Raw genomic sequence first — 144,179 nt, 5'->3', positions numbered from 1 at the left:
TCATAGAACTGAATAGAACACAATTGTAAATGAGTGGCTATCACTCTCCTAGAACCCAGCTTCTCAAAAGTGGTGGGAGTCACAGTAATCTGGCCCCAAACAATCAGAGACTAAACTGCTATTCAGAGAGTAGGAGGTAGCTTTAATTCATTAAAGTGTAACCGTCATTCTGAGCAAAAAAAACCTTAAAATACATAATTCTGCTCCAGGTGTCCCTGGGAATCATTCCTCAAAGTATTTTGCCTCTCAGTCCTCATTTAGTATCTTTTTTGGCCCATAGAAACCATGGTTTCCAGCTCTCAAACTACAAACAGCAAGATGAAGGAGCGGGACCTGCCTCTTGTCACCTCATCACAAGCGCCTGCTGCTGACCAATGACACCAGAGCTATCTTATATGTATCTATCATCTATTTATGTGTATATCTATCTATCTATATCCTATCTATCCATCCATCTCTCCTATCTATCTATCTATCTATCTATCTCCTATCTATCTATCTATGTATCTTGCTATCTATCTATCTATCTATCTATCTATCTATCTATCTATCCATCCATCCAAATCTAACTATCTATATAGCTACAGTATCTATCTATCTATCCATCCATCCAACTCTATCTATCTATCTATCTATCATCTATATAGCTACAGTATCTATCCTATCTATCTATCTATCTATCTATCTATCTATCTATCTATCTATCTACCTACCTATCTAAATAAAACTTCAGCACAGCACATGAGGGCACAGCTTGGAGTCTCTTCTCTCCTGCCACTTTCTTGTGTGAGGTGATGAGGGGAGGAGGGGGTGCAGTTTCTGTCTGTGTGGATTATTTGTTTATACAGTATACAGGCGTAGGGAAAGCTGAGGGAAAGATAAGTGTAGGTGTTTGGTTATTACATTAGTCAGTGTTCCTGTCAGGACATGACTGCTGCAGACATGAGGTAATCAGCTGTGTGCAGGGAGATAGACGGGGGCATGTCTCTCCCTCCGTAGTCTCAGCTTCTTTATGAAGACGGAATGTCTATAGTAACAGACATATGTGAGATTGCTGACATCTAGTGGAAGTCTGCAGAATATAAGAGGAAGGAGCAACTAATCCAATTGCAAAAGGGCTTAAATTACCTGCCCTACAACATATTGAAAGTTTTTTGAAATGACGGTTACATTTTAAGTCAAACAGGTGTCAGTGCTCTACTTCCTGTGGCATTGTCTAAAATGAGGAATCCCACCACCTTCTCGCAGGTTGGAAATAGAAGATCCCTGTCACGGGTGCTCCATCCGTACTCCTCCGTGTGCCCCCGCTGCTGCCCGGTCTCACTTACCTCTCCCGGCTCCTGCTCTTCCCCGGTGCGCTGGCCCTTTAAATTTTTTCCAGGAGCCGCGTGCGACTCCTGGCAAAAATTTAAAGGGCCTGCGCACCGCTAATTGGTGCAATGGCTGAACACCTCACCTTTAAGAATCCTGCCTCTTCCTGTGTTCCCTGCCAGATCTTTGTGCCTCACAGCCTAAGAGAAAGCTTCCTGGTGATTATCTGCGTCCTGTGTATTTCTGCGTTCCTGTGTGTCTCCGCTCCCGAGTCCTGTGTAGCCTTGTTACCCGAGTTCCTCTGTGTTGCTGTGTTCCGTGTGCCTGTGTTCCCGTTCCCACCTGCCTGGACCTCCCGTTGCTGACCCCGGATCTGGACTTGACCTCGCATCTCTGCCGCCTACCCTGACACTGTGCCTGGACCTGACTACGAGACTGTCTTCTGCTAAGGTACCTCGACCTCGGCTGCCACCGCGGGCTGGTCGCGTCTGGGAACGACCTGGTGGTATCCTGCCACAGCAAGTCCAACCCGCTTTGCGGCGGGCTCTGGTGAAAACCAGTTGCCACTTGGATTCCGGTCCCAGGTGTCGGCTAGTTCCATCTCCCGCGGTGGTCCAGAGGATCCACTGATCCTGACAATCCCCTAGGTGCCTTGCATCAACCTCCATCTTCCTCCACTGGATCTAGGTTTGATCACTGCCTCACCTCCTTGTCCGTGGCACACCACTATCCCTGTGTCAGGAAGTCACAAACGACAGGTGGTGAGATTCCTCATTTTAGACACTGCCACAGGGAGGAGAGCACTGACATCTGTTTGACTTTGTGATTCTTTGGTGAATATGGGAGTATGCCGGGTCAGTAGCTCCTCTCAACTTAAACTCCTGATTGGCTGGACATCAAACTTTTATCAGCTTTAATTCATTGTACAATCCCTTTAAAGAACCCCACTACATGGAACATATGGACAGTGACTCACACCTACTGTAACTGGTTGCACCAATTTCACAAGGTCATAGTTTTTGATCCATCATTGTACACAAGGAGAAAAAAGTTCATTTTAGAACAAAATTAAATTCATTTATTTCTGCTTACCTGCACATTTTAGTAGTTGTGTTGTAAAGTTTCATTTTGTATTCGTCATTGGCTACAAGAATAAAGCTTTCTTTAGTTAAAGAAGGATACCATAATAAACACTGAGGAAGAGCACTCTGGTCTACTCGGTCACTGCTCTGAATTATAAGATGGTCTTTGCTGCTTTTTGTAAGGTCATATTCCACCTACAGGGAAAATAGAGCAGATGCAGACAGATACATTAGACGTATAGAGGGAATTCTATTAGGCAGTATTTGTGCACTAGTTTTTAGACGGTTTTAGGTATGTCAGATTAAATAAAGTAGCTTAGACTGCTTGTTAAATCTGGCATATCAAGTCATATTAGTGCAGCTGATTCCTTTACCAGAAGGGACTTCAGTCGTTTTGTACCAAAGTTTTGCAACTCTTTGTAGCACATCATAAAACAGACTTAAAGAGAACCTGTCATCAGTATTTGGCATATTAAACCACTATCAGTATATCGTCAAACAGCGTAACAGCTTCTAGTTTTTGTTTCTTTCATGGTCCAGTGTGGCGGCCTCTTCCAGAAAATTAACTCTGGAGTGAGATGTAAATTGGTTGCATAAAGTCAAGGAAGCAGATAGTTCAACACTGAAGTCAAGGTGGGAGCTCTAAATGCCTCCTCATCTGTGATTGACATCATGCATCGGACTTGAGGAGATCTGGTTAGTGATGTCTCTGGATGCAAGACCATCAATTACAGTAAAGGAGGCTTATTAAGAAAGAGAGAGCTTGACTTCAGAGTTAAAAGTCTGCCTCCTTGACTTTATACAACCAGTTTACATTTCACTTTAAAGTAGATTTTCTGGATGATGTCACCACACTGGGCCATGAAAGAAACACGATCTGGAAGGTGTTCAACTGCTTGGCAACATACTGGTAGTAGCTTATTAGGTCAATTTCTGCTGACAGCTTCCCTTTAAACTTCTGGATTTAATAATAAATAAGGTGCATATCAGTTAAAAAATGCAGAGGGTATCGAATAGTCAAAGAAAATTGGGCAAATCAGCATATGCCACTACAAAGATAAATTATCTTAATCTATATATATACACACAGAGCGACCATTTATACTAACCAACATCCGATCCATGCCAAGAGAGAGTAGTCTTGGTTCACTGCTATCCAGATGTATGCCGAACACTAAACTCTGTATAGGTTTATAATGGCTGCGATATCTGGCAAAGTATTCCCAGGATGCACTTCCACCACTTTGTTTGATTTGCTGAAATAATGTCACTGTAAATTCTTGATCCTACAAGATAATGTATTACAACTTAAATGTACTTTATTTCCATATATTTTATAGAAGCTTTCCTGCTCCTGTAGTGATGGGTATTACCTGGCAGCCCTGCTATACTGCAGTGTATGGGTTTAAAGGTATTATTCCATTTTGATAATCATAATGGAAATGACATGTTAACAAAATACTCTGTTCAGGGTTGTCATATTGTGGTCATGGAGAGGGACTACATAGACTGTGTCTCTAAACGTCCTACATAACCCATTGATATCAAATATAAATGTGTATTGTTTGGTTTCTTGAGGATGCTGCGAGTAAATGTTATAGTGCCAGGCTTCCCACACATAACGGCTTATTGCTAGGGGTCTAAGCAGAGTGATACTCTATGATATGCTCATTGGCTATGGAACTTTTTATTTAGCCTTCTTAAATGGAGTACCACTTTAAAAGTCACAATACCAGCGCAGGTGACATAGGAATACAAAAAAATGTGTTGAGACACATGACACAGATGGCCCCTATTCTTGTGATGAAAATATACCTTTAAATAAAATTAATTTGGGATTTGGAGAATTTGTCTATACATTTTTTTAGTACATTATAAGTATTTTTCTATAGTATGTCATTGCTGACCACACCATTGTTGTGACTACATACAGTATATATAGTTTACAATGATTCTTTTTAAATTAAGACATCTCATACAAATTTTAAACTTTAGTGTATGCATCAATGGCCGGCCTTAGCTATGTGAGACATATGTAACTACAGAGGGTGCTAACCTGTAGAAGGCGACAGCCAGGGAACTGATAGGTTCAAGGAAGCCTTGATAGGCATTTTCACTGTGGGGGTAATGCCATCATAAGGTCATTTGTAGCATTCTGATGGAGACTGGCAACAAGTGGACTGGGTGTCCGATGTGGGAAAGTGAATATTCCAAGACTAGGTGGCAGGGGATGCTCTTTTCTTTCCTTTAATGAATAAACCAGAGATAACTACTCATAGATCCAGTCACCAAGACAGTGGTAATTTTCTTATTTCTTATCCATTGCCTCCTTCCTTCTAAAATCAACTTTTGTAATTATGCTAAGGAGCCAAAAGGTCAGGAGCATAATTACAAAAGTGTTATCTGGAGCCCCTCTGTATTGCAGATTCACAGGCTGTCTTAGTGTTCAAGGAGCACTTCCCCTCCCACTGTGTGCTCTGGGTGGGGGGGGGCCCACAACATTTGCCAGTCAGGGGTCCCAAAATTCCTAATGGTGGCCCTGGCTGTGTAATACAGCTGACACCCGCTGTGTATGGGCTTGATCTGTTAGCCCTCTCCATACACCCCTTCATGACCGTTTGACGTATATATACGGTGGGGAGTCATGAAAGAGTTAAAGGAAAGAAAAGAGTATCCCCTGCCAACTAGGCAAATCCTGTTTTTTGTGACAGGTGGGAAGCACCAATAGAGGATACCATCCAATAGGACAAGGCCTATATGTACAAGTGGTCCCATGCTTAAAGAACACCCAACTTACAGACGATTCCTAATTAGAAACGGCCCTCTAGATGTTGGTAATTTCCTGTACTTTAGCCTCAGGCTACAAATAACAGCTATAATAGTTATCAAAGGTGTCTGCAATTAATCTTTATTGTTAATCCTGGTTCTTATGAGAATCCAACATTTTTAAAATCCAATAGTCATAGAGACCAAAAAAGTTTTGGCTGGGGTTACAATTATAAATTATACAGTTCCGACTTACATACAAATTCAACTTAAGAACAAACCTACAGAACCTATCATGTATGTAACCGGGGACTGCCTTTATATCAAATATTTTCACAAGTGTTTAAAAATAATCGATACAATTACTCGGATACTTACTGCTGTAGCCAGGAAATGGGTATCATGTGAAAAAGTGACATGGGTTATCGATCCTTTTGCATACTTGAAAGGTTCTTTGATTTCATCTTCTAAGGTCACAGCATCCAAAATATGTACACTACCATCTGTAAATCCAGCTGCCAAAAAGAAACCTAAAATTCAAGAATACAATCAATAATTTTCCCATTGAAAATATAGGAATAACAACAAAAATCATGAAATGCTATTTGGAACAAAAAAGATATTAAAGGGGTTGGTTTGAGTACATAAAAAGAGTAGAGACAGGATAAAGTGGACACTCAAAAATAAACCTAACTAATTTATAACAGGTATTAGCAGTGATGTGGTGTGTGTTTAGAGATCACAATCAAGGTCACTGATTATGGGATGCTGAAGACATATGGAAGAAGAGTTTATTTGAGTTTCTACAATATCCAGCTTGTTTTGGGTCAGACAACTCTATTAAATCCTACTGCAGATTTAGTGACAGATCTGACATACAATAAAATCACATCATGCACAACATTTCCAAAACATCCTACAGTTCTATGGCTGCTATGACGGGGAACATTTACAGCTTTGCGGCAGTTTTCTGGTGGACTTTGCATGTTCTTTCTAGTGCAAATTGCTTGCACAGGTATTTAAGAAGTGTCCGCACCACAAATGTGTCGCTTGCGACCGTTTTGTGGCGCAGCTCCACCAGGTGACACAGATTAGGGGGTGTTCCGATGCACAGAAATGTGTTGCATGCCCCATGTTAAAGATAGACCAGAAAAAAAATGGTGCACTCTGTCGGAGCAGTTCAGGTAGCGCCAGATTCTTGAAGAACTGGCACCAGAAATCATGAATTTGGTGCACCCTGCATTATACACAGGCAAGCCACACTTAGTGCAGCTTGAACCATTCTTAGTAAATGTGCCCCATTATATTTCCTATATGAAACTATATAAAATATCTGCCTCTCTTCTTTGCAGCTGGGGCTGCTATGGAGAGGACTTCAGGTCACAATCTGTAACCGTCAATGAGCAATCGCCCTTCCAAGATCTTCATCTTACACTCATGAATAAGGCAGGGCAGGGCAAATTGCCCATGAACAGTTAGAGATCACATGATCCTCCATCTTCAGCCATGGACTGGAATGAACACGAATCACTGTCTGATAAGGTAAAAGACAGGATGCTTCACTTTTCATAACACCGGCTGAACTCACCATCAGCATGTTGATGGCATAACTGTGGCGTTAATTGGTATATAATTCTTTACTAATATAATACTTTTATATGTGTGCCTTTTTCATCCATTGTATATAAATGTAACAAATGAATGATCACAACACTATAAACATTTAGATATTCACTGTACTTGACGTTATGTTAAATTCACCTTTGGGGTCATAAGCAAGGCAGTGTAAGGATTTGTCCTTTCCAAAGATCCTGCTGATGAAGCTTTTTCTATCTCTGTAATCCCACACCTTTAATATTCCATTATAACTTCCAACAGCAATCTGGTTCTTGCTTGGGTGACAAGCAAGGGCATGGACAGCTTCAGTGGGCTCCTGCAAAACCTTCTTCAGCACTGTACCATCAGTGAAGACATGCAGAACCATCCCATCTGATGTGGATATAATGAAATTACTGAGACAAAAAAACAGAGTTAGAATATTTTTTTTTATTTTCACACAACATAACACTGGTCATCAGCAACATTTGTCAGTTTAAAAGAAATGTACCTTCAAAATCAAGCAGGATAAACCAGGCACACTTACTCATAGATCCAGCCAAAGTGACTGTAGAAATCTTCTTATATTTGTTATCCATGGCCTCTATACTTATCAACATATAAAATTATACTAATGGGGTCCATGGGTGTTACCAGAGGTGTAGCTTCACAGGTTGTTACACTATGCAGGAACACTTCCCCCTCCCACTGTGTGAGATTACAGGACGCAGAGGGAGGGGGAAAGTACGACCCCAAGAATCCTTCTGCCTCATTAGCATAATTTTAAAAGTTGATTTTAGAATTAAGAAGGACAATGATAACAAATATAAGAGGATTACCACAGTCAAGATGTGTGGATCTATGGGTAAGTGCAGCTGGTTTATCCATGCTTTACTGTGTTGGTAAAATGTTGGTTCCTTTAATGTGACAAGATAGGTAAATGTGTTGTATTTCTTCATGCTTTCAAAACCAAGAGAAGTGTCAGGCTTATCAGGTGCTACAGATATATTGAGTAACCCTAAGTTGTCCTAATGCACACTGCCATATTATGGCTTTGTAGAAGTCTGCAGGAGTGAAGTATTGTTATATGTTTAATGAAAATGCTTTTATTTTTATATGCTTGCTAAATGCTGAAACTAAGAGGACGCTCAACTGTGGATGAAGATTCATAACAGTGTGATAACACTCTGCTGTGCAGTGAAAGAAAGTGGGCTTTGGCTGATTTGCTATACTACCCACTCCAAGGAAAACAGAGCCTTTGTTTCTGTGATGCGATGTTATAATTTACTAAATGAACTATGGACATTACTTCTTATCTATAACTAACCAAGCCCAGGTCCTGCCCCACTGAAAGTTCTGTATAATCCTTTGTGACGAAAATAAAGCATTTCACATCTGCCCAGCCTTCATGGCATTGATTCTCCACAAAGATTGAGATATTATACCATACTTTGTCTTGGTGTGATTTTTTTGAGCTCACTTTGTGGATTTTATTAGTCATTAGAGAACCTGAGGTTGTGTAAACAGGGGCAGAACTTGACACAGGATTATGATTAAAAATTATAAAAACACAGTGCAGCACACTTCCATACCACAGGAGCTAACACCACAGTCCAAGACCGATCCAACAAGTCCCACTTTAAACAATAAAAAAAAGGAGTATAAAAAACCCTGACCGGAGCTCCCAATGATTCCAATACGGCTGTTGTTCAAAATTCCTTCAAAGATCTTCAATTATATTCTACCGATGAGGAAAGTTTGGCAACAAGATGTAGGTCACTATTCAGAACGTCCTTAAGAACGTCTCAAGGACGTTCTGAATAGTGACCTACATCTTGTTGCCAAACTTTCCTCATCAGTAGAATATAATTGAAGATCTTTGAAGGATTATGATTAGAAGGTTTTTTTGTGTTGGGCAATTTAATTTAACAAAGTGTGGTGTGTTTTATAGACCATTGTCAAGACCATTCTACAGAAATATTATAAGAAGGCACCATGTAGCACCACACAGACAAATTGCTAAAATTGAGTGATAGGAGCTAGCTTTATCATCATAAGATTTATGAGGCCTTATAGAGAATTTAAGCTAAAACAGTGAGAAAACAATAGGACTGATTCATCTGGACATTGAATTAAAACAATCCACATGCAATACATATTTTATAGAAAGTATATATAGTAAGTCTGCTGAATGAGGAGTCACCTGATAGCAAACTGGTCCCCTGCGATAGAACAGTCTTCAGGGTATTTTGTCCTCTCATTTGCTGCTACAGGGGGACATTTTGAGAATGACATCGAATAAATAGGTGTCAGATTAAGATGGCTGTACCAATTTACTAACTGCAGTTGTTGATCATAGAATTTCACATGTCCTCGAGTATCGCCAGTAACGTAATACCTGGAGAAAGATATGAAGAAACCCAGAAGTTACAACTTTTAATGTAATACACAATCTGACAGTTGTCCAACCCAACTACATATTGATTAATATTTTTATCACAATCTGCTGTCACTTTCGTCTGTGATTTGCTATCAATCTCACAATGCCTCAGCACAGCATTAAATGGGCATCTAGAGCCAGTACCATGATTGATTGCTGGGAGGGCAATTCATAAGTTTGTAGTCACAGAGGTTTTATGATTGTAGCTGTAAGAAAGAAGTCAGACCCATAACTACAGTACAGTCCCAGTTTCATAATACAGGAAGCTCTGGTGTCTATGATGCTGACCCCTGGAGAAGGACAAGTAGTTCCCAGGGGGTCAATGTGAGATCACATAGCTCATCTGCATAGAAGGATTCCAGAATTTTCAGATAGAGAGAAATAATTAAACTGAATGCTTCTTTAAACATAGCATTTTTTATTAAAATATAAAAAAAAATCCTCTGCATAAGCTGAACAGCATGGCGCCTGTTTAGGTTACAGAATGTAGGCAGTTACTAAAGTGTGTTTGTAAATTAATTCATTACCTGTCATGGGTAGTGAGCACAGTAATAGCATCTTTCTGCAGATGCATCAACTTTAAAGCTTTTTTATTACGTGGCTTTATGGAAGACTTTGTTCTGATCAATGGGGGATTGGTGGTCTCCCAGACAACCAGTTTCCCTGCGGATGTAGCTGTCAAAGATCTTACATTACTGAAATCAAAAACTGATTGGCTAAAAGCCCCCACGGTTTTGTTAAACGTCTGCAAAAAATGTATTAAAATAGTTAGACAATGTTGACAGTGTGAGAGAACATAGTAGAACATTTAATTTCAGGTTAAATGCATGGTAGGGATACACTGAACTGTGGGCTACTAAACCTGAAGTGGATTATAATAATGTAGAATCAGTCACAGCAATATAAAATATACAATAAAAGGGAATTACAGAGCAAAAATAGAAGCATTTGAACTTCTTTCTAAATTCTAGTGTGAAATTGACTGTAAGACCAAAATTAGAGAGACTAAATGACCATGTGGGACGGCATGGGCGAGTTAATGTACAAACGTTACCAATTTGCCTTTTGTCTGATTGTCATTTTCCTGTTTTAGAACAAGCCATTTACAAAAACATAATTTTATTTAAAATGGTCATTTTATAAACATTTCTGCATTCAAATAGAAAAACTTTGCAAAATATTTTAAAATAGAAAAATTCTAATTTCCCAATTTCTCTGTCTTTTAATCTTCATTATCTCTCCCCAGACACACGAGAAACATAGACAGGGACTACGAGAGTCCAAATGATGTGTTTCTAAATCACCCTAGAAGTTTTAATACTATGGTGCAGATTTATCAAGCTGTCTGAAAGTCATAATATTCTTAGTTGCCCATGGCAACCATTCACAGCCATCCTTTAAAATATTCATGAGCACTGGTAAAAAGAAAGCTGAGCTGTAATTGGTTGCCATGGGCAACTAAGAATATTTTGACTTTAAGACAGCTTCATAAATTTCCCCCTATAAGCGCTGGTTAGTGTTTTTTGATATAACGTCCAAGCTGAATTTAATGATGATTTAGAACAAATTCTCTTCCACTTTGTGAGTGTGCCCCGTGTCTTTGACTGCAGAGAGGAGAAATGCAAAATAAATGCAGTATGGCGTAATCTCTACCATTCCCTAGCAAGAGGGCATCGGTTATGTCTTAAAGGGAACTGTCATCAGGAGCCCATTTTCTGGATCCTCCATGTCCCCATAGAGAATAGTTTGCACATTGCCAAATTGTTTTCATAATAAAACTGATTTTTAAAGTTTACCTTTTTGTATGCAGAGCTGTGTCACTAGTCCCCTGGGAGTGTCCAGTGAAGATTTAGACAGACATGTATGACGTCCTGAGGGGTTAAGTGATGACGAGAGTAAATATGGGGGACATGGGAGTTTTTTTTCATTTAAAATCAATGCATGAGTATGGGGGAAACACTCCTCACTGGCCACCCCCAGGGGACTAGGAACAAAGCTCCGCATACAGAAAGGTAAACTTTCCTCTATGCTTTTTTTCGGCAAAAGCCAATTTTGCTATAAAAACTCTTTAGCAATATGTACACTTTTCTCCATTGGGACCTGGGGGAGCCAGAAAAAGGGTCTTCTGATGACAGGTTCCCTTTAACTCCTTAATGCCAAAAAAAAGAAAAAAATAAAGTTTCTGACACCCGCAACTTATGTATAATTTGATTAAATTTTTTTTTCAACTTTAGATTTTCACTTTTTTCAGGCCCCATAATATGTTTAAACCCTAGTGTTCTGATTGCTCATACGATACACTGTAAAACTACCATAAAGCAGTTTATTTACAACAACTGGCTCCCTACTACACCCTGCTTCTGAGAGGCTCCAGGCAGTCACGACAACTGATCCCTGCCTCTAACGATGCCACATGAGGTCTATGCCGCTATTTTGGTGTTGTGTCATGGTCAGGTTTGAATACAGCATCTAACAGGTTGCTGCAATTTGTGCTAGTGCCAATCACTGCATTTAACAGCATTGCCCTCTATGAAGAAGGCTTAGCTAGTAAGCCATGTCATTACACCCTTAATCACATTATGACACAATTGTCTTTTTTTAGGGCTTCAGGACAAGATATTGTACCCAACACAAAAAGGGGCCATTGTATTAATGACCTGATAGTAACCAATTTGACCCCCCTGTAAAACTACACACTATATCACTTGCATATTGACTGGTCTTTGTGTCCAGCGTCGGACTGGGTTTCCTAAGGCCCACCAGAGAAAATCAATCCGGGGGCCCACTTTTCATTATCCCCCAGGAAATATACTCTAGCCGCCTTCAAATTGTGTTGTTTTCTGATGGACCTCTGGGGTTTAGTATTGGGCTGAGCCAGGGCCCACCGGAGGATCCTCTGGTACTCTGGTGGGCCAGTCCGACACTGTTTGTGTCCATGGTAACTGGTCACTATTTTCAGGCATCTATATAAACCATAAAATCTTCCAAGAAAATGAACTGACCTTATCATTTAATGAAGGTGCAACATATTGCAGATCACTGTTCTCCTGTAAAAAAAAGAATTAAAAGGAGATGGATACAATGTTCTTTGTTTTTTTAAATAAAATAGGACCAGTCACCAAGTATAAAATGCAGAACCACATACCACATATGCACCAATTCAATTTTCTACCTCTTCAATTCAAAAGTTTATTAGCTCATCCAAGCCAATGTGGTGTCTCTGTGTACTACATGAAAATAAAAGCTAAAATCTAATTTGTTATCAACTTCCACTTTGATATGTCCATCAGTTCCCCTTTGGCTGGTTCAGAGCAAGTAGTCATGATAATCAAGTTGATCAAGTTAGAACATCCTTTATAATTATGCCTGAAAAGATACACAGGTCTAGGTACATTTTACAGTTTACTGTTATGCTATGAGCTCCCTGGGAGTCAAGGTTTAAAGGACATCTACCATCATTTGTATTGTTTAAAAAGCTTTATTTCTATGAATCTGGTATTTCTAAAATATATAAAACGATGATTTACTGGCAATGGGGACGGGACAGGGAGGTGAGTAGTAAGCATCTACCGTCAGGTAACCTGATGGTAGATGTCCTTTAATCTAACATCCCCTGCAGGGCCGGTTCTAGACAAAGTGGGGCCCTGGACAAAACTAAAAGTGGGGCCCCAAAATAAAACTGTTTTATGACAAATCACAGTCAGTAAGGGGCTCCCTTTAGTATGGTAAAACAAACTGTAATATGGGAGAATTTTATAGGAGATAGATAGATGATAGGGAGATTGATGGGCAGCACGGTGGCTCTGTGGTTAGCACTACAGGCTTGCATCGCTGGCAAACATCTGCAAAGAGTATGTATGTTCTCTCAGTGTTTGCGTGGGTTTCCTCTGGGTCCTCCGGTTTCCTCCCACACTCCAAAACCATACTGGTAGGTTGATTAGATTGTGAGCCCCATGGGGTTAGTGACTTATCTGGCAAGCACAGTGCAGCGCTGGTTAATCAAAGCAAAGAGAACGTTAAATCCATGAGGGACACGAAACAATTTTTGCAGAAAATTGCACTGAGCATCACACAGATGCTCACTATCATTATACGCTCCCATACACAATGGTAACCCAAATAAATAATTATATATCCATAAACCAAGCTAATGAGATAACAAAAGTCACTTTTAGATGTGTGCCAATGTATTAGCTGCACAATAAATAATGAAGGATGGTGTGAAATAAAAACTTTATTCCGGAACATGTGTGTTTTTTTAGTGTTACATATAACTTTATGGACATGTTCTGGGTTGCAGTGTTAATATGTAGCCACATTAGGCGAATAGGATCGAATGTTCATCGGATCAATTGTGTCAATTTTCGCTAAAAAAACAATCACAAAATAAAAGGCAATAAGAGAGAAAGTGTGTTCTTAGATAGTTTTGGAATGGAGAGGGTTAAAAACATGAATATTAGTTGATATTATTCTTTATAAAAATGTAGTAACATATAAAGTAAATATTTCCATTATCTGTGAGGTGCAGCAGCTCCTGTGTCCAGCAAATTCTCCCTGCAGCCTAAGAATCTTAAAGAGAACCCGTCAGGCAAAATAACCCCCTAATCTAAATATATTTTCATAAACTGCCATTAGAGAGCATTGCCTCTATCCCTTCATTGTCCCTCTACATGCCTGTACACCTAAGCAATGAGGTCCTAAAGCTGTATGCAAATGACCTGTGAAACGTCCAATGAGTCATTAGCATATTCAAGCTGTCCAGCTTATTCATGAGTGGGAGGCACAGCCACACCCCCAGTGCTTGACTGACAGCCTGTATAATGATTTGAGGCTGTATAATGATGTGAGGCTCTATAATGATGTGTTTCCTGGTGCTGGTGCCCCCTGCAGCCTGTGTGTACATGTGTGTGTGTTTAGGAGAGATACAACAGCTCCAGGCTGCAGCCATGTTACAGCAGGACATGTCAGGTACTTGTGTAGCTGATGTCTGTGTCTCTGTATATTAGGAGGATGCAGCATGTCAGCAGATGCAGCACACACACTAGCAATACTTTACTATACATTACACACAGACATGAGCAGGGGGAGGAGAGGGCTAACATCACAGCCTCTGACCATGTGACCAGCCTCATTTACATAATAAAGAAAAGATGATTTTGCAATGAATAATGTATGAAATAACTAGATAAAGGCTGGGATGGATCTATGTAAGCTGCTCCAACAGGTAGTAGTGACAGGACTAGTGGCAGAGACCTGATGACAGGTGTCCTTTAAGGGGGGTTTACATTTCAGAGGGCTGTATCTCTGGCTCTGTGACACATAGATCATCACTAAGACAGAGGAGAGTCTCCTCTTTTATATAAATCTAAATTTGTGTTTCTAGGTGTCAGGAAAACAGAGATATTAACTGTTAAACTACAGTCGGGAGTGATTTTTATATATAAAAGTGGCACCTGATATTCTCACTTTAAACCGGAATATCTCTGGATCCATGGCACCTAGAAACAAAATGCAAGATTCATTTGAAAGAAGAGATTCTCCACTTTCATGGGGCCCTGGGCAATTGCCCACTTTGCCTACCCATAGCGCCGGCCCTGATCCCCTATAATATTGCAGTAAGATTATGTATGGGCATAATGAAAAGGGAAGCTGGCACAGCAGCGTCTATGAGGCCCATCGAACAATTCAACTCATGGGTAGTAGTTAGTTATGACAGTGGATGCTGGCATGCAAAATGAGCTCTTCTAAGTTTTACTATGGAGCTGTGGGCATCAATTATTTCCTTTAATCCAGCATGACTTTGTTTATTTATTTTGCATTATTTTTGTGCTTTGACATGTTGTATATTTTCCCTGTGACCTCGTGAGATTGTTATTAGCGTGTGCCATTGCTGAGTAGATTGTACTGTGACACCACTGTTACATAACCTGTACTCTGACATCACTGTGTTTATAAACTGCATAATGTGACCTCACTGGGTATATTATCCTTGTAGTGAAATGACTGTGTATGAAACCCCAAACCTGTGATATCTCTGTGTGTATTATTCCTGTACTGTGACATCACTGGGTTTATTACCCTTGTACTGTGACATCAATGTATATATTATCCTAGTACTGTGATAGCACTGTTTTTATTATGTCAATACTGTGATATAGTGGTGTGAACTATCTCTGTTACACCACTGTGTCCATTATCTCTGTACTGCAACATCCATGTGTTAGAGCAAACATTTTAAACATTTTTAACTGACCATAACTGAGAGGTAAATATGATAAAAATTATGCTCATTGATGAAAGAATATTGTCATAGCTAAGCACTTATCAATTGAAAGTTGACTTACCCAGGAATAAAATATGGCTTGTATTTCACTATTGGTGATGAGTTGTGTCTCATCTTTGGGATTAAATATAATGTATTTCTGAAGATAGAGAAGAATGTTATTAGATTGTAAATATTACCGTTTAAAATTTTTTATCTAAAAAAGAGGTTAATATTATTTGTTTACTTTGTATTCCTGATGCACACTGTCTCCCTTATCAATGGTGACTCTAATTGCAGTAAAGTCTACGCCTCCAAGTACATTTAAAAAAATTAAAAACTGTGAAATAAAGTATAGATCTTACCTGAAGACCAAACTCTGCATTCAGCTCCGCAGTGCAAATGGGTATTTCAGAGCCTGTTGTCCAGTCCCAAATACAAACTTTCTAAAAGTGAAAAACAAGATCAGCTAAGACATGTATACATAAAGTACTATACAAATAGACCTCTAAAACAATGAATAGTTACCTGAACTGTACCCCCTCCAACAGTTGCTAAGTACTTGGCATTGTGTGACATAGCTATGGCGATAACTCCCCCATGAGGATGACTTTGAAATATGGTGTGAACAGGAATTCTGAAATGGAAACGCTTATCAATTATACAACATACTGAAATGTGTACAGGGAGAAGTGTACAAGAATAACTGGCCTGATCTATTACTGATAGGAACACTGTTTCACTAATTTTCTTTGGGTGAGAACAACTATAACACTTGTGCCTTAATAGAAAATTAAGCAACAACTTTTAAAATAGTGACCCACCACTGTAGTCCTGATTCTTTTTATACATTTTATCACAATACAGGCGGTCCCCTACTTAAGAACACCCGACTTACAGATGACCCCTAGTTAAAGACGGACCCCTCTGCCCACTGTGACTTCTGGTGAAGCTCCTTGGATGCTTTACTATAGCCCCAGACTGCAATAATCAGCTGCAAAGTGTCTATAATGAAGCTATATTGATAAATCCTTTGTCCCACTACAGCAAAAAAAATTTGAAACTCCGATTGTCACTGGGGCAAAGAAAAAAAAATTGCCTGGATCTACAATAATAAAATATACAGTTTCGACTTACATACAAATTCCGTTTTCAGAACAAACCTATGGACCCTATCTTGTATGTAACCCGGGGACTGCCTGTACTATCAATACTGTAATTAATTACTTCCTCTTCATTAGTCTATTTTTAGATTATCCGGGTCATTAATTTCCATCAGTATTTGCGAATCAAAAACCAGGATTGGGTCCAGAGCATGAGAGAGGTGGAAATATTTCCATTATACTTTTTCTATGTAGGATCCACTCTGGGTTTTAGTTATCAATTATAAAACACTATCCAGAATACTGGCCTATGAAACTTGTAGGGCCCTTTAAGGGAAACTTCCATTTAAAATAACCCATGCAAATTAATTATTTCATAAAAAACTATGATTAAAAAACATTGCCCATATCCCCAAATAGTTCCTTGCAATGGCTGCAATGTTAAAAAAAATCAGTTTGACAGCTTATATGTAACTCACCTGAGGTGAATCCAATTATATTAATGGGGTCCTGCATATTAAGTTTTACTTACATTCCCCTTTCTCCTTGTTTGTGATTGACAGGTCTCACTGCTAGGATATGCTGCTGTATGGAACTAATAGTCTGGAGACCGTCTGCCAATATTCAACTACAGGCAAATACAGCTCTGTTTACTTATTATTAGGGGTAAAAAATGTTTTACACAGTGCCTTGCTGGAACGTTGAGAGAGAGCTCGGCTACATTATTGAGCACTTCATGTCATGTGACCAGGATGATGTCATCTAAGGTCCTGTACCCAGTAACATTTGCTTTAGGCTCCTTTTACACACACAGCAGAGGCATATTGCGTGGCACAGCCGTAAACACGGGAAAAGATGCAGCCTGCTCTTTTTCCTGTGCATGGTACTGTACGATACCACACGTGTGCTCGACGCCGCCGCGACCATAGCTGCCAATAGGGACATATATCTCCACAATGGCTGTGTGAAAGTCCATAGAGGTATTTTGTGATTTAATGTGATCAGATATATACATAGGGTAGACTCAATTTTATTGAGTAAAGAATTTTAGATGACATCACTCTGGTCACATGGCATGATGTGCTGAATGGTAGGGGGCATATGGCATGGGGAGGAGTAGATAGGAGGGGTTGGCATCACCTCTTTGATGCCTGGTAGAACAACGAAAAGTTGATTTTATGGGGATGTGAGGGAAACAATTTTACCTAAAAGAAGGGTGGCTTTTTATAGAGCTCTATGGGAACCTGTCACTAACTGTACTTGTGAAAAATGTGGTAATAACTTAAAATAAGGAATTTTCTTATTCTTAACCAGATTGTTAACCACTTTTGTGAATCCACTCTTCACACTGTCTTTTTGGGTAACAATAAGAAATAGAAAATAAAGATAATATGAAGATGGTTACAAAAGCAAATGCATTCAGTTGTATGAATCCATATGGGAAATGATTAATGTCCAGGAAGCAAAAATGCAAAACGTGTTTATCAGTCAGTATTACTGTATATAATTTGTTGCTGAGCTGCTTTATAGACTATATTTATGCTGCCAACTCAGGTTACTATACTAAATATTTTACAACTATGGTGATAACTTATATATTCTTATGAATTATATGTTTTTATTTACAGTACTTTAAAGGAAATCTACCATCAAAATCAAGCATGATAAACTAGGGGCACTTACTTATAGTTCCAGGCACTGTGACTGTAATAATCTCATTATACTTGCTATCTGTGGTCTCCTCATTTCTAACTTTCAAAAGTATTCTAATGAGCCAGAAGGGCTCTAGGGGGGGGGGGATACAAGAGTCCCTCCCTGCTGTAGCTTAATATGCTACACTGTGGAGCACTTTCCCCTCCCCCTATGTCAGATTGCGGCAGGCAGAAGGAGGGGTAAGTTCAGGGGGTAGGGGGGGGGCATTGTGTAGACACTGCAATAGCTTGTGAAGCTACAGCATGGAAGGGCTCTGGTAATGCCCCCCAGAGCCCTTTGGGCCCATTTACATCATTTTAAAATAAAGCCATCGATAATAAATATAAGAAGATTTCCACAATCACAGTGCCTGGATCTTTGAGCAAGGTTAAATTCACACTCCTTCCTATCACCTATCCTTCCCTCCGTTAAAAGAGAGTAAAAAATGGAGGTTTAACGTATTTTAAAAACATAATTTTATGTCATCCGTTATGGTCAGTTTGGTATGGATCCGTTATCCATGCGGTTTTGTTCGAATGGGGTAAAGTACTGCAGCCTCCATCATTTTTGCCGTCTAAAAAACGCATGGATAACGGATCCCTGCATAAACAGAACATAACGGATGACATCAAATTTACATTGATGTCAAGGGCATTTTTAATTATTTTTTGTTAAACCTCAGTTAATCCTCCATTCTTCACTTAGTAGTAAAAAAAAATCAGTAGTAGAATGTAAAATCAGCCTCAGTCTCCCTGGTTTATTATGACTGATTTTGAAGGTAGATTTCTTTTCAACTCTTTAACTATAACTCTACTTAAAGAAAGTAAATAAAGAAGCAAATATGTTTTATATTACATTTATCTTGTTTAAGAATTCGATAGGTTTTATTATTATATGTCTTAAATAATAAATGCAGATTTAATTTGAAAGACAGCAAGAAAACATCCTGTACTGTTATATAAGTTAAGGTATTATTACAAAATTACTATTAGAATACTATTCTGTAAATCTTTTATTAATCTAAAAAATAAAAATAATGAATATGGTATGGAAATATACTATGCATTACTTTATTATGAGAAAGTAAAATTACTTTACAATTTTATTCCATTTTACAGGGAACTTTGCACAAAGAGGAAACCTGTTCACTTACCCTGAAAATGCATCCCATACAATGATGAGACTTTCAGGTCCTTGGTCCCCTGTAGCAATCCATCGTCTGTCCTCACTAACACACATACAGGAAATGCAGCTACAGTGACCCTGGTGATAAACACAGAAAGGGTCAATTATACATCAGTTAAACTGTGTTCAAAACCAGAAAAGGCTAACACAAAAGATGAGGGCATGCCTTCCCTTTATATATGTTTCATCTGAAACTGGGAACTTTGGAGTAAGTTCCACACTTTAACAATGTCACAGTGCCATTAAGGATGTTGGAAGAGGGCCCAAGGGATTGTGCAGCAATCTACTACCCAAAACATCATTGCTGGCACAGATTGCTGATGTGAACCTGTTAAATGCCGCCGACATTTAAATCTATAAAAATGAAGCATGATAAACCAGGAGCACTTACTCCTAGATCCAGCCACTGTGACTGTGGTAATCTTCTTATATTTGCTATACACTGACTCCTTTATTCAACAATCAAATTTTAAAATTATGCTAATGAGCCTGTAGGGGTTGGGGAGGGAAGATGGGTTACCAGAGGCTCTCTTTGCTGCAGATTCACAGGCTGTTAGACTGTGCAGGAGCACTTCCACCCACTGTGTGCTCAAACTTTCTCTGCTGAGGAATTACAGTAGGCAAAGGGAGGGTGGAATTGATTAGAGAGAAGATAGGGAGAAAGTGTAACAGCCAGCAAAGCTGTAAGATGGAAGGGCTCTAGTAACAACCACAGGAGTCCTTCAGGATCATTAGCATAATATTAAAAGGTGATTTTAGAAGGAAGGAAGGCGCGGATAAGAAATACAAGAAGATTATCACAGTCACAGTGCCAGGATCTATGAGTAAGTGTCCCTGGTTTATCATGTTTTATTTTTATGATGGATATATATACATAATATATATTCTCACAGCAGTTGATCACACTACATTTGAAGTTGATGGCACCAGGGTGATCTATTACCGCAATTGAGGGACATCTGCACTTTGGAACATGGTAATGCCTTCCTTTCTGACTCCCTAGGTAAGTTATTTCTTGTTTGGGGCCTGTAGGATATTTATCGAATCACAAAAACATCATAGTCATTGGAAATATAAAAGATGTTCCATCTCCAGTCACTTTGCAATCTTTTCTTGTCAAAGTAAATCCCACAAAACATTATCAACACAATGCATGATAATTTTTTACAAGCATTAAAAATACTTATAAAATAGAGTGAGTGTGTATGTCTGGGGTATGTGTATGTGTATCTGGAGACCTTACAAAGTCTGAAACTAAAATAGGATGCACAGGTAACTTCAGTATATGTATAGTCTTAAGTGTAGAGTAAAGAAAGCTATTCAAAATGTATGCACCAAAGTCTTACAAAAAAGATAAAAGGATGCAGTCACCACTATTGATATATTATACAGAAAAGTGACCATCATAATACCCAAGTAACACCTTTGTTATGAAATAATATAATGAAGCCAACACAATTCCAATAAAAACTCAATGGGGCAGATTTATGGAAAGGTTAGACGGTGCAGAGTACGACTAGACAGTCTTATTCCGCACCAGATTCATAGACGTGTCTAGTGCTTGGTGATAAATCTGGTGCAGCATAAGACTGTCTAGTCATACTCTGCACCTCTTATTAGTTGGCTTACTTTACTAGAGAAAATTAGGGCACAATTAATAATTCTTTATTTATATAGCGCACACAGATTACGCAGCGCTGCACAAGCATGTCAAATTGGTCCCTGTCCCCATGGGGCTCACAATCTAAACAGCCTAACAGTATGTTTTGGAGTGTGGGAGGAAACCGGAGTACCCGGAGGAAACCCACGCAAACACGGAGAGAACATACAAACTCTTTGCAGATGTTGACCTGAGTGGGATTCGAACCCAGGACCCCAGTGCTGCAAGGCAGAAGTGCTACTCACTCCGCCACCGTGCCGCCCATAATTCTGATGAGTCAGCAGTATTTCTGGCGTACAGACCTTTTTGGTGGGAGGCCACGCTCCTTTTCACACACCACACCCTTTTGTCGAGCTAGTTGTAGCAGAACCAGTTTAAAACCTTTTATAGATATGTGCAGACTATGACAGAATTATGTCGTAGACATATCAATAAATTTCCCTCAATTTGTTTGGAAACATATATCAAAACAGCCAACAAGCCATAGTTTAATGATGTAACACACATTCCACCATGTTACAAAGGGTCAACCCATTTGCTTGCAGCTGGTGTTCAAAAACAAAATCTCGGCAGCAATAAAATATTTATAATCAGACGTGGCGTCCATATTTGGATGATATGAAAATATCAGATGTTCTGGTTTCACAGTAACACTCATTTCCATAACAGAGTTTACAAACTGAATATTTTATACCAAAACCTTAGTCCGCACAGCAGGCATGGAGCATATGGTATAATTGTTAGAGCATATGGCAAAAAGCAAGGAGCAGACACGTGGAACATGAGTTGATTATTAGAGATAAATGCCCTATTACTTTGGGAACAAAACAAAATGTTATAAAAAAAACATAACATTGCTGTTCTAATTTTAATGCAAATAAATTATTCTTTTCGATAATCCAAACACATGGAAAAATCTATGATAATCCAAACACATGGAAAAATCTAGGATAACAAAATTTAAATGTAGAATCAAAGCTAAATCACTGTCTATGACATTATATATTTAATATGAATATTAAGCAAAAAAAGTAGAAAAAAATATACATATATCATTTTAAGATATAAAAAATATAATATTCATATTAAGTTTCTTTGGTAAGCAGCAGAGTATAAAGTTATGTGTAAAGTGTTGGTCTCTCACCTGAAGATGGCGCTGGCGGTTCAGAGTGAAATCATGGATGACAGCTGTATGAGCGCACACATACACGGCCACCTGATGCTCTTCATCATGAAGATTATAAATTGGAATATTGCTATTCATGCCAAAAGACCAAGCTAAATTCTACATAAAACAAAACATAGTAGTCATTAGTATTACATACACATACATTTGGATTTATATCAAATAGAATATGCTGTAGCCAAAGCCCCCTCTGTTAAAAATGTAGCCTCAGAGAACAGGGGAGCACAAGATATGGCCTGTTCTCAATGCTAGCTTTCTAGCAGTGCTAAAAGAGGAAATGTTGTATACAACAGCTAACCTCTCGTACAAGCATCAGGCTAATGTCTGATTTGGGGTCTACAATACCAGCTAATGTTTGGTCAGCCAATGTCTAATCTGGAGTATACATTATCAGCTATTGTCTGGATTAACAGCCAATGCCTGGCCTGGTTTCTGCATTATCAGAAAAATTTCCGATCTGGGGTCTACATTATGAGCTAATGCCTGGCCTTGGGTCTGCATTAACAGCTAATGTCTGATCTGGGGTCTACATTATCAGCTAAAATCTGGCCTTGGGTCTGCGTTATCAGCCAATGTCTGGCCTGGGTGCCTGTATTGTTTAGAATTTCCATTGTTTGTGCTACACTGCAGTATTTATTTAATACTTCTGAAGATCTTATGTTGTATCTAGTGCTTTTAGGGTGGTGGTTACTAATGCTTCCCCACTGACATCCCTTAGAAGACAAATTGCTGTACACCCCTGCCCTATAGGTTAAGGACATAAACGCAATACCATTATTTTCACTCACGAGAGGTTTATCTGTCAAAATTGAGTTTTCTTCCTCAAACACAGTCCTGGGACTAGCGGTGTAGACCAGTGAGTCTTCAGTAGTGGGGGCTTCTATGACTGCATTTTCTTCATCATCTTCCTTGTTATTTACTTCATCATATATCGAGATACAATTATTTCTATTGCTTGATGAGTGACTCTCTGTAAGGTTTTTGTCAGAAACCTCACTAAATTCCTGTGCTGGATTTTCACCCAATTCTTCTTTTTGTAAAGTCTCTTCATTTTTGACATCCTCCTATCAACATTCAACAAAAAAACAAGAACAAAAGTAAATAAATTACATTTAAAATGTTTTAGTATTGACGCCATGTGAATAATAATATCTCATGTACACTTTCTCTAGGACTCATCAATGGAGAATCATCCAAAGTTCATTCTGGAGACTTCACTGCAACCTAAGGAAAGTGCCTGAGGTCCTCAAAAGTTACTGTGATCGTGACACAATGGTTGGAAAAAATCGAAACCTCATATAGTTAGCATTATCCTGCAAATTTTGGTGTATAAGGTGTGTCCAAAGTTGAAGAGCAGTCCTAGTCTAATTTGACTAAGGGCTGTTTCACGCAGCCAGGGTTGGTCTGCGAATCACAGTCCAGGCAAACTCCTGTTTCACAGATGGACGGTAGTGTCCACAAAAGGTGCTACCTGAATAATAGTGATATATGTCACAAGAAGTCCCTTCCTCTATACAAAACTGCAGTGCCGACCTGTAATTATGACAGTCACATGTACCTCAATGGCTTCCTTCTTTGTTACATCATGAACCATTTCTTCAGGTGCAGAACTCTCTACTTCAGTTAGTGATTTATTTACTTGCTCCTCCGTATCTCCGTTAGCAGCTTCAGGGAGATGTTCATGAGAATCCTCAGTTGTAAAAGTTGCCATGTGATTATCAATGTTCTCTCCTGTTTCCTCTTCATTAAGCAGAGGTGGGACATCTTGTTCAACGCCATTAAATGATATTTCTTCTTGCTGTAGATCATCTTTATCCATTGACATTTTGTTCTGTGTATAAGGACATTGTTTTAGAGAAATTGTAGTCACTAAAGCTAAAGCTACACAGCAACTTTAAGGCTGCATTTAGACGAACATATGCCCTCACAGCTACGGGCAGGCGGGCTTACGTCTGCCGTGATGGAGAGGAGGAGAGGTGACCCCCTTCTCTCCTTTGAAATGCATTGCATAGGGGCCGTACTATAGGGAAAGATAGGAAATGTCCTATTTCTTCCCCGTGTATGGAGCGTAAATTGCCCCCGTATAGCTCCATGCGGCCATTGACGACTATGTATACAGTTGTGTGAATGTAGCCTTACTGCAAAGAAAGTTGTGTGACCATAAATCACTGTGCTACAAATGCCTTCCTAACATACAATGAGGGTAATAAACATGGCAGCTTCAAAATCAAATTAAAAAACGTCACTCCGTGAATACAGCCTGAAAGTGAACACATGCATTTTCATTACGTGCAAGGAAAGCAGAGCAGCACTGCAAACATTGGCCATGTTGTGGCCAAAGCCAAGTAGCTCTAGCCTTCAGTTTGCATGATATAAAATACATAGTATACAGAATACACAACAATAAAAAAAAAAAACATATAAAGATACTATAAAAGACTTTATGTCCGGTGAAGCACTAATATGTCCCATTTGAGGTAGTTTCCCATGCAATCCTAAGCGAACAAATCTAAAATAATAAAGTATATAATACTTTGCACTAACTGTATTGGCATAAGTCCCTCATAAAAAGGATCCTCATTTGAAATGTCACACTTAAAGGACACCTGTCATCAGGTCTGTGTCACTAGTCCTGTCACCTCTACCTGTTGGAGCAGCTCACAAGGATCCCATCCCAGCCTTTATCTAGTTATTTCATACATTAATCATTGTAAAATCATCTATTCTTTATTATGTAAATGAGGCTGGTCACATGGTCAGAGGCAGTGATGTCACCCCTGTTACCCCTCCCCTCTCCTCCCCCTGCTCATGTCTGTGTGTAATGTATAGTAAAGCATGGCTAGTGTGTGTGTTGCATCTGCTGACATGCTGCATCCTCCTAATATACAGGTGAGAGACACAGACATCAGCTACACATGAATCTGACATATTCTGCTGTAACATGGCTGCATCCTGGAGCTGCTGTATCTCTCCTATACACACACACATGCACACACAGGCTGCAGGGGGCGTTGCCACCAGCACCAGGAAGCACATCATTATACAGCCTCACATCATTATACAGGCTGTCAGTCATGCACTGGGGGTGTGGCTGTGCCTCCCACTCATGAATAGAGTGGACAGCTTGAATATGCTAATGCTTCATTGGACATTTCACAGGTCATTTGCATACAGCTTTAGGACCTCATTGCTTAGGTTTACAGGCATATAGAGGGACAATGAAGAGATAGAGGCAATGCTCTCTAATGGCAGTTTATGAAAATATATTTAGTTTAGGGGGGTTATTTTGCATGACGGGTTCTCTTTAAGCTCTAGTACAATCAAAAAAATTCATGTGAAGTAAAAAACTGTCTTAACATTTTCACACTTCCAGAGATGAAGAAAAAACTGATTCAAATCAGCCAAATGTGCGCTTTCAGTGCGTTTAAAAACAGACCAAGAACGGGCCAAGCTCCCTACCATCACCCTCAGGCTGCTTTCATAAATGGCATTTGAATTGATTGCATGAGTTTGGGTGTAAATGCATATGTAATCGGGTGTAACTCCTCCCTGTTGTATTTGAATCACATTTCAAATTCGCAATTCAAAACTCCACAGGTGAACGCAGCATAAGAGCATAAGGTCATGTAGAAAGGTACAAGAGGAATCTCAATTACATCTCAAAAATAGAATATTAACATAAATCCAAGACCATAAATGGCTGTGCACTAATGGATAATGGACACACAGGGGATCAGGCACATTACAAGTTGTAAACACAGCCGCGCTATCAAACCAATCATTGCAATATTTTCTAACTTGTCTAATATGAAAATATTACAAGATTTCTATAAGAATCAGAAGAATAAAAATGTCACGTACAGAGCAGCGCATTACATACTATTACATCACTGTGATACAACCGTGAGGGGGAATCAATCAGCAAATGTGTTCAATACCTGATATCACATGAAATGGGAATAAAATGATTACACACCAGTTATTACAGCTAGAAAATATCAATGATCAGGAAGACTGCGTCACATGTGCAATCCACAGAATATACAGCGCACACAGCTCAGCCGCTCCCATCGTATAATATCATCTCTTACCTAGAGCGCAGCGCACGCAGACCCCTCGGTGCTGTTACCTAGATACCGAGGAGTAAACCATACTGGGTTACCATGGTCACACGGTACAGGTCATCCCCGCACAGGATTGTGGGCAGGCAGCTCGCGCTTCCGCTGCTGTTGGATGACACTCGCAAGTGTGGAACAGCCCTCAGTGCAGGACTGATGCGTCCTGTGTGACCTGCAGCCGTGCCTTGGGCTCCGGTTCCTCCATTCCTATGAAGAAGGAATAACAGCTCCAGTGCTGGCGGGTGACATCTCATCATGGCTGCTGCACCTGGACATTGTGGAGATCAGGTCCACAGCCCATAACTACAACTCACAGTATTCTACACAAATCATGATAGGAGTTGTTTCAGTCTGTACTGAAACATAATTACTGAAATATAATTACTGTTTTAATCCATGTGTTTTATTGAACCTTTTTGTCTGCTTTTTCGATCCATCAGCCCAGGATTCATTTGTATTGTTTCTTTCATTAAATGTGCTTTAGAAAGTTTTTTTTTTTTTACTGCTTTGGATATTTTCCTAACAATTGGTGGTGGTTACAAAGGTAAAGGTTATGGACGCGTGTCTTATTTATTCTTATTTTACATTTTATAAAATGGTCTTGCTTTCGCTAGTCTTTTTTTTGCTTTAGATCCAATTTCATAAAAATTCATATTCACTAAGAAGCTTGAATGTATCACTTGATTATTTTCTTTTTATTAGTGTTTTTCAATACATACAAGAAAAGGCATTTAAAGAAAACCTGTCAGTGCATTTTTGTTTTTTCCCACCAAACAAGTTAGGCTCTACCTACAGATCACGAGAACAGGGGTCCAATGAGATCCGAGGTACCTCTGACAAAACCCCTTGTCGCTTCCCGAGATGAATGGAGCAGACGGCCGTGCATGTTTGTTCTGCTCCAGTCATCTCTATGGCCTAGCGCCGCAATCTCTGTCAAATCCATAGAGATGACTGGAGCAGAACAGACGAGCGCAGGTGTCTGCACCACTCATCTTGGGGACCGGACGAGGGGTCCAACTGATCTGTGGGGTTCTAATTACTAGGACCCCCACTGATCAGCAAGTTAGGCCCTATTCTGTGGATAGGGCCTAACTTGTTTGGTGGGAAAACCCCTTTAATAGGAGATAAAGCTATCTGTATGATCTCCATAATTCTCATGGCCCCGTGCAGTAAACTTGGATTTGATTTATCCAGCCAGTTTCAAAAGTGTACTTATTTCCTTCTTTTTAACATATTGTGTAATAACTATAACCATGACTATTATTTTCTGATACAGAAGACCTAAATTCTTATTTGTTCTAGATAATGGTAAAAATAATTTGCCTTTCACAGGAGTATTTTTCAACTACTGGATGCTGCATCATTGAGAAAATATTGGGGCACGTTTACGCGGAATTCACCAAAAGTGCATTGTCCGTCGAGAATGCTCTCTGCAGTGATTCACTAATGTGTTGCTTCCCCGCTCAGGCCGACGGAGATCACCTTCTTCTTCCTAGTGCATGTAAGTGCATTGTCTTGCGACACAATTTGTAAGTTAAATCCCACGCTCAGTCCGAATCAGTCGGATCGTACGATGGCACGCCCCCCAATTTGTGTTACATGGAAGCCAGCGCAGCGGCGGCAGAAACAGATCGTGTGCGACACAATGCCAGTGCAGACACCTGTTAAATACCTGTTCAAGCCGTGCAAACCCAGAAAAAGGTGCAAAGTTCGACGAGTGAGGAGAGTGACCCATAGTAAATAAGCCCCAGTGGGACTTTCCCTTCTCAGGTCCAAGCACTGCCTGTATCTCGACCATATATCCACATGTAGCTGTCAGGAGCCGAGGGCAGCAATCATTTATAAGAACAGTAGAAATTGAGTGCAATGATCTTCTAAATTCAGGGGATCTGATGTGATCCTGCAGCTCTTCTCATACAGCCCCAATCCTCTTGTCTAACTTGCTTCCATGTAACACGGCCCGCACCACCATGTCCCCTCTTTTCAAAATCAATATCTTACAAAATATACTCCCCTATAAAATCCTTATACAACTGATATTAAAGGGTATTCCCACAAAGACAAGATTCTTAGATGTACTCAGGATAACAAAAAAAACACATTCTCTAATTCATTGTTATTTACAAAAATACAGCATTTCACAGATATAATTCCAACCTTTCTCTCTCAGTCCAATTCCGATTGCCTGGGATTCAGATTTTTATGGTCTGGTAGGACGAATTCTTCTCATGAATTACTTCTCCCGGGTGCTCTAGTGATGTTTCGTTCACGAACGTACCGAAACTGCCAGCACTTTGACTTGAACTACACTTAACCGCACCACTATATTGGCTCACCATGCCACCTTTAACCGGATAAAATCGGGTTAAAAGTGGCGTGGAGTAGGGGAACTGGCTGGACTGAGGCTCCCAATTATATTTGATAAGGAGCCAGTAGAGCTGGCACTTCTTAGTAAACTGAGCCTAATGATCCAGCTCACTTAGAGCCGGACATCCCGTCACTAGTCTGCTGTGTGATTTCTTCTCCTTCCCCCTACATTACAAGACCAGCTCACACACAGACACTTCCTGCCGGCAAGCAGCATCGTGCACAAACTTAATCTACAAGCTACAGGCAAGAGAAAGTCTTTATCCAGGGGAGGGAGGCACTCTGTGAATGTTATTACTCAGATGTAGCAGGGCTGAGAGTTTTTGTTATAGCTCAGATGTAGGAGAACTAACTGAGTCATTGTGTGTAATAGGCATCTCCTGGATCTCATAATCTCTGATCTGTCAAATCTCTCTTTTTCTATGTGCCAGATACTATTATAACATTCAGAAGCTAAATAAAAGTGTAGCTAAACCTGTACTGATTACCTAAGCACATTGTCAGCACACAGCATCTCATAACACAGAGGGATCATGAAATGTCTGCTTAGAGAGTCCCTGACCACATTCTGGAATCTTACAATGACCATCAGTGAGTTATAGGAGCTAACATAGCAATACAACTGAGTAAAATTGTAAAGTAAGGGGTTAAAAATTACTTTTTACGTAATCATCACTAGGAGGTTAAAACTTGAGCACAGTGGAGAGGAGTCCTTAAATTGTATTGAACAGCAGTCCCGTGACAGCAACATCTGTTACATTGCTCACCCTGCTGTTTGGGCAGCATATAGGGAGTCCTTGCTTCATATTTCTGACTCCATCCACTACACTGTACTCACGGATATTGATCTGTTTCCACAGGCCAAGAACGTTCATGGGAAAGGGGCCTTAGCTTGTATGGAGAGGTCTGGCTGTCTGAGCCTCTCCATACAGGGCGGGTGTCTCCCCCTGTGATGTCTTCGGTGGCTGCCTATGGGTTTCTATGACAGTGGTACTTAATTACTTATAATGACTTTCCGTAGAATCCAAAAAATAGAAAAGTATTTCTCAGCTTACCTGTAACTGGATGTTGTGCACTACCCTACCATTTGCTCTAATTCCATAGAAGAGGGGAAAGACACAGGATGGTGTATAGAGTTTAAATTGAAAAACAAAAATTCCTCTAGCACTTAAAGGAAACCTACCACGTGAAATAGTAGTTGTAAGCTTCAAATACCGAGCAGCTCAGGGTGAGCTGGTGCCGGAGCATATTTTCGTTATTGTCATAAACCGCAATATTGTGGTTTAAACACTTTTTTTTATCTTTATATGTGAAGCAGCTTCGGCGCTCCAAGCACACGACCGTGCGCGCGCCTACATAGGATGTGCCGGAAAGCCGGTGATGTCACGCGCAGATGGTGTACCAAAGCTGCTTCACATATAAAAGGGACGTAGGAGTAGGTCAGGACAGGCAGCCCGGGATCTGAGTCAGGAACGGAATCACGGTCACAATAGGAAATCAGGATAATCGCAAAGGGCATGGAACAAAGCTTTCTCTTATGCATAGAAGCACAGAGATCCGGCAGAGGTCACAGGAAAAGGTTGAGAATTTAAAGGTTGTCAGGTGGCCAGTGCCAATTAGCAGTGTGCTGGCCCTTTAAATTTTAGACAGCCAGCATGCACACTGACCGTCGCTGCTGCAAGGCTAGGTAAGTGAAGCTGCAGGCGAGAGGGAGCACACGGGTGCGCCTGCAACTCGAAACATAGGTTGCAGGAGCACCCATGACAATAGGTTCAAATAATAAAAGGGTACCTATATTTACCATAGTATGGACTGTTTCCGGTGTCTCACCTCTAGCAAGCAAGGCCCTCATTCCTATTACTTAATCTGACCATTATTACTCTCTAATGCAGGGCCGGAAAATATATGGGCACAACGGCCGCTAAGCGTCTTTGACCGGCCTCCATGACTGCCCACCAGATCATGTCAGGTGGTCACGGGGGATGGTCAAAGATACTTAACCAGCAGAAAGAAACCCGATGCAGGAGTTATTTTGTATATGTACCCCAAGTGCTGCAGAATATGATGCTTTATAAAAAAAATGTATTATTATACTTTGAATCTTTTCTAGCAGATGACAAGTGATCACCATGGAGACAAGTTTAGAAAGTTAAAAGTATATATTGCGGATGAACTTTTACCCTTTATAGTACCGGAGCAGAAGGATGTTGGACCAACGCATTAAAGAAGGGAAAATGATGCTGGATGTTATCTCACCAGATACCACAAATATATGTAAACATGGCTCAATCAACTTCCATAATCCCTAGATTGAGAGAGGAGACCAAGCCGCTTCCCTACACTTCTGGCAGTGGATTAGGCCATGGATCCCCAAACTACGGCCCTCACCCCCCCGTCGTATCCGACCAGAGTCGGGCCGGCAGACTGCAGCCTTCGGGCAAGCTCCTGCCCATCACAGTATAGTGCTTGATGTGGCCGGAAACGGCAGCTCAAGCACTATTTTTACAGGTGGAGTGATGTGGCCGGAAGACAACCCTGGCGCACATCACCCCTAGAACCTGGATGCACAGCTGCGTGATGACGTCACGCGGCCACTCACTCCTTCCTGTCCAGCAGCAACCAGAAGAAAGACACGGGAGCCAGAGGGGAGTACAGCAGTAAAAAGATTGTGGTGGGGTAGCATAGGAAATAATGGTGGAGGGGCAGCATATGAATTAATTGATGGTGGTGGGGCAGCATAGGAAATAATTACGAGGGGCAGCATAAGAAATTGTTAATTACGGGGGGCAGCATAGAAAATAATTAATAACGAGGAGTAGCATAGGAAATAATGAATGGTGGGGGGCGGCATAGGAAATAATTAATGGTGGAGGGCCAGAATAGGAAATAATAAGTGTTAGGGGGCAGCATAGGAAATATTTAATGGTGGAGCGGCAGCATATGAAGTAATTAATGGTGGAGGGGACATAAGAAATAATTATGAGGGGCAGTCTAGTATATAATGGGGGGGGGGGCAGCATGTTCAATAATTAATAGAGAGGGGTCCCAGTATATTTAATAATTCATTTACCCAATTAATTAATTCATTGGGCCAATATATAAAATAGTTCACAACAGGGGTGCAGTATATTAAATAATGAATTGAGGAGGGCAGTGTATTATGGATGCAGTCACATGTACCACTATTTATGTTGAATCAGTTTATTGAGAGTCAGTTCAACAAACAATGAACAATAACAAGAAAATCAAAACAGGTAAAAACGGAAGAAAGAGTTATCCACGTAGGGATAACAACAGGGTACCACTATTTATTTTTAAACTTTAGTCCGGCCCTCCAACAGTCTGAGAGGGACAGTGAACGGCCCCCTATATAAAAAGTTTGGGGACCCCTGGATTAGGCAGTCAGGCATTCCTTCAGACCACTGAAAATAGGAAGCCTGTATACACATTAGATGGTCAAATGCTTCACTAAACTTAGTGAGTTCTGAAGACAATTGTATAATGTGGATGGTAAGCTTAAAGTGTAACAGTCATTCTGAGCAATAAAAAAAATTTAAAACATAACTCTGCTCCCGGTGTCCTTGGGAATCATTCCTCAAAGTATTTTGCACCTCGGTGCTCATTAAGTATATTTTTTGGCCCATAGCAACCAGGGTTTCCAGCTCTCAAAAAAACTACAGCAAGAAGGACCTGCCTCCTGTGACATCATCACAAGCGCCTGCTGCTGACCAGTGACACCACATCTATCTATATCCTATCTATGTATTTCCTAACTATCTATCTAAGTAAAACTTCAGCTCAGCACATGATGGGGCAGCTTGAACACTTGGAGAGTCTCCTGCCACTTCCTTGTGTGAGGTGATGGGGGAGGGGGGGGGGCTGCAGTTTCTCTCTGTGTGGTTTAGTTGTTTAGATACAAGTGTAGGGAAAGCGGAGGGAGAGAGAAGTTTAGTTGTGTGGTTACTAAATTAGTGAAGGCTCCTGGCAGCACATGACTGAGAACTGGAAGACTGAACCCCGAGGTAAACAGCTGACAGCAGGGAGAGGAGAATCAGCTCCTCAGTGAAGACGGAATATGCCTAGTAACATCAATCTAAGGAGTCACTAACAACAGGGGGAAGGCTGCAGAATACAGGAGGTAGGAGCAGGATTTGGGTAACTAATCCAATTTCAAAAGGACTTAAAATTACCTGCCCTAAAACATTTCAAAAGTTTTACACTTTAAAGGGGTTGTCAATTTAAACACATAATATTATTTGTATAATAAAAGCTTACAGATTACCAATATAGTGTGTAATTTCCTCATGTTTTAGATCTCTGATGGCTGTCATTGAGTAGGGAGTGTCATTGTTTATTTCCAGTGCAACCGTGTCCATCACATTACCATAGACAGATTTCTATCCAATGAACGTAACTATTGATGCTTCATTCTAAATGCCAGCAAGCAGAGATCTCGAAAACCATGAGGAGCAGATAGATAAAGTATATGATAAATGTATACAACTTTACATTATACAAACAAAAACATTGTTATATATACTAGTATATATGGTAATAGTATAAGTGTTAAGGAGGTCGCACTGGTTTCGGACGCCATCTTGACTACTGTCCGCCATCTTAGATACAGCGGCCACCTTGGGGGGGGGTATGCTTCCCTCTAAGAAGCTATAGAGTTAAATGTTTTAATTCAGCTATTTTTCTCATTTAAACTGTTGTTTGCCTTTTCACAATAACCTTGGCATTTCTTACCGTCCTTCGGGCCTCTGTATTCTTGTTATTTATTTTGGTTATGAAGAAGCTTCTAGGAGCCATTGTGTAGATAAGCATGGCTGTAAACAAGGCCTAGTCATTTTTCCCAGAATGTGCTGGTACAAAAGCATAATGGCCAATAGAATCTAAGTACCTTATCTCCATTCATACAACACCCCAAATGCTGATCTCTATGTGTTAAAATATAGCTGTATCTGTTTGAAATAAACAGTCTGCCGGCAGCTATCTCATCCTCCCTCAAAGGGTTAATTAGGACTCACCTTACAAAAGTCAAGAGGGCTGTTGGGGCCCTGCATAAAAATCCCTAACAATAAGCCTAGTTTTTCAGCACAAAATTTGTTCTTAAAAACCCTAACTCGGCTTATTCTCAAGTCAAGAAAAAAAAAAAAAGTCAAAACTCATCTTTCCGACGTCGCCCGTAGGTCCTATGCTTGTTTCGTTGCTCGGGTGCCGCCGCGGGACCTTCTGATCCCTTTGGGTCCCCTCGCAGCTGCAGATGTTGGCAAGCAGCTGACGTAATTCTGTGTGCTGGCCAAGCGTGAAGACCCGAAGAGGAGCGGAAGAATCCCAAGAGGACCAAAGGACCCGGAGCATCGGAGACAGACTGGGCAGGCTATATACTACAGGGGCTGGGCAGGCTATACACTACAGGGGTCTTGCTGGCTATATACTGGGAGGCTGTGACCAATGCATTTCCCACCCTTGGCTTATACTCGAGTCAATAAATTTTCCCAGTTTTTTGTGTTGAAATTAGGGGTCTCGGCTTATACTTGGGTCGGCTTATACTCGAGTATATACAGTATTTGCTGAAACAGAACAACTCATTTAAGGCGCAGGACAGCACAAATATAAATCCAGCAAGGTCAGTTAAAGCCTCAGATATGATAATTGTTTCTCCAGTGTCTAATAAGGATTCGACTAGTTAAATGCAACTCATGTACATAACAAAAATAAAGAATGCAAAATGTATGAATCGTACTCGCTTTTACTCAAATTTTTAATATAAAGCAAAAAAGGTACTTTTTTTTTTTTTTTTTTTTTAAAGCAAACCAAGTTCCTCTGAAATTAGTCCATGTCCCAAAACCTTAACAGCATGTAGAATAACTTTAATCCTAGGTATTTGGAAGGTTCATCTTTTTATTGGAATGATGTTACATCTAAAAATAAGAAAAAAAAGAGATTACACATCATACAGATTCAGGTAGAAGGAAGTAGGTTATACATTTTGAAAACTTAATTTTTAAGAAAAACTTTGCATAAGCCAATAGTATAATGTATTATTGCATTATTGAAATCTAGACAAAATAATTCTACAACAAGTTATTGCAACTTTGCAGTGGCATTGATTATTGGCAAACAGAAAGCATGGTCCTCCAGAGAAGTTCAATGACAAAAAATTTTGGAATCTAAGTCTTTCGAAACAAGACGGGAGTAGCTCTGCATCTACAGTGTCAAGGTGATCAGTATTCCACTCCAGATCAGCCGAATGTGGCTGTGGCGGTTTCCACAACTCTCATAGAAGGTGAATAGGAGATACAGAAACACCACAGCACAATGAGCTAAGCTGTTCTTGTAACTCCACTTCACCTCTAGGGAGTAGCAGAAAAATTGTAGACTTGACACATTTACCGGTTTCAGCACCTCTAACCAGCTCAGTGTGGAAGACACAGGGTAATGCTCATCGCAATTCAAATGTATTCAGGATACACACATGTAATACTGATTACTGATCAAATTGAGAAAATGCCCATTCAACCTACCCTAAAAGCCCTTTTCCATTCCATCGTTGAGGTGTAAGTCCCAAATGAACTGACTTTCCATCTCGCACAACAGTCACGCTTAATGGTTTCTGAAATCACAATAAAACTGACAGTTAAACACTGCCATCAACTTCTACAGGAGAGGGATCTGTTAACCACATTCTAGTATATAAGCTTACCCTGTGGTAGTAGAAGACCTTTTACATGTGCACTTACCCCCTCACTGTGCTGGACAACGGTGGCAATATTTTGTAGAGTCTGAAAGTTATTTGTATTCACTGAACCAAATGCAATTATTTCATCTCCAACCTGCAATCCCTGAGGAAAGAGAGAAAATATTTAAGATGTGCATGGAAGTAAAGTGTAATAATGCCACATACAGAGCCTCACGAGATACCGCCCTCCAAATCAGCATAAAAATGTCAGAAATTACCATATAATAACCTATATTCACATATTAGAAACTTTTAAAATAAGCACTCCAAAATGCTCTTTAGTCTCTGGCCTGTTAGAAAGGTGTTTCATGTTGATGTCGAGATTGTCATCTTTTTACTTTTGCCCGCAGGTATATACAATCTCCCTTCTGGTGCTCACAAGACAAAGTATAGTATATACTGGGGAAGACCATTTCTCTATTCATTTTTATGAGAGCCTCAATGTGGTTCACAATGTTTTTTATTACATTTTTCATGAACCACGGCTAGTCTGGGAAAACTACCATGTGGAAACAAAAAAAAAAAAAAAAAAAAAAGACCCGCCGAATGCATTATAATTCTATATTAACAGCTATTATCTTTTTAAGACAGAAGGGAAAGGGAAAAAACATCAGGGAGAGAAGGGAAATAGGAAGGCCAGGAGGGGGGGGGGTCCTATCGAGTGCATTGTAACATCATTAAGGTCAGACTCTTGATTGGTATGCTATCCACCATCTGAGAGCCTCAATGTGAATATGGAATGAATAGTGATAGGGACTTCCTGTCCAAGATATTGGCCCACATTCTTATTAGCGTTTGTGCCAGTATTGTGTCCGACTTTGCACCAAAAAGAACGTGCAAACTGCTTGTAAATCTATTTAAAAAGTGTCTGCACCAGTTTTATGTTGTGTCCAACAAGACAGGAAAAATGTGCACCCAAAGGGGCATGTTAGTGCTTTGTCAGAGTTTGTGCCACATTTATTTCTGACACAATTCTGCAGCATGAAGAAAGTGCACCCCAAAAAGATGGTGCACACTTCCAGAGCAGTGGAGGGAGCGCCAGATTAATAAAGACTGTGCGCCAGTTTTGATGAATCTGGAGCACTCTGCACGCTCCGCAGGCAAACTACACATAGTACAGATTGCACTAGTTTTGATAAATATGGCCCATTGTGTCAGTTGGAGTCTCATACTGGTTATAGACACACCAGAAGGGAGCGAATAACTCACAAATATAGCAACCAGTAAGAAGATTAGATTTGCTACAATTTGTATTGTGCACCTTAAAGTCCAAAGAATAAAAGTTTATTTGCATGCACTGCAGCACCGTTGTTAAATTGTGCTCCTTTAATCCTAAAAAGGAACAGATGCATCTGTAAAACAGACTTCCTCTTTTTGGAAAAGAACATACAAGTACACATAACCTGGAAAATGTGGGAACAGTTGGCGTGCAGATATTAGATAACACATGTTACAGTACCATCCTGCTTGTGCACACGATACTTGATTTAGGAACCACACTAATTCGACTCTGATACTATAAGCCGTATGTAATGCCCTAAGGTTATGGGACGCTAAAAGAGTGTACAGTATGTTATATATTTTTCTAGTTTATGTCCAGAAAACACCTACAATCCGTTTTTTAAAAAAATTATAGTTGTGGAAGGAATAGGGTGCAGTTAAATAAGGCCCCAAAACTGCTGCTGTAAAATGCATGAGTCAATAAATAAATGTCCAATGCTTCAAGCCAACAGAGACATTAGGAGGCTTGACTCAGCATTCTTACCTTGAAACAGATCTCATTGAAATTTCAATGACATGCAGATGTCTTTGAGATGTCTTTCTCAATTAAAGCAATAATGTTTACTCTTATTATTAAAAACAGTATCCTTCTTTAAATCACATTCCTATGCGTGGACCATATAAAGGGATAGATCAATTCTCACCTGCTATAGCTACAAATTAGGATTATACCCAGTATTGCTGCAGTAGATCAGGAATTCCCATTTCAATAGAGGGATAATAGGAACCAAAGAAATATGCAAAACTTCATTTATACAGAACATAAATTACTCATTATAAGAAAAAAGTGTCTCATTCTCTTTTTGTATTATTTTTTGATTAACAATTTTTTTTATTGAAGGTTTTACAGGATTTAATACAGAAGATACATCAAAACCAACTCTCAAGTAATAACAAGGTTCGTGTAACTATCCTTCAATTTATGCAATAAATGCTGACACAAGAGTAAAAGCTACAGACAGATAAGGTCTGTATTCATGGGAGGGAGGCACAGCAGAGCTGACAGTGTATGTTATGGCTGTGATAGCAGATCTGAGTATGTCAGTGTTATATGCATCTCATGGATGTTATGTCTCTCTCTTTCTGTGTGTCAGATAGTAGTAAATGTTCAGAAGCTAAATGAAAGTGTATATAAACCTGTACTCTGATAATCTAACCACACTGTCAGCACACAGAACTAGAAGGGGTTAAAAAATTATATTTATTGTGTAAACATCACTAGGGGATTCAAATTTGAGAATTTTCTTTCATGGGAAAACCCCTTTAATTTTCTTTTACTTACTGTACATATTGTAGGTTCTTTTTCCCCCTTATTCAAACAGAAAGCCAATTGGTTATAAAAAAAAAGCACTTGGGACGTCTTTGCCACAGTATCAAGCGAAAAAATCCTTAGACATTCACTTACACACATGCTAGCTGGAGATCCCGGGGTGACTGCATCAACTTTGGCAAAGGCATCAGGTAAAGTTTGGTTGCATTGTAGTGCTTCAACCTTGGCCTCTGCTTCATCCCGCTGGCGCTTATCTTTGTCTCGGGCATGTAGGTTGTGTAAGGCCTCCTCAATTTCCTTCATGATGGATTTGTGATCATTTTGCAAACCTAAAAATATAAAATATCAAATCACATTAATTGTATGTACTGCTCAATGTACCCTGCTGACAATAGTAAACAGCACATCACTTAATCACTGAGTTCTGTGCAAAGATATTAAACTGATCAATAGAAGCTGCCTGAATGGCTTAGACTGTCCATAGTAGCAGTAATTATCACAAGTAAAGCAAAAAAAAGTGCACTTCCCCAGTGACCTTACAGGATATCACGCCCGGCACATACTTTTTCAGTTCTGTCTATCCTCTATACCGATTTCCCTGCTTTCCTATCAATCCTATGATGCAGCGGCACAGCATCACTTGACCATTAAGAGGCAAAACCACTTCTATTAGCTAGGAGTGTATTGATAATATCCTCTATATTTTATGTACCATAAGTATATAGTCAGGAAGGCTGAGAGCTGCAAGCTCCATATTTATATCTGTGAGATAGGAATTATTATAACGGTATCACAGACATCTTTACAGTCTCAAGTAGTGGTAGTGTGACTCTAGAAGCAGATTTATGCTGCTAAAAGTAACTATCCCAAAGTGAAATATAGAGAGGACTTGTGAGTTGTTTAATGACCCAAACAGTCCTGAAAGTCTCCTCCATGTATATATCTACATAAATCAGAATTTACAAGGCTATTTTCAAATCCTCATAACCAGCTATGGAACTATGCATAGAAAAATGCATAGTGTTTTGTAATACTTTGTCCAATGAAATAACATTCCATAAAAGAATACCAATGGACCCCATTATAGTCACTTGAGGTCCATCAGGATATGATTTTATTCTATAATAAAATGGGTACTTAGCAAGCAAAGTAGAAGGGCTCACAGATGATGTTATGCCGTGCAGTTCGCACTTGGTAAATATCGATGTCTGCTCTTGGGTATCCTTCTCGGTCAACCAGGGTTTCTTCCATTCCAATATTCTTCTGCTGTAAAACAAATTATATAGTTTCATATTAGTTAGATTTTAGTTTAGCAACATGTTTTGCACAAATGCATTAGTTAGACCCTGAGGGTGTGAGAGTGTGTTCCTACAGACACTGACAGGACTGATATGGTGCCCAGTGATCACTTTATTTACACATTTCTCGCCCTTGCACAGTTTTCAGTCCAAAAAAGTCTTTATTTCATGTTAGGAACACTGCTATGTACAACTGTCAAAGCAGGCTGTCCTAAAATATCCCTAAACTGTGTCACAAAAAAAATAAAGGGGATGTCTAGTATTTGAGTATTTTATCTCCCAGAAAGAAACAGAGCCCCTTCTGTCTGTAAGAATGAGCTGCAATATCAGGCAGGGCCAATGGACACGAGCATCTGAAAACGCAGACTGTACAACTTCTTCAACGCAATAATAAAGATCATTCCTTGTTTTCTAGAAATATATTTGAAAATTATGAAAACTTCCAATCAGCTAATGCCTAATCCAGGCCCCAGAACAGAGTACAAGTGTCTGCATGTTACATACTAGATTCATCCCTGTGTGTATATATGTATGCGTATATATGACTTACCAGATATATATACATACATCTACAAGCAGTATAATGATTAGTGTGTGTATAGGTACAGCCCTCATATAGTACAAGTGCACTGACTGACAAGTTGTGATGACACAGCACGCTATCTGGAAATGGCCGCTTCCCTCCTACTTACATCCTCCAGGACATCATAATAAGCCTTTATCTGCGCCTCGATCTCGTCCTTCCTGGCGATCAGCTGCTGAACATCCCGCATGGAAACGGCTGATGTGCTCCCAGGTTCAGACATAGCTTCACTACCGCAGACTACAACTACGGCTGCGAAGGACTACAAATCCGAATACCTCAGAGGGACAAAAAGCATGCAGCGCGTAACAGAAAAACAAGTTAGCGAGATTCAGTCATGCGCAGTTAGTACAGTACCAATACAAAGAAACTAGGAATAAAGCTTGTGAATGTTCCAGTAGTTGTGTAACAACATGAATCGCACTGTACGTACTGCATGAGAATTACAGCTGGCAGGACAAAACCACACAAACTCATCACAGTCAGTGTGATGGGTGTAAAAAATAAATCCCCTAGTTATAGTTGTTAAACTTGTCAGTCGTCTGATTACTACTATAGGAGTACTACTATAGTGGTCCATGGCTATAGAAACAGGACTTTCTACCCTAGAAAGCAAACCCCAACACTTATTACCCTGCCCCTTATCCTACCCCTAGTAATGTATAATATCCACCACCCCCACATAGTGTAATACCCCCTTCTTGTTGCCAGTCCCATGGGCTTCCTTATGTAACTCAGTTACATCTAATGCCCCTCCTTCCTTATTTAATACCCCTATTCCTATATTTATATCAGTTTTAGGGAAACTTTTGTATTTTTTATTTATTGACTTTTTTTTTTTTTTTTAATTTTTACTATTTTTCAGACCCACTAGGGTACTTTAACCCTAGGTTGTCTGATTGATCCTACCATATACTGCCATACTACAATTGTAACAAGTGCTCAGAAATCATACAGGCTTGTGTCTTGGAGACCCGAGTCTGTCATGGAGACAGATTGTTACTCCCCAATGATGTCCGTAGCTGTTGTAATGCGTTCCAAAACACAATGAAAACGCAACGTTTGAACGCAGCCTAACTATGCATCACACGTTGTTAAGTAGATAAATGCAAGACACCAGACGATGTTTTTTTAGCATGCGTTTTAATGGAAACTCATATGAGATCGGGCTCTGCCTGTAAACGCAATGCAAACGCCAAGTATGGTTTTGAGGTGGTTTTAGGTGCAGTTTTATTAATTTAATAGGTGAAAGACATTAGCTGAACAGGTGAATTTTATTTAGAAGGGGAAACTTGTTCAATAAATGGGATTCTCCGGTTTCGGTTATGTTGTTCACCTGTTAACCCCTTAAGAAAACAGTCCTTTTTCGTTTTTGCAATTCCATTTTTCACTCCCAAATTTCAAAATTCCATAACTTTATAGCATTTCAGTCCATGAGCCCTCTTCATACACCCACTGTCACACCACGGCTTTGCGGAACGTCACCGCTCGACAAGGGCTTAAAATAAGAAACTACACCCAAAACCACCTAAAAACTGATTATGATGCAGTGTGACACAGTAACAAATGTGCTATTGTTGACTATGGCTTATGATGGACACACCTACAGAAAAATTTGACCTGTCTGTATCATGGGGCAACTATATTACTATCAGGCGGAGAGCATATATTACATCAGTATCAAAAAAAGGATATATTATATCACCATCAGGCTGAGCGCATATATTACATCACTATCAGGCAGAGTATTACATCAGACAGAGCGCATATTAAAAAAAAAGTTGATTTTAGAAGGTGGCCATGGATAACGAATATAAGAATATTACCACAGTCTCAGTGCCTGGATCTATAAGTGTCTTTGGTTTATCATGCTTGATTTTGATGGTAAATATCATTTAATATTATATTACAATTGACTGGTAACATGATCATACTATTGCTTTTTGCCATGAAGAAAGTTACTAACATTTGTAATCTTTTGCTACCAGAAAAATCCAAGATTTCATCACTCCCCCGCATGGAACCAGGAGCGTAACTGCAGCAGTAGCAGACATAGCAGCTGCTATGGGGCTCGCAGTGGCAGGGGGCCCCGGCATCCAACTTGCCACACTTACAAAAAGGATGAACATCATTACATGCATATTGGCAGGGTTAGACTGACCCACCGGAGTGCCGGTGAAAGCACTGGTGGGCACCACAGCCTGCTGGCTACGCCCCCTCGTTGCACCAACTCCACCCCTTTTTCTGTCGGGACTTCTGCTGTGCCTGTTGGAGTTGAGAGCAATGATGATGCAGAGAGGTGTGAGCTCTCCCCATCATCATTGTGTCTCTCTGCTGCTATGTGCAGCAGGTCGGCAAGTGCCATATGATGATGTCATTTTCTGCCGGCCTGTTGTACACAGCAGCAGAGAAGAAGAGCAGATGCTTGGGAATGTGGAATTTTGAGTGTGTGGTGTTTGTTTTTTTTAAACTATGTGAGTAGAAGGGGGGTGATGAGGAGGGTCCCCAAAAATATGGGTAGAGGGGGCCACATTAAAAAGAGGTAGATGAAAGTGGCCACAAAAAAGGGAAAAAAGAGAAAATTGGGGGGGGGGCAATAAGATGGGGTGGGGGTCCAGAAGATCAGGGGGGCCCAGAGTAAATTTTTTTTTTAATCAACAGAGGGGAATTGATAGAATATAAATTCATTAATATAAAACATTAGTATATTCTGAGTACTGTTTTGACTGTCAAAAGGAAAGTGGAAGGGGGCTACCAAAATGGGAAATACAAATGAGGTTCTTATAATTTGGGCTGTAAATAAAGGGGGACAGAAAGGGGGACTTAGAAGTGTGGGAAAGTCTACAGAAAAGGGGGAATTTTAAGTTGGGAGGGGGAAAAAAAGAGTGCATTATTGGAGGGAAGGAGGGCAATATTAGTGGGGGCTAAAGGAAGGGAACATTAAATTTAAGGGTTTACAGGTAGAGAACATTGTACTGTATGGGCCACATTTTATCTCTCTTTTCCACCCATCCTTAGAACTGGTAGGTATAAGGGATTTATGTTGATGAACTTTCTTCAGAACAGGCCATCCATTTCTAATAGGTAGAGATAAAGAATAGGGAGTAGGGTGCAGTTTGCAGAAGATGTAACTGTAGAAGAGGCTCCTACTCCCTTTTCAGACATCTTTTCTTGCGGAGGAGGAGTCAGATCAATAACCGGTAGGGGCAGCGCTACTGAGAATGTCAGGAGATTAGGTTAGGTACAAGGTGCAGGATATTTTACCTTTAGGGGCAGTCCTGTAGCTAAGGGTCTAGTCAGGGCATGAAGAGATACAGGGACATATTAGGGACAGGTTATATGCTGTATATGCAAATATGTAGGAGATCCATCGGCATCAGGCAGGAGAGACGTTTAAAAATCCAAATTTATTTAAGAAAGCATTAAAACAAGTAATGAAACGCATCACTTTTTGGATTTTTTCCATGGAGTTGCTTGTTTTAATGCTTTCTTAAATAAATTCGGATTTTTAAATGTCTCTCCTGCCTGTTGCCAATGGATCTCCTACATATTTAAATAAAACCTTACGTCTCTGGGACCCGTATGACCCGTGGGTGAGCAAACACTATCGTTTTTTTCTATTTCGCATATGCTGTGTATGCTTTTCTTCACATGATAATATCTCTGCAATAGCTTTACATATCTTAACTATTTTAACTGTATTTTTATGACATGTTAATTTTTTTTTTTATCACAGAAGGCCCTGTAGGTTTTGATTACTTGTTCCATTAATAGTAAAGGCCTTAATTTATAAACTTCATTTTGTTGTTACTTGTATTATGTTTGTCTAATATTTAAATTTGTTTGGTGACCTGAAAAATATCCGAAGATTTCCGTAAGGGGGCAAATACTTTTTTATATCATGTCATGGTAGATTTCACACTACAGTGTATAGGTAATAGGTATTTATAATATTTTCTATAGTGTGTATGCCATGGTGGATTGGACACTATAGTTCAGTGATGGCGAACCTTTTAGAGCCTGAGTGCCCAAACTTCAACCAAAAGCCACTTATTTATTGCAAAGTGCCAACGCAGCAATTTAAGCAGTAATTTATTTTACTTGATCTTTGACAACTTTCAATCGTTCAGCCTCCTAAAGACACCAATGCAGTTGAAAGGAGGAGGTCAAATTCGCCTATCATTGTAAGAAGATTCTGTAGGATCCTGTCTGGTGAACTTTATGCTGGGGTGATGGCCTGGGTGCCCACAGAGAGGGCTCCGAGTGCCGCCTCTGGCACCAGTGCCATAGGTTCGCCACCGCTGCTATAGTTGCTAAAGTAGATACAACTGTTCTTTTATCCAGAAGAACATACATTCCTACTCCAGTGTCTTCATACCTGAGAGGTCAACAAGTTGTTGGTCATATGGAATGTATCTCTTCATGCTGCCATATGCCTAATCTATATGGCTGGTAGACTACTATGCATATTTTTGCTTCTCTGTGGTTTTTCAACGGATCACTGTAGTGTTATCTATCTACAAAGGAATTGATTCAAGAAATCAATGCCAATAAAGAGGAGCATACATTGGCTTTGGAGACACTCAACTACCGCCATGATGTATTGAAGCTTGGTTTCTGCTTTTTAAAGATGCCCTCGTAAAACAGCCATTTATTTTGCAATTCTATGCACTCATGGGTATTTATTTCTAAGGCCCAGTTGAATGGAAATTACATGTTGCATGGATAATATTCTTCTCATGTGCCTTAAATCAAGGCAAGCCTGTGTTGGTAGCTGTGGCAGCATTATTTACTTTATTATTCGTTTCTTAAGAATGGCTGGACCATTATACATTAAGAAACCCCTTGTGGTCCCTAATTATCAAACATCTATATTGTCAGCTTAACTTAAAGGAAATCAACCAGTGAAAATAACATGGTAGAGGGAGCTGTGGGTGCTGCTATCTATAAGTTTGTTTTATAAGTGAACCCGACTAGCGACGGACAGCTAGGGGATCAAGATGAAGAGGAGCGGAGGGGAGTATTTGTAGCCTCTTTTTGTTATTTTCAGTGGTTGATTTCCTTTAAAGCCTCCTTACAGTTTATCTGGAGCTATGTCCTGTAGAAGAGGCCCATTAGGGGTTTACTTGTTTTTCAGAACTACAAACTTATTTACATAGGAATGCACCCAGATAAATGGAGTGATGCCAAATGCTACAATTCTTGTCTATGTTAAAGAACAGGGTCTCATCAGTTTTCTTGATCTCCTGGAGGTCTGCTCTTAACCAGCCTACAATCAGTCTGTTCTCCAGTAAAAGAACTGAAGACTCTTTCTAGTCCCAACAGAGCTGCACAAAGTGCCCCATTTTATTATTGTTATGCAGCATGTGGATGGAGCCAATACAGATCCCGTACATAGGCTGGTGCTCTTTAACACTACCAATTTCTCACACTAAAAACTAAAAATGCACAAAAATTCTGTGCACAATCTGAATGCAGCCTCAGTCAAATGCATTTTCATCAGTAGTGTTTGTGCTGGATATAGTAGGTAATCATTTTATTTATTTCAGAAGATCAATGTTATATTGTACATATGAAAACGGCTGTGTACTACCGGTGCAGTACCGTTTTCATACGGGTTATACACTTCCACATTCATTTCAATGGGCAACACGGCCATCCATTTACATTGCCGTACTGTCCACTGTGCCATACAGTGAGTGAGATGTAGACCCTTAGAAGCTTATAGGATCTTTTAATATATTTGCTGCATATTTTTGTGTACCGTATGCAGGGCCGGCTCCAGGTTTCAGTGGGCCCTTGGGCGACAGAGCCTCAGTGGGCCCCTTTGCAGTCAACTTGCGTAACGGCATGGATTCATTATATACAGCCCAGCCCCCTCCTCGCCCCCAATACATAATATGCAGCCCCCTCCTCGCCCCCAATACATTATATTCAGCCCCCTCCTCACCCCCAATACATTATATGTAGCCCCTTCTCACCCCCAATACATTATATGCAGCCCCCTCCTCGCCCCCAATACATTATATGCAGCCCCATCCTGACCACCAATATATTATATGCAGCCCCCTCCTGACCCCCAATACATTATATGCAGCCCCCAATACATTATATGCAGCCCCCTCCTGACCCCCAATACATTATATACAGCCCCCTCCTGACCCCCAATACATTATATGCAGCCCCCTCATCAGATTTCACATTATAATCAAGCCCCCTTCCCCACATGGATTACATACATCCCCCTCTTCATGTCCCATTCATTACTAACAGCCCCTATACTAGTAAATTTGGCCATTCAAAATAAAAGATTAATACTTACCTCAGCCTTCTGCTCAGGTCCGGAGCTTCCCCTTCTCCGTCTTCCTTCTCCTTCTGGCAGCCTCACAGCGCTTCAGCCCACGGTCACAGGTTCTGCTAGCGTCATGTTCATAACGTGACGCTAGCGCACAGGGGGCGGCCCTCGGCCCGATCGCATATGCCTGTGACCGCGGCCATGCAGAGACACAGCGTCCTGCAGCACACAGAGCGCCGCTTTACGGCGCCAACACCCGGAACGGCCAGGCTGCTTGGGATGGGGGTTTGGCCACGAGTGGGCCCTCCCAGCAGCTGGGGGCCCCGGAACTTGCCCGGGTTTGCCGGGTGCTGGCGCCGGCCCTGACTGTATGCTGCTGTATATATGTGCAGCATCCAGGGAGGCCAGATCCAGTGGGAGGTGCATTCTGTCAGCCAGCCAATAGTCAGTAATCCACCAGCCAGTCATAATTTGCCAGCTCATAGTATTTTACATGGAAACTGTACGGATACAGTGACATATGTGCACATACGGATGAAAAACATCTCATGTAAATGGATTCATACATTACAGAAATACAGGACTGGAGAATTCATATGTGCATGCATGAAAGGGGCCTAAGTATACAAATGTATGCTGTTTGCGAGCCGTAAACAAGGGGCTGTTATCCCTCGTTTGTGGCCTGTCCGTCATGACTATAGAAAAAGACTACCCTTGTAGATGGCTCATGCACTGCCTTATGCATAAGCCCATACAGGCGGTCTCCTACTCAAGAACACCTGACTTACAGACGACCCCTAGTTACAAACGGACCTCTGGATGTTGGTAATTTACTGTACTTTAGTCTTAGGCTACAATGATCAGCTGTAACAGTTATCACAGGTGTCTGTAATGAAGCTTTAGTGTAAATCCTGGTTATGAAAACCCAACATTTTTAAAAAGAGACCAAAAACATTTTGACTGGGGTTACAATTATAAAATATACAGTTCTGACTTACATACAAATTCAACATAAAGAGGTATTCTCGTCTGGGCATTCACATTCAGTTTCATTAATCTGCCATATATAAACATTTCTTCAATGTTATTAAAAAAAATGTTCCTGTGTGAAGATAATTTCTCATAAATGTAGTGATATGGTCCCTTAGAAAAAAGACTGTGTCTTTGGATACGGTCACCTCTGCTGGAGTGACTGCACAAAAAAAACAAAAGGTTTTTGTATACAGCCATTCTGTGGTAATGATCGCTGAATCCAGGAGGTCAGGCAGGACTCTATAGCGCATGTCTGGCCACCGCTGCCAAATTGTGAGGTGGTCGTATCCGAGGAAGCTATCTCGTTTCTAAGGGACAACATGAGTACATTTATGAGAGATTATCTTCATACAGGAAAATTTTTTTTAATAACATCCAATTGAAGAAATGTTTATATACAGCAAATGAATTTAATTAAATGTGAATGTCTAGATGGGAATACCCCTTTAGGAACAAACCTGCAGAACCTATCTTGTACGTAACCCAAGGACTGCCTGTATATTGAAACAGCCCTAGAACACTTTTGTGGGTATGAGTCCTTAGAGGAAATCTCCCATCAAAATCAAGTATGATACACAAGGGACACTCACTCATAGATCCAGACACTGTGACTGTTGTAATCCTCTTATATTTGTTATCCATGGCCTCTTTCTTTCTAAAAATTCGACATTTTAAATTATGCTAATGAGCCTGAAGGGCTCTGGAGGTGTTACAAGAGCCCCTCTGGCTTCAAAAGCTGTTTCACTTTTTCACACTACCCCTACTCCCTCAGCACTGCCTCTCTCCCTCTGACTGATTTAATCTCAAAGCAACAGTGAGAAACATGGTGGGAGGGGGAGGTGCTCCTTGCACACTGCAACAGCCTGTGTATCTGCAGTACAGAGGGGCTCTGGTAACACCATCCAGAGCTCTCATTAGCATAATTTTAAAAGTTAATTTTAGAAGGAAGGAAACCACTGATAACAAATATGAGACAATTACCATAGTTGCGATTCTTGGATCTATTAGTAAGTGATTTTGATGGTAAATTTCCTATAATTATAGCTAAAAGTCCACACCTGGCCAATCACAGCCATGTCTGGTTGCTAGGGGCGTAAAGCTGCCTATACCAAGCAACATGTGCAGGTTAGGTGCGACTGCCGAATGGAGGATGCCGGACCTAAAGTTTGGGTCCGCTTATCTCTGATAATTTATCCTGTGATAAAGTATGAATCCTTCCCTTTTAATAAGAGTGATATTAAAACTCTAAACTTACAACCAGCTTAAAAGTCACATTAACTTGTGACATTTGTCATTGCCTGTTCTCTATTGACTAGTGAAGAACATTTATTGACATTTCTTTCCCTGAACTTCTCTTATTTTTAAGGTGGTGAATCACAGGACAAATGTGTTTAGGCATCCTTGTTGTAGGTCACAAAATAAATTATTACCAAAATGTAAGAAAAATCCTTCCAGCCAGCATTAGGTATAAGTGACAGTAGTGGAATTTGGGACTTCCAGAATACTCAGAAGTGGCTGCTCACACAGGAAACTCATTTTTACAGAGAAAAATATGTGACATGTTTTATTATTGCATTTTCAGGGTCTGAAACTACAACCATATGATGTTAAGGACATCTGTGTACTACAGCAGGAAAGCTGCGTAGTACACTTTCAGGTTTGTAAGCCTATATGTATTGTCAATATTATAATTATAAGATATTTTCATTATTTCATAGTTGTCATCAGGTTTGGTTGTTAGAATTTAAAACTTTCTTCAATGATATAACATGTTTGTCTCCTAACAAATCAAACTCAGATTCAGCTCCACATCCCACTTCAGCAGCCAATAGGATTTTTACTGCAGATAACGCCCCCTATGAAAATCATTAGAAGGCAGATGTACATGGGGAGCGCTCACCTTCCCCTTTGGTTTTCTTCTCTCTGCAATATTTTGTTAATGGCACGTTTCCAATAGCTTGCAGGTGGTGAGGCTTTGTAACATAGGAAATTGGAATAAACAGCTCTGCTGTATTTCTGATGAACAAGGCAGAAGTTGAAAATATGTGTGCCAACCCCTCCTCCTAGGTGCACCTAAATAGTAAGTTACTCATCATTATTTTTTTTTTTAAATCATATAAGTTTTTATTTGATTTTATAAACATAAACAAACGAGTGGTCATACGTTACAACACTATGTCCAAGGTATGTTACAAGCAGGAAAAAATTTCCGTATTATACTGTTTTACACACAACCGTAAGCCATTTTCCAATAAAGACAGTATTTGAAAAAAAACAGATCTGACAGTGTTTGGATCAATGTTTTACAAGGAGTCATGTTGACCAAACTCCCCCCCCCCCCCCTTCCCACCCCAGAGTCAGCTCCCGAGGACTGAGCCAAGTTGCCCAGAAGCACTTCATTCCAAGTTCCCCTTTATGTGGCTAAAGACAGTTGGTACTGCAGACTCGCTCTGAGTTGGAGCAAGGACCGTGATGGCAGACCTGGTACATCCATCCATTTCCCCCATATTTTTTCAAATTTGGCTATAGAATTCCTCTTCAGATATGTTCCATATTCCAGCCTAATAATGTTATTGACCCTATCAATATATTCCCTTATTGCCGGAGGCCTTGGTTTTATCCAATGAGCAGCAATTAGCTTTCTGACCTGGTATAAGGCCCGTTGGATCCCTATAGTATTAGAGGACGAGACATTATTTATATCAAGGATTCCTAGTAAGCAAGCGAGGGGGGTTGCTGGTATGACAACTGACCACACTTTACCAAGGAGTTCTAGCACCTCCTTCCATAGTTCTTCTAATTCCCCGCACTCCCAGATCATGTGTAGAATACCCGCCTCTTCAATCCCACACCTGGGGCAGGATGAGTCTCCACGGATACCTATTTTACATAACAGTTGTGGCGACCTATAAGCTCTATGTAACATGAGCAAGTGTGACATTCTGTAAGGCTCACTTGGAGACAGAGTTGGTACAATCTCCAGGCAGTCAGACCATTGTTCATCTAGAATTGGACCAATATCCCTCTCCCACTTAGCCCGGCATTTCAACGGTATACTTTCCAGTTTTTTGTTTAATAATACTGTGTTATAGAAGGAAATTAACCCTTTAGTAGAAGTAGACAACAAAGCCCTATTCAGAGCACCACAGGGTCCAACCGTAATTGGCGTCAATCTGTGTTGAGTGTCATAAGCATGTCTCAGTTGCAAATATTGAAAGAACCAGGAGCGGGGGAGCTCATAGGTGGTACTAAGATCTTCAAATGTTTTGCACACCCCCTCGGTACACAAATCCTCCAAAGTAAGTATCCCCTTCTCCTCCCAGGGCGAAAAGCCTTCTAGCCTAAAAATTTCTGGCAAAGCCGGGTTTCTCCATAAAGGACTATAAGGAGTGAACCTGGCTATTCCCAACATGTCCTTCACCTTACACCATACCTTCCACATAAGCAACATCGTTGGTTTCCTACTAAGTGGCCCCCCTCCAAATTCAGCTTCCAGGGCATGTACCGGGGTTGGAAACCCCGTCCATCCTTTAATTAGACTACCCGCGGCATTGACCTCCTCTTTTTTACCCCACCCCACAAAATGTTGTATCTGAGAAGCCAAAAAATATAACCAGGGGTCAGGGATCGCTAGGCCCCCATCCATTTTACCTCTTTGTAGCGTTTCCAAGCTGATACGTGCCTGTTGACTCTTCCATATCAGCTTACGGAACATCCCTTGTATCCTCTGAAAGTAGGTCTGTGCTATCCATACTGGAGCGTTATGCAGGATATACAAGAGCTGTGGCATCAGAACCATCTTAGTGAGGTTCCCCCTTCCTACTGGTGACAGAGGGAGCTTACACCATGTATTAATCCTGGTCAGTGAGCGAGAGAGTAAGGGCTCCAAATTATCTTTTATGTAATCCTTCGGTTGGCTTGTTACCACTACTCCCAGATACTTAATTTTTGATGCTACCTGTATAGGGCCTATAGTTTGGGGGTCCCCCTGAATAGGGTCCAGGGGTAGTAACACTGATTTGTCCCAATTGATGTGGAACCCTGAGTATTGCCCAAAATTCCCAAGGATACTCATTACCCCATTTAGGGAACTGTCCGTGTCACCCAAATATATTAATAGGTCGTCGGCGTAAAGAGAGACCCTCTCCTCCCTTTCTCCCCCCTTGAATCCCTGTAAGTCTGGAGTAGATCTAAGCATAGCCGCAAGCGGCTCTATTGCTATCGCAAATAAGAAGGGGGAGAGGGGACAACCCTGCCGTGTCCCCCTCTCCAATTGGAATGCATCCGAAACCAGTCCATTCACCTTTATTCTTGCTCTTGGAGAGGTGTAAAGCAATTTGACCCATTCTATATACTGTGGCCCAAACCCTAGTTTTTGCAGCACGGCCCATAAAAATTCCCATTCGACGCTGTCGAAGGCTTTGGCAGCGTCAAGTGAGAGAACCGCCCTGCCATTCCTGTCTCCCCCCTCCGCCTGGATATTCAAGTACAGTCGTCTGATATTGATTGCCGTGGATCTATCCGGCATGAACCCGGATTGGTCCATATGAATGAGTGAGGTGATAACCCCTAAAAGGCGATTGGCTAAGGCTTTAGCCAATATCTTAATATCTACTGGCAGCATTGAAATCGGGCGGTATGAGTCCAGGTTGCGAGGGTCCTTACCAGGTTTTGGTACCATAGCAATTATCGCCTCCCGCATTGACGGCGGGAGGGTAGTATGCAATTTGGACTCCTCTAACGCCTCTAATAACTTGGGCAGAAGAGTTTCCTGATGTTTTTTGAAAAATTCCCCCGGTAGACCATCCAGCCCCGGGGCCTTATCATTGGAGAGGGATGTCAACGCCACCTCCAACTCCTCTATTGTCAAAGGGGAGTCCAAACTCTCTGCTTGTTCCCGAGTCAGTCTGGGCATTTCTATGTCCTCCAAGTATCCTAATATGTCATTTGTGTCACACCTGAGCCGGGACCTATAAAACTCTTTATAAAAGGTGTGGAAAATCCCCAATATTTCTTTATCCCCCGTGACCACCGATCCGTCTGCAGAACAAATCTCTCTAATCTGTGTGTGTCCTTTCTGGTTATTAATCATGCAAGCTAATAAATGGCCTACCGCTTCCCCCTGAACAAAATATTTTTGCTTTAGAAAAAATTTCTTATTCTCCGCCACTTTTAAAGTGTGCTCCCTTAAGAGAGTTTGAGCCTCCTTCCAATTGGTCTCAGTTCCAACCGAGGGATTCCGTACAAAGTCCTGTTCTGTAGAAAGGACTCTATGCTGTAAGTGATCAGTCAACTCTCTGGACCTAGTTTTATGCCTATTGATCTGTTGCCTATATATTCCCCTAATGTACATTTTCATGGCATCCCATACTAAACTGGTTGTGGTGGAGTTTTCGTTTCTTTGAAAAAATGACTCTATTTCATGACGAAACAAATCCCCTTTATCCACTATCTGTATCCAAAAGGGGTTTATTGACCAACTACCAACTTGTCGAGGAACCCCAGCCGGTATAGCCATCTTAATCAGCACTGGTGAGTGATCTGACACACTACGTGGCATGTAATCTACATCCAAAATATATTTATGCATTTGTGGTGAAATGATAGCAAGATCTATTCTTGATAATGTATTATGAGAGCTTGAGTAGCAGGAGTACCGTCGGGCATCAGTATGGGTCACCCTCCAGTAATCATACCAACCCAGCTCATCCAAGATTCTGGCCAGGGCCGTGGGGGCGTCAGTGCCCACGGGCACCCCTCCCCCTCCAAACCTATCCTTATAGGGTGAAAGGACCATATTATAGTCTCCCACCATTAACACCGGTAGCTGTGGTAATCCATTCACAAATGTCAATATTTTCCTTAGGACCTCACAAGTAAACGGTGGGGGGATATATAATGCTATCAGAATTTGGGGGATCTTAAATATAGAACAGTGCAAGCACACAAACCGTCCTTCCGCATCTATCAGAGAGGAAAAACATTCAAATGGGATTGTAGCAGGGACCAACACACTAACTCCCCTTGCATGCGTTGAGAATACAGAATGATAACTGTGGGATGCCCACCTTTTCTGTAGGTAATGTGTATTTTCCTTTGTCAAGTGTGTTTCACACAGACACAATATTGCCGGAGAACACTGCTGCAGTGTGGAAAATACAGCCATACGTTTAGTAGCATCCCCCAAACCTCTTGTATTCCATGAAATAATATTAAATTGCCTAGCCATCACCTCACGTGGCCTCCAATATGAGCAAGGGTACTTATAAAGCCCCCCTCGCTAATGACCCCCAGGAGCTGACTCTTCCCTCCCCCCAAACCCTTCCAAACCATCCACCCTCCCCAGATAACAAAACCCCAACCAAAGACACTCTCCCAATTGTGGAAGACAGGGGCTATATATCTACTGTCCCGCATCTGCCTGATATACTGAGACAATATGAACAACATAGCCATGCAGTACAAGAGTAGCATAATAACTATATAAGCTATGACGGGGCTCCTTCCCGCCTAAGAACATTTAACAAACATATTAGCTTATTATAACTTAAGGTCTGCCTAAAGAGGTCGCCATCTCTCACCCTTTTCCCCCCACATCCAATAAGGCACAAACAATAACATAAAGAGATAGCCATTCACTGAGCTTCCCGGGCCAGCTCTTGAAGTCGTCTTTCATTAGCGTCTAGCCATTTTGCAGCTTCTGATGCCAGGTCGAAGAAATGAGTAGTCCCGAATGCCACTACACGCAACCTGGCCGGATAAAGCATGGAATACGGGACTTGTAGAGCTCTCAAGCGACGTTTTATCTCCACAAATTTCACCCGCCTCTTTTGAACTTCAGCGGAGAAGTCCGGGTAGAATGATATTTTATTTCCATTAATGGTTAAATCTGGATGGTCCCTTGCAGCTCTCAAGATTGAATCTCGATCTTTGTAGTGTAAAACCCGCAAAATAAATGATCTCGGCGCCGCCCCTGGTGGCAAGGGTCGGGATGGAACCCTGTGGGCTCTTTCCACCGCAAATAAAGGGGATAACACCTCTGGGCCCATTTTCTCCTTTATCCAGGTTTCAATAAATTCCACTGGATCTTTGCCTTCTGCCTTTTCAGGAATGCCAATGACTCGCAAATTATTACGGCGAAGTCTGTTCTCCAAGTCGTCAGATTTAGAGATGAGCAGAGAAACGTTATGAGACAATCGTTTTAACTCCTTGTGAATGGGAGGCATTTGATCCTCAATATCACTGACTCTGTCCTCCACCGCATGGACTCTCTCATTTGCTTTCCTTAGGTCCTGTCGGACCAGGTTAACATCCTCCTTCAAGCCTCCAATGTGATTATTCATGGTCAGTAGTGCTGAACCGCAGTGTACAACCGCAAGGAATACATCTTTAAGAGTAGGTTCTTCAGGTACCTGAAGGGAGGCCTCAAGTTCTGCTGCAGGGCCCGGTGGTAATGGACCCTTAGAACCCTTCTTTTGGCCCTGGGATAAAGGAGCCTCCCCAATATCTTCCATTTCAGCATCGGAGTCAGCCTCCTCCTGTCTCACAGTCCCGGTTGCCTTAACCGATTTTACTGTAGGGGGTCCTGCCCCCTCCCGCGCAAACCGCTCCAGCCTTGCTGCGACATCCTGAAATCGAGCCGTAGAGGTGTCTTTAGGCTGCTTAGCAGGTGTGTTAGGGCCTCCCTCCTTCCCCTCCTTTCTACGCGCTCCAGACCGCGACATATTTATGAGAGGGCCGAGTGGGGGTTAATGTACCCAAGCTGGTGTAGTAGGTGTATCCAATAAATCAAGCCGGCACCTTTGTTGTGCCTGTCCCAGGGTTCCACTGAGTGCAGAGAGTGTTAAATATAAACAGGCCCCTGTAAAAGCTGGAATTGCAGGAGATACAGAGAGACAGGGATCAGAGCAAAGGGTATCTTACTTTACTGCCTTTTCAATCTGCACAGGATTAGCGCAGGGAGAAGTGACGATGCCTCCGCTTTGCAGATACGGGGGTCCGGTAGCTGTGTCCGGCGGCTATGTGAAGTTCGCTGCTGCTAATATAGGCCACCACGTGGCGAGCAAAGATGGCCGACTGCAGCAGAAAACGGAGCGATCCGCCCGCCTCCTCTTCTGTTTGCCGGGGCCGTCGGGCACTTTCTGCTGTGCGATCCCCGCTCCTACCCTGGTCTTTAGCACTCCGATCCGTTTCCGGTCCTCGAAGCAGCTATCGTGGCACCTCTCCACCTCGTGCTGACAAGATGGCGCCCTCAGCGTTCCGCGGACCTGCACCCGATGCCGACCAGGACTGTCTGCAGACCTCTCAAAGCCGGTTAGTAGGTACACCTAGTGCAGGGTGTAACGCTCCCACCTTTCCCGGGAGTTAGGGTGATTTTTCGCCAATATGCAGGATGATAAGCAGGATGTTAGGAAGGAGCTCCGCAGCATGCGTCCTTCTACATCGCCAGTCAGGACACGCCCCCCCCACTCATCATTATTTTTAGATATATGGGGATACTCCAACCAATAGAGAAAAAACAATGGGCCAGATTTATTAATAGTGCAGTTTGCCTCACTAATGTGCAGTGTGCCAGATGATTGAATACTGGTGCACGGCCTTCAGTAATCTGGCCCACTCTGCACACTCCGATGATGCTTAAACTGAGTGCACCAGTTTTTTTGCGGTTGTGCACCACATTTCTGTTGAGTTGCTATAATAAATGTGGCGCACCGTCCAAATCGGCATTGGAGCGCTCCTTTATGTTCAGAATTTTGTGGAGCAGCGGCGTCAGTGCCACAAAACTGCCGCAGACACTTCATAAATACATGTGAGAGCACTTCTTTTCGCTGCAAAGACAGAAAACTGGCAAAGAACGTCGAAACGCGTCGATTTCACGTGTTCTTTTTATCCATGTATTCATGCATGGCTAAAGCCAAATAAAGAGGACTCGTTTGCACCAATTCTGTTGTGGTTTCCTTGAGTGCCGCTGACCGTGAATGTGCTCTATACTTTGGGATCTCAACAGTCAAGGATCTGGCGGCGTGCACCACCACAGGCATCGGGTGCAGGAGGACATCTAGGTGATTGGGTGAGCGATCCGATTTTTTCCTCTTATACCTCAAACTGATGGTGATGACATTAAGACCGGCCATCAAATATTTAGTCAAAAGACCCCTATATTGCTAAGGCCCCTTCATGTAACTGAACATAGAAAGTTTTCAATGCGTTTTTTATTATTATTATTATTATTATTATTATATGAATGTATTAAATTTATAGTATACGTTTTTATGAAACTCATTATTTATTTTATCATTTCCATATGATCATATTTGTTTGTCATTTCAGAGTTAGCAGATATTATGCAATAGACATCGTCTGTAGATTATGCTGCCTCATATTACAAAGGCTAAGGAGGAGCACACATGGGATGTCCTATCTTCCAAGCCCTATATGAGGTGACTGCAGCATCAGAGTCCTTGCATATCAGGAACTTTCACCGATACAATTTAATCAGTGGACCATGGTAAGTTATCTATATCTGATACAATGATATATAAAGTATAGGAGAGTTATAATGATCAAATTTAATAACTATGAAAACTTCATATAAAAATCATTGTTGTATTGGTCTCTTTTTCTAGACATCGTATACTGACAAAGGTGAAAAGGTAATTGTGTTGCTTACATATAATATGTATTCTAAGGATAATTAAAGTAAGAATTAAATAATAATGGTATTCTGTTGCGTAGAACAACTATTATCTAGTAAATCACTAGTCTGGTGATTTTGTGCATATCTGAGTGTATTGATAATATTGGTAAAAATATATGCCAGAAAGAATGCAGTATGCAGGGGCGATTCATAGGAAAATGGATTTCACTTTTGATCTATAGTGGCATTAACAACAAGTTAGTGTATAAGTGCATGCTCTATTACTAACTGTGAAGAACATCTCAGGATGTTTCAGCATTTGGTAATTGCTTTGTACCATTTATATTAGACATTCAGTTTTAATTCCTGGTTGAGTTTTAACGGGGCACATTTATAGCGTCTGAAATGTGATGATGTGGAGCTGGCGCTATTTTTGGATGAAATCAACATGCAAGCATTGTGCTGCTTTCAAGCTATATATCCATAAAATGCTTGCATCGAAATTTATTTACTAACCTAACAAGTGAAATACCTGGTTACAAACTATGTATTTGAGCTGTAATGTAGAGCACATTAGAAGTAGAATGAGAAAATGACACAAATAATGGAACCCCTATCTGTTAGTACATTTTTCATTCATATGTTGTTATCCTTATCTTATAATAATTATACCGTTACTAACTTTATCTCATGAATATACTGTAACTACTGGTTTTGCTTAAAAACATTTATCAACATGAAAAATAAACCTTTGTTGTATTCAATTCAGCATGAACAAGGAAGATTTCTCAGTTTCCACTCTATTACTTTGTGGGTCAGCAATGCAAAACAGGTAGGTGGCACAAAATGAGTTAAACTGAAGATAAAAGAATTCCTCGGAATGTAGCATGATTGTAATAGTGGAGTGTGATTGGTTATTGCAGGGGAGGGTCTGAGGTCCCTTCAGAATCTGTTTTTACTTATGATGTGTACCACATCTGGTGATTCTAGTAGGAACACATTCTAATTCTTCAGAGAAAGTCTCCGAGATGTGTCACATCAGGTTTCTTCAGGTCACAGTGACATAGAAGGTCATGATGAGCACTGATTCTTTACATTTTAATGGAAATGCTGATATTAATATATATATTACACGGCTCCTGTATTTGTAACAAAATGTATAGTTATGTTGCATTAAATATTGTTCAGCAAATAGCACTGACTCTTACAATCTAATATACATGGAGTTTGACCCTTGGTCAAAGACCACATAAGCTGAAACACAAGATGGATTAAAGTGATGTAAGCTTTTTTTGCATGATACAAGCAGTGTCATCTATTCTACCTTTAAAATAACAGAGCAAGGAAATATAATAGTAGAGCTGAAATTTGTATTCTGCATTGGAATCAGGACTGGCTTCTCTCATAACCTCATTGCAGCTTTGTCAATAAGATTATCCTAGGGTAAAGGTGAAATATTGGCATGAAAGGTAACGTAAAGTTATTTTTTGTAACTCGTGATGGCGGATTCTCTTTTTTTAAGATATTCTTGAGCATACATACAATTTATAGATACTCTGTGTATACAACATATCTGATAAAAATATATATTGGCCAACAATTCTATCATGATAAGTAGTTTAGATCACTCTCTAAGACTCATGTGAATGGATCTCTATTTTGTGTATTTGAAATTGTTGCATGTAATTTATTGTACATTTCTTTTTCACCTAAGATATGTTTATTTTTTCCACTTTAGGCTGCTTCTTTTTATTGCAATAAAATGGGATTTGAACCATTGGCATATAAGGGCCTGGAGACTGGTAGCAGGGAGCTAGTAACTCATGTCGTGAAGCAAGACAAGGTATATAGAGGAAAGCTTGTAAGAATTTGGTTATTAGCCATTTTCATAGGACAATACTAAGGAATATCTAATCTATCCACACAGATAATTTTCCTCTTCGTGTCACCGCTTACTCCGGGAAATAAAGGTATTTTCATTAAATATTAAATTAAAATTTGTTGCAAACTTTAAGAATATTAGAAGGTTCATTTAGACTCCTGGATACTACAGCACAATATAATTTTTAGCAGTGAAAATACCATGTTTTTAACTATAAATTTTATGCTGCACTTTAATACGTTGATATCAGCAACTTTGTCTGACGGTCAGTTTAGATATATCTAGGTGGCTAAAAATATATTTTGTTGGGAAACATTCATAGATATATTTAGGTCGATCTTTTCTTCTACAGAATTTGGAGCTCATATACAAAAGCATGGTGATGGTGTGAAAGATGTAGCATTTGAAGTTCAAGACTGTGACTTTCTTGTTAAGGTAACTATAAATTAGAACTAGTAGTTGTAAATATTCACTGTAAAAGAGCTGTAATAGATAAAGATAATCATGTGCTTCATGGAACATATGGAACAACACTAACTGAAATACAATAATGTGATTTATGTTTTATGATATTCTTGTAACAGAAAGCCAGAGAACGGGGGGCAGTAATAGTAAAAGAGCCCTGGATTGAAGAAGATAAATTTGGAAGAGTGAAATTTGCAGTTGTTCAAACGGTATTTATATATTTATATATATATCTGTTACAGCTGTTTATTGTAGCCTAAGGCTAAAGAATAGTAAATTACCAACATCCAGAGGTCCGTTTGTAACTAGGGGTCGTCTGTAAGTCGGGTGTTCTTGAGTAGGGACCGCTTGTACAATGAAGAGTTACCTGGATTGCAATCCATCACAACTAAAACCTCTTAAAATATTTTTTTTTTCCCGCTCTGTATTCAGTATGGAGATACAACACACACATTGGTGGAGAAGCTGGATTACAATGGCATCTTCTTACCAGGATTTCAACCACCATTGTTTAAGGATCCGTTGCTGCCAAAGCTGTAAGTGCTTCTGTTTCTAGTAAGGCTGACCAAACTATCTCACTTCTCCCATACACTCCGCCATGATAGGCGGCGCATGCGCAGAGAGATTGGAGACTTCACTACTTGCTGCGGATAGCAAAGCAGATGACCGTGCAGCAGGCAGTGAAGTCTTCACTCTCTGTCCATGCGTTGCCTATCAGAACAAGATACACTGAAGTGGGAATGAGGAGGAGGGAGGTGGGTTTCAATAAGGAAGAGGGCGAGCATTTTCGGACATGGTGAGTTGGTCGTTTTCGCACCCCCCCCAGGGACTCACTTATGATTGCTGATAGGGAGACAAATAAAGTTTAAAGTACTTTAATTTCATAACGATTCAAAAAAGTATGTTTGCCTTATGCATTATCGTGTCTTTGGGAACCAATCTACTTCTAAAAATGGCCCTGCGGTGACAGGTTCACTTTAAAGCTGTACATTCATCAATGACATTATTGTGTATTGTTTTGTCCACATAAGAACTAAGTTAGTATTCCTTACTGCTCAGTATCCAGTGTGAATAGTTTTTCATGTGCATTAGACCTGATATTGTTGGTATTTATTCATATTGTAGGCCAAGCTGCAAACTTAGTTTCATTGACCACGTGGTAGGAAATCAACCTGATGATGAAATGGTCCCAGTTGTTGACTGGTAAATATATATCTCATCGGCTGTACAACTTTCTCTCTTAAATGACTTCTACATTTTTTCAACCTTCTGAAACTTTGGATTAATTTAACCCCTTCACCACTCCCATGCGGCTATATACTATACGTACTATATGAACATGATTCGTGCAGAAAGGATGTTTATAAACATCATGACTGTGGCCAGCTTCAAATATCTACACAGGGAAATCTCCCCTTTAATATAATGGGGCACATTTACTTACCTGTCTGAGAAGTTCACCCGAAGTGAATTCTTCCAACGATAATGCACTCTGGTGCGATTCACTAAGATTGTGCGTCCGATATCCTGCATCTGTCGCTTCCACGCTCAGGTCCGCCGGAGTTCACCTTCTTGTTCCCGGTGTATGCAAGTGCATGTCTTGCGACACATTTTGAAAGTTAAATCCCGCACTCAGTCTGAATCCGTCAAATCGTCCAACAACCCGCCCCCCCATTTCTGTTGCACAAAAGACAGCGCGATTGTGCCAAAATCCGATCGCGTGCAACACAATCCGCGAAAACCTTGTGAAGTCCGGTGGAAATGCAATCCGCGGACCCTTAGTAAATAAGCCCCCTGCATTGTGTATGGATGATTCACAGAACCAGAGATATCCACATCTTAGCGTTTTCCAATTGTAACTTTTTCCCACAAACACAAGTTAGCCCCTATCCACAGGAACATCTACAAGCAATAACCAGTATTTTATTAATCATAATAATTTACAAGAATGGCTCACTCCAAAGTCAAGACATTTTTGGTAAAGTGAAGAATTTTCTTTCCATCTTTTTAGGTACCAGAAATCTCTTTTGTTTCACCGCTTTTGGTCCGTAGATGACAAGCAACTTCATACAGAATTCAGTGCACTCCGCTCTATTGTTGTCGCCAACTATGAGGAAACCATTAAGATGCCTATTAATGAGCCTGCTGCTGGAAAGAGGAAGTCCCAGATCCAGGTACAAAGTCCATGTTATTAAACATATTAAAAAAGACAACATAACATATGTAAGTGACTTAGAAGGGCATCCATGCCTGCATTGTTTACATACAGCCGAGAGGGCAAAAAATCAAGAAGAATTGATACAGATACATTAGAAAATTAATATGTATTCCCCTTGAATAAATAATAATAATAAAGTAAAAAAAAACAAACACAGATCACCAAAAAACTGTTTGGTACCTATATTTGGTACCATAATTGTACCATAACTCTATTGGACCCATAACATTATTGGACCCGCTCTGTGAGCGCCAGAAAAACAAAACCTGAAAAACTTGCCAAAAATGTAAATTTTTCATAAAATCTCTTCACAAAAATGTTCTAAAAAGTGATCAAAACAGTTATGTGCGCCAAAGTGGAACCACTGAAAAGGACAACTCAACATGTAAAAAATAAGCCCTAAACCAGCTCTGTCAGTAAAAATGTAAAAAGAAAAAAAAAAACTATATAAATGAGGTATCACTGTATTCGTCATGATCTATAGAACAAAGATAATATGTTATTTTTATGGTATGGTGTACAGCCCCAAAAGAATACAAGAAGAAAGGAAACAAAAATGTACATTTTTTTTCCTACATACATTTAAGAGTTAAAATCTCATCAATGGGCTAATAACCCACTAAAAGTAAGTATTTGTAATTTGTATTTGCATCTAATGTAGCAGAAAATAAGCCCTATATGTCCAAATTGCCAAAAAAATAAAGATTATATAGCCAGTAAAAAGGGACAATGCATAATCTGCTCTGAATGGAGAAGCTTCCCTTCAATGCCCTGGCGTGTGCCCATACAGCAGGTTACCACCACATATGGGGTATTGTTATACTCGGGAGAAATTGGGTATCAAACTGTGTGGTATTTTACACTGAGAATGTGAACATTTTTTGAAAAACACATTAATTTATCCAAAAAATGTAAATTTCAAAATTGCATCCGATTTTGTTTTAACCCTGTAAAACAATTAAAGGGTTAACAAACTTCAGGTGTAGTTTCTATAATGAGGTAATTTATGGGGTATTACTTTTATTTAGGCCTCTTAAAGTGACTTGAAACCTGAGCAGGTCCCTCAATAGCAGGATTTTGTGCTTTTTATGAAAATGTGAGAAATCTCACCTAAAGTTCAAAGCCCCATAACATCTTATAAAAATGAGAGAATGCATAAAAAACCATGGAGACATAGAGCAGACATTTGGTTAATGTTAGTTATCAAGTTTAAGTTGTGTTAAGTTTCAAGTTTTTGCTGTTATGACTATGTATGGAAAAAGTAGAACCTTTTCCATTTCAAAATTGAGACTTTTTCCAAATTTTCACCACGTATCCGTTTTTTTTCATAAATAAACGCAAAATATACCAACAACATTTTTCAACTAACATGAAATACAATGTGTCATGAGAAAACAATTTCAAAATCACTTGGATATGTTAAAGTGTTCCGAAGTTATAACCACTTATAGCGACACAGGGCAGATTTGAAAAAATGTTCCGTGTCAGGAAGGTGAAAAGTGGCTTTGGCGTTAATGGGGTTAAAGTTTCTTTAATATTGATGATGTATTTTTGCAAATTAGATCCTTGGAGGATTAACACCTGGCACCCCTACTGGTACACAGCTCTGCCAACTTTGTAGTGACCATGCCATGTTACTGCAGGTCCAATTGCTCAATGCTATCTATGGAAAAGGGGGGAGTGGGCTTGGTATTGGAGACCTGCCAATGGGGCAAATACAAAAACAAATTATGATGACATATCAACTTTGATCTTCAATTATATTCGTTATAGGAATATGTTGAATATTATGGTGGCCCAGGAGTACAACACATTGCCCTAAACACCTCAGATATCATAAGTGCAGTAAGTATTTTGTATCTCATTATCAAAAAAATCATTTACTTGAGTTTCTTATATAAGTTTATGTTTATGTCATATAAGTATATATGTTTTTGTCAGTAAACCTACTATGTTTTTTGCAGATCACCAACTTAAAAGAAAGGGGCATGGAATTTATGTCTGTTCCATCAACTTATTATGAGACACTAAGGGAAAATTTGCAAACGGCAAAAATACAAGTGAAAGAAAATCTTGACTTGCTAGAGGTTGGTATGCCTTTGATGTTGATCAACAACACAACAAATATAATCTATCATTAATATAGATGGTCTGTTTTTAGGAACTGAAGATATTGGTGGATTTTGATGAAAAAGGCTATTTACTGCAGATTTTTACTAAACCAGTCCAAGACAGGCCAACCTTGTTTCTAGAAGTCATTCAACGTCATAATCATCAGGTAGGTATGGATGTTAGTTCAGTAAGATAAGCAATAAAAAATAGATGTATGGACAAGTACAGACATGATGCCAATACTTCTGTTAGGGCCAGTCAATTAGAGAGCCATCACTTCCATTAACCTCATACTCATGGTGGTAGTTGCTCATCTCTTTGACTCTTTATAAAATCTTCCTGTGACCCTATAAATTGTGCAATTCATATCTAAATGCTTGATCCACATCTGTATTAGAGTGGTGGTGGTGAACCGATTACACAGGTTTCACTCAGCACCCAGGGCCAGCTCCAGGTTTTAGTAGGTCCCTGGGCGATAGAGCCTCTGTGGTCCCCTTCGTGGGCCGCCCTTCAGTAGCCACACTGCCCCCCTCTCCTGTAAACAAAATGTATCCCCCTCCTCCCCTGTAGACACACTCTATCCCCCCTCCCCCTGTAGACACACTGTATCCCCTTCACCCTATAGACACACTGTAGCCCCCCTCCCCCTGTAGACACACTGTATCCCCCTCCCCCTGTAGACACACTGTATCCCCCTCCCCCTGTAGACACACTGTATCCCCCTCCCCCTGTATGCACACTGTATCCCCCCCTCCAGCTACATTGCCCCCCCCCCCCTGGGAAAAAAACCCTCACCTTTTCTCGTTCCACCGAAGCAGCGCAGGAACAGCTTCCTTCTTTCTTCGACGTACGCCCGCTGTATGCATTGGCTCTACAGTCGGCACACGTGATCCGATGACATCATCATGTGCACTGGATTCAGAGCCGTCGCATACAATGCGGAGCGCCGCTTCAGGGGAATGAGGAAAGGTCAATATCTGATCTGTCTCATCTCTCTGTGAGATACTAGAGAATGGTCAGAACCTAAATGAAAGAAAAAAGTATCTGGGGTGTCACGACAATAAATGGAATAGTACGAATGTGGAAAAAATGTCTTCGCTGGTATAATATGAGAGGCCATTTTCTCATATAAAGATTATTGCATTTATATATAATATAGAGCGATACCTGCGTTGATTTCTATATATATGATCTAACAAGTGATATTGGATACATGGTATATTGGGAAGCATATAAAACTAACATGCGGCTTGTGAGGCCCGTTGTGAGGAACACCAAGCTGCTGGAAGGTCAAATGATCCACAGAAGTAGAATGGGCTCCTTGCCGGTTGAGTAAAGATGTAACAAAACTTTAAACTATCCCCTGTTTATCCAATAAGTGAATGAAAGAGGTATATGCATCAAACCCCTGGCCTGTGACTTAAACTCGCAGCAAGACGAAAGCTCTACCCTGAGGAAGAAAGCCGTATTACTTGAAAACGCATTCGGTGCAAGCCTTTTTGTCCTGCCGCTCCACCCATACCTATAGTGATGGTACTTCCGTGAAACAGCGAGTTAAAGCCACCGATCAGGGCTTTGCTACATATACCTCTTCCATTCAATAATTGGATAATATAAATGGGGCAGATTTTAAAGTTTTGTTGCATCTTTACTCACTGGCAAGGAGCCCATTCTACTACTATGGATCGTTCCAGTAGCTTGGTGTTTCTCACGCACGGACATCTTTAAAGGGTAGTCTTTAACAGATATGCCATATAACTGAAAACTACTCTCAGAACTTCAACAAAAGTGAATGGATGCCTGGTCACCTTTCCACTTACTGCAGTCTGGAGACGGGTTATGATATACATGAATAATGTTTAGATTACATCAAATTGCAGAATTGTGTTTACTAAAAGGCAGTACATACCAATTGAATTTGGACTCCTACAGTTTCTACACTGTCAGCAAGAAAGCTTGTGTCTTCAGTATCATATATAATATAGACTGAAATCAGAAAAGGTGTAAACAGACTCTTAGGAGAAATTATTATAATTCTAACAATTAATTTATATTTTAGGGATTTGGCGCTGGGAATTTCAAGTCTTTGTTCGAGGCTATTGAAATGGATCAGGCAGCACGAGGAAACCTTACTGTTCTAACATCTAATGGAGAAATAGAAAGCTTATAGGGGGGGTGCAGGGTACACATGTACTGTGCCACAGAAAATCTAAATTTTTATATATTATGAAATTAAATAACATACTTAAGTGCTCCTCCCAAACTGCTATCAATACACAATTTACGTAACCCTTCTATAAGTTTTTGTGGGCATTGCATGACATTGATATCATTTGTAATTTTTTTCCTTAATGTAATTTATAAGGATGTTTAATGACCATCAATTATGTAACAAAATGTGCAACTGTTTTGATATAGATATTAGAATCCTAATAGAAATTGGGGAAGATAATACTAATCCTATAGACAGGGCACGCTCAGACTAGATCATTCCAAAAAGACTGATGCTGGAAGATAAATTAGTACCCAGTCTGAAGTTTATTTCACCTATTAATAAACTTATTTTCCTCCTTATTTCTGATGTCTATACGAAGGACATTGTTACATTCTAAGACAACCCAAAATGTCAGCAAGCCAAATCCCATCTCTAGCAGTGTCATGGTCAGTCCATGACATGCCACTTTTCATGTTCCGTGATCCCTGACTGATAACGGCAATTGCGTTTTAGCCCTGAGGGTGAGGTCACATGGTGCTTTCTTGGTCCATACTTGGTTCGTTTTTAAACGGGCTGAAATGCATGCGTTTTTAGTTAGTTAAAAAATGGACCGTGTGACCACACCCTAGACTACACTAACACAGACGTATGAAAATGGCCGTATCCGTACTGTACCATTTTTTTACGTGTTACATACGGCCACCTTCATTTCAGTGGACAATACGTCCAACCATTTATATTGCAGTTTTTGACACCGTAGCGTATCGTATACTAGCCGTATAAAAATATAGAGCATGTCCTATTTTCTCCCGTTTTTCAGTTCTTTATGCCCTAGAAGTCTATGGGGATGTATAAAATACGGGTTACATACGTGCTGCATACGGATGAAAAACGCCACGTATATACGGGCTCATATGGCCTGTAAATATGGGACTGGAGAAATCATACGGTTGTGTGAATGCACTGCGCTGGACTTTGTCTATGATCCCAGAACACGAAAAGTGTCGTGGAGTGCATGCATGGAGTCAAGACCCCAGCAGTGATATTGGTCCATGCCACAGGCCTCTTCATAGTCCATGGTTCACGTACCAACATCGGCAATGTGAATCTGCTCTTATTCTTATAGTTTCAAATCATATCATTGGAAGCTGTGGCAAATGGAAACATTAGATATATTAGTGCTGTTTAGTCATAGTAAGTTAACAACCCCAATATTAGATTTATTTTAAATCAGGCTTGTATTGAGAATAGCAAAGTCTAGAGAAATAACATGTATACACACGCATCTGATGTGTCCCTTTATTGTTTACTACTGAAATCCCCATATACCTAAAGCCTCGCTGCCGGCCCCATCCAGCAAGTTACACTTCAGAATACTCCTATACAATATATACACTCCACAGACATATACACTTACACTATATATGGATTACACGCATATATAAAAACAGAACCATATATACTCTACACACATACACACACACCATACATAAGAAACACTCAAATATAGGTGCACATAAATATACACTGCCCAAGAAAATAAAGGGAACACTTAAGCAACACAATATAACTCCAAGTAAATCAAACTTCTGTGAAATCAAACTCTCCACCTGGGAAGCAACACTGATGGACAATCAATTTTACAGGCAATTTGCAAGACACACTGAATAAAGGAGTGGTTCTGCAGGTGGTGACCACAGACCGCTTCTCAGTACCAATGCTTTCTGGCTGATGTTTTGGTCCGTTTTGAATGTTGGTGGTGCTTTCACACTCATGGTAGCATGAGACGGACTCTAGAACACACACAAAGGGCTCAGGTAGGGCAGCTCATCCAGGATGTCTGCTGTGTCTGTCAGCATAGTGTCCAGAGGCTAGAGGTACTACAAGGAGACAGGCCACTACAACAGAAGATGTGGAGGGGTTGCAGGAGGGCAACAACCCATCAGCAGGACCGCTACCTCCACCTTTTTGGAAGGAGGAACAAGAAAAGCACTGCCAGAGCCCTCCAAGAGACCACAAATGTGTCTGCACAAACAACTGACTCCATGAGGATGGTATGAGGGCCTGATGTCCACTCATAGCCCAAAACCGTGCAGGACACTTGGAATTTTCCAGAGGACAACAGGTTTGGCAAATTTGCCGCTAATGCCCTGTGCTCTCCAGATGAAAGCAGGTTAACACTGAGCATGTGACAGAGTTTGACAGGTGCGCGCCAAAGGCAGCCTGACTGCCATTTGGTGCTGATGTGGTTGGCCCTGGGTTCCTCCTTATGCAGGACAATGCTAGACCTTATGTGGCTGGAGTGTGTCAACAGTTCCTGCAAGATGGACTGGCCCGCTGGTTCACACAAAATACTGAGGCTCATTTTGTCTTGTTTTACAAACATCAAAGTTAAATCAGCCTGTAGTGTATTTTTCCACTTTAAGGCTACATGCACACTGCCGTGAGCCCGCTGCACCGTAGCACGGCAGCGCGGGGAGAGGAGGATAGTGATATATGGCCGCTGCGCCGTAATACGGGAAAAGATAGGACATGTCCTATCTTTTCCCGGGCTACGGAGCGGTACGGTGCTGCACGTGTACTGCACCGTACCGCTCCCATAGGGCACCGTGAGCCCATAGAAGTGTATGGGGGACGTATATCGGCCGTATATACGTCCCCCATGCTCAGGGCCGGATTAAGGTTGGTGGGGGCCCCTGGGCGCAAAATCTGGTGGAGGCCCCCACTCAGTGCATACACGTCCTCCTGCTCACTATCCACTATCCCCGCAGTAACACTGCTACATACAGCCACCTCGTCCCCAGTAACACAGCTACATACAGCCGCCTCGTCCCCAGTAACACTGCTACATACAGCCGCCTTGCCCCCAGTAACACAGCTACATACAGCCGCCTTGCCCCCAGTAACACAGCTACATACAGTTGCCTCGTCTCCAGTAACACAGCTACATACAGCCGCCTGGCCCCCAGTAACACAGCTACATACAGCCGCATCTCCCAATGTAACACATCTACATACAGCCGCCTTGCCCCCAGTAACACAGCTACATACAGCCGCCTCGCCCTCAGTAACACAGCTACATACAGCCACCTCGCCCCCAGTAACACAGCTACATACAGCCGCCTTGCCCCCAGTAACACAGCTACATACAGCCGCCTTGCCCCCAGTAACACAGCTACATACAGTTGCCTCGTCTCCAGTAACACAGCTACATACAGCCGCCTGGCCCCCAGTAACACAGCTACATACAGCCGCATCTCCCAATGTAACACATCTACATACAGCCGCCTTGCCCCCAGTAACACAGCTACATACAGCCGCCTCGCCCCCAGTAACACAGCTACATACAGCCGCCTTGCCCCCAGTAACACAGCTACATACAGCCGCCTCGCCCCCAGTAACACAGCTACATACAGCCGCCTCATCCCCAGTAACACAGCTACATACAGCCGCCTCATCCCCAGTAACACAGCTACATACAGCCGCCTCATCCCCAGTAACACCGCTACATACAGCTGCCTCACCCCCAGTAACACAGCTACATACAGCCGCCTCATCCCCAGTAACACAGCTACATACAGCCGCCTCATCCCCAGCAACACCGCTACATACAGCCACCTCATCCCCAGTAACACAGCTACATACAGCCGTCTTGCCCTCAGTAACACAGCTACATACAGCCGCCTCGCACCCAGTAACACAGCTACATACAGCCGCCTCGCACCCAGTAACACAGCTACATACAGCCGCCTCTCCCCCAGTAACACATCTACATACAGCCGACTGGCCCCCAGTAACACATCTACATACAGCCGACTGGCCCCCAGTAACACAGCTACATACAGCCGCCTCGCACCCAGTAACACAGCTACATACAGCCGCCTTGCCCCCAGTAACACATCTACATACAGCCGACTGGCCCCCAGTAACACATCTACATACAGCCGACTGGCCCCCAGTAACACAGCTACATACAGCCGCCTCGCACCCAGTAACACAGCTACATACAGCCGCCTCGCCCCCAGTAACACAGCTACACACAGCCGCCTCACCCCCAGTAACACAGCTATACACAGCCGCCTCACCCCCAGTAACACATCTTTGTATCTACCTTCACCCCTACCAGATATGCAGTCCCATTTAACATACACCTCAGCCCACACCAGACATCCAGTCCCGCAGTTTATACAATTACACACATTTATACACTGATATATTCACACCTTTATATACACACATAAAGTTCTACACTCGTATGCTTGCACCCATATATATACAAGTATACACACACATTTATGTACCCATATACATTTATACACTAATACACAGAGTATACACAAACTCATAAAGTATATACACAAATACAGTATATATACATCACACATACGGCATACACATTATATACAATATATATATACACACATACAGTATACACTGACCATATTTACATATACATGCAGTATAAAAACACCATATACACACATGCTGCATATACATACAGAATATACACACATACAGCAAATACAGACACATTCAGTATATACAGCATTTTCACACACATTCAGTATACAGAGCATATACATACATACCATATACACAGCATATAAACATAAACATACATCATATATACATATATATATATATATATATATATATATATATATATATGTGCATATATTTAAATGTGCACATATATATGCTTGTACAAATATATGCGTGTATACAGTATATTCATCTATACACAGTATTTACATATATACACACAGTATATACATATATACACATATACACAGTAGATGCATATATACACATATACACAGTATATACAAATATACACTTTATATACACAGTAGAATCATATATACACAGTATATAAATATATAGACAGTAGATGCATAAATACACAGTATATACACAAATGCACAGTATATACATATATACACTTTATATACACAGTAGATGCATATATACACATATACACAGTATATACATATATACACATATACACAGTATATACATATATACATCATATATACACAGTATATACATATATACACAGTATATACACAGTATATACACAGTATATACATATATACACACAATATACATCATATATACACACAGATAAATAAATATGTAATCTATACTTACCATTTTAGGGTGTTCGGCTGTCCCGTCAGGAGGGTGTTCGGGCGGGGGGGGGATTGGGGTCTGAAGACAGCTGCTTGTTCCAGCGGGCGGGCGGGGGTAGGGCTGGCATCGGGGGCCTTGCGGAGGATGACAGCTTGTTCTGGGAGGGGGGGACGAGGGCGGAACGGAGGACGACTTCTTGCTCCGGCAGCGGGGGGGGGGGGGGGTTGCGCGTGGAGCGGAGGACAGTTCGATGTTCCGGCGGGGGGGAGGGGGGCGCGTGGAGCGGAGGACGGCGCAATGTTCCGGCGGGGGGGCGTTCTGAGCGGAGGATGGCTGGATGTTCCGGCCGGGGGGGGGGGGGCGGTGGAGCGGCGGACGGCTCGATGTTCCAGCAGGAAGGGGGGGGGAGTTTGAGCGGAGGATGCGGGGAGCGGCTGAATGTTTCAGCGGGGAGGAGTGGAGGATGGCTGTCTGTTCCGGCAGGAGGGGGGGTGGCGGCGTGGGGATGCAAGGTAAGGCTGCTTGTTCCAGAGGGGGGGGAGCGCGAGCGGGATTCCGAGCGGGCGGGGATGCCGGGCAATGCAGCGGGGTGGGCGGGAAGGTTGCGGACGGCTCGGCCATGCAGCTGAAGGGCGGGGAGGCGTAACTTGTGCCGAGGGGCGGACATGTGGGCGGGCAGGCCATGCAAGGGGATATGCGTGGAGGTGGTGACCTGTGCCGAGGTCGGGCGGACGACTAAGGGAGGCGGCGGCTGAGGAGTCGGGAACCGGGGGACGCGATCTGGTTGGGGACCCTGGGGGGGCAAAATGGTGGGGGCCCCGGGGCTCGAGCCCCGGGAGCCCCGCCTATAATCCGGCCCTGCCCATGCTGTAGTGTGAATGTAGCCTAATTTTGTGGGCGACTCCAAATCCAGGCCTCTTCTGGTTAATACATTTCATTTCTATTGATGATTTTATTTTTGTGATTTTGTTGTCAGCACATTCAACTGTGTACAGAACAATGTGTTCGATGAGAATATTTTATTCATTCAGATCCAGGCTGTGTTATTTGAGTGTTCCCTTTATTTGAGCACTGTATATACTCACACACTTGTACAATAGTAATAATATTGCAGTAATGAATGCACCATGTACATACCTACACACACAAATATATATTTATACACATACACACCACCTGGGAATATACTGCACATTGCTATATAGCAACAGAGATATACTGCAGTCCAGGTATGCCATAAGGTAGATACAGACATCACTTACTATATAAATCAGTCAAAGCTACGACCTCCTATCTGTGATCTGTTCTGGTCTTTCATCTTGGTGAGCTCCTCACAGATGACAATTCTTGTTCATTAGTTACAGAACTTTAACAACTTCTCTCATGCATAACTTATGGCTACAGAATACACCATAAGTTATCTTCAGCTTAGTACAGCACATCTCAAAACTATGCACCTAAAAATACCACAGTCACTTACAGTAAAATGTGACATACATAAAAACTATGGGGGAAATGTAGATAGCGGCCACGCCCTTCTAACATCCTGACAGGTACATCAAGAGGCATAAACCTCTAGAAATACACATAGGGTGGCGTGGCCGTCACGCAAAACTACACCAGGTCCGACCTGGCATAGTTTTGTGTGAAAATCAGCAAATGAAAGTTTGCTGGGTTCTCATAAGAATGCAGACAGGTACGCCCCGTGCCCCCCCCTCCCTCCACACACACATGGCGTGGAGGTGGTGTATTAGTCATTTTAATCACAAGTTCTTCCACTGCACAATAATTTGTGATTATTTCCCTCCTTCTACTCCAGAAAACTGACCATCAGATTAAAATCATGTAGGGCATGCAAGGTCCCCAGCTCATGCCAGCACATGTCCAGCCCCGTTTGAAGCATCCCACTGACCCTCTGGATGATCCAGAGGAGGCATGGGAGAAGGTCATGTGGTCATATGAAACCAAAATGGAACGTTTTAGTATGAACTCCACTTGGTGGGTCTGGAGGAATGGCTAAAATGTACTTACTGAAATTCCTTTCCTGTAGTCCAAAAGCAGCACAAGGTAAACAATGAGACCAGGTCCCCTAGGTACAATCACATAAAGACATGTTAGAAAGCAAAGACCAATCAAAGAAGTAGGCCACCCATAAAAAGGCGGAGAGAAGGAACAACCACTTGTTTTTGTAATGAAGCAATAGAGATCATTATATAATTAAGCGAGGGTGTCTTGTGCTGCGTTTGGACTACAGGAAAAGAAAATTTCGTATGTAAATTTTAGTCTTCCTGGTCGTCCTTCAGGCAGCACAATAGAAACAATGAGACTTGGCAAGCATTTAATTTAAGAAGGGTAGGATTAACTCGGCAGCTGTAGCATTTTTTGCTAAAAACAGACGCTTCTGTAGTCAGTGGGGCACATTTACTTACCCGTCCCGATCCCCACCGGGATTCGGGTCAGCCGCGATTCACTAAGATCGTGCGTCCAATTTCCTGCATCTGTTGCTTCCCCGCTGAGGTCCGCCGGAGTTCACCTTCTTCCCGGTGCATGTGAGTGCTGATCTTGCGACACAATTTGATTTTTAAATTTCATGGTTTGTCCGAATCAGTCAGGTTGTCCGATGTCCTTGACCCCCGGGTTTGTGTCGCATGCAAGCTGGGGCCGATGCGACACAATCTGATCGCGTGCGCCAAAACCCGGGCCAATTTAGAGCAAAACGGAAAAAATTGCAAAACCCGGCGAAAATGGGGTGTTCGGACCCTTAGTAAATGTGCCCCAGTGAGTCTAGCCTGTAATGATTTAGGAAGTTGGAAGACTGTGTAGCGGTTTTACATATCTAGTCCAATGGGGGACTAGAAGAGACGTAAGCAGCAAACCAAAAATATCAAATCAGAATGTGATTTATTATGGTGACGTTTTGATGTTGACCACCTTTATAAAGCTTAGTCCAATGGGGTGAGATCAGCTTCTGTCCTCAAAGTTGCTGATGAGTGAGTGGGATCAGCCTTAACATGCAGTGGAGATGGTAATCCAGAAAGATTATAACACTTCTTGATGGCACTTCTGACCCATCCAGCAAGGGTAGCTAGCTTCTGATATTTGTTAGAACCTCCATGCTGAAGGGAAAACGCTTCTTATTTCCTTAGGCTGCATTCACACTAACATAGAACGGCGGGCCACTTCGGTACACTGGAAAGGAGGAGGGGTGAGCGATGCTTGCCCCTGCCCCTCTACATAGTGATATATGGCGCACGGCGCCAGAATACGGGAACAGAGAGGACTTTTGAAGGCAGAGAAAAAAATCCCTCCCAACATCCAACAAATGCCAATTGACTTGATCTCAATCTTGAGGATCTGGAAATAGTAAGTTTCTTGAATAAGGTTTTTAAGATATAGTACTTCTGGTAAGAAAACCCGGCATTGATCTGAGGACCAAAAAAAATTCACCAAGATCCCTTGGCCACAGCAACAAAGAATAGCGTTTTCACATACAGCCATTTGATGATAGGAGCATTCAGCATTAGCTCAAAAAAAGGACCATAAAGTTTTACACACAGCCAGATCCCCTGAAGTCACTAGAGGATTGAAATTTGGTCTCGAGTGCATAAAAGGTCTACAGGGTGTTAACCTTAACCTTGTCACTCTTCTTGAAGAAGCTGCAGAACAGCACTCAAGGCTTTTGGTTGCATAGACTTCTCATGACACCAGGAAATGAAGATAGGATGTATAACAGAGTTGGGACTACTAGTGGAAGGTCTTCTAGCAGCCAGCAGGGTGTCTGTGAAAGGTATTACGGTAGATGTTCACCAGGACATGAGCCCAGAGATAACCGGCTTATAAGTGACAGAGCGCAGACACTAGTAGTGTATAGATCATACATTAATACAGGGCATGTATGATTCACATCGTAGATAATAATGGCAGCGTATAAATCACGTAAGTAATACCGTGTTTCCCCGAAAATAAGACAGTGTCTTATATTAATGTTTCCTCCTGAAGAGGCACTAGGTCTTATTTTCAGGGAATTTTTCTATTAACAAAAATTAACACTTATTAGCGATAAATCTGGCACCGTGCCTGTGGTGCCGCTGCAGCACAGATGTACCGTGTCACCTCCCGCTGCCTCAGCGCTGAACTTGTTGGCTGGAGCTGCTGCATAGATCACTGGCGCGGCGGTCACAGAGGACTGCCGGAAATGCTTTTCCCCCGTGCACTGTCACTCTGTAACAGGAGCTGCTCCCACACAGCATCTGCCCGCAACAGCAGCGGCAGCCACTGACAGTAAAACTGCCGGCAGTTCAATTTTCCCGGGCAGTCACTCGCAGGGGAGTACGGGGGGACACTATTGCTACATAGTGTCAGCTCCTCCGGCGCACAGACAGCGGGGAACTTTATGCCCGAACATCTCCAGCGGCGGGTTACTTCAGCGATGGCTACCTCCAACAAAAGCTACCAGACGTGAAGGGAAGGGGATGGGGGGGGGGGGACCATCGGTATCTGACGGTATCTGAAGGTCTTACTTTCAGGGGAGGACTTATATTTGCAAACCTACTAAAAACGGCAGTAGGTCTTATTTTCAGGACGTGTCCTATTTTCAGGGAAACACGGTATGTATATGATACCTGAAAGTTCAGGGAATATTATTAGGGCAGTAAAGGCACAATTTATGTTGGCTTAAGCCTTTAAAGATTTGTGTCATGTTGGGTCTTCCAGTATGACAGTGACTCAAAACACACAGCCAGGGAAAATATGGAGTGGCACTGTATGAAGCATTTCAAAGTACTCCAGAACGGAACCCAATCAGAAAGCTTTGGGGGGAGCCAAAATTTAAATGTTGCCCAGTGACAGCCTCGAAACCTGAAATCTGTATGGATGACTGCGCCAAAATCCTTGCTGCAGTGTTTGCAAACTTGGTCAAGAAATCCAGGAAGCTTCTCACCCCCCATTTGTTTCTGTACCAAATATTGCGCTTAGTTTTTCTATGGGATCAAATTCTAATTTCATGCAATATAATGCTAATTAATTATTTAAGATTCATACAATGTGATTTTCTAGATTTTTTTTTTTTTTAGGTTGGGTCTCTCACAGTTGAAGTGTACCTACAATTAAAATTACAAACCTCTTCATTCTTTTAAGATCTGGAAACTTGCAAAATCAACCTGGGATCAAATATTTATTTCCCCTACTGAAAGAGGCATGTTCTGAGAAAAGACCATCAAAAGAATGAAAAACAACTATAAAAAATTATCAATATTTTAAGGTTGCACTGCCATAATATTACCGGCAGAAAATGGAAGGAGGGAGCAGAGGAGCTCTAGTGATGCAACTCAGAGCACTTACACTTAATTTACACAATATGTAGTTATTTTGAAGGTAAAATACAGGAACACAGCTCCTAATAAACATATTGTTAAATTGATGCTGCTGGGAGCAACTCAGCAACTAAATAAGTGGCAGATTACCTTTAAAGATGTATGATAAGCCTTATGATCTCACCATTAGACCATTAGACCCAATGTTCTTGGTTTGCTAGTCTTAATTTAGGCTATGTGCGAATTCTCCTTAAAAGGGGTTTGCCCATGAAAGAAAGTTCTCAAATTTTAGTTTACACAATAAACATTTTTACTTTTTTTTTTTTTAATACAATTTTACTCCATTTGATGACTGTTTTTAGCTCCTATAACTCAGCGATTGTCAATGTTAAATTTTAGAGTGTGGACGAGGACTCTCTAAGCAGACACATTGGGGGCTTATTTACTAAGGGTCCGCAGAACGCACTTTTGTCGGATTTTGGAAATTTTGGGGAGTTGCGCCACTGTGACAGCTATTTAGAAGGGTAATGTGTCGCACGTGCCAGCTTTCATGCAACGTAAATTGGGGGGGGCGGGCCGTCGGATGATCCGACAGATTCGGACTGAGCGCTGAATTTACTTTTGTGTTGCAAGACATGCACTTACATACAAAAGGAAGAAGAAGGTTAACTTCGACAGCCCTGATCGGGGAAGCAACACATGCAGGAAATTGGGCGCATGATCTAAGTGATTTACGGCACAATAAATTCCAGTCAGACATTCCGGATCGGGGAACGCGGCAGGGACTGGTAAGTAACTGAGCCCCATTATATTCCCTTTGTGCTACGAGATGCTGCGAGCCAACAATGTGGTTACATTATTAGTGTCCAGGTATATGTACACTTTTATTTACCTTCTGAACATTCACTGGTATCTGACACAGAGGAAAAAAGAGATCAGACACACCAGAGATGATGAGATCCATATTACACACAATGACACTCTGCTAACTCAGCTGTGTCACACACACACAGTCAGTCTGCTGTACCTCCTTCTCCTGATACAAAGATATCATTTTGCCTGTAGCTTGTAGATTTAATCTCTTCAGCTGTTTGCCTGCAGGAAATGTGAAAATGTGAGAATCTGTGTGAGCTCCTCTTTGAATGCAGGGGGGGGGGGGGGGTTCATGGTGCAGATACTCTACAGTGCGAGACAGGAGAATCTTTTCATGAGAAAAATGTGCCCTGTCCAACCCTAAAGTGAGAAGATTAACCGTCGAATAACGGGGCCGAAATTGTGTACATAAGGACTGATATAGACAGGTTAGAATTATATCTGTGAAATGTTGTATTTCTGTTAAATAACAGTAAATTAGAGAATGTGTTATTTTGTTATCCTAGGTATATTTAAGAATCTTACTTTGTGGGAATACCCTTTAAAGGAAATCTACCATCAAAATCAAGCATTAGGAGCACTTACTCGTAGATCCAAACTATTAAAATTATGCTAATGGCCTGAAGGGCTCCAAGGGTTTCCAGAGCCCCTCCATGCTGCAGCTCTACAGGTCAATACACTGTCGTCCTCCTGCACCCTCCCTCTACCTGATGCAATTTCACAGCCTTGGAAGCTGCCGCATGAACGGGCTCTGAACTCCCCCCAGGGCCCTTCAGGCTTATCAGCAAGATTTTAGAAAGGAGGTTATGAATAACAAATATAAGAAGATTACCACAGTAATGTTACCTGGATCTATGAGGTTATATGGTTTATCGTGCTTGATTTTCATAGGAGATTTCCTTTAAAGAATTTGTAGCAAATTCAATCAGAATTATGAAAAAAAATTTAATTGCGAAAAACAACAGACCCCATTATAGGTCAATGAGGTCTGGAATTATTTAATTTTTTTCTGGTTTGAGGATAGAAAATAAAATCCAAAATTGGCCACAGGTACATATCAATACAAGCAACACTGTACAAAAGAAAGGAGACGTTTGAAGTTTTCTGTAAGAAAAGTGAGTATATTTATGGTTTGCTTTATAAAAGTTACTATAATACAATGGTACAGAGTATTGAATTCACAAAAATATGAACAAATATATACAGGCAAGACACACCCACAAAAAAAACACTTTCTTCAAAAACAAAGTATATATCCAAGGCAGTTTTCATATGCACAAAAAAAAATCCCTAAATGTAGAAGATTCTTAAAAAATAATTATATTGAACCCGCAAAATCTCTGTAGCAGAGACCTGAAAACAAAAGCTAATGGAGCTAATGAAAAAATAAGTTCTTTTATTGCAAAACCTGTCGCTTGGCTTCTGTGTTTTGTTTTTTTTGTTTGTTTTCCTTAGACTTTTGTGAATTAAAAATATCCTTATATACAAAATAATCCCATGAAACTTTCAGCAGTGTGCCATTAGATTTATTTTTTAAACAACCCCTTTAAAATATTCATTATAGTGTTTTATTTTAGGAAATACTAGAATGGCAATATTTATCTGACAAATGAAACAAAAATAGATTTATGAAATATCGAAAATCCAGTCGTTTGTCGCAACTGCTGGAGTTGCTTTGCAGATGATTTGCTCTGGCTCCTGGCAGTTTAAGAGCTAAACCTCTCTTAGCTCTAACAACAAAACTAAGCAGCCCAACACTTTTGCAGTGAGAAGCAAATGCTATGCAAGGCTTCTGGCAGCAAAAGTGTTAATACATCCGGTTTATTCTCTCTACTTGTAATAAATACACAATGTTTCTAGTGTGGAATAGGGGCAAGGGTGGTCTCCATTTCTTCCATTCAATTTGTTAATGCTTCTAAATTAAATCTAGCTTGACAAAAAAAAAAATATTTATACAGAATGTACATGTTATATAAAGCTTGACACAAGCTAAAATCTGCTACTTGTTCACTCCAATATACAACGCTTCTTTGCTCCAGATTCCTTATCAATATGGTAGAAGGTTTGGCTGCGTTTCCCCAGTGGGATGACGACCAACATATTGCAGAGGAAATCCTTCCGCACTGAGCAGTAACTCCAAAAGAAAGTAAAAATTACAATATCCACTTGAATTATTTACACGCAATTGTCTCAATTACAAAGAAATCAGCAAAGGGAAACCAAATTCAACTTGTTTCTACAAGAAACAAATGCTTCGAGATTTTGTGTGAAACCTTGTACAAAATACGCAGTTTCTAAGTACACTGAAAACCTGTTCTTCATTAATAATTAGCTATATACACAAGCAGAGAAATCTTAATTTTTCCTTTTCTTTTTTAAACATAAATGCACAGATGTGATCACAGCGAGAATCAAAAACTGTTCCGTCATTTTGGTGGATTTTCCATTTTTTTTCCCCAAAACAGTTGCCGTTTGTAGAACGGAAAATAGAAGAAACTTAATGATGTTATAGAAAAGGTCACAGGGTGAAAGTGGGACCTTGGTGTCGAAGTGAGTGCATTTATTAAAAAAATAGAAAATGGGAAGGTGGGGAAGCTGGTAAATTATATACAGGAGACAAAACACACAGGATTCTTAATTTACAATTCTCTATGTTACATACTAAACATTCACATTTACCGTTGAAAGCGAAGCGGTGTTTATCGAATTGAAGATTAGAGGTTGAATGTCTTTCCTAAGCATCTGAAAAGTTGGATGCGTGTTATCTGAAAACATTTCAAGGTCATTAAGAAGATGCATGAAGGGCAAAGAAAAATAGTAAACTAGAATTTGGCTAAAACTGATACACTTGGTACCAAAGTTTACCAAAACCATAGCCAACTATATAGCTGCCTACCCTATGCAATGTAATTGGGGCGGATTTGTTTTACAGTAATGTGGTTACCGCAGCAGTATGGGATTCCACGATAGAGAACAGGTGTTGGTTAAATCTCGCCAACTTCTGCCCTTCCTCTGCATTCAATAAAATAGAAATTTGGCTTCAAGCTTAAGGATGTGCACATTTTGTTTGTCTTCGAAGGACCATCCTAAAATAATTTGATCACAGGGTGGACTGAGACCCCTGTAATCTTCTGTGAAACCGAACAGAAAGTCTTAAGTTTTCCTGCGGCGTTACTACTTGTGGTTTTTGAAGCCAAAAGTCGGGTATAGGTTATAAAAGTAGAGAAAATATTAAGGACACTGAAGTTCTGGGTTTGGCTTCAAAAACTGAAAGCAAGAACATGAAAGTTGACAAATAGTGTTTTCTTAAGCAGAATTTCTATCCTATCACACAAGATCTGTGCAATCCATGTAATCGGAGACATTCTAGTTTCCGTTCCAAGCTGTCTGAGTAATAGGCCGTCATTGTTAAGCAGTATCACTCTAGGGACTGGTCTGACAGGTCACCATTTGCTCTGTTCAAATCTTGACTTAATGTACGAACAGGGACAAGCAGCTCAGCAGGATCCAGAGTCAGAGAGTTACATGTTAGTTCAAGATGTTAGTTTTGGAGCAATATGGGGGTCTGGAGGATGAATACCAGCTTACTCCCCTAATACTGATAAACTCTACATACTAGCACTACCTTGAAATTGTGCAGTTGTTATTTAACTGCAACCCTTTGGAAGACTAATTCCAGCCTTAAGCCATTAAGGAAATCTCAAGTTCATGCAAAGGTGGCGAGTTTAGGAGCAAAGAAGCTGACACCGTTTAAGCGGAGCCAAATATGTGTATATGTTTTACAATCATTGCTGTAACAACAACACAAAGCTCCATACTTTGCAAACACTTTAGCTTTGCAAAAACCTAACTATTCTAATTAGAACCTCTACTATTTGGAAGCATCTGAAAACAAGAGCATCAGATCATTGGTTCTGATTAATAATATGTAAAAGAAATCATGATTATATAACTGAGAAACCCCACAGCAAAGAATACAAGTGCTCCTTTTGATATTACCATAATGGGAAAGGTGGTCTTGGAACAGATGCCATTCAAAACCAGCCATGTGCGGAAATGCAGCCATTGTAAGGGACTAGATGTTAAGCCAAGTGAATTGGGAGCTTGATGAATAAAAGTACCAAAATACAATGCCCAAATAAACCATTAGCTAATACTTCATAAATGCCATAACATCAAGCTTCAGAAGGGAAGAACAGATTTATAAAACCTATTGGCCTTGCTAACACTTCTTCTCTGCAAATTGTGTGATATGTAAGGCCCCAGGTTTACAGGAAATTATAGTAGTGTATCAATAAATAACTGGCAGCGAATACTGAAAGGCTTCTTCTAGACATAACAAGGAGTGAATTGCTGGCCTCTTAAGCCACATGGGACTGGTATTCATGGTGGCAGGAATCACCAGGACGTGACTGGTAAGTTCTGCAAGGTGAACATTCAGGCAACTAATCTGTCTGTGGAACACAGAACAGTGACTGAGATCCGTAGGACAACTTCAAGGACAATCATAGATGACATAAGGATACAATGAATATCAAGATCCAATGCAGATGTGTGAAGAGCTCAAGTTGGACTCTACTTCTGATTAAACAGCATAACCTATGTACTGACCATTCTTGCTGCTATGGGTCAAAACACGGGTCTTTTACAGACACAAATTAAATAAGATTATCCAAATGACTAAAGTCCTCTGTAAAACTAGCATAGCGAAAAACAACTCTATAAAAAGGAGTTTTACTGTCCCAAGAACAGAATAAATCTATTTAGATAGGACTCCTAGCGAAAGTCTGCCTCCTTTTTCAATACACTGATGCAGAGAAATTAGCATTTTTTGTGTGTTAGATGGGTAGGCAGGACTCTCACCTTCTCCTAGGATTCAGGGTCTTATAAAAATATATATATTGTGGAGCTCATCTCCTCTCCCTGATCACTTTGTTTGAAGGCTCTTCGTTTATTTAGCACAAGGACAAGACCTTGTCATGGCTAAAACCTTTTCCAAATGGTAAGGAAAACAACAACACTTTACAGAGAGATGTTATATACCTGAATAATGCTCAACTGTGAAAGTAAACAGCTATAGCAATGCTGCCACTCCTCAATTCACCACCCACACTATATTGTCACTCAGATGTCGGTTGCCTTTCGTCATTGTTCGCACATCTGACATGTCCAGTGAAGTAAACATATGTATTTTGCAGAAGGGAGTAACAATTCTGGAGCATCTTTTTTTAAAAATCCTGCCTTGCACTGTTCCCATCATAAATCTATGATCAAGAACAGACCACTGTGTGTAGTCAATTATAAAAGATGTTTCTCTGCAAGGCCCCATACTATACAATTATAAGAATACTCTCAATGGAACACAAGACCAGCCCAACGCAGAATATAAAGTAAATATACTCCAGGATTGTTGTCACACGTATTTACTAAAAATGATACGTCAGAAGAGCGGACCTCTGCCCTTAAAGCAATTTCTGTGTCGCTTCTGATCACGTCCATATACATAATTATTGCTGATGTAACAGAATACCATACTCCATGCCTTAAAAATAAATGAATGTAAATTTTTCAATAGTTCTGCCTGTTACCTTGGTATCTGCAAATCACATAATGCACTAAGGCCCAGTTTCCAATGTGGCCAAGTGATCGTACACCTGGGCAAGTAAATCATGATTTCTAAGCATTATGATACACTGATTATGATGATAAGAAGATTACTGTGTACATGTAGACTCTAGATACACAGCGTGAACACCTGTATTTTAAAAGCTACACACACCTTCGCTCTATCATGAGAGTCTGTACCTTTGCTCTGTCCATCCCCCCCCCCCATAACATTAATGAATAAATAATGGACTTTGAACAAGGCAGAGTTTTACATCCCAGTGGCCAAGTGGCAACTAAAAGCTCATTCATATTTGCGTTCCTTGCCAGCCATCTTAGACTGTTTGTTACATTTCACTAAAAGCTGGAAGGGAAGAGGAATAGACCAAGGAAAATTAAATAAATAAGAAGGGAAATATCATACAAAGCAAAAGCTTATCTCACAACAAAAAATTATTAAATGTATAAAAAAGGTGATTCCCTTTCTGAAAGCCCAAGGGTAACATCTATTTCCAATGGATACCATTACAGCATTACCTCTTCATATTTATCATGAGCATCTGATGAGGAAAGTAGCAGCATTATGGCATAAAAAAAGAAGGTACCGAATTATTACCTCCACTAGGTTAATATTAGTCAGGAGAAATGTCTAGAGCAGTTTCTTTGTTTTCCATTCACGTTTTCTGTGCCACTAAGTGGTAATCACCTTTTCAATTTTCAGGATGAAAAGACAAAGAAAAGAGGGAAATAAAAAAGCACCAGGGTCCTTACAATTAGAGGCAATGTCTGCATGTGCCCTTCTTGTTTAGAAGCCCAAGAGAAGTGCGAAATCATTGATTTTTTTTTTCTTTTTTTTTTCTTTTTGGCAAAAGTGCAACTTACACCTGTCTCTTGCAGTCCACTATGGCTGAAAGGTGCAATGACAAATGAAGGACATTTAATTCAATGTCCCCCTACAGTTCTCTGCGCCACAAAGACAAGGGATCTTAACGTCCTCTATAGGGAACTTGTAATCATATGTGATTTCTTCATTCACATTGATGTATTGTTTGGAGTAGATGACAATCTTCTTTTGCGACTCCACAGTGATGACCTTTGCGTAGCAATTTGGCTGAAAAATAAAGCATGACCAATAAATGTTTAGATTTTTTTAAACACCGAAACATCATCAAGAAACCTAAAAGTGATATACCCTTATAGCAACAGTTCATAAGACCAGAAATAAAAAGTTTAGTCTAATATTATACTACAGCAATAGAGGCTTCCTTCTTCCACTGCCCATTCACATTAGACGAAGGCTAGCTGCAGCCCATGGAAATGGCCCTATATGTTATCCTTGTCGCACAGACTCCACTGCAAGAGAGTCCTTGCAGAATACTGAAATATGCTGGCCTAACTGAAGTGCGGGAACTGTATTAACTGCAGCAGACAGGGAGTCCTTGCATCAGATTTCTGTATTAGGCGAAATAAAGCTGGAAATCTATGGCCAATGTGCAAGAGCGCAAAAGCTGATAAGGTCTAGAGTATGTATGGGTGCATTGGCAGAACAACTGCCAATTCAGTGGCCTTCTTCTAATTTTCTCCACTACTGAGAACACACCAGTGCCACAATAATCGCAACTACAGATTGGCACAAGATAAAATCACTGTTTGCCACTATAGGATCATACATGTTTTTGTGCAACTCAGTTTATCTACATATAAAAAAGCTGATAATAAATCCTGATGCCCTTTAATGAAGAGAGGAGGAATATCACTGGCCCAGAAGTTAAATATTCCTTTGTTTGAACAATTCATGTAGTTGCAAACTAAAACTAATAAATGTAACTGCGCACTGGCCAAAAAACCCCCCACAAAAACAAAGAGTACTTACATTACAACTGTGGTTAATAAACCGAGCAAAATTCCCACATTTTGTGGCATCAATAATGGTGTCATGATCCACCCTAAACATATAGCTGCTTCCAATCCCTTCATCCTCATATCGCTTCTCCCGCATATCGGCAATGACCTGATGTGCAAATAAAAAAAAGTGATTTTTGTAATCAAAGGACATGATTTGTAGAGAGGTTATTGCTTTTAGCGTAACTATATCCACTATACCTGACGTATATTCTGTCCCACATACTCAATAACCATCTCATCTGCAGCAATCGGCTCTTGGGCAAAAAGGCCCCAGTCGTGAATATGGCTCTTGCAGAAACGGATTTTCTTTTTGCGGAACTAAAATATAAAAGATCAAATTAAATACAAAAAGACACAGTAGGGTGCAATGCGCAACATGGTAGTATACTATTATTTGCCCTTAAAAGCATTGCTTCAAAAAGGAGAATGACATGTCAAAGTACCACACGAACTACAAGACTGATGGGGAGTTTTATTATTAGACAGGACCTTACTCTTACAGTTTTTAGACTTACTAGTGTTATTGCACACAAGATTTTTTGATAACTGTGGTACATATGGTGTCAATGTCTGCGGTGGACTTTTTAGTTTAAAAAGTTTGCAAAAAGTTGCAAAATTTACTCAACTAGTTCCTACGCCAGGTGGTGTCCACAAAATAAATACGTTGCTTTACGTGCGGGTGGACATGGTTGCAAAAGTTGCAAATTTGGGGCAAATCGGCAGATTTGTTTGTGAGACATTTTGTAGACAAAGAAATGATGTAAAAACAATGATGCATTCTACCATAAGTGTCGGATGCTGGATAATAAGATCTGCAAAACGAGTAGGTTGTCAATTCCATCTATACATCTCCTATTAGATGGTTTAAGCTGTCCCTGAAAATTGCTATTTTTTTTTTTCATTTTTTGTGGTAAAAATGGCAGAATTCTGGTGTTTAAAAATGTTATTTAGCAACCTCCAATTAAAGGCTGTGCGGCTGTAGACTGGAGAGGTGACAAAAGGAAACGCATACACGATCCTATTTTCATACCTTGAGTTGATTAAATTTAAGCAGATCACTGTCACAGCTTCCAGTAAAAGAGGAGAGGAGTCTACGCTGCTCTGATCTTCTCTCTGAACCTGCTCTGGTTGATGTATGAGGCTGCGCTGGGATGCTCTTTCCCTGGACAAAGAAAGAAAGGAACAGCACATGTACATCACAAAAGTCATATGCAGCGCTGGAATACAGCAGATTAAGATAAAGTTAAAAAAAAAAGGTTATATAGGTTAACAAAGTTCTAAATATCTTCCATCACTCGATTCCACTTTATTCTTGGTTCTGAGCTTTCTTCACACATGATGCAGTAATTTCCTACCTGGGTATCATTTAATGGTTCTTCAGTCATAGAGCGATTATTGATGAGGTATTTTGCCTTGTCCTTTCTATCAATCTTATAATATCCCTCACTACGGGCGCAGCCAGTAAGATGATCCCGTAAGCCATCATCTCGTTTCTTTTTCTTGGGGGAAGAAACACTGGTTGGTGGAGAAAATTAGTCAAGGAAAACTGCATGTATGCTAATATATTGTACATGTCATACTAGTAGACATACACAGTCAAGGCGCTGCATACCTTGCTTTTCAAAAATAATTGAGAACAAACAATATTCGTTGACTGTTCCATATTGAATTGTCCAATAGGTAGAATGAGTGTAGGTTTATACGCCAAATAATAAGTAGCGGTATATAAGTGACAACCTTGGGCACAAAGCATATGCTCTAGAAATGTAATTTACCAGTACACACAGCCTGAAAAATCTGCTTACTATTGGTGCTGGTACCAGAAGCAGATTCTTATCTGTGAGGGCAGAGAGATTGGGTGTGGGTCCAACAGAGATTGATAATCTAAAGACAGCTTATATGGATAACCTGGAAGTCACCTTATTGAGTTATTGCTTTCTATATGAATGCAGAGGACATTGGGTTATGTGACCTCATGGTAACCTGTTGGTAATTACATGTCCTCCTGTGATCCAGAAATTACAATCTCGCTTCCTAGAAGATGAAACTGCATAGACTGTACTTCTGTTCCCCACTGGGACTATACAAACATAGCCAATTACTAGCCATGTCTTATGCTTTACTTTTCTGTTCTAATATTCTCATTTCTATTCTAATTAAGTATTCGAATATTAATATTTATGCAGTCACAAAATGGCAAACTTTTCAGAGTTTGTTAAGGAAGATATTTTGCAGCATTTCCTAGTAGCTATGATTAAAAAAACCTGCAAGTGAATTTTGTGTAAAATTTATACTGATCCCTTCACATCAATAAGTGCGTATCAGATATCAAAATCAAGTATCAGAAAATTGACGCTGTGACTTTCACTAGCTAACCACACATTTAAGACCAGACTTTAGACAAGATTCGTTAAAATCTTGTAGTTCAGAGTTCATCTATGGCTCACAATCCACATGACAAGATCGATCACAATCTTTTGCTCAAAAGAACCCTGTCATAAAGGAAATCTACCATCACAATAGAACATAATAAAGGCATGGCCAGGGACACTTCCTCGTAGATCCAGGCACTATGACTTTGATAATCATCTTATATTTGTTATCCATGGCCTCCCGCCTTCTAAAACCAACTTTTAAAATTATGCTAATGAGCCCAACCCTAGCCCCTGTGATTCAGCTTAATGCCGTTTCTCCCGCCCCTCTGCACGAAGTGCTCACTGCACAATTGCTTTGGAAGCAGGGGGAGGGTGTGACAATATAACAGCCTGTAAAACCAGACCCCATAGAGGCTAAGGTAGCCCCTGGGGCTCATTAGCATATTTTTAAAAATTGATTTTAAAAAAAGGTAGAGACCATGGATAACAAATATAAAAATATTACCACAGTCATAGTGCCTGGAACTACGAGGAAGTGATCCAGGTTTATCATGCTTGATTTTGATGGTAGATTTCCTTTAAGATGACAGGTGTCTGAACATCTCTTTAGATATGTTCACACTTGATTCTGGAGGCGGTTGTATAAGTATAAGGTGGCAGCAGAAACCAGAGGCCCAAACTAGGTTACAAAGTGCAAAACCTGAAGGCTGCACTTGGCCCCTATATTTACTTAATACTTTTCAGCAGGGATGAATACCCTGCAGCCCACACTGCCTCCGTTAAAGCGGTTGGTCACTCTGCATTCTGACAAGAGCTAGGACCTGCCATCCATCTCCTTCTCCTGTTCCCTGCAGCCACCAGCAAGTTTTACAAAAAGTCACCCGATTTATTTGTATAGTGCCACAATAAAAAAAAAGTTTCATTGATTTAACAACATACTGGTGTATTTTCTTGGCAGTTCTGAAGTTATATTTAGTGCAGCACTTATACACACACACACACACACACACACACACACACACACAGCTAAGCAGCAAAACAATCTTTTCTAAAAAGGATATGAGGATGGTAAACCCATAGGGTGTCATTGAGCCAATCCATGCCATTATCTTGTTGTAGTAACCGATCATAAGTAACACACATGTACTTGACATCTTCTTCATCGATCCCTGTATTCCAAATATCATAGAGAATACTCATCTCCTCAAACTCTGAACGGGGCTTAAAGAGAGATCGATGAGGCGAAAATTCAGGAGAAACTGCAATTTCCTCATATTTCTTTTTCAACCTCCAGTTTCTGGGTTTCTTGAGTTTAGTAATGTCATCCTCTTCCTTTATTTGCTCCCGCCACTGGTTCTCCAGTTCTTTTAATGGTACTTTCTGGTTTATGGACTCAAAGCTGGGGACATGACCGATTTCCTCATTCCGGAAGTCTAAAGGAACTGTTCCAGGATCTTTAATTCCACAGACATCACCAGCCTGATCAATAATTGCAGATTTCCCCAGAGAACCATCTACAGATGTACCTATAGGAAGAGCTTCAGAGTTTTTCTCAATGCCATCGTCCGGTAGTAAAGTGGAAGGAGGGGGTCTTTTAGGCCGTCCAGGTTTCCTCCTACCTGTAGGAGGAAGGGTAGGTGAAGGTGCAGATTCTTCTCTGGTAGGCAGCTGCCCCTTGGGGAGTTCTGGCTCACTCTCTTCACCTAATAATTTTTCATTAGCAAAATAGGTCAGCATTTCAGATGATTCCAGATCATCTCCCGTTAACCTGATATCTTTTTGGTGATCCCCTCTTGGAGGGCTTGCAAATGGGATGGGAGAAGGAATATTGTTCATGATTACGGAAGCACTGGGCGGCTCTTTAAAAGATTTTTCATCTGGTTCATCAACTGAGGTTTTCTTACTTGATGGGTGGCATGGGAAGGTAGCATTAGATTCAGGGAAGGTTGGAGTAAAATTAAAGTCTCTTCCTGGAGTCCTTGGAATACCACTGTTAATTATGCCTGGAGATTGTGAAAGGTATGAAAATGGGCTGCCAGGAATGTGAGGAGAGGCAAGAATTAAACTATTGCCAGTGAGGGGGGCATCACTACCAGGTGTAGCTGGTACAGTATCAGTGCTCTGAGACTTCTCAAAATGAGAAGTTTTGGCAGAAAATTCTCTGCCTGGCGTCCTTGGAAGCTCCTCCTCAGATAGCATTTTTGTGACAGCCAAATGGCCCAAAATTTTATCATGATGTACCGTTAAGTCCTCCTCTTTACTCTGAGCCGGAAACAAAGGAAGTGCAGTAAGAGCTACTTTGGGGACAGGTGGGAGAGGAACCTCTGTATCAGAATGAGCAGCTGTGTCTCGCCCAGGAGTCAGAGGGCAAAGTACTTCATCCTCAGCAATAAAAGGTGTCAATTTTGCGTGCAGCTGCCTGGTGTCAGAAGTAATTTCTTCAGGTTTCAGAAGAATGCTTGCATCCCCAAAAGCCCCGGTAGGTGTTAGAGGGCGTAATACATTCACCTGGGCCTCTGCAACTGGAATATCCAGAACAGGCTCCAAATTCAACTCCACATACACTTCAGAAGGGTCTTCTGCGTTGAAAAGAAAAAAAAGTTAGCAGAATATTCTGTGATTATTTATCATTAATTTAATAGCAAAGTAAACTTATAGTAGAATAATAAAAACAATTACCGTATATACTTGAGAATAAGCCGAGGTACCTAATTTTCCATACAAAAAAAACTCGAAAAAAAAACCTATTGACTCTAGTGTAAGCCAAGGGTAGGAAATGCATTGGTCCCAGCCTATCCCCAGTATACAGCCAGCAGCCCCCTGTATACAGCCACCCGGTAGGTCCTTTTCTGTCCAACGATGTTCTGGCTCCGGCTCCCTATCTCCATGCGGTGCCGCGGCTCGCTGACGTTTTAGTGTGTGCGCCGCCATCAGCACACACAGTGATGTCAGCGAGCCGCTGACGTAACAGCTGGAGTAGCGGCACCACACGGAGAGAGAGGGAGCCGGAGCACCGACGGACAGAAGAGGACATTCCGGGGGTGTGGGTGGGGGATTGGTGAGGCGTAGGAAGGAGAGTACACTTTTTTTTTTTTTTTAAATTGAGTTAGAGTTTTTGTGCTGAAAAACTCAGCTTATACTCAAGTATATAGGGTAAGTATATTATGTGATATTGTTGCACTAATGTGATGACCTTTTAAAAAGTAACACAAATAGGTAAAAAAATTAAAATCTCCTGTTCAAGAAAGAAATAATCCTAGTTCATACTATGAACATAATAGTGAACGCTTCATGTCAGTACTGTGAGCATTTCCCTTATTCTCATTAAATGTTAAATATCATTTACCAGTAGGTTTACTCAAATCTTAGGTTAGGGCTACACCTTTGGATAGGTGATCATAACCTACACAATTGGTGCCACAGCTTGGGAGCTGTCTGAAAAGTTTGTTTACATCATACCAAGCACAGTGCCATACATTGCAGTTCAATCCCATGCATTTGATTGGGAGTGAACATGAAAAAGGCCACATGACCAAAAGATGCTATGACACATGCCTGGAAAGTGTAAGGCGAGCTCACTTTAATGCCATGGCTATGAAAAACAACTCATTGGAGGGGTTCCAAATGTGGGAACTGCACAATCTGATATTAATTGAACTGCAAATACTTAAAATTAATTATAGTTATTCTGGGCACTATTGAAATCCAACTGTTTGTATTTCTGTAGCCTACTGGAGTTCTAATGTGGTGCTACAGTTGTATTATAGCCCTAGTTATGTTACCTTGATTTACTGGTGATGGAGCTTTATCCAAATCCTTTCCATGATCCACTTCTAAGGTTGTGTCTGGAAGTTCCACACTGGAGGTTTCTGGTTCTGACAAATCTTTGGAGTGAACTGCGGGGATATCCAAACCACTGTCTTTCACAGCCAAAGCTTCCTCCACAGTTGATGGTGTAGGATATTCCATGCCTTCTCCATCATCCATTGACTCTTCCACCACTGAAGCTTTGGCTGGACTACTCTGCCCAGAAACACCTTTAAAAACATCATCTTCTCCATCCACGTCATCGTCCAGTTCTATATCTATTTCCTCATCATCATACTCGGTATCATCCTCTTCATCATCATCTTCTTCATCATCATCATCTTCGTCAGACTCGGAACTAGATTCATACTCTGAAGAGTCTTCACTTTCATCAGAGGAATCTGCTTCAGCTTTGGAGGAGGCCACACTAGTAGCATCTTCAAGACAAAGAAAAAAAAATTATTATAGTATTAAATATATAATATATTAAAATTAGTATATAATATATGTATTAAAGGTTTTTTTTTTTTAATTTGTTTTTTTTTTTTTAATTAGACAAAACAAGTTAAGCCTTATCCCCAGAATAGGCCCTAAATTGCTGATGTGATGAAACCCCCACAGAATAATAGAATGAGGGGGTCTGAGGTAGCCCCATCGGACCCCTTGTCGCCTTCCACATGATGAGCGAAGCAGCCGGTCGTGCATGGTCAGACTACCCCTACATGTCTAGGGAGCGGACGGAGTTTGCCGAGCATCTACTTAGCAATCTTCGTCAGCTCTATAGAGATGTACGGTGCAGCCCGGCCATGGAAGACTGGCTGCTCTGCTCATCTAAGGGAGTGACGAGGGGTCCATCAGACCCCCTCCGTCCTTGTGATCTGTGGGGGTCACATCACTGAAACCCCCACTGGGGGGGGGGGGGAGGGACCGCATTAAATATCATGCTGTATACGGATAGCCAATTTTTGGATTGTTTGCACAGGAAGGACTACTACATACTACTGAAACGTATGAAACATATAATCTATTTACAAGATGTGAGAACTGTCTGGCTGGTGGAAGTGCTAAGAAACACGTGCCATGAATAAGGGTTGAGCAAATGTTAAGAGGATAGTAAAAGTATGGGCACCTGATGAAATTAAAACTGGAAACACTGCAGATGGCCCAATATCCAAGGGTGCAGTCACACATTGCAGTTGAAACTGCATTGCAATCAGCTTTCAGGTGGTTTTAGGTGTATTTTTGTTAATTTAACAGGTGAAAGACATTTGTGGAACAGGTTTCCCCTTCAAAATCAAAGTCACCTGTTCAGTTCATGCCTTTCACCTGGTAAATTAACAAAACTGCACCTAAAACCACCTCAATGCTGATTGCGATTCAGTTTTAACTGCACCGTGTGACTGCACCCCAAGAGTGTGGTCGCAAAGCATTCCCCTGAGACAATTACAGCATTATGATAACAATTACCATCATCTGAGTCTTGTTCTTCTTTCCCACTTGTTTCCACATCATCATCCTCATCTTCAACATAATGCTGTTACAAAAAGAAAAAAGTTGGTATTTTTTAATTTGGTAACAGGTTTCAAGGATAATAGTATCTGTAAACATACTTAAAAACTACATCAAATGCAATGCAAATAAACTAAGAACACTAGGCTACAGATTCTACAACAGATGAGACAATAGAAGATGGCTAAAACATTGAAAAAAGTCTAAATGTATGGTGGGTAAAATATATACCTTAACGGAGACGACACCGACTGAGTTCTCATCCTGTTCCTCATCCTTCTCAGAGGATGTGTCCTCCTTATCGGACGGCTCTTCAGCTTCACTTTCCACCTCATCCTCACCTTCGCTGTCTAGAGGCATGGCCGGCCTTTTCCGAACAATAACAGAATCTGTGTCTTTCTTCGTTGGATCTAAAGTAACATCTTTCTCTCGATCACCCTCTACAATGGAAAAGAGGAGGTTAACATCCATGTACTCGTACATGTATATCATGATAGTGGACACAGTGTGGGGTGTACAAAGGGCTGCGTACAGTTTTAGCCATTTATTCAGGGCACTACATATCATAGATAGATTGGAAGGTTTTGTGCACCTTCCAGAGGTCCCACTAATCATTAAAGGGGTATTCCCACAAAGACAGTTTTCTTAAAACAAATTAACTAAATCACTATTAACAAAAATACAGCATTTCATAGATATAATTCCAACTTGTCTCCATCAGTCCTGCTGTATACAATTTCAGTTGCTCCTAGACACAACCCTGTAACTTCTGACTTGGGGTCGGGGCAGCCTTCATGGATTTCTGTGTGATGGCCATGTTTCTCTGTGCTCCCTGCACTCTAGCCCCACCCCTGCAGTCTAGCCCCGCCCCCTGTAGTCCAGGACAGAACTCACAGACACTCATCACTTCCTGCCAGCAAACACATCGTGAGGAGAGAGAAGCTGCAAGCTACAGGCAGATAAGTTATCCGGTGAAAGGGGGAGGCAGGCACATATCTGTGAGAACAGATATGTAGCACAGCTGATAGTATGTAATAGGCATCTCATCTCTCTCTATGTGTTAGATACTAGTACATTGTTCAGAAAGTTAAAGTGGTTAGATTATCGGGGTACAGGGTTTATATACACACTCTCACCCCACAGAACTAGATAACAATGTGTCTGCTTAGGGAGAGGCCCTGCCCACACCCTGGAATTTGAAACTGACCAGCCTAGGTAGTGACAGGAGCTAATACAGCAATAAAACTGGGTAAAGTTGCAAAGAAAAGGGTTACAATGATCTTTATTGTGTAAACATCACTAGGATTGATATTTGAGAATATTCTTTTGTGGGAAAACCACTTTAATCAATATCGATGACTGAAGTCTTAACTGTATCCTTTTCATTGAAGTCCTTTCTAACCAGCTTTTATACTAAGTTTATACCTGCGTACAGCAGGTTCTATCACACGTTCCATTACTAACGCTCTCAACATTTTAACTCTATTAAAAACAGAAGATAATGGAAGATAATATAAGCTCTATTAAAGTCTATGAGGAACCTATGACAGGTCTTGCTTCCACCATCCGTTGTTAGTTGGGCCTAAGAAACAAGTTTTTAACACCTTCATGACCGATGGTCATTGGTGCCTGAATGTCCAGGTCAATTTTTGACGTTCTGCTATGCACTTGAGGAGATCTCTGGAAAAGCTTTACATATTATAACATTTTTTACTTTTTTTCATGACATGTGAAACTAAGTTTATAGGAGTTTTATTAATTACATATTTTTTCTTTATAAAATTTGTCAATAATTAACTACAAATGTGAAAAAAATAAGTTTTTTTTGTCATTTTTCCAATTAAAGTTTTTTTAAATCAGTAGTATATTTTACCAAAATATGTTATGAATATGTAAATTATTCCATCACCCTTCCCCAAGTTCAGCTACAGATGCAGAGGGTGCATGTACTTCTGCAGCCTCTTCTAGATTCTGCTGACAGAACAGAGGGGGACACAATTCAAACGCCTGTAGTCTTCTAAACCCTTGCATGTAGAAACTCAATTCTAATGTCATATTAAACAGAAGAGTCTCCTCTTTAATATGATATATGGATGCTTAAGAGAACTGAAGATATCCATTCTTACAAATCGAGAATAGAAAGCTGTACATAAAAATCTTTTTTTGTACAACTTTAAGGGTGGATATCTCTGGTTCTGTTAAGCATCCATACACAACCCATACATCCTACTAAAGGGGAAATTCTTCCATTTAAAATCTGCTTGTATGTGCCAGGGTTCAGGAGATAGGGCCATTTGAAGTTGGTCACTGTCAAGACGTTTATAATCGTCCTTTCTGCATGGGGCATGTGCAAATTGGACGTATATAGGCGTATGGCAGTCGTGAAGTGGTTAAGAGAGTAAAAAAAAAAAATATCAAGATATTGTTCTCACCTATGGTAACAGCTGGGGCAGTTCTTGAGATAGGTGTGGGTCCCAGACACAGATTTTACATGAATGCCCCAAAAGACACTATCCCTTACTACTTATAGTATACATGGTTTATTCTTAAAATGTATAGAACTTTATCATTTATCGTTTGCTGCTATTGTCTCAATGAGTTGCACTAGCTGTCCATGTTAGCTCCTATACACTTACTGCACGCAGCAGCATATGCAGTCGGCTATCTTTACCTGTTTGATGGTGAAAGAAGTGGCAAAAGTAGATCCCGGTTTCAAACCAGAACCCCATTGATCACCATGTTATCCCCTATTCTATGGAAAAATAGTATAAAAAGGAAGAAATTGAACCAAATTAATGTTGCCCACCTTCATCCTCCTCATCTGTAGGTTTTGTTACACGAATCCTTTTCTGTTCCCCTTCCAGTCCGGATTCAGGAGGTTCCTTCCTCTTAACCTTGAGCAACAAACACAAGTAAATTATAGTTATGATAAATGTGTGAGACACATAAAATGATTCCCTCACAACATAAACTATTAACCATGATTTATATCTAAAATTATGACCGTGGAGCTGTAGGCAAGACCTAGAAATTCACCTGAAAAAGAGGCATATGAATCAACTAGTGGTAGCTGTGGGTAGTCATGAATTGTACATGTAAAAAAACAAAGCAAAGTATTAATCCCTGCAAGTAAGTGTGTGTATATATATATATATATATATTAATTAAGTATGGTGAATAGGTACACTTTACTATTTGCAAATAAAACTTCTTCCTTTGGAAAAAGTCACCCCACTTTTTCATATGAATAAAGATTTTTGCTTAAAAAAGCTAATGATTTACAGTTTTATGTCTGCAGCTCCTATGCAGACAGTGTAACCACAGACTACAACCAAACCCTGTTTGATCCTGCATCTGTCCTGTACTTGTTAATTACATATGAGCCCAAATGCATCTGAAAATATTTAGTTACCTTGAATGAGGGAAGACGAATTGCACCTCGCAAGCCAATGCCCAATCCTATGCCTTCAAAGCCAAGTCCCTCTCCCTTGTTCCAGCTCTCTAGCAGACTTGACGTTATTTGGTCCCTTGGCTTTGGTTTCTCTTCATCTTTGCCATCTCCAGATTTTACTGGCGTCAGTGATTGCTATTAAAAAAAAAAAAAAAATGATTTTCACTTTTGTACAAACATTTAGATGTTTTGAGGTAGTGGATGGCATTTGCAGTTTCTGGTGAAGGAGATGGGGCGACTATTTGTTCCAAGTATCAGACCAAAGGATGATATTTTTAGGAGAAGGAAACAATCCTTTATATAAACCGAAGTTTGGTTATGTGGACACAAAACCCAGTTTATGTATAAAAGCAATGGTTTACCCAAGTTAAATGCCATCCCTCTAGGAGTCAGGATACCCCGTTTGACACCAACAGCACTCTCAGGAAGCATATGAAATATTCTTTCTAGAATTTCCTCTGTTACATTAAAACTCGCCTGTTTACCTAGGGAAAAAATCTCCACTAAAGTAAATTTTTAATGAGCTGAGAATAGTCACTTAGGGGCTGGAGGGGGAACATAACTTCCAATGCCCCTATCTTGGGCTATAAAAAGCAGCTAAAACTATAGTTCTGGTGCCGTGGTAACAATGAGCATTTAAAAGGTGGGATTTTAAGGACATCTATCATGTATCACAATACCTGATATAAGCATCTACTATCATCAATGACAACAGAACAATGGTCCTACCTGCTACAGAGTACTAGACTGAGATATCTATAGTGATACCCAAGTGAAGCCTCATCTTGTAACAAAAGTCAATAGACAACTTTTAACATAAAAGAAGGAATGTTAGAAAGGATATTTCATACCCTACTTGTGGAAGCTGCTAGTTCAGTGCTGTAAAAGTGTCTAAAATATTGAATGATCTAATAGAATACATGTACGGCTTTGGGAGCCAAAACAGCAGGAGCGATCAAAACCACAGAACATGTACAGATCTTTCCATTGGACCTTTAGCTGTGTGAAGCCTCCATGCCTGGATTAGGCTGGGCTCACATGTGGCATTTATATTGTGTTTTGAAATGCAAGCTGAGAGAGCAGATTTACCAAAATTACACTGCTGTCAACAAAATGATATGTAAATAAATGTAAAAATGTTTACAGTTTGATAACATTCCATTTATATATAACGCAAATGTAAACAGCAACAGCTTTTTTATTGCGTCTCAAAACACAAAGTTAACATCATGTGTGAATTCTAAGACTCACAATAGCTAAAGCAAAAACCTTGAAAAAACGAGATGTTAAGTGGTGCTTACAGGCCATGATAAAACTATCTTTGCTGAAAGATCTGATAGGAAACTCTTGGTGCAGTTGTCTGATATTTCCTAATACAAAAATAAATAAAAAACCAACCACTTACCTTGGCTAAGCGTTCCTTTTTATCCCACCACTCATCAAATGCTCTGAATGCCACAACCTCAACCATTTTGCGGTTCAGATCTCTTTTCATTATGGCTTTAAGTTCCTTAATAATGACCAGCAGCACTCCATCCACTGTAGCTTTATGTGGATCCTCCTTCCTGTGCTCATAACCAGGTGGTGGTACAGATGGGTCAAACTTTGGAAAAGGAGGCCAAGGCTGCCCTGGTGCTAGATGTGTAGACATGGTGAAGGGACGATAGGGGTGCTGGCTGAATTGCATGGAATTCCCCAAAAAATGAGGATAGGGGTATGAATTTTGTCCTTGCATCATGCGGCTGAGCATTTGCGTCTGCATTTGAAAGGACATTGGCATTCCACTCCATTGTGTACCAAGTGCACTCATCATTTCACCTTGCATCACAGGAAACATACCTTGATGGTATGGTGGTGGTGGAGGCAAAATATGTGGTGGTGGTACCCCCGGTGGGGCCGGTGGTGGTGGTACCCCCGGTGGGGCAGGTAGTGGAGGAGGAGGTACTGTGACGGAAGGATGAGTTGGTGGAGGAGGTGGCGGCAGAGGAGGTGGCATGGGAAACCCAGGCTGAGGTGGTGGCGGGATAGGAGGAGGATATCCAGGGGGCATTATAGACATGACTGAAGGTATGACGCCAGAACTGGTTACTGCCGAATTTATAACAATTGTTTTGGGACTAGTGATGGGAGAAGTGTTCATTTCATCATCTGAGATCTCCATGTCTTCTCCTGAAGAAGGGTGTTCCTGGAGAAACAGAAAGGCATCAGTAAATATATCTAATATCTCTAAAAATCATATTTTTATTTTTAGATACGAATCAGGATTGGAGAACTTGTAAGGATTTATAAACTGGGTGTGCATACACATGTCGCCCTTTTGGACACAGCTGAATCCCCACTGACCTGTGGTCACCAGTGGATAGATAACTGTGCAGATAAATCTGAGGTACTGCCTACAAAATCATGGGGTCCTTGGCCCCTAAATGCAACGGCTGGAACATGTGAAAGTAACCTTACATGGGCAGGAGTGTTTTTTTTTTTTTTTTTTTTTTTTTTTTTTTTTTTTTTACACAAGAAAGAATATGATCCATCACAAAACTAAATGAGTATGGACACCCCAGAAAAAGCCTTTACAGTCAAATGAATGCCCACCTGCACTCTCCCAAGCAGTTGCAGGGCAAAAACTGAAAATCAGCAATGAATTACATCACCTGTTATTCATGCTTGGAAATCTAACGTTTCACTTGTGTTAGCTGAGAGCAGCTGGTCTCTTTTGTTGGACGTGCACAAAGCAGAGGCCGGACCACAATCTAAATACAAACTGCACCAACTATCCTACATGAACTTCTGAGAACATAATAAAAATACTTGTACGGTATATACAAGTTATTTATTTTAAAAAAATTCAGTAAGAGGGGAGCAGCGTAAGACTTGGTGTGGATTCTGCTTTTCAATACCAAAAGAAGATTGAAAAACCTTAACAAAAACAAAAAAAAAAAACTCATCAAAACCATAGAAAATAAAATAATTTTGCCTATTGCATTCACACCGCATCTGAACACCTTCTGTAATCCTTTTTTTTTTTTAAGCCCGAAGAACAGTAAACGTTCAATCACACCACATTCGGAGAGGCCAGTGGACGATATAGGAAGCTTCATCTACGTCATTCAACAAAAACTGGGGTGAGCTACCGCTACTTAAGATACTTGGACACTCTTCAGTAGGATGGCAGAGAACAGACACTTTACTAGTCCAGTGGCATAACACAATGAGCAATATCAGAACATAAAATCCCATTATTTTCTTAGTATTTCTACTTCAGTCTCTGCACAACAGTCCTGTACAGTATATACAGGGCTACTTCATATATTGTATTTCACACCAGTCGTAAGGGGCAAGGGATGTTGTGAGCTCTGATGAAGGTTAAACTTTCTCCCATTGATGCACAAGAAAAGCAGAAGTTTTGCTAAGTTCTCAGCATCCCACAAAGTACATGTTAAAACATACCCTCACTGCCATTTGACAATATCTGAAAAAGTACAAAAAAAAAAAAAAAAATCATTCATATCCAATAAAGGAGTCACAACATGCAATAACAATAAGCAGATCTGGTCAGTATTCTAGTTATTATTTTATTTGTAAGTGTCCGCTATGATTTGTAAAGCGCTACGGAATATCATAGCGCTATATAACGATTATTTATTATTATCCATATTGTTACAGACTAACAAGGAGAGCACTGGAATTACATAGAGGTGCCAATAGGGAAAAGCAAGCTATCTATTTTTAGCCAGCTTGTATTACAAGGAGGATTGTCAGCTAGAGAGTGTATGAGTTACAAATGTTTATGCACAACGGTCCATGCCTGAGTCATTTGGGAAATATTTATTTCTGTATGATGACGTTTTCATGTTTTTGCTGCTCCAGTAGGTGGCGTGCTTTGAGACCAGCACTCGGCGACAGTTTATTGATCTATTACTATGGGAGATCTGACAGAACCCCTTCTGCTCCCAGCACAGAACATCGGAGAATGTGGTTGAAAACTGACTTCACTTGCCACATATCAGTGCGGTCTGCTTTCCTAGTCAAGTATGACCTGACATATGAAACGTAAAGATTACTGCAGATTTCCTAGCATCTATAAAACAAACCATAGTAAAGAGCAGCCAGTGCTATGTGAAACTATTGCCACTGCATGCTTACAGAAAGATCACTGGAAGATCATAGATAAGATCAATGGCCAAGAAGAGGTTTAACATGAGACATGAAAAAATAATTTTTTTTTAGAAATTTTGACAACTGTGGCACAATAGCAGCAGAAAGTGGAATTTTAAAATCAGCAGCTCTGTTGTTATACATCGTCATCATACACCTCCAGAAAATATAAAAGAAAATCTACCATCAAAATCATGCATAGATCCTCGTGAGTTTCATGATCTCTGCTTCCTGTCCCTCTATAGCAGTGATGGCGAACCTTTTAGCGGCCGAGTGCCCAAACTGCATCCCAAAACTCCCTTTATTTATCGGGAGGTGCCAACCAAATATTAAAGCAGTAACTTATTGCTCCTTGTTCAACAACTTTCAATCATATTGGCCTCCTGAGGACACCAACACAGTAGAAAGATGGAAAAGTTTCTTCATTTTAGCTTATTTCCAGAGTCCCTCTGTACACAGAGAATCATGAGGACAGCAGAAGGTCCTCCAAAGATAATTCGGCCCTGTCTACTCATTCTCCCTCTTCCTACAGTCCCAAGTAGCGAAGTAAATATCAAAATATGACTGAAAGCAGCATCTTTTAAGTTGCTTGGAACTGCAGGAAGAATCTTTTGAGTCCTGTTTGGTGTGCCTGTGTGATGGCCCGGGTGCCCACAGAAAGGGCTCAGAGTGCCGCCTCTGGCACCCGTGCCATAGGTTCGCCACCACTGCTCTATAGAAAGCTTCCATGTTTACTTCCAGTGAACAGAAATCTGACCATGGTCACACAGGTGCACAGCTGGTTAGTATCACAGACAGTAATCAGAGCTGAGTGATATAACGAACTGTGTCAAATTTCTGAGCAGAGAAAAGTTTTCTATAAAATGAAAGCAAGCAGAGATCTAGAAAACCATGAGGAATTGATACAGAAAGTATATTGGAAAATTGGATAACTTTTCAGCATACAAACATTACTATTAAATTGCTGAAATGGGAATAACCCTTTAAGTTAATGAGAATTATGCAGTGTAATAGCAGCTTGTGAAGCCAGGCCCATAGACCTTCAGTCTCATTAGCATAATTGCAACCTTTTATTTTAGAAGGAAGGAGACCATGGATAATAAAATTTAAAAGATGACCACAGTCACAGTGCCTGGATCTATAATTAAGGACTCATTCAACCTGCCGTATGCTCATCCGGCCAAAGCCCGTACCACTGCCGGGCGCCATAGGCGGCTAAGGGGACATATATCCGGTTGCAAATACATCCCCACAACAGCAGTGTGAAAGGGGCCTTAGCGACCCTGGCTTTCTATGCTTGAATTTGATGGTATATTTTCTACTACTACTACTGTATAAAATGTTTAACTGTTATTATGGAATGTTATGAATTCTGTGGATAAGAAAAACCAAAGTAACTTATCGTAAATTAAAGGTTTATTTCTTGTGGTTTCTGCAGACTGAATGTACATACAGTGCAATACAAGCAGCAGAATGCCATTTAGAAGAAAATCTGTCAGTCTGAGCTCTCATGCACACGAATGTCGTTTTTGTTCATGTGCCATCGGTTAACGGCCAGCACACTGACAAATTCATTTCTATAGGTTCATACACGGCTGACAGCCATAGCAGCAAAATGTAGAGAAGGACCTGCTCCTGCCCGGGTTTACAGTTTGGGGAGTCTTTAGATTATGTGCCAATGAATGCAATAATGACACACAGGCCACAAACAGTAGACCACTTACTGGTGTGTTGGCTTGTTCTCCAGCCCCTTTCTTACCTCTACTGAACAAAATTTTAAGATGATTTATACCCAACTCAAATTTGAATAGTCATCTGAAGGCAAGGGTAGAGAGCCAGCAACCTGGAAAACTGCAATACAGTAGCAGTGGGAGTCTGGAACGTAAATATACACTTTGTAGAGGCCCTTAAACTAATTTAACCAACCCCAAAACTTCACATGTGGTGATACTGCCTACAATGCCCATTTGTTCTTGTGTTAATACAATTCCATGGTGCTGTACAAATACATAATAATTGCATTTTGAAACATAATAACCAGCTGAGAAGAGGAGACTTGCCTAATTACATTGATGTGAACATTTACGTTTACAAAGCGCAATATTAGGCTACATTCACACACATGTATGGGGAACGTATATATACGCCCGACGTATGTACGGCCGACATACGCCCCCCCCCATACACCTCTATGGGCTCACGGCCCTGTACGGGAGCGGTACGGTGCAGCACACGTGCGGCACCGTACTGCTCCGTAGCCCGGGAAAATATAGGACATGTCCTATCCCGCCATGCGCTGTATCTCCCTATGGAGAGGGGCAGGGGTGAGCAGCGCTCAACCCTTGCTCCTCTCCACAGCGCCGATATATGCCTGCCGTACCGTAGTACATCGTGTGAATGTAGCCTAAATGGGAGGTTGACACATGCGTTTTGTCAACAAGTGTTAATATTTTAATTTACAAAACGCAACTGTAAACAGCAATGTAATTAGTCCTTAAAACTTCTCTCCTCAGCGGTTTTATTGCATTTCAAAATGCAATGTAAACACGACATGTGAACGCAGCCACAGATGGGGAGTCCACTGAAGCAAATGGGTAGACACCAGCCACCTTATAGGAGACAGCCTAATTAGCATATTAGATGCCATAATTACCATAAAATGGTAGAAACTAGAGAAAAATTATGCAAAGAGTTGAAGATGGTGGCGAGAGGTCCGCTTAAAATATCAGTCATCATGCACAGCAATCTTCCCTGGACTCTGTATACTCATATATGTTCTGATAACAAATAGGAGAGGGCAAGTTTCTGGACACAGGCAGCAACTTATGGCCCTGAGAACAAAAGGGATCGGGCAGCTTAAAGTCCACCTGTCTCATGCCCCGACATCTGATGTGTATTTTCAAGAGCTGAAGATCTTTTTTTACATTACTTTAACAAAAACATGTCAAAATCCATATGTGAAGTCCTATACAGAAAAATACATTTTAATCATTTCAATTCTTAAATGACTTACCTCTTCCATTTTCTCCGATATTGGTGTTGCATCACCAGCCACCTGTTCTTTCGCATCTGACTGACTCATCTGATCAATGGGTGTTCCTGACCTTGAGGTCTGGCAGAGAGAGGCCGTGCCAAGAATTGGTTCATCATCATCATCAGAGTCCGGCAAAGGAGTGGGACTGATGTCCTCCAACCCAGTGCTAGATGGTCGCGAAGAAGGAGTAATATCCTGGTATTGAGAGTTTGAGCTGTAAGGGGGAATTGGTGAAAGCTGAGAAGAAGACGACGATATAGGGCTTCCCTCCATTCTTAATTCATTGTCCGAACTTGGTTCATTCAAGAAAGGTAATTTGGTTCTTTGCTCTTTTAAAAGCATTTCAATTCTTGAATCTAAACTATTGTGCTGCATTTGTGCCTCCAAAGTGGGTGTCCCTGGTGTATTGCCTCCATCTGGTGTACGGGCACCAGATATAGACTTTTGCTCAATTGCACACTCTGGTTCAGGAGGAGGGGGTTCTTCTGGTTTCTCTTTAACTGGTACAAAATCAATATTTACAGAACTACACACACCATCCGAAAATGGCTCAGATGGTGGTAGTGGCGGTGGTGGTACTGCTGCTGCTGTTCTCCGGAAATCTACTTCCCTTGATGTTTGTGGGAAGGAATTCTCATCAGGTAATGGGTAAACTGTAGATGCTTGGTAAGGAGTAAAGGCTGAAGACAAACCAGTCTGGCTCAGGGGTGGTGTGTGAGAAAACTGTGATGTCTCTGGCTGCGATCGCGTTGAATTAAAGGTGTGATCAGAGCTCCTGTGAACATAATGATGCCCAGGCCGCCGATTGTAAGCGTCCGTAAACTTAGATTCATGCCTCCTTGGTTTGTAGTCCTGATTATAGTGATACGCTGGTGTTGTTTGTCGACTGGAATAGTTAGAGTCCTGTGAAAAAGGTGTTCCAAGACGAGGGGTGTGAGGCGTTCCTTGTGACTGTGGGGTATACTGGCTGTAGGAGTTTGGGGTATCTTGTCGACAACTTGAATAGGCTGTGTCATGGGAAAAAGGGGTGCTGCTGTTTGGGGTAACTGATGCACTCACACTTGTTTCTTTCGTACGTTTTAGGATTTCACTAACCTGGAAAAAAAAAAAGCAATTTAGCAAAAACAAAGATTCAGAAACAATACACTTGATGTAATCACACATTATATCTTCCCTATTAAAACGTTGAATATGGTTGGCTGTACACAATCTTTTTGTCGCTGTGGTTAAAAATGCATGAAACATGCATCAGAAAACGCATAAAAAATGCATGTCTTTCTAAAAAACACCTGCTGTGTTGTAATCATCTTCTGCCTGTGTTGCTTTGTCAAACAAAAAAAGAAATTTTTTTTTTTTTTTTTTTAAATACATTTTTGGTCACTTCTTAAAACAGGTGTAAGGGCACCCCATGCTATTAGACAAGTCTTAGACGCTAGAAGCAACAATCACAACTTGTCATCAAAGGCATCGGGCTGCACCTGACCTTGCCATTGTTCTAAGTTGTATGTTTCTCTTTGGAAAACCTATAAAGTCTAAAGGGAGGGGCAGCCCACATGATCGACTCTTCCACCATTCAATGTGGAGAACAGAGGACACCTCACTGCTCAGAATGTGATCACTTATTCAAGGAATTGCCAACAAGTGTCTTGAAACTTGACACTTTAAAAAATGCAATTGTCCATTCTGCACATGGGCGACACTGTGGGATATTTTGAATCATAAAGGGGTTGTCCAGTTTCAGCAAATTGAAAGTATGAGAAGTTATACAATTTTTACATTATATATACTGTATCAATTTTCTCTGTTTTCTAGATCTCTGCTTATGTTATTCTATAGGGAGCTTTATTTTCACTTCCTTTTGCATATAAACCTGACCATGGTCATGTGATGCAATGAGCCGTGCACCTGTGTGACATCACATGATATGGGCCAGTGTCTTTTCACAGGAAGTAAGCTCAGTTTGCAGGAATCTATGAGCTGCAAACTGCATTTGTTCTAGGGATTAGGTCAGCCACCCAGCAACAGCTAATGGGTGCCAGCGGCCGCCTCCTGTTAATTCCGCAGGCACACTGAAAGTGACCGCCATGGCACTCCATAATCAATATCTCTTTGGATTTTCTTGATTACCTGAAGGCAGCAGTTTCTTTGCCATTTTCCTCAGTTAGCCTGGCTCTGCACTAACTGAATCTCCTGTCTGTGCTGGTTTCTCCTGTGATTCCACAGAGCTTATTTAGACATGCGATTTCACAGAGGGGAGGAGCTGCTGCAAATTCTGGTGGGTGAAGTCATTTGACATTTCTCCCTGTGTGTACCTGGATGTGTGGATGCTCTGTGGATGCAGAGGTATCCAACCATAATAACGAGGTAAATGTCTCCCCAGTCCCTTCATCTCAGTCTGTGATTCTGCAGAACTTTCTCTATATCTATACACACCTAAAACTGAGTCATAAACTTCTCTGCACCCCTTACCTACCTTATATTTTAGGGGAACTTTCTGCACAGTGCAGAGAAGCTAAAAACCCTTAGTGCACACAGTACAGACTATACACTTCATGTAAATATTTCACTACTTGTTTCTAATATTGTACTATTTATTTAAGGCTGCATGTTCCTCCATGGGATTGCTAAATTACTTCATGAGGGAACACAAGGTAAAGTGGGAACTGTGGGCAGCTTAAATTGTACTCCACTTCAGGGCAGATCCAGGAAGAGGTTAGTCTCCACTGCTGCTGAGGATTATTTTTGACACGCAACTTCATAACATAAAATGCCAATAGTCTTGAATGAAAAAGGGAAGGAACACAATGTGCATTTTTTGTTTGTGTTTACAGTGGGAATTACACATGACAATTTGTTTATTACACTTTAAAAGGTTTTTTTTTATCAATTATTATTGTTCTCGATTATCCACAGAATTGGGGATAACAATCTAATGGGCAACGCTCCAACTGCTGGAAAGCTTTACTAAAGCTGGACCTGCTAGGATTAATTTATTAGTCTTATTACATTATTTATTAGTCTTACAATCTAATAATACAAATACAAAACAGGACTGCATGAGCTACGTTATGTAGAAAAAAAATATCAATATACTTATTACCTGTGAAGTTTCATTCACATTTGGAGATGCATCCAAGTCCGAACCAACCGGAAGAGTTTGAGGGGTGTAGAGACCATTTACTAACAGTTCATAGAACCGCATACGTGTCTCTCCTGCATAGAGGTAAAGTATTTGTGTTAGTTATTTGCAATTACTGTAAGAGAAACAAAACAATTACTGCTATAGGACTATCCAACATTATATATTCACATTTAATGCCATTAAAAATTACAGGGGATGTTTGAGTTGATACATTATGATGGCATTCAGAGTTATAAAAGGAGAAGGGAACGTATCCAGCCCAGGACCCTCATGGATTAAATAGAATAAACGAATAGCATCCAGGAAGGGTGCGTTGCTCTCCTATTTGGAACGTTTGTAAAGGAATCGGCGCTGGCTGGCTCAAAAAGGAGTTTTTTTTAAGAAAAAAGTTTCTTTTATTTAAGCCAATTATGGCAATAAAATATAAAAGAATTAAAACAATAAAAGCAATGACGCGTTTCACGCTCGTGCTGAGCGCTTCATCAGATTCATGAGTTGTGCCCTAGCTGCACAACTCCAAAAGGTGAGTGTGAGTGTATCACTACATCACAATAAATCCAAATATAACGAGGATAACACACTATAGAAGCGCTCTTTTGTCTCTCCTTGTCTCCCCTACATCTCTACTTTATGGATTAAATAGGGCAGCAAAAGCCTAAGAATGTCATGCCTTGAGGGAACCTGTACTCATGCAATAAACAGACAACCTATTGATTTGTACATGTGTAACACTTCATTTCTCCAGAGGTGGCGCTCCTCAGGTACTGAAATTTGCTCATTTCTATATCTATATGGCAGCCCCAATAGAGGTTGAATAGAAACACAGGTCTCTTCTCTGTCCAAACTGCTTATCACAACAAAGGGCTTGGAAACCCCATTTCTATGATTGATGGGACCCAAAACAGACATTTATGTTAACAAAACAATATAGATGATGTTAGCTTGAATAGAGCTTTGGACTAGGACAACTCCGGCAACTTCATCTTTATGCAACTTCTGATATAATGAAAGACTTACGTGAAGTTAGACATATATCATGAAATTTAATCAGGAGATACAGTATATGAAAATGTTATGTGGTAGGAGACCTAGGATTACCGTATATACTTGTTTATCAGACAAGTTTTTCAGCACAAAAAAAATTGTGCTGAAAAACTCACCTTGGCTAATACACGAGTCAATAAAAAAAAAACAAAAAACAACAACATTAAATACTCACCTTCCGGTGGTAATTTTATGATAAAAATTCAGGAAACTTTACCAAAAAATAAAATTTATAAAGTCAATATTACTAAAGTTGAATACTCCCAAGAAAACAACAGCTGCTGATGCAGTAAAACATTGGTAAAAATGGAAAACAAGAATGTTTTGTAAAAATTATGAAGCAAATAATTTAATAGAAGCTGTTCACACATGTGTAAGTTTGTCTGGTTAGATGTCACTTGCATCTTGAAAGCAAAGATAGTGAATAAACCAAGACAAATTTAAAAAAGACAAAAATTCAACCTTGCAAAAAGTGAACAGAGTATTAATGCCAGCTCATTGTTGACTTCACATTGCAGTGCCAAACAGCCTGTGCAAAAGCATGCAAGAAGCTCCAAATCAAACAGACAGGTTGCTATTAACTGCTGTACATGTGGAAAAGCCGTACTGGATGAAGCAAGCAGCCTTTACAATAGATTACAATATCAGGTCCTCTAAAAGCTCTATGCAGACTTCTAAACTTTTCCTTGAAAATGGTATCCAGGAGACAATGAACCACACTGAAAAACAGCTATCTACATCTTGTTTTACCAAGATGTAGAGCATCTTTACCTTGAACACTATATTACCCCAGTCCTCTGTTATTCTTAGAGATGTAATAATGAGTTCCTAAAGGTCTGACATTTCCCCATCAGCGCTGACAGTGCCAGATTGTGGTGGGAAAAGTTTCCTAAAGAAGGGGATGCTATGACCCAGCTGTCATTTAATGAACTTCTATTGGGAAGAATAAAGTAACAGCAAGGTTTTATCAAATGATACAGCATAATAGTTATAGTAAAAATGTGTAATCCCTTTTTATAACAAAAACCTCAGGAGCAGTAAACAGGTCCTCTTAAAAAATAAATACATTTACAGAGACACTAGATTTTACAGTGAGTAAATGTAACACTCCGGGTACTTATCAAATCATTATGTACTAGGCAATGCATTCATCAAGTTCTGCTACAAAGCACTTTAAGTTGGTTGTGCCAAGATAAAATGTTTTTCCCAAACCACAGGGTTCACAATCAACGAGGCCCCTACCACTCACAAGCTACAGAACCGCAGGTCAAGCTTGCATCCTGCTGCTCCATCCATTCTCTATGACAGTGGCAGACACAGTCTAGCATGATGCTTGTAGCCACACTAAAATACATTTATGCCATCATAAGAATACAGAACTTAGTAATTCCCACCAATTCATGGTTTTTCTGATTAAATCACAATTAACACTTATTTAACAACCTGTCCTGGTCAGAATTGGACTACTGAACAATACAAAAACTACAAAGTAGAAAACTAGATGTAAATAGGAAAGCATCGACACATTATTTCACTATATACTATGTATACAGCATTTTCAGGCAACTCCATATCTAACACTATAAAAGTTCACATTTGTTACAAAAAAAAAAAAAAAAAAAAAAAAAAAAATCAGAAATAAATTATATTTACACACACACACACACACACACACACACATAATCCCATAAAAGCTTAAAAACATGGCTTCTTCTCACTAGCGGCATGTTACATTTTTTATCATTGTTATTTTATCAACTATATCACATTCAGACATGTTATGTATAGATGTCATGATATGCTAGTAACATGGATCATGGGAATCTATAATCTATGTTTTGAATTATAAAACAATATGCTGATGACAGAAAAGGCTATTCTTTGTGATAATCACAGTACATGATGTCAGACTAAATATCCCCAGTGACTAGTAAACAAATAGCTATTAGCTACAGCAGCTATTAAATCACCACTGCATGTGTATTCAGTTTAAAATAAGATTGATACTATATGTGAAACAGTAACAAGTTCATGTAAACGAACTAGTTACATTCAGCTACACATAGTGAAACTATGTACTTATTTATACTGTCATTTCCATGTGTGTTCTAGCATAGACAAACACTATTCCCCAGCCAAAATTGATAACTTATAAGCAGCACATTATCAAGCAGTAGTAAAGATGGAAGCAATGTTGTCAGGAGCTTCTCCTCTGGTAATACTATGCGGCTTCTTGTACTCATTACCCACCACAGCAGACAGGTGAGAGCACAGACTAGCAGTGTAACAACATCCAGCTTGGATTTGCATTTTTTGTCCTGTGGCAGCTGTGTGAATGTGTGTATGGCAGTGCAGGGGATGAGCATGGAGGGCGATGCACGGGAAAACTTGTAGAAGAAAGTGGAGGGAGCAGAGAGTGGAGATGACAGCCGGCTCTGCAGTCTCCTAGCAACTGACAACACTGGCACACGTGACGCCGCGCAGGGGACACAACTGTCAGTGGGTTACAGGAGAGGAGTCACTCACCCTTCGTGTCCAGCTCCACGTGGATGAGGTTGCCCATGACCGTGGTGTTGTGCAGGTGCTTCACCGCATCCCTGGCGCCCTTAACGGTGGCAAAGATGACTTTGGCAATTCCCAGGTGCTTCTTGTTCTTGGGGTTGTACAAGATCTCCACCTCCTCCACTTCTCCGTACTTCTTGCACATGTCGCTAAGAAAGTTCTCCCGAATATTGTCGTTCAGTTTTGCAAAAGTCACCTGCTTAGGGGGCACGGGGCCGACGTAAAACTCGTCGATCTGAGGGCGAGAGATGAGAGAGATGCTGGATCAACAAGCCGGGCGTGCACCATAACATCAGGTCAGGGGGATCTGTCACAGTAATCAATCAATCAATGCGGTAGCCAGTGCCCGCCATACACAGCACAACAACAACTGGCAGGCCACAGGTGGCAGCACCATCGCACCGGTGTGTGAATGCTGACATAGCTAGCCAGTGCAAGAAATATACCTTGAGCTTGGGCACAGGCAAATCGATCTCCTTGTTTTTGGTCCATATCCTTCCGATGCGAGGATCTCTTACACAATCCACTGGGGGGACACCCGGATTCTGCAAAAACACAAAAGGCAAGAAGTTTATGTCGCTGCTGAAGCACCCATGGCTACGATACATCGGGGGCACTGACTAGAGGGGGCTACAGACACATGTGGGTGACAGCTGGCAGCAGGGCACATACAGGCATGCTGAACTGCAGTCCATCGTAGCGGTAGAGTTTGTGCTGGCCCTTCCTCAGAGCAGGGTCTATGATGAGCTTGTAACTCTTCCAGTGGTGGCTCTTCTTCTCGCCAGAAGTGCCCGCTTGGTTGGCCGCCTCCATGCCGTTCATCCAGCCTGTAAGCCATAAACAAGAAGAGATGAGTGTCGGCTCAGGGGGCAGCGCGGAGCAGACAGACACATGCACCCCCGGCCCCGGGCTGCCATCATCCCCCCCATCCCTGCTGCACGCCGGTAACACAAGGCTCCAGTCTCACTTGTAGGCTGCTTTCTGACATGGTCTTCAGGATTCCTGCTCCTCTCCCCAGGCTTGGCCTCCTTGAAAGACATGCCTGCCCGCCTTTCCCACACCCCCAAAGCCCTGCTCCCCTGTACACAGGGTCGTCTCCTCGCCCCGCAGGAAAGGCTAAGCCGCTTCACAGAGCCCTTCCTCGGTTACATGACATGCTGTGGAGGGCACCCTGCCTGCTCCTTTTTGGCGAGCCAACACATATTGTGTGTGAGAGCAGCTTCAGCTCGCTCTGGGGCAACCCACAATGCACCGCGGCCTCCCTATCCTCCGCCTCCCTTCTCTGTCCCCAGCCAGCCAGTAGTGCTGGGAGCAGTCTGCCTCTTCCCGCCCGCACATTCGCCACATTTCCTCTACTCAGTACACGTCCACATCAATCACTTCTGACAATAAATCTACGTTACTAATAAACATTGGCCAGAAGACACAACCAGTACAATTGATAAATGTCTGCTTAATTTATCTATAATCACCACAGCTTCTTTTTATACTTATTTAGGTGTTACATTCTTCTGAATACGAAGGTGAGATAGTCCCGTCCGCTTTATATTTCATTTCACGTGACGAGGTTATTATTACTATGTGACAGGGATTCCCTCCGTGTGAAAAAAGAAATGTGTGTGGAATCTGCGCGATATATTTACATGCCGCTTCCAAACAGTCGCCAGACAAGATGGACCTGGCCGGGGCTCAGCTTGTGGGGGGGGAGGGCGGGAAGGGGACGCAGCTATATGGTGTGTACTATGTCCCCTGTGACGGAGCTATTGGGACTTGCATGTATCTTCCATGTCACACACTAAGGTTTTCGCCTAACCGCCCGTCACAAAGCGGCTTCCATTTTGTAAGTTATGGAGAGGCGGCACAGATTCCTTTACTGGCGATTAACTGACACTATGTCGCCGCTCTGGCCCTGACAGACTTCCCCCGCTGCGCCCTGTCACATAGTGACGTCTTATTAGCATTATGTTAGGTGAACGCTTCGTACACTTGCAGGTGAGGCGGGTAGGCGCACTGCTCGGGGAGGAGGGGGAGCACAGGGTGTCCCCTGCTTGGATCTGGGCCACGCTGACGTCACGGACTCTCCCGGCGCTCGCAGCCAATCAGCGCGCGGCTGGCCGCCGCCTGTGAGTGATTACAGCGCCGCGCGCTCCGTCCTCCATCAGACAAGCGAGGAGAGGCCGAGAGACTGAGCGGCGGCCATTTTCCTGGCAGCTCTGTGTGAGGAGGCTCTGGGTGTCCCTCCAGCAGCTCTCAGGACTCAGCTGTGTTGTGTGTGCTGTATGTTCCCCACTGTACAGGACTCTGTATGAAGAAGGAAGATAAATGTATAAGTAGCTCAGCATTGTCTGGATTACCTCCCTCTGACATGGAATCCATCTTGGTCACATCTAGGTCATGGCACACCCTAAGTCTGAATTGAGTAAAGCATTGCCTTCTTGGTTTTGACACTTGGAGAGCTGTACTGCCAGCTGTCTCTGCTCATTGCTGATGAACAATAAATTAGCAATTGTATTTTTTTCTTTCTTTTTTTGCTAATTTTTTTTTTAGATCATTTGTCAACAATAATCTTTATATTCATCTCTCTAGGGGCAAACTGGTAAGGAAATCTGCAGTCATACTTGTAAAACTATTCCACTTGATGTTTTGTAGTCTGATTCTGCCCTTTTTGGTGCTATATTTACATTGATAACAATAAAATCCACTTTTGTTGTAATAATATAACCATGAATGATAGCCTTGGCCTCTAGATTTTGTCTATTACTTTTATGATGCAATTCCTTACAGTTTGCTACTTTATTTTTTTTCCCCTTGTTTAACTTTTTGGGAAGTGGAAATCTTCTAATTCAGGACAGATGCAGCTGGTGTAATACATAAGGACATTGCACTGCACCAGGCTTGTTTTTTTAAAAGGTAAGTACATGTTTTTGTCCTTCAGTAGGAAAGAAGGAAGTTGCCCATGAAGTAGATCTAATGTTAACAATCACAAGACTGGCTCATAGAGGCTGTGAAATGGATCTTCAAGTACACAATGCCTTGGTAATTGATACTGTCACTCTGTATTCAGGCTTTTCTCCTCCATAGTTGTCTGGCTTCTTGACTGTTTCCAGTTTCTGCCCTGCTATGGCTTCCCATGAAGGTATCAGCATTGGCTTTTCCATGTACTTTACATTCTGCACACTGAGCTTTGCTTGTACTGTGAATGCTGAGTCAGAGCTAGGCCATACTGCTCACAAAGGAAAGCGGGATACTGCGCCTGCTGGAAAGATCATATGCTGAATGGTTGGAGGCAGATCATTAACCCATATGGCTCTTTTCTGTATAAGCCCATCAATCCTGCCTCATTCTTACTTTTGAAGGTCACAATAAACTGGAGCACAGCTGATGGCTTTAGCCTGCACCTTATGCCAGGGTGTAGAAGGTGCTGGAAGATTAGTTTACTAGCTGTGGATGCCCTTATTAAGCCACTTACAGCGTTGAAAGCCTGTACAGTATGGTCTGTCATTGACTATGGCTAAGAAAACCTAAATCTCATTATTACTAGTAATCTAGCTAGAATGTTTGGAATTGTGCTAGCATCTATTGGCTTCCCTTTTATTTATTTTGGCTTTAGCAATGATGGATAAATAGAAGGAAGTAGAACACTGTGTACTCTTTTATTCAGATTAGCAAAACATGGCCTCTGGATACTGCAGCAGGAAAGGATTGCTCGCTTCCAGGCAGGATTCACCAGTGGTCCTGGATATGAGATGCATACAATTTAAGCACATACTATAAAATGTCATTCTTAGGAGCCACTAGAAGTCGCTGAAACTGGATCACCAGCCTGCTCCACTAAGGATCCATGTGACAGGGACGTTGCAGTTAAAAGGCATGTATTTTTTATTGGTTACATGTATTAAAATTGTAAATAATAACACAGCAGTACTTCTGATAGTAGTCATAAGGAGTCTGACATAACAGTAGCGGGTGTTAACCCCTCCATGGCTGCATCTGTAATCTCCTTTAAGGGCATGTCATTGCACAAGAAGAAACAGATTTTGATATTCTCCTCTCAGGCCAAACTAGAATACGTACATCTGAGTTTTAATTAGGAATATATATATTTATTAATTACACATTATAGGAAAATAAGCAGCACTCCAAGGCACAAAAAGAAGAAAATGCTATTTCTTTGTTTATTATGATGCAATGCTTCTCAAACATGGGACATTTTTTCCTTTTCATGGGTTAATTTGTGTATGCAAGTCATGCGCTTAGCTAAGATGTCATCAGTGTCTTAGTCTATTTGTGTCTCTTCTCAGAGAAAAGCACCCAATGATATCACCAAGGTTTTCTAGGAAATCCCTGAGTATATCCCCTACATACTGTGAAATGATCCATTAGATGATGGCTATGGCTGTGTAATCTATTGTGGCATGGGTTTATAGAACGCAACCAGAGTATATTTGTGTGGTGCTCTGCTCTGTATCCAGTTGGTTGCATCATTTCTCCCTAGTAGGCGGCTGTTGTTTTTCGTTTTGTTCTTCCTGGTCTGCCTTTGTGAGTACAAAGTGTTATGAAACCAAAGCAATGAGTCATTTTCCAGTCTGTTTTGCAGGCGGAGAGCATAGGCTGAATTTAGGTGTAGAAGGCAAGATAGATCAAGTATAACCCTGCCCATAGCAGGATCAGGGGTCATTGCAGGTGATATGTCTTAAATTACAGAGCTCTCATAGAACTTGAAGCTGCGTACTTGCTTTATTCCATAGCAGGAATATTTTGAATCTCTAGACATGCAATGCCGTGGATTAAAACAAATTGCTTAAGAGTGGTCAACTTTAACTTCACCGTAGTGTCCACACAAGAAGGGAAGCGACAGTATTTCCGTTTGCTATTTTCAAAAATTCTTATTTAACGCTGCTGTTTTTTTTCCACAAAGTGTCTGTCGGATTGTCATCAATATCATTTACTAAAGCGCAACTATATTAAAGAAATGCTACCATCAAAATCAAGCATGATAAAGCAGGGGCACTTGCTCATAGATCCTTGCACTGTGACTGAGGTAATCTTTTTATATTTGTTATCTTACGTCAACTTTTAAAATTTATGATAATCAGGATTCTGGGGTATTACTAGAGCCCCATCTGTGCTGTAGCTTTACAGGCTATTACACTATGCGTGGAGCACCCTCCCACTGTGCTTAAATTTCCTCTGCTGCTTTGAGATTACAACAGGTAGAGGGAGGGGGAAGTTCTAAGGCAGGAGAGGGGGGAAATGTAACAGTCTGATGCTACACTACTCTGGGGCTTTGGAAAGGAGGAAGCCATGGATGACAAATATGGGACGATTACCACAGTCATGGTGCCTGGATCTATGAGAAAGTGTCCCCTACTTTTTCTGTACACTATTCTCCATGGTGATACAGGGGAGCCAGAAGAAGGGCTCCTGATGACTGGTTCCCTTTAAGTTGTGGTTCCCTTTAAGATTTTGCTTTGCAACTAATCCACACATACCGTATATACTCGTGTATAAGCCGAGTTTTTCAGCACAAAAACTGCTGAAAACGTCCCCTCTGCTTTTACTCGGTCATTGACTCGTGTATAAAATACTTAAAAATAATAAACTTATATACTCACCCTTCGGTGGCACTGATGTGCAGCGCTGCTCCCCCGATGTCCGCGCGGCTCGTCTTCTTTCTTCTGCTGGCGCCATACTATGCGCCTGCCGGTGGGGGAGTACAGTGAAGGCGCCCAGCAGAAGAAAGAAGACGGGCGCGGAAGCCTTAACAAGACCCGCACGGATATCGGGGCCACCGGAGGGCGAGTATAAAAGTTTGTTTATTTTTTTTTTTTAATGCTGGGCAGGCTGTATGCTACTGGGGGCAGGCTGGGCTGGCTGTATACTACAGGGGGCTGTGGGTCTGTGACCAATGCATTTTCCCACCCTCGGCTTATACTTGAGTCAATAGGTTTTCCCAGGTTTTGGTGGTTAAAATTAGGGATCTCGGCTTACACTCGGGTCGGCTTATACTCGAGTATATACGGTAATCTGTTTTGTCCTGACAGGTTCCCTTATTTCCTAGCCTTGTTTGCACATTCAACTTCCTAATAAGTATAAACATGCTCCAGTTTTACAGCTTCATGTTTTAAGGAAACCTATTGGCTACCCTGACAGCAGCGTGCAGTAGTGAAAGGGAGCACAGTATGGGCACCGTCCCTGAAATTTGTGACTACTGGATAGGTTATCTGGGGAGATGCATATATTGTTTTATTTTCTGAGGGCAGGGTGTATCACAAGCATGCCTACCTACACACAAAGGAGTGCTTTATGGTTCTGGTATATTTTAAGAAGAATTTAATCTTTCAAACCCCATCAGACATGTTACTGCTAGGTACAGAATTGGAGATTGACAATGTAAAGTTATAGATGGGAATGCAAGCCGCAACTAAAGTTCCAATTACTTTGTGGAGCTCACAAAACCACAATTTGATACCAACAGCATGGTTCTACGTGCTAAAAAGCCTAATGTATGACTATTTCAAGGACCCTTTCCTCTCAGGCAGAGGGGCTGTAGAGGGAGCCTCAATTTAGACGCCTCCCTCTTGGGTTATGTAGTGCCTAGAACCATGCCCTTGGTATCATATTAAAAAAGAGAATCTCATCCTTCAGCTTCTGGTTCTGTGAGCTACAGAACTTGAGATATGAGCATTTAATTTAGTCTGTATCTGCAGCTTGCAAGCCCAACTGTGACACTACCTGACCATATCTCTAGTTCTGTAGCTTGCAATGTGCTTTGAAATTGCTCTTATTAAGGCCTTCTGAATGTATTTTTGGGGATGTGTTACTGTAATTTTAATATATCTGTTTCCACAGCCCTGTGCAAGAGCTGACTGCCCGAGCAGCGAGTCCCATGCAGGTGTGCTATTCATGCCAGTCTGAGGATAGGAACTATGCGTTTTGTAGCTAAAATAAGTGGGCACAAGTTTGTATTGTACTATGGGAACTTATTAGGCTTATCTGGTCAAAGGTTATTTCAAATAATAGGGAATTCTAGAACATACAATTCAAACCGTACCTGAGGAAATTGCTGGTTTAGTGGTGATAGGTTCTCTTTAAAAAGGAACCTGTCAGGCAAATTAACCACTCGAAACTTAAATCTATTTTCATAAACTGCCATTAGAAAGCATTGCCCTTATACCTTCATTATCCCTCTGTCTGTAAAACTTAACCAATCTGGTATGCAAGTGACCTGAGATGGTCCAATAAGTCATTATCCTATTCAGCTGTCAACTTATTCATGAGTGTTGGGCACAGCCACACCTCCAGTGCTTGACTGACAGCTTGTATAATGTGACACTCCTGGTGCTGGCGTCCTCTATGTAATTCCTGGTGCTGGTGCCCCCTGCAGCCTGTGTGTGTATGAGCTACTCCTTTACATGGCTGCATCCTGTAGCAGTTATATGACATGATATTACTCCTATACACTACTTGTGTAGCTGATGTCTGTCTCTCTCACAAGCACTAGCAATGTTTTACTATACATTACACACAGACATGAGTAGATGGGAGGGGGAACAAGGGTGACATCACTTTCTCTCTCCATGTGCCCAGGCTCATTTGCATAATAAAAGAAAAGACAATTTTACAATGATTAATGTATGAATTAACTAAATAAAACCTGGAATATATGTATGCTGCTCCAACTGTTAGTGGTGACAGAATTAGAGACGTGATTGCAGGTATCTTTTAATATATATCTATATATCTGGCGATACACAGGTATGTGCCCTTTAAAACCATAATAAAATGTTACCATTCTTCCTTGCACTTCAGACATTTAGGCTGTTTTCAGGTGTGTTAGATAAATTGCAGTGATCTACTCTTGTGTTAAACACTTCATTCATGATGGTTTGTACTCTATTTACATGGTCACAAGGACAAGATATCTGCCCGGTGTTCTGCTAGTATTATCTAACATGTGATTGCCTTGGCTATATATTGTAGGAGACCTTCAGCTGCCAGGACTGTGTGGCTTGCAGATTCTAGAAGAAAATATTTTTTTCACTAACAGCAGGCATAGATTTGGAAAAAAGGTGAATCACCTACTGTGCTAATTCTAGTAGAAAATAATAAGGCTGATTCAAATGACAATAATGCAGTCATATTTCTGCATTCACATCACAGCTGGAAGGCCCAGCCATTAATGGTATGAACTACCCTAATTGTTCTGTATAATCATGATTTGGGCCATTTGTCACCAACATGCTAGGACTTGCAGCTTGTTTGTGAAAATACAAATTGTATAATAGCAGGATTTCCCCAAGAATAAAGATGTCACTTTTCAAATATGTTGGGTTTCCCATGGCTCTTCTTGTGCCATTTATTCCTATAGGGTTTCATCTAGCTCCAGGGCTGATGTGAATGTCTGGCTGGATCTTGAGTTACTAGTCTGTGCTGACATTTTCTCTTCCTGCTCTGCACTTTCCCGAAGAATTCTGTGTACACACACCATCCAGGTGATGGAAGCTTGGCTGCTCATTGTCACGTTTCTGAGCATACTAACATTTGTTTTCGCCCATGACGTACAAATAAGAAATGAGGGAGAGCAGTGGAAAGCATCTGTTATCCTCCGTTCTACTTTCACTAAAAAGGGAGTCTAATGTTACTGTGACCAGAATCTAAAACTATTAGAACAGCCAGTTATTCAGATTTCCTATTGCATACACAAAAGAAGGTGCGCAAGGCATTGAATGTAGTCCTATTGTAGTGGTACAGCCAGCTGCTTAACTGTACATGTTCAGCATTGCTCGCTTTTAGATGCAAATTCAGCTCTGGTATCTGTGGCTGCTAACAGAGGCTCTGGGAGGGGGGGATGCAAAGTCCTTTTTATATAGAAGTCCACAGCAGGTGCTCAAAGTCTCATGTTCACTCCGGCAGCTGACATAAAACATTGTCCCACCTGTCAGACTGTAGACAAGCCAAGTACTGGCGTTTCTCGATGGAAATGATATACGCACAATGCGAGGAAGCTGAATAAATTTATTCATTCACTAAGAGCGGCAAATTGGAATATGTTTAACTGGGATGGATAAAGCACATAGTTGTATCACAAGGGTTTTTTAAAGAATGGATGTACAGGGCTAAATGCAAGGATTAATACAATATTACATGTCCCACAATATTTACACAATAACACTTTGTTTTGTGGTTTCACTATACCACTATGTTCTCTATATACAACATCAGTGTAATTTCACATGCTGGGACATCTGTGTACATAGTTATTTCACCTTTCAGTGTTTATGTAACCTACTCACGTCTAGAGTACATAGAAGCTATGTTGCCAGTCATACTAGAATCCAGGATTAGTAGAAGTCAGACCCCATTGGTCTTAGGCCCCTTGCTTATAAGCATTTTTTCATGGGCAAGTCTAATGTGATCTGTCCTCACATTGGACTTGCACTAAACTCCTGACAAATAGATATTTAAAGTCATAAGTAGACCATGTCCTCCTTTAATTTGTCAAAATAAACTGGACGTGATGAGGTTTACGATTTTGTTCAGGCAGGGAAAGACCCCTTTAAGTAGCTGTAACAAGGGGGAATAACAGGAACAGCATAACATTAAAGTAGATTCCAGAAGTTAATGTAGAGAATGGTGACAGGACCCCTCTAAGTCTTAAAAGGAAACTAGCATAAATATATATCCAGAAAATTTAAACTTTTATCTGAGGTATGTGAATTATCTTCCAAAATTTACTCCACAGACCTGCAAAGAAATATATAAAGGGGTTTTCCCATGAAAGAAATTTCTCAACTTTTAATCCCCTAGTAATGTTCACGCTATAAAGATCATTTTCAACCCATTACTTTACAATTTTATTATTGTTCCTATCACTCAGTGTGGCAGGGACTCTCTAAGACATTTCATGATCTTACTAGTGAAGTGATTGCAAACCTTTTTGAGATCGAGTACCCAAAACACACTAGCTTTTCCCAAAAAAGCCAAAATGGCAATTTAGGTAGTAACAAACCTATTTCTACCAGAATCTGTGAGCTCCATTCCGACCCTGTCCACACCATATCGCACTTCGGACAGGACCAGATAGCAAAGGATGGGTCACATTAAAATAGCAGGGCCCTAATTGGACTGCCTGAGACTGCAGGAAGATGCCATGTCTGGCAAACTCTGTGCCTGGGAGAGAGGCCTTGTGCCCACAGAGTGGTCTGTGAGTGCCACCTCTGGCACCAGTTCCATAGGTTTGCAACCATTGCTGTAGTGTATTTATCAGATGCTGTGTGCTGACTAAATGCTAAGATTATCAGGGTCCAGGTTTATCTACACTTTCACTTAGCTTCTGAACATTCTACAAGTATCGGACAGAGATGATGAGATCCATGAGATGGATATAATCCACAATGACACTCCAGTCCTGCTATATCTCTATAAATCTCGGCTATAACACACACGCAGTCAGCCCTGCTATAACTACTTCACTTGCTATAAAGATCTTAGCTGTAGCTTGTAGAGGAAGTGTCCTCACACTTGCTGGCAGGTAGCGTCTGTGTGTGAGTATGTCTTGTAATGTGGTGCAGGAGGCAGAGAGACGCTGCATCGTTCAGACAAGAGAAGCTATTTATGAGAAGAATCTGCGTTGCACGACCCTAGTCAGAAGATTAACGTCAGATTCTGGGGCAACCGATATTGTATACATCAGGACTTATAGAAACAAGTTGGAATTATATCTGTGAAACATCGTGGGAATACCCCTTTAAGCAAAGCGACCCAGCTTTTCCCTAATTTAGACCAGTTAAACACTGTGGTATTTAGAATCCGTATTTGGAAGCCAAAATAAGAATTGGTTCCTAATTATAGTTGATGTACAGACATGTGACCAGTATGACTGCTGCCAAAGTAATGTGGTCGTTCATGCCAATAAACAACATTCACTACATCTTTGTAGTCCTTCTCATCATTTATTCATACAAAATTGCTACACAATTGTTAGTTATTCTTATGCTTGGCATGCTTAGAGCTGCATGCATACGCATATACCTTGACTTGCAATCTGTATTTGACTGGGCATCTTAAAGGAACTTTTTAACTGAAGGAAATGCATATCTGACCTTGTATAATCATTTGGTGTATAAGCCCATCCATGTTTCAACTGAGGGGTTGCAGCAAGCAGGACTGAAAAGGCATCAATTGTACTGAAGTACATATATTATAATACAAAATATTGTAGTGTATTTATTGTAAAACTAATAGATGTTAAATGTTCTTTAAGGGGTGAAAGGAAATTGTTATAACTCCTAAAAAGATTAAATTCATTTACACATTTTCCATTTTATGACTACTCCTGGCACCATGGGCACTGTTTATGCAGTGGCAAACAACTCATTGCTGTACCCTCATTCACGATCAACAATTGTTTGCTGATTCTGGGGATTTTCCATCAATACTAATTCTTGGAATAACCCCTTCCCGCTGTTGCTCTTTTTTTGGTTTTGCATTTCCATTATTTGCAGTGAAACTAATGAAAAAAAAAAAAAACATTTGCGCCAGTTTCTTGTGGGTGTTATTTTTTTCAGCTTTCACTGTAAGCTGTAAATGACACATCCTCTTTATTCTCTGTTTCAGTAATATAACGGGGTATCGAATTTATATAGGATTAAGGTTTTATTGGATTCTACACTTTACATTCTGCAAAAAGTTATTTGTTTTGCCATATTCTGATGCTAATAAGGTCTCGCACTTTGGTGTGGAGGCTCATACAGACTTTAGACTGTTATGCAGATATATTGTAGTTCCATTGTGATGTCATATGGAGTGACTTATCCTCCAACATCAATATGCATGATAATATTTATATTGTTAATATTGTTATCATGCATATTGATGTGCACATGACTAGAGTGTGTGTTTTGTATACCTAATAAAGTTGTTACTTTTGAAATAATATTGTAGTACATTAGCCTTTTTTTTTTTTTTTATACACATCCCTTCTTTCTCATAGTAAGCATACTGTTTTGGGCATATGTGGCATGTTTAGTCTTAAAGGTAAATTATCCTCCAACATTGAATGCCGGTGGCAGCATAACAGGTTAAAACAAGCCATTGGTGCTTGCACTGCTCGCCAATGTTTCTGGAGGGTGTTTGAAGAGGGTTCAGCCCATAAGCTAAAATGACAGCCTGTATCCCCAACACTGGTGCTCTCTCCACCACCTTAAGATACATCTCAATGTCATCAGTGTGTACTGTAAAACTTTTATAAACCTCTGACCTGTATTATGCAAATTACCTTCTATGGTAAGGTGAGCGGCAGATGGAAACGACTTGGATGCTTGGGGTATTGCAACCCCGTGCTCTTAGCCAAGGAAATTGTTCCTGATCCCGGCCCCTTTCCTGCAAAGGAGGATGGCTATCTTCTTCAACAGACATGATGTGGTTTTGCTCGGGTCGCAGTTATTTCTTCATCCTGATAGTCGGAACCCGGTTGACCACGGGTGTTTTCTATCGTGCTCAGGAACAACGAGAGGGGGATGTTGCTGTATGCCCATACACCCACGTAGCCAGCGCCTTTGCAGGAGGCTGGGGGGCAATGGGAAGTCAGGCAAAACCGACCAGATGCGGCAGTACTGGAGCCAGGGCTCGGAAGTTGAATCTGCAACTTCTACCCCAAAGCTGCAACGTTCCTTGCATGTGTTACCCAACCCCTTTGCATGGAGGCATGACAGGAGGCAGGCTAAACCAACTCGGATGCTCTGGCTTTTGCATGTTTATGTCAATTGACTAAGAAAAATATGTATAGCTTTACAAGGGAAACTATATAATAACATTTTATGTGGGGTATTGTAATAAAACTTTTCAGGAAACCTACCATCATAATCTAGCATGGATAAACTAGGGGCACTATGTGACTATGTTTATCCTTTATTTGTTATCCATGGCCTCCTTCATTCTAAAATCAACTTTTAAAATTATGCTAAAGAGCCAGAATGTCTATGGAGTGTGTTACCAGCACCCCTGCGTGCTGCATGATCACTGGCTTCTGACTCATTAGCATCATTTTAAACGTTGATTTTAGAATGAAAGAGACCATGAATAACAAATATAAGAAGATTACCAGAGTCATGGTGTCTGGATCAATGAGCAAGAGCCCCTGGTTTATCATGCTTGATTTTGATGGTAGATTTCTATTAAGTAGTTAATTACCTTCTAAGCAAAGAATCACATACTTCAATGTATTGCTTCATTCCTGATGATCGAGCCATTCATTCCTATATAACATATAGTGCCATCGGTATGAACTGCATTATACAGCCAATGGTGTCAGCATTTATTCTTGCTGTCATACAGCTTTTTTTGGGTTTCTAATTTCCCACCAAACTCTGTGTTTGCTGTTTTATTTTTTGGCTAAGTACTTTCCAACAAGTAAATGGATTACATAAAGGCTGCTAATATAAAAAGAACATGACAAGAAAATCAAGACTATCTAAAAGTACTTGCTCGAGCGCATCCCGAAATATTTTATATGCACACATCCAAGAAGCAAGAAAGGAGTTCTGTACTATATGCATATTTATTTTCATACAAATGAAGTTGGGAAAAATATAAGAATAATTCCTCAATTTATATACGCAGTGCTGCACAAGGCTTGCCAAATCTAATCAATAAAGCAATATGTAAGAAATTAATTATATAATAAGGACATTGCACACAGATGCTGCTGATCTTCTCCCAAGACCTCCTAACAGGTAAGAACAGGGCTAAATATTGTTGAATGCATAATAGAGGCACACTACCCAAAAGTCGTTTCTGAGAACCCTTATTGTTTTGGGTTTTTTTTTTTACTCCATCTTGTGCAAAGACCACATTATAACCCCTAACCCTGTATTAATTTACAAATCTGCCTGATACATCAACAATAAGTATAATTCTATTATAAAACAGGGACATACAGTTGAAACCAGATGTTTACATACACCATGTAAAAAAGATGGTGCTATATTTATATACCACCATCAAATGTTGTAGCTCTTTACAAATCATAGGGAACATATACAAATATAATATTACATTAATGAGTACAAACAGTCATAGGGAACAACAGGAGTGAGGGCCCTGCTCGCAAGAGTTTACAGACTATGAAGATGAGGGGGTGACACAAGGTAAAAGAGATTATACAATGGTCCAGACACTCGTTATAAGGGAACAATATAAAATAATTTAATAATAATAATAAATCATTTAATAAATAAAAATTCTGCTGCTTGAACCAGCCATCAGCCGCTATCTTATTTGCAAGGTCCAAGGTGAAAGTGACTGCAGAGAAGCCTGGAATTTGGTATATGGCTGGTGTTTGCAGGATATGCACATAGGACATAGGATGGATTAGTAAAGGAAGAGTTGACATTTCATGCAGTTAGTAAATATGATAGGCTTGCCTAAAGAGATGGGTTTTAAGAGCACGTTTGAAACTTTGGAGGGTGGGTATTATTAGTCTGAGAGTCCAGGGAAGGGCATTACAGAGAATTGGTATGACTCGGGAGAAGTCCTGGAGATGTGCATGAGAGGGCCGAATTAAGGAAGAGGTTAATCTAATAACACTGGCAGATTGAAGAGCAGGGGAAGGGTGATAAACTGAGATGAGAGATAGGGAGGTGCCGCATTATTCAGAGCTTTGTGGATGAGGGTTATTATTTTAAAGTGAATACGGAAGGAGACAGGCAGCCAGTGCAGTGATTGGCACAAACTGGAGGCATCCGTGTAGCGTTTGGTCTGAAAGATGAGCCTGGCTGCTGCATTAAGAATAGATTGTAGAGGAGCGAGTTTAGTGAGTGGAAGACCGATTATTAGGGAGTTACAGTAGTCTAGTCAAGAGTGAAAAAGCGCAAAAATTAGCATTTTAGAAGTTCCAATTGTCATAAATGGGCGGATTCTGGTGATGTTTCTGAGATGCATGCAGCAAGAGCGAGCAAGAGATTGAATATATGGTGAAAAGGAAAGGTCAGAGTCCAGCACAACCCCAAGAAAGTGGGACTTCTGCCATCGGTGCTATAGTGATCCAGCAGACCGAGATGGTTGGGTCGGTTAGTAGATGGTGGAAAGACAAGAAGTTCAGCCTTAGAAAGAAGAAGAGAGAGGACATGATGTTGGAGACAGCAGACAGTGTTCTGGATTAAGGCAGGGGTGATGTTATGTGCAGAAGTATACAGCTGGGTGTCATCAGCATAGAGATGATACTGGAAACCAAATCTGCTGTTGGTTTGTCCAATGGAAGCAGTATAGAGAGAGAAGAGAAGGACCTAGGACTGATCCCTGAGGAACCCCGACACTGAGAGGAAGATGAGAAGAGAAAGATCCAGAAAAGGAGACACTGAAAGTGCGGTCAGAGAGATAGGAAGAAAACCAAGAGAGTGCAGTGTCCTTTAGGCCAATAGAGTGAAGTATCCTGAGGAGGCGCTGGTGGTCCACAGTATGGAACGCTGCTGATAGATCCAGAAGAATAAGGAGTAAATAGTCACCTTTAGCTTTAACAGTGAGCAGATCATTGGAGACTTTAGAAAGAGCAGTTTCAGTGGAGTGCATAGAGCGAAAACCAGAGAAAGAGAAATCAGGGGCAAGGAGAGAAATCAGGTTAGTTGAGAATAGACCAAGCATTCCAGGAGTTTGGAGATGAAAGGGAGGTTAGAAACTGGTCAGTAGTTAGTAGCATTGGATGGGTCCAGTGAAGGTTTCTTTAGTAAAGGGTTAACAACCGCATGCTTGAAAGAAGTGGGGACGACACCAGAAGAGAGAGAGAGGTTGAAGATTGTAGTGAGGTGAGAAGTGACTGCTGAGGGGAGAGACTGTACAAGATGTGAGGGGATGGGGTCACTGATGCAGGTAGTGGGTCCAGCAGAGGAAAGGAGCCTGGACACTTCTACCTCTGTGACTGGCTTAAAGGAAGAGAGTGAACAAGGTGACGCACTGGAGGGGAGGGGATTAGTGGGGTGAGAGGATTGAGCAATTATTTCCTGGCGAATACAGTCAATTTATACTTAAAGCAGGTGGCCAGATCTTCAGCCCCAAGGTCTGTGACAGGTGGCTGCACCTTTGGCGTTAGTAAGGAATGAAGAGTATCAAAGAGCCTTTTGGGGTTGTTAGATAGAAAGGATATTAGATTAGCAAAATAGACCTGTGTAGCAAGATGAAGGGCAGAGTTATAGGTTTTTAGCATAAATTTGAAGTGTAGTAAGTCTGCAGATGTCTCCCATGATGATGGTTGGAAAGTCACAGGATAGAAAGGGAGAGAGCCAAGAGGCAAAGTGGTTAAGGAATTGATAGAGTAGGCCGGGAGGACGGTATACTACAGCCAGACGAAGAGAAAATGGGCGGAAAAGTCTTAGGGTGTGAACCTCAAAAGATGGAAAAGTAAGAGAGGGTACTGGAGGAATGACCTGGAAAGTGAATTGTGGAGAGAATAGTATGAGAGAGAATTGTCTAAGGAATTTTTATTACTTTCTGAAAAGTCAAAATTTTACGTGAACTATGCTTACTTTAAACAATCTGGAACAGACCATATGATGATGTCATATCTCCGGATTGATCTGAAGTTTAATGGCAACATCTGTGTTAATTAGAGACATATCTGTGGATATTATTGAAGGCACACCTGAAACACACTGATTCTTTCTGTAACATCATGGGAAAGACTAAAGGAATCAGCCAATATATCAGGAAGAGAAGTCTGTTTCATCCTTGGGTGCAATTTCCAGACATCATACCGCTGAGGAAGGGAGAGGTTGTGTGTTCCAAAAATGAATATGTTTGTCTGAAATGTGGATATCAGCCCAAAAGTAAAAGATCTTGTGAAGATGCTGGGTGAAACTGGTAAGAGTGTGTCATTACTTACAGTACTTTATCAACATGGGATGAAAGGTAACTCTGCCTGGAAGAAGCCATCATGCCAAAAGAAAGATAAAAAGCAAGATTAATGTTTGTAAATGCACACAGTAACAAAGACCTTAATTTTTGAAGACGTTACATATAGCCCCTTAAATCAATCAAGCACAACCGCAACAGCAAAGCAGGGAGACTGTCAATCCCCTAGCCACTGTAATGTGATCCCGGGATGCCAGGGGGTTTCCATGGCAGCTGGAGGTCAGATGAAGACCTCCGTGTCTGGCATGTACGGTGGCCGATAAGGCCCAGTCTGGGTCTGGGCCTCATAGGCAAACTGTCAGAAAAATGCTGACAGATAAAATACATTGCTGTACAGAAGTACGGTACTGCAATGTAATGTATAAGGTATCCACAGTGCAAGTCCCATAGTAGGACTTTTAAAAAAAAAAAAAAAGTAAAGTAAAGCTTTTTTAAAAAGTAAATTATAAAAATGAAAAAGCCCACAAAAATCACCCATTTCCCTGTACATAATTATATTGTGTGCTAAAAAATAAAATAACCCCACCTTGCACAAATTTGATATTGTCGCGTCCGTAGCGACCTTGGCCAAGCAGATATTACAGTATTATACCCATTTTATAAAGGGTATAAAAAAAAGAAAAAACTACCGTAATTACAAATTGCAAATTTGGTGCTACCTACCTCCCAAAAATATGTAATAGAAAGCAAAAACCTAGATATACCCTAAAATAGTACCAATCTAACAGTTAATAATCCTCTTTTGATTGAGCAATAAAAACATTATAGCTCTCAGAATATGGCGACACATAGGCACTTCATTTCATTTACTTAAAGGAAACCTACCATTTCAAATGGTAGGTGTAAGCTGTAAGTACCGAGCACCAGCTCAGGGTGAGCTGGTGCTGGTGCTTACTTTCGTTAGTGTTATTAACCGTTGTATCGCGGTTTTAACACTTTTTAAACTTTATAGCAGAAGCTGCAAAACCGCGATACAGCGGTTAATAACACTAACGAAAGTAAGCACCGGCACCAGCTCACCCTGAGCTGGTGCTCGGTACTTACAGCTTACACCTACCATTTGAAATGGTAGGTTTCCTTTAAGTAGTAAAACATAAGAAAACCTGTACATGTTTGGTGTTTCCTTAATCATACTAACCTACTGAGTTAATTATACTCTATGGTGAACTGTGTAAAAGCTTTCATTAAAAAAACAAGTGGCAAACCTGCTTTTATTCTGTTTCACTGCAGGAAAGAGAAAAAATCTGAATCATTGTGCTATTTTTACCATAAAAATTAACCCTAGCTCTACTCAGGAAAATGTCCAAAACTATGAGACCAAAATCCCAGTTTATTGTTTCCTTATTTTCTTACTTGTCAGTGGATACATCACATAAGGTATGTACAATGAGCCACTAGAACAGCATAGCTGGTAATTGCCTTAGAGGCTGTCAGTTCTGTGTCTAGAGCCAACTATGAGTTGAACATGACCAAGAGGAAAGATCAAGCTACATCTGATGCAAGACAGGAAGCAGTTAGTTTCCTTCTTTGGCTCACAAACAAAATGTTCAACAGCTTTCTGAAAAACAAGTGAGAGTCACAGAGCAAGAGAGAGTTCACAACGCCTGCATTCAATTCTTTCCTAGAAGCTATAATTATGTGATTTGTTAGAGTATACAAGAGTATTCAGTACACTTCAGCCCAAAACTACACAAGTAAATGGATATTCTGATTACTAAAAAAAAAATAGAATTGGGGAGAGCCATGTGATCTGTAAGTGCCCCATTGCTGGTTCCCTCCCTGACCGTGAGACTGAGTCCTCTTGCCCTGCTATCATGATCAATAGGATTCCCAGTGTTCAAACCTTTAGGAGTTATAAAACCTAGTAGTGGTCTTTTAAGTGAAGTACTTGACAACTAGGTATTATCACGGCCGCACCCGCGGTCCTCGGTACGGATCGAAGATACACCAGTGCCCTTCTATGTGCCGCGGAAAAACCCCGTCACGGACTCGAGGGTACACCTGGGCCCTGCTATGTGGCACGGCAACTCTCCAAGCCATACTCACATCTCCAACGCTCCTGCTTCCCGACATGACCGCGTGCTCCCGCTGCTAGGGCGCTCGTGCGCCGGTTCTTCAGGATTTAAAGGGGCAACGTCGTCCTGATTGGCGCCGGCATTTCCGACTCCCAGGATTGCCTACAGGATCTTCAAGTCATTCCCCCTGAAGTGAAAGCCTACTGTATGTCTCCAGCGTGTTCCTGTGTACCCTACGTTCCAGGTCATGTATCCTGTTGTCAGTATTCTGAGGTCCGTTCCCATGTATCCTGTGGTCCGTATCCTGAGGTCCGTTCCTGTATACCTGTGGTCCGTATCCTGTGGTCCATTTCAGTGTATCCTGTGGTCCGTTCCTGTGTATCCTGGTGTCCGTTCCTGTGGTCCGTTCCCGTGCTCATGTGGTCTGGCCATCCTGTGCTCCTGCAGTGCCTTCCAGGGTTCCAGCCAGTTGTGTCTTCAGTCCATACCAGCGTAACCAGTGTTCCTCTGTGTTCCTGCTGTCGTCCCAGGCTCTGACTGTTTCCTGCATTTGTGACCTTGACTGCCACCACAGGTCTCATACCAACCCCCGCGGTGGTCCAGAGGGTCCACAGACTCTTCCCAAGAGACTTTCCACACTCCCTGGCAGGTATAAAAGGTATACATATTGGGCCCAGGGGATTGCTGGGTCAGCAGATCTGGAGCAGGATAAAACTATCAAGATGTAAGGACAATGAGGAACACTGTGTGGTAAACTCCACAGGGGGGACATGTGGCTGAAGAGGAAACATGGTGATGCTGTGCCTAATGGCTAAGCTAGAGGAAACATCACCTGCAGTCACTGGATGAAATAGGCAGAAATTTCTCCCGTGTTGTCTGTAGCTGTATATAAATACAGCTGTTAGTGGCACAATCAAATGTGATGGGCATTATGTACAGGAGTGGGCATTACTGAAAGTAATCTTTTCACCTTTTACCACCCTAGTAACCAGGGTCAGACTGGCCTACTGGTGTGCAGTTGATGCCCAAATGCCAATTAGCTGCCCTCCCACCACCACTGACTCCGCCCCCTGCCGGACGTGTCGAGACTTCAACTCTGGAGATAGCACAGATAGAGTTGAACAACTATTGAACAACTCTGCATCATCACTGTTCCCCTGTAGCTGTGATGCTGGCATTACAGCACAGAGGAAGATTAAAAGAGAAGAGCTGCCGGGGAACGGGGGACAGGTGAGTTTGTGGTGTTTATTTTTTAGAATTCATTCATTTGAAACAAAAGGAGTGGTGGGCAACAACATGGGGGAGGGAGGGATATGAGAGGGAGCCCACAGTATGGGAGGGATATGAGAGGGGGGGGGGCACAATTTGTGGGGTGTGAAAGGAGGATGCACTATAAGGACAAGATGAGAGGGGACACGATGAGGGGCCACACTGTGAGAGAGGGGTGACGGGGCACAATATGAGAAGGAGATGACAGGGTTAACAATATGAAAGGAAGATGAGGGCCGCTGCATGAGGAGGAAATGAGAGGGTACAAAATATGAGGGGGGGGGGGATTAGAGGCCACAATAGAAGCTGTCAGAGGGACTGATTGCTTTTAGTAGGTCCTACCTAATGCTGGACCTTACATCTGTGTTCACAAGATTGCATTACATTTTAGCCGCTTTTTTGGAATCTCCTCTCTGACTTCTACATGCAGATGTTCTGGGAGGAGATTCTCCAGATGCACCTAAAATGCATTTTAAAACACAATTCAATTCACTATTTCCATGTAGCAGTTGGTAGTCCCTAGTCCCCCCAGTCCAACCCAGGCTCAAACTTTCCTGCTGATTCAGCCACTTTCCTAGTGAGTTATAGCATACATGGATATTGACACAAAACATACACAAAAGCAACCATGGCTAACCGAAAGAAATGGAATATTTTGCAATGGCCGGGTAAATAACCAAGTTTCAGCCTTATTGAGCATGCATTTTACTTATTTAAGACAAAACAAGCGATTAAGGATAAGGGATAGCAATCTGATGGTGGGAGTCCCGTTCTTAGTAATAAATGGTGTGGCAAGTCGGGCATGTGTCATGATGCTCAGTTCAGTTGCTCAGGAATCCCTAAATATCACAGGATATTTTTGTTTATCCCCTTGATTAATCCTAAACGTCAACACTTAAATGAAAAGGAAAATAACACGACAGACAGCGGCAGTGTTTCTTTAATTTTCTTTCCGTTTTTTGCTTTTTCAAGGAAATAATCCAACGAAATACAAAACAGTTATGTGAACAGGCCCATTAAATCATTAAATTGACTGGATAGGCAGTAAAAATAAAAGCTCAATACATCTGATAATACATTTGTTCAATAATATACTAGATATTATACTAAAAATGTTATTCATTTTTCTATTAAACAAAAGGCAATGGTTTCCCCTAAAGAAATAAATACAAAATGAAAGTAGCTAACTGCTGACCTCTAGTGGGCAAATAATATCATTTGCGCAGTCATTATTGAAGGGAGCTTGCCATTTAAATTAACCCACCCAAAATAAATACTCCATAAAAACTATGATTAAAAGCATTGCTCTTATCCCTAAATTGTTCATTTCCATGGCTGCAATGTTAAAAAATCAGTTTGTAAACTTATATGTTATACGGTTTTTAAAAATAACTGAGGCCCGGGCTGGGGAGGGCTAGTTAAACATAATAAACATGTACTTACCTCGTCCGGCGCCGCCGATGTCCCGCTCCGCGGCCGGTCTTCTCTGTGCGCCGGTTTCACTACAGGGGCGCACAGGGAGCTTCCGGCCGGCCGGAAGCTCCTATCCGACACCATCTCTCAGCGCTTACAACGCTGAGAGATAGGGACGGGTAGGAGGAGCCGGCCACATCCCGGACCGGAAGCTCCTTGTGTGCGGCTTCCGTGCCCCTGTAAACAAACAGGGGCACGGATCGAAGGGACCCCGGCGCGGGACATCGGCGGCACCGGAGGAGGTAAGTACAGGTTTATTATGTTTAAATATCCCTCCCCAGCCCAGCCATAAGAAATTTTTAAAACCCGGATAATCCCTTTAAATTTTACTTGCATTACCCTGCCTCCTTGTTCCTGATTGATAGGCCTCACTTCTAGGACATGCTGCTGTATGGAACTAGTACCTGGGGACCAACTACTAATATTAAAATACAGACATATACAGCTCTGTTTACTTATTATTAGAGGTAAGTAGAAAATGCTGTGTCACATGTTTTACACAGTGCCTTGCTGGAAGTTTGATGGAGCAAATTCTGTTAAATCATTGAGAGCTTCAGATAGATTAGCACACTGTTCAGATAACTATTAGAACCGATGCTGGAAAGTTTGGACTCAAATTTTTAATTTAGGTAGATCCTGTCCCAACAATGGCACTATAAGGCCCCTTCCACACTCGCATCACGCTAGAAACGCATGGTGCCGCTAACGCACGGCCCGAACGCTGCACACTGGGAGTTCATCGCATCACACTCACAAGTGTGGAACAGGCCTTACATGTAGGAGTGGAGAATTTTGACTCTTCCATTAGGTGGCCAATATTGTATATCTTAATAGCATTGTATAACCTGAAGTCTACAATATTGCCCAATATAACAAGTATGCAACAGAGGGGGGTTGGTGGATTAAAAACCCGACGGATTAGGAAAAACCGCTGCATTTTAAAAAAAAAAGTGTAGCTGAACACGCGCTTACCTTCACCAGGAATAGGATTGTGAACTTCAGCGCAGCAGCGACACCTGGTGGACGTCGGAGGAACTGCCTTAGTGAATCGCCGGAAGACCCAAATCCACCGCAGAGAACACGCCGCTGGATCGTGAATGGACCGGGTAAGTAAATCTGCCCCATTGTTTAATTATATATAAATTATATTGTTTAAAAATATATTAAAATATCATGAAACTCAGAATTTTCTTAATGCCAGCCATACTACCCCATAATTGCTGTCAAGTTTTTTTTTTTCAAAATAGTGTCTTAATTATGCCTGTCAGTACTGCCCATACAAAATTAATCTGACTATGTAATGATTCTGTCAAAAACCTACAACCAGGGCAGTTACTAGAAATGGTAGGGCCCCTAGCAAATGAATTTAAAGGGCCCCCTCTTCCTAGGTGGGAATCTAAACTAGAAGGGATCAAACCACAAGATACGTCAATTATATCCATCAGTAAGGGTCCAATTCAATAAGAGCAATGTCTGCAGTTAAACGTGATGACCGCTAAACTACAGACAGTGCTGTTTGCTTTTGGCTATGCCCATATTGGTGTTGTATGTTGCACCCCCACTATCAGTTATAAATTGCATACACTGTGGTTAGGAAATTTAGGACAAGTTTACATGACTGGAGGAGCTAGCAATTCCTTCAGGCCTTCAATTTCGACACACACTGCCTCTGAACCTGCTGGCAGCGAGTATGTTAGCCGGAGTACCGATCCAAGTGTCCCGCGACCAGCAAGGAGCATTGCTTACCACTGCCTGCCTGGAGAAAGTTTGTCTTCTGCACCATTTGCCGTTATCTTCTGCACCAAAATAATGGTGTATCTCCCGCAGTGGTAGCCCTGATGTGAGTAGTACGGCTCCCAGGGCCCTAATAACAGTGACTGTTATCATCTCTCCAATAGCTCTGGATGGGGTGCAGTCAAGCCTCCCCTTAGAGGGGTAACGCCTTCACCTAGGAGGCACAATTACCAACAGCTTCTGACCAGCCTGCGGAGTACCCAGGACCACCTGCCAAGAGACCCACACTGTCTGGTGAGAATGCCCTGCCACTAACCACTGAGGTTGCCACCACAAGCTCTACAGCATACCTCCCAACCGTCCCGTTTTGGGCGGGACAGTCCCGTTTTTTAACCCTTGTCCCACCTGCACGGGCCGTTAAGTGAAAGTCCCGGTTATTTCTGCGCTGTCACGGATTTTTCTGTCTTGTCCCGCCCCCGAGTCCCGCCTCCGTCCTGCTCAGGATACAGAGAAGCCAGGGGGCGGGGTGCAGCGTCCTCCTCCTCTCCAGCTCCCGGGCTGTCTGCTGCAGGGCCGGCACCTCCCCCATCCCCTCCCCTGGGAGGCAGAGCCCTCCCTGTCCTCAGGCTGCCACTCGGCACAGGATGCAGGCACATGGATGGATGGATGGATGGAGCAGTGCAGAGTGTCATATTCTCTGCACTGCCCCTGCACAGCAGCCCCAGGGGATCAGCCTCCGTGCAGGCAGGAGCTCTCCAGCTCTGCTACATCAATAGCTCCCTGCCCCCACCTCCTCCTGCTCCTCACTGAAGTTCGTCTGATGAAGCAGAGCCGAGTGTGTGCAGCTGCTGCCGTGTGATAACAGGTACTCTACAGTGACTGCAGGCAGCAGCTAAAGGCTTAAACACTTCACTTTCCTCCATAGACCCCCTGCCCCCATCCCTAATCCCCCCAGTGCCCTTCTATTCTGTTTTTATTGTACCATATACTTAATCCCTTAACCCCTTAAGGACACAGGGTTTTTCCTCTCATTTCTCGCTCTCCAACTTCAAAAATCCATAACTTTTTCATTTTTCCATGTACAGAGCTGTGTGAGGGCTTATTTTGTGCGTGACAAATTTTACTTTCCCGTAATGTTATTTATTTTAACATGCCGTGTACTGCGAAGCTGCAAAAAATTCCAAATGTGGAAAAATTGAAAAAAAAACGCATGTGCGTCACGTTCTTGTGGGCTCAGTTTTTTCGACTTTGACTGTGCACTCAAAATAACACATCAGCTTTATTCTTTGGTTCGGTGCGATCGCGGTGATACCAAATTTATACCAGTTTTATTGTGCTTTAATACATTTTCAAAAATTAAACGAATGTGTACAAAAAAAAATAAAAATTTTGCCATCTTTTGACGCTAATTACTTTTTCATACTTTGGCGCACGGAGATGTGTGAGGTGTCATTTTTTGCGAAATGAGCCAACGTTTTCATTGCTACCATTTTGAGGTCTGTGCGACATTTTGATCATTTTTAATTTCATTTTTTATGTGATGTAAAAAGGTGTAAAAGTCGCATTTCGGACATTTGGGCGCCATTTCCTGTCTCGGAGGTCACCGCCGGCCGTAACCGTTTTTATATTTTGATAGATCGGGCATTTTGGGACGCGGCGATACCTAATATGTTTGTGATTTTTACTGTTTATTATGTTTTATATCAGTTCTAGGGAAAGGGGGGTGATTTGAATTTTTAATATTTCATACATTTTTTTTATTTTTTAAACTTTTTTTTTTCTTTTTTTTCCACTATTTCTTAGACCATCTAGGGTACATTAACCCTAGATGGTCAGATCGCTCCTACCATATACTGCAATACTTCTGGCTCATTGTAACGAATCTGCAGAAGCCATGTAGCCTCGTGTCAAAAGAAGACCCGAGGCTACCACGGCAACCGATCGCCGCCCCCCGATGACGTTCGGGGGCACGGCGATTGTAAAAAAGATGGCGGCGCACGCGCGCCGCCGTCTTTTAAACGCCACCGGCGACTTTGCCGGCGACAATGACCGACCGCGGTTATTAGCGGTGGGGGTTTTCTGCAATATGCAAAACCCCCCACCTTGTATGAAGAGGACTCAGCCCGTGAGCCCTCTTCAAACACTCCTTATACCTCTGCGCCGTAGAGCTACGGCGCAGAGCGTTAAGGGGTTAAAGGGGTTTTCCCACAAATACAAGTTAGGCCCTATCCATAGGACAGGGCTTAACCTGCTGATGTGTGGGGGTTTCAATGATGTGACCCCCACAGATCATGAAAACGAGGGGTCTGTTGGGGTCCACATAAGGTACATGTCATCGCTCTATGACAGTAATGGAGCAGAATGGTCATACACGGCCGTCTGCTCCATTACTCTGACGGAGCGACGAAGGGTCCGATGGAGGTATGTAGGATCCCTCGTTTTCATGATCTGTGGGGGTCAGGGAGATCCCGGAAAGAGGTGGGTGGGCCAGGAGAGGTGTGGGCAGTAGCTGGATAGAGAGGGAGGGGCCCGGGGGCAAAGCACTGCAGGGAGCGTGCATCCCTGGGCCCCTGAACCTCACAGGCCCCGTAGCAACCGATACGGCTGCTACGGCGGTAGTTACGCCACTGCCTGTAGCTTTGTCTCCCGTGAGAGCTTCAGTCTTTCCCTGCTATCCACATGCTGCACTTTGCTTATCCACACAACTTCCTGTTTCTCAGTCCTTTAGTCCGTCTGACATGGCAGCCTCCAGTGTGTCTTTTTTCTCTCAGTCTGACATATATAGGGAGGTAGGAGGGGGGAGGCAGGATGAGTCATAATCTCAAACATCTTACAGAGCACACAGATAGTTTGCACACAGCAATAAAGGAAGCATCAAAGATGATTAATCTATTGGTGAACATTCAGAGAATATTAATAAGGCAATAAAGTCACACAGGCGATTTATGAGTTAAAGAGTGCCTACTTTTGGGAATGGACTATTATTTATAGAGGGTAACTGCGTTAACTGCGTTGGATGGGTCTGCGTTGGATGGGTCTGGGGAATTGCTTAATATTTATCAATTTGCTATATATCATTTACGATACATCATATTCAATTTGGAATTTTTTTTATTTATTATAAACTGATTTAGTTGTAAACTAAGATGTAAGCTTTAGTGCAAAGTTGATGGAGTTGTCCTGCTACTTCAAGTACCAGATTAAGTTTTTCCCTATCCACAGGTAGCTTGCTGATGAGTTCTCAGTTGTACCACAACAGACATGCGCACTTCTGCTCCATTCATTGTCTATAGAACTGAAGGAAGTAGTAGAGAACTGCGCTCAGAGCAGATGAATAGAGCAGCAGGCACATGTGGGACCAGCTGCTCTGTTCATTTGGTGTACAACAGACCCGATTCTCGTCATCTATAGGAGTCCCACCACTGTGAATAGGGGAAAACTTGATGTGGCATTTATGTTGCTGGACAACCCCTTTAAATTAAAGGGAGTTTTTTAAGCCAAAAGCAGGTGTGCATGATAATTGGTACAAATTTATCATTAAGAAGATACTCCTCCTACTTTTTTTTAACTCCTCTCCTGGTTTGGACATCAAAAACTGCTTCTGAAAAAGGGAACGTGTGAATGCACCCTGAGAGTTCTAATGGGTAATTTTGTTTGTTCAGGCTTATGTAGGTTAACAATTACTACATGCAGCATAGCTCACTTAATCATTGTGTCACATTGCAAACATAACTCGTATTTACTGCTAGTTTATTCACATTCCTCTCTGTAACAGCCATATTCAAACTAACTTTAAAAAGAACCCATTTTTTAGCACTCTCCTGACATACACTGCCAAAGTGTTTTTGTATAAAAAAAATAGGTTTTACAGATAAAAAGATATGTTATATTGTACCTTTCAATGCCATGTGCTCTGTGACTAGGCACTTGTCCCTTGGGAGTGGCTATAGAGGAGCAGGGGAGTGCTGAAATGGGTCTACTGGTGACAGGTTCCCTTTAAAGAACTGTGTTGTTGTGTATTTTGTAATTTGTTTGCTTTACAAATGCCTTATTCTTACATATAGTCAAAGGAATTTCCTGCCTTCAGCTTAGAGTAAGCCTTTAGTTTAGAAAGCACATTCTTACTAAACAAGTTTATATGATACATATGTTTTTACTACATATGTTCACGCCTTATATTTTATGTCATCGTGAAGCAAAAGCATTAATGGATAATTGTATGAAAATATTTTTTTATTATTGTATTTTCATTTTTTTATTAAATATACAGAATTAACAAATGTCATTTGCAAAAATATATATTTGTAAAACTAAACAAATCAAAACAGTGCAATCTCAAAAGATACTTATAAAGAGCCCTATGCCTAATGAAACAAATTCTTGCACAGTTTATGGATAGCTCAGTTTATTCCCGTTTATGAGTTACTTACTATTTTGTCACTAGATGGCAGAAATACATAGTGCCTCTTTTTGCATGAGCCTTTTGCATCTATTGTTTGCAAGTGACTAAAGAACTAGGGGCACGCTTACTTACCTGGCCAACGGAGTTCCTGAAATACGGAGTGTCAAACAATCAGGCACTCCAGCACAATTCACTAAGATTGTGCGCTCGATTTCCTGCATTTGGTGCTTCCCCGCTCAAGTCCACCGGAGTTCACCATCTTCTTCCTGGTGTATGTAAGTGCATTGGAAGGTTCTTTTATGGATGTGGGCACGCTCAAAAGACGGTTTCGGAAGTGAATGATATTTTAATAACAATTTCTGACAGAAAATGAGTAAAAAACAAATAAAATACCTTAAAAGTTACAACAAATACTTAATTTATGACAGACAGTATGGTATTGTGTTTTTTTCTCACAGAATTATATAAACTTTGATATTGCAGTATGTGAACTAAATATAATGCATATATACCATATTACTTTTCATGAAAACAATCTAATTTATCTATATCCTAGATGAATTAAAGAGTAGAGGCTTAGTTTATTCCTAATATCTCTAACAAGCATATGGCGTGCGCACGCTTATATGTTGATGCAAAAATGGAGGCTTGGATATTACTTGCTGCCTCTAATAGGTATATGACAAGGATATGAAGAATCTAAAAAATAACTGACTGTATCGCACAGAATTTTAATTGTGTTGCATCCATATTGTGAGTTGTGCGATACAGTCAGTTAAAAAAGACTGGAGAGGTGGAGACTATATTGCCAAAATGTCTAGAATGGAATCAAGATTCATCTTTACCTTTGACACTATGTTACCAAGGGGCCTGAATGCAGAACTCGAAATTTTTGGTTTTTTGTAAGCTGAGTGGAGGCAGCCGTAACATGGACCACATTGGTCCGGCTGTATACCAGCACATGTGGCCGTCTTCCGGCTCCCCCCACCCATAATAAGACTAAAAGAAGTTCCATAAACATGTCAGTATGGAGACTCCCTCGAACAAAGTTCATACATATACAAATTAATCTGTCACTATCCATATTTGTTCCTTATACTAAGCTTTATGCATAAAAACACGTCTATTAGTTGAAACAATACGAATCTATGTAACATTGTTAGAAAATCTTTTTTCTCACTTTACACCATTTATCATTATTTGTATTTATTCGTACTTAAATATTAATACCTCTATCCAACATTTCACAGTCCATAATTCATGTTTTATTGTAATATATGTATTATAACAGCGAAATACTATTCGAAAAAGAGTATAAGCAGATTTTAGGTAGATTGGTCCAGGTCAGGTTTTTCAATTTGACCCAGTCCGTGGAGATCCAGACCGGACGGTTTCCAACCCGGAAAGGGCATTTAACAAAATGTATCAACGAGGAGGTTTTCATTGCAAAAAAGCTACTGAGGAAGAAGCATTGCGCTTCGAAACGCGTCTAGCTGTAGCCACAAGACTCATATAGGATTTGAGTATTCTCTCAAACATCAGATCCATTAATACTATCGCTCACAAAAGGAAGGAAAAGACACTCACCTGGAAAGCGCTTGTAAATCCAGTCTATCACCTGGAGCTCCGACCGGCAGGACCGCACCTACCAACGAACATAGTACCATCTGCGACACGTTGCAGTCGCTCGGTCTAAACTGGAGAAAGAATGGCCATGCGACAGAGTGGAGGTATATAAACTGACATTTTTTCCAACACCTCCCGACCGCGTCCTTGAACGGCGTCCACAGATTCCATCACACGTGGACAGCCGCGGACCCCAACATACGTGGACAACAACTGCCAAACAGTCCACACGACACTTGGAGTTTTGCCTACTTTAACATATTGAGAACAGCAGAGAAATCGTAGAGACCTCTATGCAAACCGTTGCCAACCAACCGTGAGTGCCTACACTTCCATTTAACATCACTTACAAAAGATTAAGCGATAAAAGAGTCTATACAGGTGTAGGGCCCTACATCCTGTTTAATAATAATAAAACCTCCTGGACACTAATCTACTATAGAAAATCCAAATCCTCGATGTTTAACTTTGACACAAACTTTTAATCTCTTATTGGACTTTTTCATTTTATTTTTATTTTTGTTTTTTATGCATGCATTTTTTAGATTCTTCATATCCTTGTCATATACCTATTAGAGGCAGCAAGTAATATCCAAGCCTCCATTTTTGCATCAACATATAAGCGTGCGCACGCCATATGCTTGTTAGAGATATTAGGAATAAACTAAGCCTCTACTCTTTAATTCATCTAGGATATAGATAAATTAGATTGTTTTCATGAAAAGTAATATGGTATATATGCATTATATTTAGTTCACATACTGCAATATCAAAGTTTATATAATTCTGTGAGAAAAAAACACAATACCATACTGTCTGTCATAAATTAAGATTAAGTATTTGTTGTAACTTTTAAGGTATTTTATTTGTTTTTTACTCATTTTCTGTCAGAAATTGTTATTAAAATATCATTCACTTCCGAAACCGTCTTTTGAGCGTGCCCACATCCATAAAAGAACCTTCCAAATTTTCCTATTGGGTCCTTTTTGGTGTTAAGACCCATTGTGGCTGCACCCAAAACCGGTCTAGCAGAGATCAATAAGTGCCACTAGACCCACAATAACAAAAAATTATGTAAGTGCATTGGTTGCGACACAATTTGAATATTAATTCCCGCACTTAGTCCGAATCAGTCGGATCGTCCAACGGCCCGCTCGCCAATTTCTGTCGCATGAAAGCCAGCGCAGCTGCGCCAAAATCCGAACACGTGCGAAACAATCCCCAGTTTAATACCTGTCCGAGTGGCACAAATCCCGAAAATTTCAAAAATCCGACGAAAGTGTGATCCACGGGGCCCTTAGTAAATAAGCCCCGTAGTGTTCTGGCTTTGAAGGGGTTGTCTGACTTATGTGCATCGATCACCACTAATGACTGTGAATGTCAGGAGCCATGGGCTTAACTACAGCAGTAGCAGCCATAGCATCTGACCTGACACACTAAAGAATGGAGGATGTGCACCATTATATACATATGATGCTGCACAGTGCACATCTTCCATAGTACACAGCATGAATCTGCAGCTTAGACAAGAAATGTCGGGGGAGAGGAAGAGGACACAGAATGACGAGGGATCTCTCAACTCTACTTCCTGCCGTCTACTTCCCCCATGTGGTCAACAGCTGTTGGGACAGATCTGTGTAAGTGTGTAAATATATGAATTGTGTATAAATATATCAGTACAGTACAGTTTAGTGCTAACCAAATATGTGTGTAAGAAGGTATAAATGTGAGAGCAAACAAATATAAGTCTGCTATGGGGCTCTGCCTTTCCTAGTTAGGCCCATCAGCAGCCGGGACCTGCTATCAAGGGATACACTATTACACAACATTATGGAGTAGCTAGGCAGCTGGCCCTAGAACAGAGGGGTAAATGTTAATACTTTATTTCAGCAGCATGAAGTCGGCCCTTTACCATGTTATTTTTGGGCAAAAGTCACTGTAGCAATTACATTTGATAAACCTGCAGCTTTTTATGGTAACATGATTTTTGAATTCCCATGTTACTTGAGCCTATCACATTATAAGACCATATTCTCAAAGAGACGTGCCTCTCTGAAAGTCACAAACAACAATAAATATTTATTTCTCAGTGGAATTTCAGTTTTCCAACTTGTGTCTTTATTCCTGATTTATCGGCTTAAAGGGGTTTCCCCACAAAAGCAAGGTAGGCCCTATCCACGGGATAGGGCCTAACTTGCTGATCAGTGGGGGTCTCAGTGATGAGACTCCCACAGTTCACAAAAACGAGGAGTCCGTTGGACCCCTCTTTGCTTCATCAGGCTAATGGAGCAGACGGCCGCGCATGACTGTTCTGTTCCATTAACCTCTATGGAGCTGATGGAGACAGGGGCGCACCTGCCATGAGGCAAGTTGAGATTCTCGCCTTAGGCGGCGCGCTTCCTGCTACACTAGGGAGCCGGCCGGTACATCTCCCCGACCCCCCGCACATTCCGCCGCCCATCCACCCGCCCGCGGCCGGCACATGTATCTGCGCGCGGGCCGACACTTCCCCCCACAGCCCGCCCATCCATTCAACACGCGCGCGCCCACAGAAACTTCCCCCTGCGCGCCCGCTGACACTTCCACCCCCCGCAGCCCGCCTATCCACCGGCCCGGCACAAGTACCACTCCCGGCACACTGTATGTATTATATGGTATGTGGCGGCACGCTGTATGTATCAAATGGTATGTGGCGGCACGCTGTATGTATTATATGGTATATGGCGGCACGCTGTATGTATTATATGGTATATGGCGACACTCTCTATGTATTATATGGTATATGGCGGCATGCTGTATGTATTACATGGTATATGGCGACACTCTCTATGTATTATATGGTATATGGCTGCACACTGTATGTATTATATGGTATATGGCGGCACACTGTATGTATTATATGGTATATGCCGGCACGCTGTATGTATTATATGGTATATGGCGGGACACTGTATGTATTATATGGTATATGGCAGCACACTGTATGTATTATATGGTATATGGCGGCACGCTGTATGTATTATATGGTATATGGCAGCACGCTGTATGTATTATATGGTATATGGCGGCAATCTGTATGTATTATATGGTATATGGCGACACACTCTATGTATTACATGGTATATGGCGGCACGCTGTATGTATTATATGGTATATGGCGACACTCTCTATGTATTATATGGTATATGGCGGCATGCTGTATGTATTACATGGTATATGGCGATACTCTCTATGTATTATATGGTATATGGCGGCACTCTCTATGTATTATATGGTATATGGCGGCATGCTGTATGTATTACATGGTATATGGCGACACTCTATATGTATTATATGGTATATGGCTGCACACTGTATGTATTATATGGTATATGGCTGCACACTGTATGTATTATATGGTATATGGCGGCACGCTGTATGTATTATATGGTATATGGCGGCACACTGTATGTATTATATGGTATATGGCGGCACGCTGTATGTATTGTATGGTATATGGCGGCACGCTGTATGTATTATATGGTATAAGGCAGCACGCTGTATGTATTATATGATATATGGGTGCATGCTGTATGTATTATATGGTATATGGCGGCACGCTGTATGTATTGTATGGTATATGGCGGCACGCTGTATGTATTATATGGTATAAGGCAGCACGCTGTATGTATTATATGATATATGGGTGCATGCTGTATGTATTATATGGTATACGGTGGCACGCTGTATGTATTATATGGTATATGGCGACACTCTCTATGTATTATATGGTATATGGCGGCATGCTGTATGTATTACATGGTATATGGCGACACTCTCTATGTATTATATGGTATATGGCTGCACACTGTATGTATTATATGGTATATGGCGGGACACTGTATGTATTATATGGTATATGGCGGCACGCTGTATGTATTATATGGTATATGGGGGCACACTGTATGTATTATATGGTATATGGCGGCACGCTGTATGTATTATATGGTATATGGCGGCATGCTGTATGTATTATATGGTATATGGGGGCACACTGTATGTATTATATGGTATATGGGGGCACACTGTATGTATTATATGGTATATGGGGGCACACTGTATGTATTATATGGTATATGGCGGCACACTGTATGTATTATATGGTATAAGGCAACACGCTGTATGTATTATATGGTATATGGTGGCACGCTGTATTGATTTTATATTATATGGCGGATTGTGTTATGTATATTGTTCTTTGTAGTAGCTCGCTGTGTGTTATATAGTTCATGGAGGGAAGCTTTATGTATTTTGCATTGCTTTATTTTCACATTTTACTAATATGATTGGGTCTGGTCCTGACACTCCTTGATATTTTACATGTATAGGGGGGGGGGGGGGTTCTATATTTCGCCTCAGGCAGCAGAAAGGCTAGGTGCACCCCTGGATGGAGATCACCTAGCGATTTCACTTGAGTTTTTTTTTGTCAGTGAACACAAAAATAAACTTATCACTCATCAGTGAAAAAAATTGAAGAAAAGGCCTTTTGAAAAGAATAGTTCAGAATGGCATCAGGAAAAAATCACTGGAGTCAGGAACCAAAAATCACTAATGTGAAAAAAAAAATGTGAACCCACCCTTTCAGTTAGCCATTAAACAGTATTAACTGCTGAGGACTTTCACTGTTTCATCTGTGAACATTTTCTCTGAATCACTTACGATACTCATTTTATCAGAAGTGAGTAATCATGAAATGGCCCAGCTACGTTTTTAGGAGTCACTTCACATATTTAGGAGCTTACCTCACAAAGCAAACATAAAATGAACTTTGTACAAAAAGTCTACAACATTTTTCATCACAATATGTTATTTTCTACTATTACAATAAGAAACCCTACCAGGCCCTTTAACCCATTAAGGGCACAGCCCTTTTTCATTTTTGTGTTTCTATTTTTAACTCCCCACTTTCAAAATTCCATAACTATTTTATTTTTCCGCATACAGAGCTGTATAAAGGCCTGTTTTCTGTGTACTTCCTAGTGATGGTATTTAAAGGGAACCTGTCACTT

General features: G+C 41.1%; 4 protein-coding genes across 11 annotated transcripts in view; 1 reads left to right on the top strand and 3 right to left on the bottom strand.

The window, feature by feature from the left end:
• Positions 1 to 26,603, bottom strand: part of CFAP251 (cilia and flagella associated protein 251) — a 43,138-nt gene extending 16,535 nt beyond the window's left edge. Inside the window, exons 1-15 of one of the 4 annotated variants that reach the window (XM_072143670.1) lie at positions 26,375 to 26,603; positions 23,842 to 24,114; positions 23,072 to 23,347; positions 22,242 to 22,382; positions 19,406 to 19,515; positions 15,986 to 16,094; positions 15,823 to 15,903; positions 15,540 to 15,617; positions 12,198 to 12,242; positions 9,723 to 9,940; positions 8,959 to 9,153; positions 6,921 to 7,171; positions 5,538 to 5,689; positions 3,503 to 3,679; positions 2,404 to 2,588 (exon numbers count right to left, since the gene is read on the bottom strand). In XM_072143670.1, the coding sequence (XP_071999771.1) occupies positions 2,404 to 2,588; positions 3,503 to 3,679; positions 5,538 to 5,689; positions 6,921 to 7,171; positions 8,959 to 9,153; positions 9,723 to 9,940; positions 12,198 to 12,242; positions 15,540 to 15,617; positions 15,823 to 15,903; positions 15,986 to 16,094; positions 19,406 to 19,515; positions 22,242 to 22,382; positions 23,072 to 23,347; positions 23,842 to 24,108 (2,285 nt within the window). In that variant the 5' untranslated portion in view covers positions 24,109 to 24,114; positions 26,375 to 26,603. The other 3 variants (XM_072143698.1, XM_072143680.1, XM_072143690.1) reach the window with 3 other exon arrangements.
• A 7,511-nt stretch (positions 26,604 to 34,114) lies between these two features.
• On the bottom strand, positions 34,115 to 40,246 carry PSMD9 (proteasome 26S subunit, non-ATPase 9). Of its 2 annotated transcripts, none has more exons than XM_072143655.1 (6): positions 39,913 to 40,039; positions 39,228 to 39,330; positions 38,200 to 38,393; positions 35,515 to 35,616; positions 35,299 to 35,387; positions 34,115 to 34,695 (listed from the first exon to the last, which is right to left on the bottom strand). In XM_072143655.1, exons 1-6 carry the CDS (start codon positions 39,925 to 39,927, stop codon positions 34,668 to 34,670), a joined length of 531 nt encoding a protein of 176 aa, XP_071999756.1. In that variant the 5' UTR covers positions 39,928 to 40,039; the 3' UTR covers positions 34,115 to 34,667. The 2 variants fall into 2 exon arrangements, with proteins under 2 accessions (XP_071999756.1, XP_071999748.1); XM_072143647.1 differs by lacking the exon at positions 39,913 to 40,039 and adding an exon at positions 40,055 to 40,246 and having other exon boundaries at positions 34,118 to 34,695.
• Positions 40,247 to 56,644: 16,398 nt separating this feature from the next.
• Positions 56,645 to 66,437, top strand: HPD (4-hydroxyphenylpyruvate dioxygenase). Its single transcript, XM_072143633.1, has 14 exons — positions 56,645 to 56,780; positions 56,899 to 56,925; positions 57,679 to 57,741; positions 58,648 to 58,752; positions 58,837 to 58,879; positions 59,144 to 59,226; positions 59,376 to 59,465; positions 59,689 to 59,792; positions 60,382 to 60,459; positions 61,268 to 61,430; positions 63,248 to 63,319; positions 63,439 to 63,561; positions 63,636 to 63,752; positions 65,646 to 66,437. The coding sequence occupies exons 1-14, from the start codon at positions 56,778 to 56,780 to the stop codon at positions 65,754 to 65,756; spliced, it is 1,182 nt and encodes a 393-aa protein (XP_071999734.1). The 5' UTR covers positions 56,645 to 56,777; the 3' UTR covers positions 65,757 to 66,437.
• A 10,833-nt stretch (positions 66,438 to 77,270) lies between these two features.
• On the bottom strand, positions 77,271 to 111,794 carry SETD1B (SET domain containing 1B, histone lysine methyltransferase). Of its 4 annotated transcripts, XR_011854346.1 has the most exons (19): positions 110,675 to 111,150; positions 110,380 to 110,534; positions 110,154 to 110,252; positions 109,672 to 109,942; positions 106,060 to 106,172; positions 102,939 to 104,054; positions 97,176 to 97,955; positions 95,732 to 95,905; positions 95,126 to 95,213; positions 92,551 to 92,759; positions 92,278 to 92,344; positions 90,786 to 91,247; positions 88,066 to 89,582; positions 85,984 to 86,151; positions 85,659 to 85,790; positions 84,827 to 84,946; positions 84,597 to 84,734; positions 83,606 to 83,834; positions 77,271 to 77,341 (listed from the first exon to the last, which is right to left on the bottom strand). XR_011854346.1 is itself a non-coding variant. In XM_072143614.1 (18 exons), exons 2-18 carry the CDS (start codon positions 110,527 to 110,529, stop codon positions 83,661 to 83,663), a joined length of 5,778 nt encoding a protein of 1,925 aa, XP_071999715.1. In that variant the 5' UTR covers positions 110,530 to 110,534; positions 111,692 to 111,794; the 3' UTR covers positions 83,249 to 83,660. The 4 variants fall into 4 exon arrangements, 3 of the variants coding, with proteins under 3 accessions (XP_071999715.1, XP_071999703.1, XP_071999721.1); XM_072143614.1 differs by lacking the exons at positions 77,271 to 77,341; positions 110,675 to 111,150 and adding an exon at positions 111,692 to 111,794 and having other exon boundaries at positions 83,249 to 83,834; XM_072143602.1 differs by lacking the exon at positions 77,271 to 77,341 and having other exon boundaries at positions 83,249 to 83,834.
• Between the last annotated feature and the right edge of the window lie 32,385 nt (positions 111,795 to 144,179).

The sequence above is a fragment of the Engystomops pustulosus genome, chromosome 1 (genome assembly GCF_040894005.1).
Source record: "Engystomops pustulosus chromosome 1, aEngPut4.maternal, whole genome shotgun sequence".
Classification (NCBI taxonomy): Eukaryota; Metazoa; Chordata; class Amphibia; order Anura; family Leptodactylidae; genus Engystomops; species Engystomops pustulosus.
This window is presented reverse-complemented; position numbering and strand designations above follow the sequence as displayed.

Excerpts from the sequence above, each read along its gene's own strand:
- SETD1B (XM_072143602.1), bottom strand. The coding sequence starts at position 110,747 with ATGTCTTTCAAGGAGGCCAAGCCTGGGGAGAGGAGCAGGAATCCTGAA. Across the intron at positions 106,173-109,671 it reads CGTGGAGCTGGACACGAAGG|GAGAGACACGTATGCGGTTC; the intron begins GTGAGTGACTCC and ends ACCTCTATGCAG. Across the intron at positions 83,835-84,596 it reads TTATTAACCACAGTTGTAAT|CCAAATTGCTACGCAAAGGT; the intron begins GTAAGTACTCTT and ends TTTATTTTTCAG.
- HPD (XM_072143633.1), top strand. Across the intron at positions 56,926-57,678 it reads ATACTGACAAAGGTGAAAAG|CATGAACAAGGAAGATTTCT; the intron begins GTAATTGTGTTG and ends TATTCAATTCAG. Across the intron at positions 63,562-63,635 it reads AAAATCTTGACTTGCTAGAG|GAACTGAAGATATTGGTGGA; the intron begins GTTGGTATGCCT and ends GTCTGTTTTTAG.
- PSMD9 (XM_072143647.1), bottom strand. The coding sequence starts at position 40,168 with ATGTCTGAACCTGGGAGCACATCAGCCGTTTCCATGCGGGATGTTCAG. Across the intron at positions 35,617-38,199 it reads GATCTCCAGCTAGCATGTGT|GGATTGCAGGTTGGAGATGA; the intron begins GTAAGTGAATGT and ends CTCTTTCCTCAG. Across the intron at positions 35,388-35,514 it reads TTGTCCAGCACAGTGAGGGG|AAACCATTAAGCGTGACTGT; the intron begins GTAAGTGCACAT and ends TTGTGATTTCAG.